Source organism: Motacilla alba, chromosome 27 (genome assembly GCF_015832195.1).
Source record: "Motacilla alba alba isolate MOTALB_02 chromosome 27, Motacilla_alba_V1.0_pri, whole genome shotgun sequence".
NCBI classification, from domain to species: Eukaryota; Metazoa; Chordata; class Aves; order Passeriformes; family Motacillidae; genus Motacilla; species Motacilla alba.
In genome coordinates this window covers 167,621-271,489 of record NC_052042.1, presented here as the reverse complement: position 1 = coordinate 271,489, position 103,869 = coordinate 167,621, and the positions used below count along the sequence as shown (strand labels likewise).

The 103,869-nt window shown below is 47.7% G+C and overlaps 2 protein-coding genes across 14 annotated transcripts; both read left to right on the top strand.

Moving 5' to 3' along the window:
- Positions 1-9,898: 9,898 nt before the first annotated feature.
- On the top strand, positions 9,899-53,026 carry TLK2 (tousled like kinase 2). 13 transcript variants are annotated; one of them, XM_038162907.1, is made up of 23 exons: positions 9,899-10,361; positions 12,194-12,282; positions 14,025-14,090; positions 20,706-20,777; positions 23,167-23,236; positions 24,268-24,311; positions 25,380-25,475; positions 28,150-28,317; positions 28,875-28,970; positions 31,775-31,867; positions 33,425-33,535; positions 34,634-34,770; positions 36,147-36,299; positions 40,124-40,190; positions 42,055-42,152; positions 42,532-42,613; positions 44,271-44,362; positions 45,392-45,481; positions 45,967-46,136; positions 47,574-47,712; positions 48,781-48,892; positions 49,802-49,909; positions 50,378-50,551. In XM_038162907.1, the coding sequence occupies exons 2-23, from the start codon at positions 12,202-12,204 to the stop codon at positions 50,549-50,551; spliced, it is 2,319 nt and encodes a 772-aa protein (XP_038018835.1). In that variant the 5' UTR covers positions 9,899-10,361; positions 12,194-12,201. The 13 variants fall into 13 exon arrangements, with proteins under 13 accessions (XP_038018835.1, XP_038018842.1, XP_038018843.1 ...); XM_038162908.1 differs by lacking the exon at positions 9,899-10,361 and adding an exon at positions 10,643-11,790; XM_038162914.1 differs by lacking the exon at positions 33,425-33,535 and having other exon boundaries at positions 50,378-53,026.
- A 6,746-nt stretch (positions 53,027-59,772) lies between these two features.
- MRC2 (mannose receptor C type 2) lies at positions 59,773-88,505 on the top strand. Its single transcript, XM_038163070.1, has 30 exons — positions 59,773-59,887; positions 70,709-71,107; positions 71,383-71,556; positions 71,737-71,901; positions 72,079-72,192; positions 72,890-73,033; positions 73,530-73,718; positions 74,475-74,629; positions 74,903-75,010; positions 77,343-77,458; positions 77,596-77,744; positions 77,861-78,078; positions 78,298-78,440; positions 78,871-78,973; positions 79,062-79,200; positions 79,441-79,476; positions 79,970-80,130; positions 80,450-80,517; positions 80,781-80,881; positions 80,983-81,128; positions 81,534-81,648; positions 81,729-81,892; positions 82,105-82,213; positions 82,659-82,897; positions 82,985-83,153; positions 83,326-83,475; positions 83,752-83,871; positions 84,359-84,538; positions 84,946-84,972; positions 85,832-88,505. The coding sequence occupies exons 1-30, from the start codon at positions 59,773-59,775 to the stop codon at positions 86,050-86,052; spliced, it is 4,437 nt and encodes a 1,478-aa protein (XP_038018998.1). The 3' UTR covers positions 86,053-88,505.
- The last annotated feature ends 15,364 nt before the right edge of the window (positions 88,506-103,869 follow it).

The window sequence follows — 103,869 nt, the reverse complement described above, 5'->3', positions numbered from 1 at the left end:
AAGGCATGCTGCATATCCCCCTCACCTGGAGAGGAGTACTTGGGCAGGGCCACCTCACTGCACTCTGTAATTACACAACCACATAGCTTTTTCCACATTCAGTGCCAATAGTGGATGTGAAGAGGTCAATGGAGGTTACGCAGAAAATAAAATCTTGACTTTTCCACAACTGCAAGTGACTTCTTCCCTACTGAGATGAGCCACTTTAGGAAGGTTGGAATGTATTTGCAGACATTCACAAAGAGGCTGAATATACTTAGAAAAAAGTGTGTGCAGTAACTCCAGCTTTACAATAGGATGTTGATTTAATTTTCCTCTTACACAAATCTTAGAGCAGTTTGTCTTTATAAGCTTTCCAAAGCCCTGTAAGGTAAATGTTATTATGTGTAACAACTGAGGCACGGACTCAGACCAGCAAGGAATCAGAATCGTTTCTTCAAAGAAACAAGCTGGTTTTATGCACTTCTTCAAGACACACTATTTCCTTATACGGTAGTTCTCACTGAGCGACCTATCACCCATCGCCACATCAGCAACACGCTTTCTTAATATCCTTCTGTGGGGTGGTCACGGCTTTCACCCATCTGTCAGCTTCTGGCAGGCTCCTCTCTGCAGGGCCCTGCCACGTGGCACCTCCTCCCCACAAGGTCAGGCAGAGACAAGCCTCTCTGTGCTGCCATGTGCTTCTTGGTGCTCCGATGTGCTCCTGCAGGTGCGTGCCATGGCCTGCAGCTCAACTCCGTCCCGTCTCTGACCACAATTCCCTCTTTTTTGTTTTATACAAACAAGAATCACTAAACAAAACACTCCCAACATTAGAACATTCCAACATTGGCCCACAACCCAAACCAAACAAGCTCCATTCATCTTGTTCTCTCAGCTTCCCCACAAGCTGATGATAAAGCCAGAACAACCAAGGCTGGTTGGATCACTCCTGCAGGTACCCATCGTGGACTGGAACCTGTGAAAACACAAGCATAACTTTGCCCCAGGTTATCACTGGAAAGGGTGCTTCCCATTTTCTACTTTCAAGATTCTTAGTAAGTCTGAGTGACCTTGTGATTCACAAAAATGTTGTTGGACTGAGGTTAGGTCATTCTGAATGTGACTGTAAAAATTAAGAACATGTAAGGCCTTTGTGGGAAATATAGCCCATTCTCACACTCCCTCTTTTTTGTTTTAGCAACTATAAAATGAGCATATTTCAACCCAGTAAAACAATGCATCTAAAAAACAACCAGCACTACTGAGCAAAAATAAGCCAGGTAATACCTTTAACTGCCTAAATACTTTACCATCGCCCAGAGTCTGCCATCGCTGGAGAGCCCTGTCGCTGTTGACCTCGTTTCAGAGAGACAGGACACACTCTTTCAAGATGTGAAAAAAGCTACCACTTTATTTTATTCCTCCCTTTATATCATTTTATAAACCCTCCCATGTCTATCCCCTATTGGTCAGTAATAAGCTGTTACCCCATAGTAATTGGTCAGTCTTGGACAAGGTAGTCTACATGCAAGAAAGGGTTGTTTGTGAGGTATTGTTTTCATTCTTTTCCTGAGATGGTTGGGAGTTTGAAACAGGTGCAAGAAAACAGTCCTAATCTGTAGAATTCTTCTGCAGGGAAACACGTTGTTTTTTGCCGTTACAGGTTTCTGTTTTCATGAAGAGCTGTTAGCTTTCTCACAGCTATGTCGGACCAATTTAGGATTCAGTCTGCAAGGCCTTATACATGCCTGCTGTTTGCCACCACAGAGACCCATTTCACAGTGAGTACCTGGAAAACCTTTCCTGGACAAGGTTTCTAAGTTTGCCTCAAAAGGGGGTCCAGCATTTATAAGACCAAATCAGCAAGTCAAAATGAATTGATTACACTTCTAGTGCAGAAATACTTCGGTCTGATGGTATATTTCCCTAACCAGTGTGGGCCAGGGCTAGGCCAGGGCCCAAGCCTTGACTGGGAGGGTTTCCCCAAAATATCTACAAGCAAACCTTTATTAATGTAACCAAAAGAATGCATATAAGTAACATTAAACAATTATCTTACAACTAAATTCCTTCATAAAAACTCTATGTATTAATGCTGTCTGGATCCAGAAATATACTACCATCACCCAGTTAACCTTAAATCTAATTCACAGTCATGTCAAAATCTATAGCTTAGTGAAAATACAAAGGTAGTTTTTAAACAAGAGCAAAAAATTACTTAAAAATACAAGAGCATCCATAACAAAAAGAAATTAGAACAATCCAGGGGGTCACAAGGTGGTGTGGTAAAAAAACAATCTTTGAGATAGGCTCCAGGATTGTGGCAATATTTTGAGTAACAAAAACAGAACAGTTTCACAGACCAGCAGCAGCAACTCTATGCCGAGCTTGCAGCCACCCCTGCAGAGGATGGCAGCCTAGTCTCCCTGGGCAAACCCTGCCTTGTGCAGGGAGCAGGGACGTGGCACTGCACCTGCCGGTGCCACCAGGCTCCTTGGGTCACCTTCTTACTGCCCACATGCTGAGAGCCGCACACGTCCCACCGGACCTGCTCTGCCACCGGCGCAGCGTTTGCCGCCGTGCCCTGGCGGTGCCATGTGCTTGCCAGCATGGCACGGCCCTGCCATGTGCCCACCACCACGTGCTTGGCCCTGCCACGTGCCCGCCACCACGTGCTTGGCGCCTGGCGCTCGCCACCACCGCTACAGCGCCGCGCCCCTGTGGCTGCCCACGGCCTCCCGCTGCCGCCTCTGCTGCGGCTGCTGCTGACGCTTTTGGAGGGCAAACAGAGAGGGAACACGCTATCGCGAACAGCCCACCCGGCTCCAGCTACTCCCCGCGACACGCCTCCACCTGATGGCACAGGGCAGAACAAGCTCTTCTAGGATACCATCAGGGTCTCCACCAGGATCAAATAGGTCGGGAAGCCAAAAGCCATCTTCTGGCTCTCCTCCCACAGCACCAACAGACTTACGGTCATCTGCTGGCGGTGCAGAAGGGGTCAGCGCGGCTCCTGCAGTGACACAAGCGGCCTTCACTGTCGAGTCTGTGCGTGCACCATGAGTGCCTTCCACACAGTCCACCACGGATGCTAAAGCTTTGTCAGCGCTGCACTGACTTGCATAACTCAGTCTCACAACGCATCCCCAAAAGTGTCCCATGTCCGAGGGTCAAAAATATTGGTATCATCTAAAGTTGAATCATAGTCTTTTGCCCGAAAAATGAGTCAGTCAAATCTGTAGACTGAACTTTCCTGACGTGCTTTTTTAAAATCTCTTCTAACATCTCTGCAACATTCTGTCATCCCCCATCATTCTCAGCTGCTACCCTCAGTCTTGCAGAAAAGTTGATTGGCACCACGAGCTTTGTTTCAGCTCCCAGACTTCATTTCAGCTCCCAGGCTTCGTTTCAGCCGCCTGCAAAGTTCAGCCGAGCGCTGCTACTGGTGCAACCACTAGTTGCCTATCAAGTCCCAATTTGGGATGCCATTTTTAACAACTGAGGCATGGACTCAGACCAGCAAGGAATCAGAATCATTTCTTCAAAGAAACAAGCTGGTTTTATGCACTTCTTCAAGACACACTATTTCCTTATACGGTAGTTCTCACTGAGCGACCTATCACCCATCGCCACATCAGCAACACGCTTTCTTAATATCCTTCTGTGGGGTGGTCACGGCTGTTCACCCATCTGTCAGCTTCTGGCAGGCTTCTCTCTGCAGGGCCCTGCCACGTGGCACCTCCTCCCCACAAGGTCAGGCAGAGACAAGCCTCTCTGTGCTGCCATGTGCTTCTTGGTGCTCCGATGTGCTCCTGCAGGTGCGTGCCATGGCCTGCAGCTCAACTCCGTCCCGTCTCTGACCACAATCTTGCCCATTTTATGCAGGAGAAAGAGAAGCAGGGGGCAATCCCTGTTGAGAATAAAGTCCTCTTGTATTCTGAGAATTCAAGAGTGAGCAAGGACAGGGAAGGACTTGCTGGCACATTCAGGAGGATCACATTGTTCCAAATCTTGCAGAACCAGTGGACATTTCTGGTACTGTGTGCTTTGGGATTGCAGAGATGTTCCTTTCCTACCTGCAAGGCTTGTTTCCCCTCAGCTGGGCCATGGCAGCTGTGCAGTTCCAGGTGGCTGCACAATTCCGAGGTGCCTGCACACAGCTGCCTTCCTCCTCCAGCAGCAGGGCACACATTGCCTTGGATCAGGGCTCTGAGGCTGCACATGGCTTGCTGCTTCTGTGAAGGCTGAGTGACCTGGATGCTTTCCTGCTGGGTTTGGGTATCAAAGCCTCCCTAATGGGATACCTGAAGGTGTAGACAGAGGGAGGGGCCGGAACAACCTCAGAGATAAACTCCATTGTGTAGTAGGGTGGAGACTCTGGAATGGCCTCAGGAAGGAGTCAGGCAATGGCATGTTATCTTTGAGGTGCTCAGATACCAGTTGTATCCCTAAGGAAAATAAGGAAAGACACTTTTAATGTTCCTAGTGTAGCAGAAGCCCTGCCCTTAGTAGACAAGAATCCGTACAGGGGCGACACGTTTTGAATGGACATGTTTTGAATGCCCCAAGCCTAGAAATATCTTCACTGGCAACTCATGCCTCATTAGGTCTAACAATATCTGCTGTGCAGATAAGGGTAGGCCTCTTCAGGATGTGATGCCTGGAGGTGACATCATCCCATGGTGCTAAAATCTTTAAAAGCCTGTTGAGTGTTGTACTCTTGTGGGTTTTGGTTGGGTTTTTTTTCCCCCAGTGCTATAAAATGTTTGATTTGAGATCGCTTATGCCAGCTTTTACGTTTTAAAGATTCAGGCTATTTGTTGTTTTTCTCCAGTCCCCAGCTGCCTGTGTCCTAGTATCACTGAGGACTCTCAGCTCTTCTCTTGTGTACCTTATATCAGTAGATTTCCAGACCTTATGGCAGTACAGAAATGCTTGGGAAAATGCAGTTAGAGTATTCCACAAGCCTGGAAAGCAGAGACAAAGCAAAGTCACCAAAAACACATTAAAAAGATCGGAATCTTTATTTCTGACATTTTATATTTTCAGAATTGAAGGCAGAAGGAACTTGTTATATGCTCTGTTAAAATCTCTATAAAATCTTACCCAATTTTGGTCTAATCTAACCTGTGGGTTAGCAGAGAAGCTGTGGTGGGAAGGCAGGGCTTGCTGCTGTTTTGCTGAGTGTGCTGTGCTTGTGGAGGGGAGCTCCAAGCTCCAGTGACAAAGAAAATGGCTGTGGCAGCTGAGTGGTTCTTTAAAACATGATACAAGTGCTGTGTACTAGGCATATTACTGACATTCAGGGAGGCTGAGACAAGAAGAGGAGAGCTACCACGGTGATGTAATCAGAGGCATTAACACTGTTGATGGCAGACCTGGAGAGCAGGATGTGCACAGGAGCGATCTGGCAGAGCTGATGCTGGCAGAGAGCTGGCTTGTCCCCATGGATGAGATAATATTTGGTCAGCCATGTACATACTCTGTTGCTCATAATGAGCTCCTCTGAAAGGACCGAAGCTTGGGGGCTCTTAAAAAGGAAATGAGAAAAAGGGAAAACAGAATCGTTTCATACATCACTCAGGTGTGGGCTGGAAGGAGGAGTTTTCCTGCATGAGAATTCTTGGAGGTCCAAGTAGTCTCTTCTATTGATGGGCCAGAATGTGAAACACTCAGAAATTGCTCCCTAACTGTAATATGATGGGAAAAATCAAGTTGAAGTCAACAGAATATTGATTTCTCACCTTACATTGTTTTAGTTTTGAGGCTTTATAAGCTTTTAGAAGTAGTATCTTAGAAGTTGATATTGGAATTTTTAATTGAATCAGAAAATTTCCTGTACGAAATGATGAATTACATATTCCAGCCACTTTGAAGAGCAAACCTTTCCCTGTAAGAACAGAAACAAGCTGACCTTTTCTGACCAGAAGCACCTTTCGATAAGTTGGCTTTCCTTATTGAAAAAACAAAAAAAAACCCAAACAAACCCAAACAAACAAACAAAAAACCAAGCAAAACCAAACCCCACAAAACAAACAAACAAACAAAAAACCAACAAAACAAAACACCGACATAAAACAAAAAACCATTCCACCAATTCTCTGCTGAGTCCAAACCTGGGTGATCAGCTGCCAGGAGAGAACATGTCATAAAAACTAGTCCAAGTGTGATGTGTCAACACTGATAATTATATTTTTACCTGAGAGACCTTTGCTGTTCCAGGGAGCCCAATCTCACATGTGCTGGCACAGCACAGTTGGAAGTGTTGTACCAGGCTGGGCTGTGCAGTGCATCCCTGTTCAGAGCTGTGTCCTGATGGAGTGTAGGAGGAAAAAGTTCTGAGATCCCCAGGAAATCTATCCAGTAACTTCCTTCCTACTGTTATCTGACAAACTTTTCTAAAATTCCTTGTACCTGCCTGTACTCTGCTGACAGCAAGTGGGATCCTTATAGGTGCCTCTGAAATTCCTGCTTACAGCCAGAAATACAGTTACGACTTGTTGATTCCTTCCCTCTCTGTGCCACAAAGGGACCAGCTGCCATGTCTGGTGTGAGGTGCAATTTTGGCATCTTGGAAAGGAAATTGCAGCTGGAAGTGTTGCTCTGAGGACATCCAGGAGCAGAGCTGAGCTAGCAGAGCACTTGGACTGCAAAACACAAGGGCTGCCTTCACAGAATGTGCTGAAGGGGATGTGCCCCAGTCCTGAATTTGGGAGTGAGAAGAGAAACCCCAGTTATTTCAGAGGAATGCAGGGCAGGAGAGGGGGAGTCACAGGAGGAGGACAGTGCAACCTCAGTTTATCTGTTCCTTATCAGATGTCACCACCTTCTGTTCTAGCCTGACCCGGCAGAGCCCAGGGCTGTTGCCATGGGTCCTCTGACAGGCCTAGAACTTAGCAATGCATCAAGGGATGTCTTGGAAAACATTCCTGTTTGCAGTGGATTCTCCAGGAGGCTCTCCCTGGGAATTTGGTCCTGCTGGAGGGAAGGAGAAGAAGGGCATTGGTCTGTGATTTCAGTGAAAATGACAGTGAGCAAATGACCATCAGGAAATGACAGAGGTTGTGGCTGCTCCATCCCTGAAAGTGTAAAAGGCCGGGTTGGATGGGGCTCAGAGCAACCTGGTCTGGTGAGTGATGTCCCTGCCCATGGTAGAGGGTGGGACAGGATTGGCTTTAGGGATCTTTCCAACATAAACCATTCTGTGATTCTGTGACAGCAAAAGTTTCTTCTGGTGGCCTACATGGAATACTGATGGCATTGTGATACCTGGCACTGCAGTCCCTGGCAATATATGGAGAAGGAGGAGGAAGTGCCCCATTAAGCACTGTCAAAAAAGCACTGGAAAAATTAGACCAAAATGATCCCCCATAACCACTAAAACACAAAGGTGGGGGACAGTACCATAGATTGGTTGTTACTGGTGTCTAGTTCTGGTACTCTGAGAGGGTGAACTGCTCCCTTTGGAGTTGGAGGTGTTTCTTAGGGCAGTGGAGTCCAGAAGAGCCGGGGGGTTCAGTAAGTCAGTCCCTTTATTAGGTGTAACAGCTCCCACAACTCCTCCTCTCTCCACCCAAAATCAAACTGAAATGCACAAATTAAATTTAAACCTCCTTGAACAATGTTCACTGCAAGTGGTCCTAATTAATGTTCCCTAAATGGCTGTAATTAGCTACCAGCTGATGGAATATTTACTCCAGGATTTTTCCTTTAAAAACACAACCCAACACAGACACAAACAACTATTTATTTAATTATTTATTTTACAAATTCCTGCCACTGATCATGCTGAAAATGTAACTTACAGAGCGGGAGCTGAAACTGGAGTGGCTCTTGTACTGGAAAAAAAAAACCAGATTAAAGCACGGGAAAAGCAGCTTGCACAAGCAGGCAGCACTCCCAGAGCCATTTGCTGCACCAGCTAAACAAAGCACGATAAATTAGCAATTTTAAAATAACACAATTTCCCCCATCGCCTTGCAGGAGCAGATTTTCCATGATGTTCTGCCGGCTCCTCTCCACATCTCTTTTGCCAAACTAGTCGGTTCCAGTTCGGTCATAAATTGCTCGATGTCACGTTGTGAAGGGGAGGTGACAGAGGTCCCTCCACGTTCCAAGCCCTGGCAAATCCTTTATCGAGCTCCAGGAAGCTCCGTTCCCATTGCTAATCCGCGCCTGCCTCCCCTTGGACAGGCCTGGCTACTTCCTTTCCCAACAATCCTCTCCTGCTTGTTTGCTTTTAGGAAAGCTGATTCAGCCTTGGAGCGAGCGGGTGCAACGCCCGCAGCGCTCTGGGTCCTGCCCCTGCCGCCTCCAATGAGCCGAATGAACTGCAGAGGAATTGCTCCGTTCCAGCTGGAACAAGCCCTATCTTTATTAATTTTGAGGCCTGTTTTCCCGACTATGGTGGGAGTTCGGCCTTGGAAAGGCGAGAGTGTGTTTTGGGGGCTGCTGAGGCACCTGGGTTGTGTCTCTCAGATGATATACCTGTTGGATCAGCCCCAAACCAGGGGCCCGGCCCATTCCAGGTGGTGTTCCTGGGGGCAAGGACGGAGTGGGAATGCGTTGGGGGTGCTGAGGTGCCCTTGCACCCTCTACTCCAGGGAATGAGGGTGGTTTGGGGAGTGAGATTGCTCGGGGGTGCGTAAGATGGAGACTGGAGAGGATGTGAAGAACTGGGGGGTGCATGGATGTCATACCTGCACCCCCTCTCTGGGGCATCCTGCGGCAGGGGAACTCCGCTCCCCTGGTGGTAGCATGTCCCTAGGCCTGCCCTGCCCCAAGCCCTGGCTGGATCTGACCCCCTCCTTGTGCCTGTCACACCCCAGCACCCTCTGCCCCCTGACCCTTGCTGCCCCGCATCCTGTGACCACCTCCTGCCCTCACCTTGCTGACCCTCAACCCTGACCTCACCCCATGGCTGGATCCGATCCCCGTGCTGTGCCTGCCCCCTCATCCCTCCATGACCCCATAGTCCACCTTGACATTCTGTTGCCCCTCAGCTCTGTCTGACCACCCTCCATACCTCCTGTGCCCCCCAGACCTGCCCTGACCCCCAGGCCCTTCTGACCTTGCCTTGTGCCTACCACCCCTGCCCCCGTGACCCCACAGGACTCTGAACCTCTGATTCCTCCCCACACCTTCATTATTCCCCAATGCCCCCCAGGCCTGTACCCATCCCAAAGCTAGTTCTGAACTGCCCTTGAGGCTGCTGCCCCTTCAGCTCCCCCGAACCCCGTAACCCCATGGTCCATTCTGAGCCCTTGCTGCTCCCCCCGACCTGTGTGACACCTGCCATGTCCCCTGCCCCCTGAGACCTGCCCTGACCTGCAGGCCCTAATGATGGCCAAGCCCCACCCCAGATCCCGAAGAACTCTGACCCCTTGCTGCCCCCTGCCCTGTGTGACTCCCCCCATTCGTCCTGCCCTCTCCGACCTGCCCTGACCCCCAGGCCCCACTGACCCTCTGATCTGTGTGACCCCCCATCCGTCCTGCCCTGAACCCCCGGCCCCACTGACCCCCTGCTCTGTGTGACCCCCCCATCCGTCCTGCCCTGCCCCCCAGGCTCCACTGACCCCCTGCCCTGTGTGACCCCCCCATCCGTCCTGCCCTGACCCCCCGGCCCCACTGACCCCCTGCTCTGTGTGACCCCCCATTCGTCCTGCCCTGACCCCCTGGCCCCACTGACCCCCTGCTCTGTGTGACCCCCCCATTCGTCCTGCCCTCTCCGACCTGCCCTGCCCCCCCGGCCCCCCCACCTGCCGCCCCCGCCCCTCCCTCCGCCCCCTCAGGCCCCACCCCATTCAAGCCACGCCCCCGCTGACCCCCCTCCCCCCTCCCGCTGCGCAAGTCTCGCGAGACGCGGCGCGGTTTCCCCAGCGCGTGTGCCCCCATCGGCCGGGCCGGGCCCAGCGCCGCGGGGCGGGAGGGACGAGGGGCCGCACCTGCCCCGGCCCCGCCGCGCCCGCCGGCCCCGTGCACCCCCCCGCCCCGCCCGCCCGCCCCACCTGGCCGCTGGGTCTTCCCTCGAGGCCTTTGTCCTGCCGGCGCCGGCCCGCGCGCGCTCCGGCCCGGCTAGGCCCCTCACGCGAGGCCGGGGATCCGCGGCCTACCCCCAGCCCGGAGCCCTCCCTCTCCATCCCCCGCCACCCTTCTCCTCCGCCCTTCTCAGCCCCGGTGCCCGCGGTGGAGGCCGCGGAGCCGCCCCCGGCCTACTCTTCCCGCCCGTGCCACCGCCGCCGCAGCAGGTTCCCTCCCTCCCTCCTCCTCCTCCTCCTCCTGCTTCTGCTGCTTCTCCTGCCCCCGGCGGCGGCGGGATCCGCGCGGTGCCCGGGGAGCGCTGGGCCGGGCGGCGGCGGCAGGAGCGGCAGCGCCAGGTGAGACCCTCAGGGGCGGCGGGGGCAGCGTGGGGACGCCTCTCGCCTCGTCCCCGCCCGGCCCGAGAGTGGGTGGGGGCGGCCACGGGGAAGGCGGTGGCGGGGGCTGGTACCGCGGGCCGGCCCGGGTCACGGTGAGAGGGCCGCGGCCTGAGACCCAGGGCGGCGGCAGCGCGGCCTGGGCCCCTCGCCGGGCGCGGAGCAGCGCAGGCCCCGCGGCCCGGCCTGGCGGGCGGGGGTGAAAGCTGGGGGCAGCGCGGGGGCGGCGGAGGGGTATGGCCTGCGAAGCCTCGGGATGAGGGTTGAGGCGGTGCTGGAGGGGAGGAGGAAAAGGCCGAGGCGGTGCAGCAGCTGGCAGCGGGGCAAGGCTGCTCGCTTGGCGGCTGGTGCCTCTGCGTCCCGAGTAGGTAGGAGAGGGGCGCTGGAAATCCCCTTCCAGGACAGGAGGGAATGGCAGCCCTTCCTGGAGGGGTGCAACGGCTCCCGGAGCAGCCCCCGGCGGGGGGAACTTGTGTCAGCCCCTTCCCCAGAGCAGCATCCCGGTGTGGGGATGCGATTCCCTGCGGATGGTCGCTCCATGATGGACGAGAGCCCTGGGAGCGGTTGAACATCTTGGCGTTTGCAGCTTGTCTGTCATTTTCCTCGCTGCTCAGATTTCCTGTTTTGAAAACTGGCCTGAGAGCTTTGTTGGGCTTTTAGAGCCCGTGGCGGAAATATGGTCGTTTAATAACCACGTTTAGGATCCCATTAGTTTTTGAAGCTCGGGACACATTTAGGAGAGCAGTTGAGAATGCCCCCGGATGGATTCACTTTGCCCCTGTGACTTGGAGCCGCAGCGTTTGGAGGAAGCGGCAGGGACAAAATGGACAGTTCATAAAAGGAACAATTGTGCACTGCCTGTTCTAGAGGGCACTTGCTGCCCTTCAAGAACTTTCCTCATCACATTTTACACAGCAAATCTTTATCTTCTGTTTCTGGCCTTTTTTTTTTTCCTACCTTAGTCCAGAAAATGAAACTGGAACAGACATTTCTGGAAATGAACTTGATTGGTGCAGTTGAGTAGATGTGATTCTCAGTTACAATGAACAGTGAATTTTGTCCCATTTTTTCTCGGTTCAGGATTTAAATTATGTATTTCCTGATTTTTAACCTGTTTACACAATTATGCAGGGTAGATTTTTAACCCTTCAAATAAGGCATCCATAGTATTGGGTTGCCCAGAGGTACCCCAGGTACATCCAGGTTGTAAAAGCTGCTGTTATTTTAGGAGTTTCTGATGCTTTGCCTTGTAAATTAAAAGGTTTAATCGTGTGTTATTTTCTTCTTATAATCCCATTCTGTGCTTGGAAGAAGCAAAGCTGTTATCAGTGAAAATCTGGAGTTCATGGCGCTTGAGTATTTCCAGGATTGGCCAAAATTAAATTATGGGGTAAAGAATGTTGTTTTTTTTGTTTTTTTTTTTTCTTCTAGTCATGCAGCATGGATGAAAGGCTCTGAGGCTTTTAGTCATAACACTCTGGTCCCATGTTTTCGTTGTAATAAAGCATCCAGTGGGAGAATGTGACATAATTGGTTTCTTGGACTTAGAGATCTTGAAATGGCTGGTACAACAGATGAGAGGGAACTCCAGCAGGGTTATGGTTTAAATACTATAATATGGTGGCAAAGTCATGTTGTTACTACACGGTAATCTTGCATTTCTCTTGCAAGAAAATGCTCTCTACGCAGTTGTGCTGCAGAACAGGCACTTTTAAGCCTCATCAGTGGCACGGAATATTAAATGTCTCTCTCCTTTCCTTGCATTTCGTAATCTGAGTGTTATTCTTCCATAGCAGCAGAAATGATGGAAGAATTGCATAGCCTGGACCCACGCAGGCAGGAGCTCCTGGAGGCCAGGTTCACCGGGGTTGGGGTTGCCAAGGTGAGTGTGAGTACCTGTGGTGACAGGTATGACTGCCGAGCCGTCCTGCCTTGTGCTTTGGTTGGGTTTTTTAATTTCTACATGGATAATTTTTCTTTGCAAACAAATTCTGTGTCACTGTTGTGTTTTGAACTCTTAACATGTGAAGTATGTTAGAGAGGAATGAAAATGGGATCTTTGAGCAAATGTTTTGCTATACAGAAGATTTTGGGCTCTAATCAAGTTCTTAGGAATTGTTCCATCTTAAGGCAGCTTGTATGCCCAAAAAACTCCATGACACCTTTGTAGAAGTGAGAATCTCATCTGGCTCTTCCTTTCTCCAAGAATACCTTTGAGAGCTGATTTTGGCTGCTGATGGGATACAGTTTCAAGTGTTGTGTGTTGGATACAATACATAACCAGACTGAAACATTGAGTCCTATTCTGTGGGGTGCAGGAGCTAAAATTTTCTACCCCATCTGATGGAACACACAAGAAAACTGTTTGCATGGCAGCTCTCCTGTGTCTGATCCACAGCCTGCCAATAATATCCCATCTTTATCCTCATGTACAACTTCCACTTGGTCAGGTACTATCTAAAGCAAGGCACCTGAGTAGCAACCTTGTGTCATTGCTTGGTGTCCTGGCATTAAGCTGTGAGTTCTCAAGGTGCTGGTAGTGTTAATGTCAGACTTTCTGAGCAGTGAAATGGTGACAGAACTCATTTTAAACTAGGTCAGGGATAATGAGTTAATTTTTGAGGGAGATACTGAATTTTGAACATGAAGGTAAAGCAACACATTGTTAGATGATTTTCCAAAGCCACTTAAAATTATTTTGAGATAAAACCTTGTAGATGGTACATTTCTCATAAAAACACAAAGTGATTCAAAACTTGAAAAGAGTTTTGTTTGAATTCTCACTTTTCTTTCTGCTCTGCCTCTCAGACGAAGTTGAGTCTGGGAAGAGAGCAAAAGGAAGCCAAATGCTCAGCTGTAAGAAAGATTTACACTAGAAGTTAAGAGGTAACAATTTCAGTTGCTGAAGTAAGAGTGTGGGGATTTTTTATTTTTTCCCCCACTCTCAAGACTTTAACATATTAAGTTCTTTTTATTGCATGAAAGTTGATGGCATTTACAGTACTGTGATCTTCTTTCACACAACGTTACAACTTTTCATGTACTTTATCACCTGTTTCTTGCCTCTTTTCCCCAATTTTGTCACTTCAGAATCTTTAGCTGTACCAGTACTGATAAACCCAAACATTTTACTACAACAGCTAAAAGCATAGACACTGGTATAGCTTTAAAGCAGTGCCAATGTACTTAGCTTTCACAAAGAATGTTAGGAACTCTTCCTTTTAAGAGGGGATAACCTTTGAGACATACAGGAAAGCAAATCTTAATTATGTTTCCAGTATGTTTGGAGCAGAAAGTACATGCCCTTTTCTGTAGGGGTGAATATTGAAAACTCGTTTTTAAAGCAATCCAAGGAAAAAGGCCTCACTTGTTGGAGGCCTCACTTTGAGCAAAGCTGTTCTGTTACTGAGTTTTATTTTTACCTGTTGTTACACGGTTTTACATTGTACTAGCCAGTAAACTGTTAAAGTGCATTACACTTACTGCAAACAATATATTTATTTACTTGCATTCTTGCTAATTTGCGGTAGATCAGGCAACCATTGATATAAATTAGCATGACTCTACTATGTTGCAGCAAGTCTTGGTTGCAATATTAATTTCAGCTACTACGTTCCCTCCCAGGTTGGTGCTTCAAATTCCCTCCCTACCCCCCCAAGCCTCCGTCCGTCATGCTCCGCACTGGCATTGGTAGGTCACTGTCTTAAAGGGAATATATTGGGAAAGCTGTGATACAATTTTGTGTGAGTCAGCTAAGATTTTTAGCTGGCTCCAGTGAAATGTTTAAGGAAAGAACCGTGGAGTAAGTGAGTGCCATCTAGTGGGACAGGGCCTGGCCCATCCTCCTGGGATGGAAGGTGTCTGGTGCTGTTTATTGCATAAAAGGAAGACGTGTCATCTCAGATGTGATTGGATGAAGGCAGCAGGCAGTTGTGCTGAGCTTCCTGCCTTCCTACCACCGGGTGTATCTTGCTGTGTATGGATTCTTTCTTTAATGTTTAGAAGCACAGAGTATATTTTGGACCTGTATAAAATGAAAGCATTAGTTTATACCTTAATTCAACTTCAGCTTCAAGCCCACAGTTCCTCTGTGTTGTTAAAGAGCAGCTGTAAGTGTTTGGAGGTATGAATGAGAGCGAACTGATCTAGAACAAGTTTTCAGGCTGGAAACTAGAAAAAAGCTTCTAGCCATCAGAGTCATGAGATTCTGGAAGAGCTTTCCAGTAACAACAGTAGAGGACAGAAATCCTAAACTGTTTTGGAAACAGCTGTGTGCTTGTCACCTCCTGTGGTAGGTGAAGGCACAGCCCAATGACCAAGGTCATTTACAGCTCCAAAAGCCTCAAAATTCTGTTGCAAGTCTGTGATGAAGTTTCTTACTTAGTAGCTGAAGAATGTATTTCACTAGAAGCTTGGAGTTAATTCATTGAATCAAATTTATGAGCAAGGAATGTTTCTAGGCAACTGTTATACTCCTGTGCTTCACCCATGTCACTAGATAGCTTCATAAAGCTGGTGATGCTTCAGATGTCTATTCTTGCCATATGGTGAAGTGCCATTCTTCCCCAAATTCCCAGAGCAAGTCCCTGAATTAACACATGACACTGACATTGACTGTTCCTGCTTATTTAGCTCCTGTTTGTATTTACGTACTGGGAAAACCTAAGTGTATATTCCCACGAGGCATCGTGCTGACTAGACATCTTCCTTAGGTCAGGAGGCCCAGGAGACAAAATGTGAGTCGTTTCTCAGATAATATTGTTTAATTTAGTCTGTTCTCATCTTCTGCCTCCATTCCTCCTATTTGGGTGCTGCCTTTAAAATATCAGGGGGGTTAACTTGAAGGGATTTGTGTCATTTCCGCAGACTTTTCCTGGATAAGAATTTGAATAAGTAATTGTGATGGGTGAACCTGTATTTGTACACAGCCTGTCTCAGGCTTAACCAGGGTGCATCATCACAGCAGCGCGTGTATCTTCTGCAAGTTTGGTTTTCAAAAGATCTCTGAACCAAGCTCTGTGTGCCACTTTTATAGTTAAACTGAAATGGCTGAAGTACTTCTAGGGAGCGTAGGGGCTGTAGGAATCTTGTAGACCCATCTGACTGTGCCGGAATTTAAAAAGTCTTAGTCTTGGTAGGTAGTGCTCCCTTTCCTCCTCCTTTGAGGTAATGATACAGGATATATGCTGCCAAAAAATTGATCATAAAGAACAGTATTTGTTTGTATTAGTTTGGTTTTTTGTTAGTCTCTGTAACTTTTGAAGTCTTGATCACTTCAGCAACTCCAGTTCTGTGATGTACTCGGGAATAGTTTTAGCAGCAAGGTTACCATGTGGAGAATTCATGTTTGAGGATAATCATGTCTTTCTTGGAGGGAAGTGATGCTGCATAGTAGTGGTCTCCAACAGGTGGCATAGGCCATGAGAAGAACCAGTTAATAAGAGTTTTAAAATTTAGAATTGAATTTTGCAGCTCCCACAGAATGTGCCAGGACTTTATGCTAGATACTTGAAAATTGTTTGATTGCTTCTGTATGCAACATAACTTCAAATGTGTTGTCTGGCTGCTAGAGCCCAGAAATAGTTGTCAGATCTCAGTCCTGTTTCTGCTCCTGAGCTGAGGGTTATGATGACATCACATGACCCTTCTGTCCAGTTTGCCATCAGTAAAATAAAAATACCGTATTTTCAATCAGAGAGAACTCTTGAAGCATAATGGAAGCCAAATAAATCTTGCTGCAAATCTGCTTGCCCATCTGATAGAGTGGGGGTTACCTGTAAACATCTGAGAGTAGATTAACTTCTTGTGGCAAAAAGACCTCAGTGATTCAGGGATTTCATTATCAGCAGTAATACCGAGCTTTTCTAAAAGTCCAGTTAAGAAGTAGGTTGTAGTTCTCATACTTACATGATGCTTGAAATAAGAATATGTTAATTAAACCTGACATAGTAGCACTAGACCACAGTAACTGTAGAACCATTTGACCATTTCACTTTGGTGTAAACCTGTGTGGAGTCAGCACTAACCTTTAGTGGAACGAAGGATTGACTCTTTGCCTTTGAAATCCATTGATCTGCTACAGAATTCAGAGGAACTTGGGTTATCCTGTCTTGAGGTAATGAAGCATTTTTATCTCCATGTCTCCTTCATTTAGACAGCAGGAGAATTTTGCAGTGCATGTTGCTGTAAGCCTATGTTGGAGGCTCTGGCTAGGCAGCTGGAATTTCTAGAGCTCCCTTTCAGTGTGAGGAATTGAAGAGCACAAAATGGAGACTGCCCAGCTTGAGTTGTGGAGTGATGGATCATTTCTGGGAACTTGGGGAGGCTGTGGAAATGCACAAGTCATGGGAGGCAGGAGATGGTAAGGGGGGCTGAGTCAGCTTGGTGGTGTTCTAGATGATCTGGTGGGAGCTATTAGCAGGATAAGTTGTTTCTTTAGAAGTCTCAGCCATTGAAGCCTCACTGTGGGCTTTCCAGGGGCTTTGGCAAAGGGAGAAATGACTAACCAGCTCCTGTGAGTGGCCAGATTTTAGATTCTTGCCTCTTGAGTAGGAGTCTTCAAAGTGCCTGCTGCTGTTGCATCCAGTTCTCAACATGGAGGCTTTATTGTGCATAGGTAGGTCACAGACTTCGAAGCAGTAGTTGATAGGTGAATCACCAGGGAAAAAAGCATGCCAGCTTATCTTGGAGAGAAATTCCTTGTGGAGGAGGAAGTGTGTGCTGTTCTTGTGCTTGTCATTTGGGTAAACACTATAGGAACTATTAGCTTGTTTCAGATGGCCCACGAATTTTGAATTTTTGCTGAGCCCCATCACCAATTGCCCTGACAGGGCACAATGGATAAGTGGGCTGGAAGTGAGAGCAGAGAAGTGCAGTATTATCCCAAAGTGGTCTGTGGTAGAAAAATCAGATAACTTCTGGAATGAAATTCATAAGCCTTATCTGTATATAAACTGTTGCAGGCTTATTATGCACTAATATGCACCCTGCTACTTCCCTGGCAATATCCTCATGTTAATGTTCTTTGCTTACTTCAGGTTTTTTTTCCAAAATTCACGTTCCTTCCTTTAATTCCTTTTATGTCGTGTCCACTTAAAAATTGTGTGCTAAATTAAGTACTGAACATTTATCCCAAGTCAGTTGCTGAGTTAAATATAAACAGTCAGGAATGATAAAATATAAATTTGAAGCATTTTTATAGACACACTAACTGTTAGCTGAAGGGACATACTCGGATATATGGTTTCTCACATCCATGCCTAAACTTGTTGCTATAAGCAGCTGATAGCTAATTTCACACAGCCCCGTGTTATCTAGATAATCAGGAAAACTTGCTTCTCCTTTCTCTTGACATACTACATGAGAAGAAGTGCAGCTGAGCACGAGGTCATGTTCCTGAAACATACTAGGTATTACATCTTTGTTGCTTTGAGTACAGCACGTTCTAGTGAACAATTTGGGTTTCCGTAGCCAAAATACCTCAAAACAAGACTTTTTGCCAACCTTGTCAAGTTCAGCTCTTGTCTGTAAAGGTCGTATCATTAAGAGTAAGAAAAGTGTCAATGGAAGGTCCTCTTATATGTAAGCAGGGGAAAAGGAAAGTGATGCATTTGATCCATTGCATGCGTCAAAACATGTCTACAAAGAATTAATTATGCATTTGTTCACAAATCAATACATGTGACAGTGAAATTGCTGGATACCTGTAGACAATGACAAGCTGTTCTGTTCCAGTTCCATAATGAAGAATTTGGTTCCTTTTCACCCTTTCTACTACTGCATTGTGTTGAATTTTACCACATCATCAGTGTAGGTTCTAGAAGAAGGTTTAAAATAAGGAAGAAAAAAAAAAAAAAGGGAGTTTTTTGTGATCAAGAATCTGACTGGCATCGAACTCCTCTTTTATTGAAGTGAGACATGGTTTTGATTCCAACTGATAGAGCTAAACATTTCCCACGCAGGGTAGTCAGTGCAGGTACTTGTAGTACTGGAAGTAAGAAAAACATTGTGGATTTTGTATTAGGCATTTTTCCAGCTGCTTGCATCCCAGAACTTTACATTCAGGTGCAAACTGAGTGGATTTCTTGTACTGGACAAGATAAACTTGTATTTCTGCAAAAAGTGTTAGTCTGATTTCTAGCTATAAGTGGCCCCATCAGTTTATTTTCCAGGTGATCCCAGAATACAGCGGCCTTGCAGAAGAATTGTCCTGTGTAAGCCACTGGCATTCCTCTTCAGTCATAATGTTCATGGAAAGTTCAAACATTGTGTTTTTGAAACAGCTGCTCCTGTCATTTGCTATCCATCTGCAAAATGGAGGTAGCGAGATTTAAGCAAATGTGGAAACAACTTTCACTTTCATCTTTATCATGTCAGAACCCCAGGGTGAGCCCAGCAAACACTCATTTGGAGAGATGCTCCTGTATCTCAAAAAGTTCTCACCTGGCACAGAAGGTTGATTGGTGCCTCAGATGTGATGTTGGGGTTGGAGTTCCTGTGAGAACGGAAAGATTTTGGAGGGCAGCATTTGTGCAGTTTATAAACAAGTTTTTTTCATGGGTGAAAGGATTCACTTTCTGTTGCCACTTGCCATAAGATTTTATAATTTTTTTTAGCAATGAGACTTTCACATGGATGTAGGTAAGGTTAGTGTTGGCACTTCTGTTAAGTCCTGTTGGCCCAGGAGTAAATTCCTGGAATAACCAAGAGTTGTACCTGTAACATTTGTGAGCCATCACATTGGGTGGTAAGAAGCTTGTTGCTTTGCTTAAAAGAAACTATTGCTGAAGAGATGAGGTGAAACATTTTTTTCTGGTCCTGAGCTATTTGTGTGATCCCTTGAAGGGATAATAGTATGGCTTAAAGAATGTAAACCTGCAATTTTTCCTTAAAGGAATCCTAAATGTTCAGCTTTTTGGGGGTTTTTTTGGGGGTTGTTTGTTTGTTTGTTTTGGTGGGGTTTTTTTGTTTGTTCTAAGCAACTGAGCATGTTGTTTTAGGAGAACTGAATTTGATATTTAACACTCACAGTGAACAGAGAAGGTAAACTTTTATTTTCAGCACATGCCTGCTTGGGAATTTGGGTTAGTAATAGCTAGGTTATGTCACAATGTGGTAGTGGTGTTTGTCACTTAAACAGGGGAGGGAGAACTGATCTATTCAAAAATTACCTAGTGTGGGGTTTCTCTGTGGTGTTAAGGCTTCTCCCCCACTCCACCACTTGAGTCTTCTGCTCAAGTGTATAATGAGAAGTGGCTTTGCTTTGAGGAAAGATGGATTGGTAGGAAGTGGTTACTGTGAAGTTAAAAATGCTAAAATAGAATGCATCTTGGGAAAAGATGCTTGCAAGTTATTAATGGAGAACTGGCTTTATCATGTAATTCTTCCTGTTAATACGTTCCCTCATTAATTGTGAATCTTGTTTTTACATCTTTGTCAAATTTGTCTTAATTTCTTAAGTTAGATCTGTAGGAGGATGCTTTTGTGTCAGGATAAAACACAGTGACTTTGCATGATTCACTTTTTCCTTTTAAAACCAGTTTTATTAGAGATCTTAAATAATTTTCAAACTACTTGGATATGTAAAAATGCAGATGTGTATCCAGCAGAGCCTGAAAAGATACAGCAGACTCTTGAGGTACTTGGTTACAATTTTGGTAAATCTTTTCTGGTCTCTTGAGTTTCTGCTTTGGCCTGATGGGAGCAGCTGCTCTGTGGGCAGGTCACAAATGGGTCCATAAAATAGCCAAGTGGGAAAGGTTGTATTATGGGTACCAGTTGTACTGCTCTTAACACAAGTTTCACTTGTTCACTTTCCTAGTGTTGAATAAAGCATAAAATGACACATTTAAATCAGTGGTACGGCAGGCATCTGATAACAGTAATAGCTGCCTTGCCAGATGAGGATGCATCTGAATGCTTAGCTCAGGGTCAAGTAGATGCTTGCCTGGAGAGCTGAGCTTGGAACTCCTGCTACTCAACAAATTAGGTTTTCTTCCTCAAGCCTTAGGCTTCTATAAATACCACCTTGGCTATTTTGTGGGTGTGGGTAAATTGACCAATTAGGAAATGAACTGATGCAGAAGTACTCCAAGGGCTGGATCATTATCCTGAGAAAAATTGTTGGACAATCCAGCTGTCCTGCTGCAAATGGCTTCTGAAGCCTCTTACTGCCCCATCCCCTGTCTGGGAGTTTGACCCATGGTTCTGCTGTAACTGTAGTTAGCCCAGAGACTGAGTGTTTTTTAGGATGGGTCTGCCTTGTAGGGAAGTTGTTTCTAACAGTCTTTGCTTGCTTTTCACTAGGGTCCGTTAAATAGTGAGTCTTCCAACCAGAGCTTGTGCAGCGTGGGCTCTCTGAGTGATAAAGAATTGGAGGTAAGCAGGCACAACTGCTTGGGGTAGCTGGGTTTAAGGTGAACATGATCCATCTCAAAGCATGGAAGAAATTGTGAGAGTCAGTGTCAGTCGTGTTAGTTTGGAGAGTGAAAGGGACCAAGGAAGTATTTAGCTTGACCCTGCAGGCTTTCAACTTCTCTGTGAAGCTCCTCCTCAAAGCTTCCCACCATTCCAGGAAGGTTTTACCTAATCTCAAACACAGCATTCCTAAAAGCTCAGCTTGGGAAACTGTTTTCAGCTCATTGGGATACATTTTTGGATACACATAAAAAGCCAGAGAGCATTAATGGAAAAGCTTGCCATATCTGTCAAAAAATGTGAGTTTGCCATAGCCTGTACAAGGCAGAGCATTTTGTGCGTTACTCTGTGGAAGTGTGGGGAGGTGAAAATTGATGCTTTCTCCATGGTTAGTCTCACTTCCTTAGGATTAACTATTTCAAAATGCTAGTTAAAGCAGCAAAATGAATTGTATTTGGATTTTTATTCTAAAATCTAAATCTAATTTTATTCTAAAATTCTGTGTTAGTAAACCAAAACCTCAAATTTAAGTGCATTTTCTTATGAACTTCCCCCATAGTTACCAGGTAAGTTTTGGGTCATCTTTCCCTCTGTTATATGGCAGTACTAGTATGAGGGGCTTTGGGAATGCAGTATCTTAAACTCCATAAAGTAAGTGTAGTTAATAGTGAAAATCTGACTATTCATTCTTTTAATTGTTTTTCTTTCTAATGAACTTCTGTGGAGAGATATAAATTGACCAAGCTGACGTATTCGAATCTCCCATTCCTTGCTTTTTCAGTCTATAACAGATAATGTTGTGTGTCATTTTTATTATGTAAGTACTTGAATGGAAAAACAACTTAAACTGATTCTCATTAATATGCTCAGAGCTCCATGGAGGCTGTAATGGAGCCTGTGGTGTTACAGTCACGCCAACGCTGTTCAGGAGCTGCTCTTCACTACACACCGAGGAGGCAATGTCTCTGACTTTTACACGTAGAGGGGCTGGAGCAGCAAGTCTCTAGGTAGTTTTGGGGTTTTCAGTCCCCTCATTCTAAAAAAGTGCCTTGCAGAAACAGTAACCGCCTTTGTCTTAACATCCCCTTCATCTTCTTACCAAAACAACATTCTGTCTGTGAGTGTCCAGCTGGTAACATGGGGCTGTAGATGTCCAGCACCCCCTGGGAACACACAGCCAGGTTTAGATTCGACTTTATCCTTTTTGTTCTACTAAAGAAGGGAGATTGATTTCTGTGCTCAGTATGTGTAAGTCTTTTGGTAGAGATCTTTAAAGAGGGTACTTGAGATTTGGGTTTCCAAAGAGCATGAAACTTAGGTTTACCACAGACTCTCTGGCCATGGCTTTCCCTCCCCCAGAGCTGTGTTTTGCGCAGTGTTTTTCTCCCTACACCCAGGATATAGTTCAGTGGTGGCTGCAGTGATTGGAGAACATACAACTTGGGAATTATTTGGGGCAGTTTTAAAATGGGAATGGGAATGGGAATGACAAGACATCTCTTTCCAGCAGTCTCAGTGAGCTGCTTCCAGCAGTGCTTCCCAATGTCTTCAGCAGGTTTGGCCACAGATGTGACCCTGGTGATGGGGAAAGCACCGGGGTCTCCTCCATTCTCGTGTTTAGGCTTGCTAGCCTCATACAGACAGATAGGCATGACACTTCTGGAGCCCTTAGGCCTGTCAGCTGTGCTCTATGTTGTGCCTGTGCATAAATAAATTGATTGTGCATAAATCCACTGATCAGCTGCCCATCAGGTCTCTGGGTGCTCACAGAAATGGCACATGCAACTGACCCATGACTTTAATGAGAGCTGGTAAGGCGCAAACAAAAGTCTAGGTGAATTGCTACATCTGTAACAGCTTTGTCTTGCCTGCTGTCCTGGGATAGTTCTTGCAGCCATCAGCAGTAGGCTTTGAGAAGAAGCATTACCTGCAGGCGAAGTGAATTGGCTTAAGAGACTGTGATTGGACTGCAGATTTGGATGTCAGTACTTAAACCTCTCATCATTATTCCCCTTGTAGCAGTACTATGATCACCTGAAGGAGTTTACATAGGTTTTTATAAACGTTGAGCTTGCTCTGCTAACCCTGTAAGGTCACTGGCTTGCAGCAGCTGAAATAGAAAAAATAAATTACCTCCTTGTTAACCACATTCTCTCCCTCCTGCAGCACATCTATGAGAAGGTAGCAACTCTTTGAGAGCAGTTGTTTCTTTAAGTACCAAGAATAGAAAGAAATTAATCAGAGAAATTAAATGGCCCCTGGGGATATGGAACAGATCATTGTGTTTGGACATTTTCTTTACATCTTGGAATCACTGCAGTAACGTTAATTTTGAAGTATTGTTTAACAGACTCCCGAGAAAAAGCAGAATGACCAGCGGAATAGGAAGAGGAAAGCAGAAGCTTACGAGACCAGTCAAGGTAATCCATGCTCCGACCCTGCCATAGGATTGTCGCTTGCTTGGGAACTTGGGTACAATGTGCACAGGCAGTGTCCTAGGAAACTAATGGCTCTTCTCAAGGGTGTGTCAGGCAGCTTATTATAAACTACTCTGTGATGGTGTATTCTCTTCTGGGAGCCTTGTTATCCTTATTGGAAGGAAAATACTTGGTTTATTTGCACAAACTCTGCATTTTTATGGGACAGCTACCCAGAGGTTTCATATTCTGCTCTGAAGTGCTGTTTTGGTCCTGTGTTGCTACATATACACAGCAGCCAGAGTTCAGAATACAGTCCTTACTCTCTTCACTGCTTTCCAAGACGCCTGCCTGCCTTGTTGGAGCAAGTTTTCACCATGACAAATCAGAAACAAGCTGTGCCCAAGCAGGCAGTGTTGTCCTGAGTGGAAAACCTGGTGTGTTCAATCCAAGTTCACATTTTCTAGCAAATGGGCAGAGGGGCGGATTTTGAGTTCTTTCATTCTTCAACAAGAAAGTAATGAGATTTGTGTTGACAGAGCTGCTTTGATAATATGATAGTAAGAAAAAAGGACTAGGTTTTAATGAGCTGATGTTAAGCCACTGCTAATTATCTCTCAAATTCTTACAGGAATGCTTGTGAGAGATCTAATATGCAGTAATTTAGCTGAAGGCGGAGGAGTAAAAGTACCCTTTGCTCTCTCCTTATCTTGAAGGAAATTTTGGAGAACCTATGCAACGGTCAAGACCTTTAGTGTTTTCTAAGTATTTTAGCAAGTGCTAATGCTGTTTGATTGGATCTGACATGTTTGGAATTGAGAGTTAATTGAATTGTCGACTGTAGAGCCCCCCTAAAACAGCACAAGGGCTGTAACCCTGGGGTGGGCTTTTGTTGTGCAGAGGCTTTGTTGTGATAGGTGTTGCACTGAACAGGAAAAGGAGTGTCAAAACATAGGAGGAGATTTTTAGGACGGCATGGTAACTTCTCTTCTTAAAGTACAACTCTTATTTTAGTCCTTTGCTTTCCTTTTTAGGGAAAGGCACTCCTAGAGGACATAAAATTAGTGATTATTTTGAGGTAAGAATCTTTTAATTGACAAATCTGCCTTAATTCACATTTATAAAATCTGTAGATAGAAATTTGTGATGTGACATGTGTTACTGATCCGTCATTGGGATCATGGATTGATGATGCCAGCCTGATATGCTCAGATCTGATTAGGCAGAGGATATGAGGAAATTTATTTTTAAATTAACAGTTAGTTGAACAGCTGATAGGGCATTTTTTTCATTTAAATACAGGTTTGAGGTTGATTTCCATTGGAACCTGTATCTAAGTTGAGGATATCTCTAGGTTTGCAAACAATTTTGATAAGGATCTAGTGTTGCAAAAGAGCCCACCTGCACAGTCCTGCTGATTGGAGTGGGAAGTTGTTTACAGGGTTCCCTCTTAACAAGAACTTTTCATGGGAGGCTAGTGCCATAGGGGCCAAACCCCTCCCCAAAACAGTGATGGACATTCTAAAATCAGTATTCTTTTTGCACTGCATGATATCTGAAGTTTTTCTAGGTCTGCACAATCCAGAGCTGTAGCTTTTCTCTTAAGTTTGTTCTTTATTTTATGGAGTAACTTGGAGTCAGAAATTAAGTGCTTACTAGTGCTTACTTTTTTCCTGGGTAAATTTTTTATGAGCAGTACACTGTAGGGATTTCTGTACCAACTGGAGCAATTCCCCAGCTCCTTGCCTGTCCTGCCTCTTAACAGTGACTGGCACAGGTGCTTCAGTAGAGATGAACATTCCCTACCTCTCCTGTGGTGCACATCAGACACGTCTCCTCACAGGGAATGGGCTTCCTAATTGCAGAGAGTAAATAACTGGCATGCAGGTTTATAACTTTTTGTGTTACAAAGGAAAATGTACTTAGTGCAAATACAAGTGTTTGTCTTAGGTACTTCCGTTATTTTGGAAACTCTGTGAACTGTTAAGGTTTTCCTCTTAATTTATGTTCAGTTTATGTAAATTATTCCCTGAAGCCTATACAGCTTCATTTTTAAGGTGAATGTGTTTCTTCTGTCTGTGTTAAATTTGGTTAAATGTAGTATCTCTGTGGAAATCCTGATGATCAAATCTGTTTGTGTGCCCAGTTTGCTGGGGGCAGTGGCCCAGGAACCAGTCCCGGTAGAAGCGTGCCACCCGTCGCCAGATCGTCTCCACAGCATTCTCTGTCCAACCCCTTGCCGGTGAGTGTTCCTGGGGACACAGTTGGTGGCCTGGCATCGGTTAACTTGGTGGCCACGCTTCAGACAGGTAATACAAGGTTCTGTACAGGGAAGTGTCTCTTGGTGAGTGATCTGGCTTGTTCTCCATTTTAAGTCTGAAACTGAGTTCTGAGAGCGAAGCCATGTCTAGGACCCTGGGACAGCGGCTAGTGCAGCCGTAGCTGTCATGAGTATCTGAGCTTAAATTGTACAGGATGAATGTTTCTAGCATGCTGCCTGGGTACAGAGGGATGCCAGTCCTTAATAAAGGTGGAATTGACCTGTTAGTTACCCTTTATTCTATTGTAGCACATGAACTCCATGGAGTCAGGAGTATGTTGTGTGTTTGTGCAGCACTAGTCAGGACTGTTCTGATTTTGATTGGACCCCTTGGGTATCTTGAACAATGTGCCCACCATAATTATTTTGGGAAGGCCTTTTACTTCTGTTTGTGTGCACATGACTTGCAAGGGGCATTAGCAAAAGCTTCCAGAGAAATGCGTGTACATGCCCAGCTGGTGCTGGTTTTTGGCACGTAATTCCACTTTACTTGCAGCATTTCTGTGAGGTCTGGATGTGAAGAAGTTACAAGTGTTTTTAAACCATTTTAGGCTAAAAAATGGCCTAAGGAGTAGCTAAAAAAATAGTTGCAACTAGCGAAGCAGTATTCAGAGGCTCTGTTGCCTGGGCTTTAGTGTTGACCATTGGCTGGGCCCCTCTTAAAAAATTTTCAGCATTTATTGAGTGTCACAAAAGACTGGAGACATTGTGGGAAAGGTTGGTATTCCCAAAGCCAAATGCAAAGTCTTTAGTGATTACATTATTCTGCAGAGACCTTTGCTGAATGTATTGAGCTAAACCCCATCACTAAATACTGTTCAGAATTCTATGTGTTGATAGATTTCAGAAGCTTTGTAATGCTGCTTGAAGGGAGAGCCTCACGTACGCTTCTAGATACTTTTTAATGTTTCTAAAAATCATAATAGATCTTATTGATTGAATGGACTTTCACGCTATCATGTATCAATTCACTAATACATCTCTTTAAAGAGGAAGTTAATGAAGAAATAGCATCTCCGAATGTTGCAGATGTGTGAGGGTTTAGAGACAATTCTTTATTCCAGCAGATTAGATAACACACGATGGAACAAGTGGATTCTTCCTTTGGTTTTCTTCTTCTATGCTTGTATATGTTGAGTAGGTAAAAGTTGAACAGAGTGTTTCTGATAAATATTGATGTCGCAGGTAGTTTCAGCCAGGCCAGTTTGTCTCTCTCCTTACACAGGTGCTTATCTGCTGTTCTTTGCTCTTGCAGCTAAACCTGTGATGTTTGCTTATTCATAACAAACTATTCTGGGCCTTTGCAAGTTCTTTCCTCTTCTTACAAACTGAATGTCAACAGTTTGATCTAATCCCCCAAAAAATGGGGGGATGAGTGAGAATTGGAGGACACTGAGTCTTACCCATTACAGGTGTTAGTAATGATCTTGGAAGGAAGCAGTGTTAAAATGTCTTTCACATGATATAAACCTCCTCCAGATCTGAATTTATCTGTACTGTACTGGAAAATTTCTGCAATCAGAACTTGCAGAAGAATTGTAATGGCCTCAGGATGTAACTACTTCTCTTCAGATCTCTTGACTGATTTGAATTGCCTCACTCCTCATTTGATTAGAATGATCTGCAGGTCTTGAGACTCTTGTGAGGCCACTCTCAGGCACAAACATTCTTTTGGGGAAGGAAGCACACTCTTGGAATTGGTAATGTTAACCAGAAAACAGGTTGCATTTTGGGTTTTTAAGAAAAACTGAAGCCTGACCTGACTGTTTGCTTTCTTGGAGGCATTTGCCTGGCCTGGAGTTACAGCTTGGAAGGACGTGCATGATTATTACCCAGATTGCCAAGTTTTAGCAGTGATGGTGTGGCTTTGGAAGCCAGGGCATTGAGATGCTGCATGCTGTGATCAGTGTAGCTCAGATGATTCTTCTTGTTAAACTTAGTTCCTCTACCACAGTTGGAAAGCTAATCTACTACAGGAGAAAGGAGCTGGCCCTTAAGAGTTGTAATGGACCTTCAAAGGATTTTGGTAATGAACTAGTACTTCACTTACCTTGCAGGAGATGGGCCCCAGCTGTAATGATAAAAGTGAGCATACCCTGATGTCTGGGTCCTAGACATGGTTAGGTTGTTGCTGCCATTTAGCACTTCTGACTCAGTTTACTTTGCCAGAATAGCAACATATCATGAAATTGACTGTTTGAAAACGAGTCCTTAAGAAACATAAAAAATTATAATTGTGAATGCATTGACCACAATCCCAATGTAGTTTTTTGGACCTGCGATCTATTTTGCTCCACTGACTCTGAAGAACATGCATCTGCAAAGGAAGAGGATGTGTTAACTGACAAGGAAGTCTGTCCTGTGTGTTCATTTGTTAGAGTTTTTTTCAATTGTTAACTTCATTTCCTTGTTGCTGTCTACTGTTGGGACAATGACTGCAGGAGTCCTGTGTGAGTTATCAGATCCTCACTACGCTGCCTGCTCATTCCTGAGCTGCTGCTTCGCTGACAACAGTTTTGGCAGAGTCAGAGAATCGCTTCTTTTAATTAAAAAAAAAAAAAAGTAGTTCATTGTCTGTTTTTTGACTGTGTTGCAGCGGCGAGTGGAGCAGCCGCTGTATGGGGTAGACGGCAGCGCAGCCAAGGAGCCGCAGGAGGAACACTCTGCTCTGCCAACGCTGATGTCGGTGATGCTGGCGAAGCAGCGGCTAGAGAATGAGCAGCTGGCACAGAGGGGAGGTGGCCTCTGTTTTACTTTTGTCTCGGTGAGCAGCTCTGAAAAGATTTGAATCCTAAGGCATGTGTCTAGTTAAGGGATGGGGAATTTGAAGCTTTTCTGCCCAAGTGCAGCCTCGTTTTTGCTGACCCCAGTTTGTCACCTTCTGGTAAGTTCATCTTCCTTGTGAAGAGTTCTAGGTCCCAGGCTTTGCTTGTTTAATAAAACGGCATGAGTTTTAAGTTAACAGCTCAAAATCTTGCCTAGATCAAAATGATGTCATCTGAGGGGATAATGTGATAGATGCAGAAAAGCAAAAGATTGAGATATAGTTTTGTTGTGAGAAGTGTTTGGTTTAGCCTTGCTTAATCTCAGCTGCTGTGAATTATATCAGGCTTTTAAAAGCTTTGTCTTCAAGTTGGACCAGGCTTCTTGGACGAAACTGACTCTGCTTTTACTGAACTGTATCTCTAAAGCATCCTTAAACCTGAGCATGAAAGTGTGGTGCAGGCAAGACCGCAGCTCCAGTGTGGAGATTAATGTATCTGCACGGGCACTGGTGGTCATGCTGAGGGACGTGTAACAATACACAACTTTCTTTTACAGGCCCAGCAAGGCAGCCCATCTTCTACCGGATCAGGGAACACTGAGCATTCCTGCACCTCCCAAAAACAGATTTCCATCCAGCACAAACAGTCACAGGTATAGCTCACTAGACAACATAGCTCTTGGATGTGAGGTTGAAGCCTGGTGCAGCTTGTCTGCTGTGCTAGAGGGTGCTGCTGGTAGTGGACATGATGTTTCCAGTGAGAAGAGCCAGTATTCCCAACTCCATCTGTAACTACTGAATGAAGTTAATTGCCCTGAGCTTTGTTCCTCATCCCGTAAAGAAGGTTTTCAGTTGCTGCTGCTGGAGTTTGTCCAATCTGCTACTGAGGCTTTTCTGTGTCAGTGCTGTGGGCAGTTTGTCAGCTGTGTGTGATTGTGCTTGGGAGAGGAATACTTCAGCTCTGTCTGTTTCTGCTCTGTTGTATCCTCAATGTTCTTCCTCTCTCTGGAAATGAAGGTGAGAAGGAAACCTGAGTGATAGTTGTGAATGTCTCTGTTCAGGCACTGGCTCATGGGTGCATCACATTGCTTGCAGTACAGATCGCCACAGTCTTGCTAGCAGCTCTTTGACCTCTGCAGAGTCCGCTCGTGGAATAGTTGTCCTATCTAGGTGGAAAATGGTGTATTCCTGAAAGTGCTTCCCGGCAACTTCACTGACGTGGAGTTAAGAAGAGGAGTAGCTCTTCTGACTGCACTGCTATATTTTTGGTACCTTTTAAATTACTGAGGTTCTTTTAGCGGTGTTGTCTTCTGTTGCTTACCAGGGTGCCCAGCTTTATCTGCAATGCACCTGGTTTATCTCTTCTCCAAGCCTGCTTTTAATCTTCTTTGGATTTTCATCTCAGATCTCTCTGTGTCTTCCCTTGAGCATTTTTAAACAATCATTTCCCTACACCAGTCTCTGTCAGAGATTATTTTGTTGCTGGGAAGGCCCGTTCTCCATTCACCCTGCAGGTGGTACAAGTTCTCTGTTCAAGGACAGCGATTTCCCCTCTAGGGGTACTCACTTGCTCAAGTCTGGGCCCTATTTTGCCACTAGGGTCGCATTTGTTGTCTGTATTTTAAAATGTTGGTTTGGGAAGATCCCCGTTTTCTGACAGAGCATGGAGAGGTCTGTGTGTGTGAGAATGATGCCACAACTCAAGAACCTGCCAGAGATTATGTCAATCTTTGCTGTCCCAACACCCATGCTTAAAACAGTGGTCCCACCTGGAGGAAAAAACAAAAAGTTTTTATTCTGTGCTTAACACACCCACAAGGTCCATGCTCTTAGCGAGACGTTGTCTGAACAAGCTTTCTGCCAGTCTTCAGCTTCGTGATATTCCCCAGAGGCCTAAGTGGGGCATATGTGTGCAGGAAAGAATCTAGGAAGATGTTTGGTGATGTGATGAGATCCTGTCCACATTATTGTTTTTTCCCTCCCAAGCCTGTTAGGAGTTGATAGAGTTAAAAAATAGATACACTTCAATGATTCCCAGCTTGAATCACTTGCAGCAGTGCCAGAAACAAATCAGCATGATTTCCTCAGTGTTTTCAATTAGTGCTAGGGCCCAAATCCTCTGAGATGACTTGGGGTGAAGTCATTCATGTAAGGGTATGTATCCTGACTTCATCTGACACGGGGCAAGCATGTCTGTGCACTTGCCTAGGTGAAAGAACAGTCACTTACTAAAGAAACTTTCTGCTGTTTGGCCACCAGCTGCACCAGGTTGTCCACAGACATCCTGCATGGTGCCTCCCATGGCAAAGCTTTTCCTGTAGGCAAGGAAGCATGCACCGAGTTGAGTCAGAGGTGAGGTGACCTGCCCAGGCTGCCTCTGTCTCTGGGCATTTTAGACCCATCTTGCTTGATGTGCCATGCTGGCAGGAGCTCTGTTTGAGCTTTTCCATACTTGGGCATATGTTGGGAAGCAACAGTCAGTCAGGTTTGTCTCTTACTCCATGGTGTTGGCTTCCAGGCAAGCTTGAAATTTGGAGAATAGTTATATAACAGCTCCAGAGGTAAGCCTCTGCAATCTCTTCTCAGAAATGGAATAGGTGCCTGCCAACCAAGAGTGTAAAATCTGTGTACAATCCTGGAGAGTTTCCTCTGTGTTGACTTGGCTGTTTTAGATTCTGTGTTCAGTTACATACTGACTCCTTCCACTTTACCACCCTTTAATTGGAGTGCTGAATCTGAAATATTCATAGAATATAGTGTGTATATTCTGTTTTTAGGTATAACTCTCACTTCACTGCTTCACTGAAGGTGTATGAGATGTTCTGCATCCCATAAAACTTTCCAGATAGTTTTCATTGAAGAGCTATAAAGCTCCTGACCCCAGAGGGTACTAACACATTAGTTTATCAGAAACAAAAGCTTGTGCCCAGTATTGTTGCTGTCAATCTGTTACAATATTTTAAGGTGGAATACCTGTGTTTTCTGTCAGGACCACTTTAGAGCCTGCAGATGTTGTCTTTGTGTGCTGGTGGTTGTGTGTGCTCATGAAAGATCATAAATTTGATACTCCAGCTAAGGGCTGGGATTGGGTGTGGGGTTGTTTTCTTAAGCCTTTTTTCTGTGCAAGCTCTCCTGCATAGAGACCACCAAAGAGTGTGCAAAACTCAGCTATAAATGGAAAATTCACAGGACACAGAGGATATTTTAGGCTGTTGAGAGTTACCAGTTTGTGCTCTTCAGAGCTCTGTGCTGGCTGACTGCACCTCCTGTGCTGGAGGAGCCCACCGTGCAACAACAAAATGAATGATGGAGAGCATTCTTCTTCCCCTGAATGTCAGGATGCAGGGGATCAGTTCTTCTGAGACCCAGCAGGGGGTTATGCTGGGACTTTAGTGCTGACTATTTGAAACATTATCCATTTGTCTTAAATATGGTTTATGGTAATTTTTCCCTACAGTCTGACCTCACAATGGAAAAAATATCTGCGCTAGAAAACAGTAAGAACTCTGACTTGGAGAAGAAGGAGGGGAGGATAGATGACTTATTAAGAGTAAGTATTTAATGTGGGACAACTGTTCTAAACACTGCTGTTTAAAGGTACTTAGAATGCTTGTGCCAGCCAGGCTGCAGAGCAGGGCCTTGTATACCAGGTGTAGAACCAACTCTTGCAAGGTAAAACGAATCCAGTGATCCCTTACCAGCAAGATAATTGTCTGGCCTGTGGACACTGGGCCTGCTTGAAGCTAAGCAGTATCTGGGGATGTACAATGCAGAGTTGCTGTAGTGCAATGGTTTGTGTCCTCAGCAGTGCTGGCCTCCCTTTGATCTGTTGCACACTTGTGTATTTTGCTGGTTAACTTAAGAGGTTTCTGTGAAGAATTCACAGAATCATGGAATCATTAAGGTTAGAAAAGACTTTGAAGATCACCAAGTCCAACCATCAGTGTAGCACCACCACCATGTTCTCACAACATGTCCTCAAGTGCCACATCTGCATGTTTTTTGAACACTTTCAGGGATGGTGACTCCCTTTTCCCTCCACCCAGTTACTCCCCTCTTCTAAGTCCTGAGGAGCTGACTGCCTTCTGTTTGGCAGCATGTTCACTAGCCTCTCAGTAGCCTGGGAAGCCATGTTCTGAAGTGCTCATTGAGGAGAATCAGAGACATGTATAAAGATGAGAATATCCTTTGGCCAAACCAAAAAAATAAAGTTCTTAACCCATTAGTATTCTTCAGTAAAAGATAAATATCTTAAAATCAAGAATCTTGTTTTAATGGAGGAGTTCTAATTGACTTAGCTTTCATCAGCTGGGAGAGACAGCTCTTGTGTTGAAAAGCATTAGAAAGCACATTAAAGGGAGTAGAGGGAAGGCTTTGTGTGTGTCTGGTCTCAGCACCTGAAAGAGCTCAGTCAAGCTCATTGGAGACAGGGGGCACATGTGTGCTTGTGGGAAACAATCCATGAGGCAGGAAATAGTTGTTGTTTTTTTTTTTTAATTACTATTTTTGCTTTTATTTGACTATTAGTTGGAAGGGAAATGGTTACATTTAACACTGTTGATGAAAGTGGTTGCACACAGTCCTGCTGCATGCTGTGGTGGTGTGAACCATCAGTTGCCACTGGGAGCAGTCTGTGTAGAACGGCTGATGGAAAGAGATTCAAACAAGAATTTACCTGAAAATACAGAGTTCCCCCATCCTTTTACTCTGCCAATATTGTGGCTAAAGTGGGAGGATAGTCCAGCAATGACTAAGCTAGTTTGAGACTTAATAGCTGTGATGAGGTCTTAAATGCTGAACAAAAAAAAAAAAAAAAAATTGAAATACTTTTGCTTGTCTTCAGTCTCTTTGTACCTTAGTTTGTTATGTGTAAACCAGGATGACAGAACTTCCCTGTTCTAGAGGGGTGTTGAGGTGTGAGTGAGTTAAAAACTTAAGAGTTTGTCTTGGATGTTTTGCTAAACAAAACCTGTTCTTTTATCCTGCTGGTTTGCTGACTTTAATCTGATCCCCATGGCTCGCTGGAGAAACTTCTTCCTAAGTGATGCTTAGTTTGGCTCTTCTGAGTGGTTTGAAGTCACAGGCTTTGTTCTCTGGTCACTTTTAGGCCAACTGTGATTTGAGACGGCAGATAGATGAGCAGCAAAAGATGCTGGAGAAGTACAAGGAGCGGTTGAATCGATGTGTAACGATGAGCAAGAAGCTTCTTATAGAAAAGGTGAGCAGAGGACATCTCTGCAGCCACAGTTCATGTCCTTGAAAACATCTGTCTTCTTAGCAGTAAAATCCTGCTCCTGTTGCTTCAGTGATAAAAGATAACTGGAATTCTGTCTTGAATTACTTCCTTGCAAACAGGAATGTAATCCAAAGACTGAAGGGGTTCACAATGTTCAGATTTGGTCATTTTCCACAGTGACAGAGTGATCTCTTGCTTAAAAGAAAGAGCTCTAAATGCAGCAGGCATTGCTTGATTTGGAAACCCATACATTTGAAAAGCAATGCTGTGCAGCTCTGGGAAAGCAGGAGCAGTGTCCCATTGTGCAGTGGAATTGCAGATACGCTCTGGGCAGGCGATTTATACCCTTCAAATGGCAAAGTTGGAGATCGTTGCTTTGTGTAACACTGAAAACAACACACTGGGGACAGTGCCAGGTTCACCAACATCCAGCCTGGTTCTTTATGGAAGGATTTCCAGCTTTCCTGATGGTTACAGTGTGGAGGTTTGTTTGCTCTTTCACCTGTTGGCCAGTTACACCTATTGTTTGTGGGTACTGGATGGGCAAAACTACGTGGGTGCTGGCTGGGACATGCTGTCTGAGTTGATTTTGTCACAGAGCTGATTGTTCTTGGCTGAGCAGGGCTCCCCTCTCCAGAGTGGTGACCTAGCTGAGATTGTGTCACTTCTGGACATGTACAAGACAAGGACTGAGCTGGCTGATCACTGTATCTTAGTCTTAATAGTGATTCAAGGTACATTTTGTTTCTTCATCTCCTGAATAAGGGCCTGGTCAGAGCTGGGCCTGCAGTCTATCTTAGCTACTGATACAAAGAGAAAGTTCTAATCCTACTGCCAGGCTGATCTCAGCTGATCATTGGATGGGTGAGCTGCTCCATGTCATTATGGAGGTGAACAAATGCCTGCCAGACCAGTGTGAAGCACCAGCAGTAATTTGGTCAATGATATTCAGCTGGGTTTCTGATAATCAGAACTGAAATAATCGAAAGGGGAAAGAATTGGCGGGGATTTAAAATGCAGCACAGCCCTTAGCTAGTAATTTATGGCTTGTATTTTTACATGGCTTTATTTTGCTTTCAGTCAAAGCAGGAGAAGATGGCATGCCGAGATAAGAGCATGCAGGATCGACTGAGGCTGGGGCACTTCACCACGGTGCGGCATGGCGCATCCTTCACCGAGCAGTGGACAGATGGCTATGCCTTCCAGAACCTCATCAAGTGAGGACAAACAGGATTGTCTTTAACTTCAGAGAAGTGGGAAAAAACCCTAGCAGTTGTGTGTGATGTCTTGCACGGCAGAATGTGAGAATGGTGTGACTGATGCATGGAAGGATCAGATAGGACCTCCTGACAATGGGGAACTTTCTCACACTGAAGTGAGAAATCCATTTCCACTGAAACTTCCAGAGACTTGAAATGATTTGAGTTGGCCTCTGGGCCAACTGTTATTACCTGTTGGGAATCCTCAGTGACCTACCCGGCTGTGTAGTGCTTGGGGTGGAGGGGTGGACCAAAATCTCACATATATTGTGAGTCAGTCTATTTGATTTGCATCCTTGCATATATTAGTCAAAGAAGGCTAATTAGCTTGCACTTTTTTTTTTTTTTTTCTTCCCTTAAGTAGAAAGTATAGAAGCTTGAAAGAGAAAATCCATACTATTTAACATGTTTTGCCTTCTGGTAACAGTGATCAAAAGGGTTGCAGAAACCTGGAAATGAAGATCAGAGAGCTCTTTATGCAGGATGTTAATGGAAATATCCAGTCAATTCCCACCTGGCCTAGACCTTTAAGTAGGACTTGGCAAATTATTTGCACTAGAGAGTTACGTGTGATCCTTTAAAATCACACCACTTCTCTGTAGTCTGATAGGGAGGTGCAACTCTTGTTAGGCAGAGATTAAGGACTTTATAATTCTTCCTTTGTTTATGCTGGAAATCATGGAAAAAATACTTCTGGAACACTTACCTGTGGTCTCAGTCCCTTTTTAATAGGGAAATAGATAAGCAAATGCTTAGGTCATTTAGACTTGAAATTTCAAGAGTGCTTTTGTCACTGTAAAATGTTTGAGATCGTCTTTTTGTCTTGGAGGAGAGACAGTTCCTTAGTGAAATCAGAAATTATGTTGGTTATATTCCAGAGAATTTAGGATAGCTTAACTGTACTTTTTAAGTGTAAGGATACTTTCTCAGACAGTGCCAGACTTCAGGAATAGTTTTAACAGGAAAATCTGAGATTTTGAACAGAGGCTTTTAGAAAAAAGTGTGTGGAAAGTTAGTTATTTGCCATGGATCCTAGGTTTCCATGGGGTTAGCAACTCCTTTGGATGTCCTCTGCATGAATTAAGTCTTTCACTTACTGGAAGATTTTTGTGAGCCAGGGAAAGAATCCCGTTTTACGTAAAAATACCTTTAAAACTCTGACTCATCATATTTGGCTCGTTTCCCTTTTCTCTACAAAAATATTTTGTTACAAATCTTGCAAGTGCAACTGATTTGAAATTCATGGGTCCAATCTGGTAAGAACAGATGCTGAAGACAACCAAGTGCACACCCTTAGTTATCTGTCTTTTTTTTTTCTCCTCTCTGCTTTTCAGGCAACAGGAAAGGATAAATTCCCAGCGGGAAGAAATAGAAAGGCAACGAAAAATGTTAGCAAAGCGGAAGCCACCCGCAATGGGCCAGACCCCTCCAGCAAGCACTGAGCAGAAGCAGCGCAAGAGCAAGACCAACGGAGCAGAAAATGAAACGTAGGTTCTGTGGCCTTCTTGGTGCATGGCAAAGCCACATGCTTTGACTAGAGCACAAAATATCTCCTGGGAAATGGAATCTTGCCCTTGCCTCCAGGCTTCACTCCATGCAGAAATGAATGTTGTGGAATTAACCTGGCATTCAGCAACATCTTACTCCAGTTCTACATATTTTTCATTGAAGTAAAATAAGGATCATTGCCGAGTCCAGACTTTGTATGAGCTTAACTTTATTTTTTTTATAAGTCCAGTAATTTTTCAGTATTCTGTTGTGGTCAGGTTTGAAAAGTGGGCTCTGACTTTAGAGTTGTAAGTTCAGAATTGAAATCAGTATCAGGGTATACGTGGTGCTTTTTTTTTTTTTTTTAAGGAAAACAAAATTGTACACATTTAGAAACCTTGATTTCTGTATATTTACTGTAGAGAATTCTGAGTTAAGAGTTTTGAAACAGTTCATTTGGGATGCTGAAGCAATCAGATGCTCTCCATAGAGACAATGCATTGAGCATTGGCCTGTTCTCCAAAACAATTCTTCTTCACACATAGGAGACTCAGGGAAATAGTGGAAGTGCTACTCTTCTCATGTTTGTTTTTTTTTTCCTCCCTGCCTCTTTTGAAGTTACTGATGCTCTAAGAGACTTGATAGTCTTCTAGAGTAAAGCTGGGGCTTGAAAGAAATTTAGAATATTATTTTTTCAGAAGTTTCTGTGAGTTGGAAATACATTCAGTCAGAGACTTAGCCCAGCCTTCTCCTAATTCCCTTTATAGACTTCATTTTATTGCTGTAGGCTAAGACCATAACCTTCATTGACACTTTTCATTTTTCATTATTAAATCATCTGGGCTTGACTTGACCTCAAAGTTCCAGAAGCCCTTTGAATTCTTGGTCACAATCTTTAAAAGTACATGTGAAGCAAAAGCTCCCACTGCCTTCACAGTTTCAGCAGAGATGGCATAAGGCCATGTGAATCCTGATATTCAGGGTGCCCTCAGCTCCTGGGCTGCGCCTCCAGAGTGGGATGCAGGTGCCTGCAGATCAGGTGGGTTGTGTTGGAGAGCACTGTGTGCTTTCTGCAAATAACTAAGTTGGTTGGAGACATTTCCCCCTCATTCTGGCCAAGGGAGCCTGAAAAGAACTAAATAAAACTTTAAAGTCATCTTTTTTTATTGCCAGGTTTGAGCTGGGAGAAGCAAATGGTATGTCTGTACATGGATATTTTGAAATATTGCTATTCACTGTGGTAACCTTTCACTTCCAAAGGGCAGGATGAGCTTTCCCCATTTTTGTGGGCTTCTTTTTCTCCAGCAGTCTGGTGCAGCTGTAGCGTGGCTTATTCTGGAGACATGGCAGCACAGGTCCTGGTGTGCCCTGCGAATCCTGGTCACGTCTGTGATGCTTTTGCTTGTGCTGTGAGCCTGCCTTGGCATAATCCAGCTTTACCATGCTCTGCTAGGAAGCCTCTTGGGCTCCCAAGGCTTTTTCTCTGTTTCTTACTGGTTTATCATTCTTCACTGATACATTTTAGGGTGATATTTTCGTGGTTTAGGAAAGCTTCTTGTCATGTACTTGATAAAAACTGCTTGCCAGGGTATGGATATGTTTTATGTGGAGTGTTGTAGGTTATGTGAAAACACTGGGGTTTTTGCAAGTCAGCTGTAGCAACTGGACTGATTGACTACTTGCTTAGTCATTAGTTATCCAGCAAGTGCATTTGTTGGACCATTGTGTATCAGGAACAGAATTTTATGATCTCTGGAGGGAGGCTTTTCATTGGGGAACTCTTAAGACAGGCTGATTTTTAGGCAATTTAAATATAAATGTTTCTAAAAGTTGAATGAGAAGCAGACAGCAAAGTTCCTTTTTGATTTTTGGTTCCTCTGTGGTTTATGGTTGCTGCTGTGTCTTAAAAAGGAAAGGAAGGTCCTGTGATGCAAATTTAAACACCAGCTCTCCCAAAATGAGTTTTCTAGCCTGTGAATGAGAAACTAATTTTCATTCAGGAAGATTATTCCGCTGGGGCTGGTTGAGATTCATTAGGGCAGCCTTCAGCTGTGCTAGAGGTAGGTAGGGTGTTTCTGGCATGTTTCTGTGAAACAGGGCAGTGTGTGTCTCAGAGCCCCCTTGATTTTTGTGATGGTTGCTGTGACAGACAGCTATTTTGGGCATTGTTAACCTGGTGGCGCTCGTTACATCTCTGCCCTAATCAGTAGACTGATGGTGTTTGTTATTTGTGCACAAACATACGTGCAAACCTTGTTGCTGGTTTATTCAGTTAACTCTTTATTCCTTACACAGCAACAGCAACCAAAGAATCACAAAGACCTAAACTCTTGGGACGGTCTTTTAGTTTTTCTGAATCTAATTAAAATTCATGCTGTGTGTGTGAATTAGAATCATAGAATCACAGAATATCCTGAGTTGGAGGGGACTCCCAAGGATCCTCAAGTCCAGCTCTGGGCCGTCAGCAGTTTTATAAGAAATGAGACAACATGTGACCATCTTTGGTATTGGCTTTGTTTTTTTACGTATCTTTAATTTGTAATAAGCAGTTCCTTCTGCTCTAGATTCTTTCTTAGGTAACTTGGCTTATGAGTTTTTCATTAAATTTATCAGGTAACAACTGCTTTAGGCTTTGTTTCAAGTACCTGGACTCTATGCATTATCAACAGAGGGAAGTTGGGACATTTCAAGATGAGCACTTGATAAGCTGAATGCTCTCTCCTCTCGGTTAACTGAGTAAGGTCTCCCTGCACAGACAGAGGTCCCCCCTTGAAAGAAGTTGAGGTGTTGATGTTCTGGAGGCCTCCCGCACTAACCTTGTGTGAAAGTACTGTGTAGACCATAATTGCTGTTGCAGAAATCCTCCTGGGATATGCTTTGAACTCAATTTAGGTTTAAAAGAAGATATTTGTATGCTGTCACGTGCAGGTCTTGTTTACAGAGTGAACAGATGCAATTGATAAGTATGTAATAGTTTATGTTCACATATGGTGCTTTTACCAAATTCCTTGTTGGTAGTAATGAGATGGTTAATATAGTGATGAATTTTTCCAGTCCTAAAGACCTCAGTGTGTCATTGCATTTCATTAGTGATGGGCTCCATCAATGTTTTAGTTTAAGGCTTTGCTTTGTCCTATGTAGCATGCTTGGCATGGAAAAGAGGTCGAAAACATTATGAAACTTCTTTTGACCAACCACCTAGAGCAGAAACTTTGCACATAATTTACTATCAATAAATTAGGGATTATTCCCCTTATCCCATTGCTTCTCCTAACCACATGTGAGGTCGAAAATATGATAAAGTAAATTTCCAAAGGTTTCCCTGGAAGCCACTTGGCAGAACCTGAAACAGGAAATCTGAATCCCAGGTCATTGCTCTGTTTGCAGTGGCTCTGTGGCCAGGTGTGCTTCGAGTCTCAGAGTGAATAGCTGGATTGAATTATCCAGCTTTTATTACAAAGAAAAATTTGAAAATGAGTCAGTAAAGCAAACTTTACGTGGAAAGATGTGGAATATTTGGGCTTCACTTTTCTATATTTAGATTATGGTTTAGCTGTCTTCTTTAAAAGTCAGTCAGTAGCCTATACAGGTGTTATTAGGGACTTGAATTTGAAATTAATGGATATTGTTGAGGTTTAAGGTTTTGTTCTCCTTTAGACTGATTATTAAAAAATATAGGTTGCAGAGTTTGTCTAAAAATCTTTGTGCTGGCTGTTGATCTACTCTGTGGAGTTGTTACTTCCACTGGCAATGTGCATTCTGTAGATTGTTCACTTTATGATGTTTGGAAACCTAATGTGTTGAGTCTTCCTTTTTCATGCAGGTTAACATTAGCAGAATACCATGAACAGGAGGAAATCTTCAAACTCCGACTAGGTCATCTTAAAAAGGTAAGAACTAGTTGCAGCCAAGGCTTTTTGTGCAGTATTCTTTGAACAAGAGCATTTCTTTGTAGAGGTCCCTACTCATTTGATAATCAAGAGGTTTTTGCACTTGAAAGGATTAGCCAGAATTTCATAATAATTTTTTGGGGCGGTGATATTCACAGAAGATATTATTTGCTTCAATAAATAGCTTTCTCTGTCCTTACAGTTAGGATTTCATGCAGAAATTCTACTTTTTTGATACATCTTCTGTCACTGTGACCTGCCTTGTGGTGGACTCTGAATGTATATAACATGAGGGAACAGTAAGGAATGGACCAAGGGAAGAAAATTATAAAAACACAACCAAAAAATGCAAGTCATTGACTTTTTCAGTTCTTTGCAATATTGAGTAACCAGTGTTATCACTCCAATAAAATCTCTTGGGCTGTTGCAAACCAGTCCTGTTCAGGCAGTGGCAATGCACGTTTGTTCTCAAATACCTTGGCCTCAGTAGAAACTGTACCTGCCGGTGAGGTTATATTTAGATAAGCTGTTGGTTACCTTGAAAGTGATTGCAGTGACCTATAAATAAGTTTTCTGGGGCACTTCAACAGATGAAATACTGGGGGAAAAAAGTAGATGTCTTCTGCCATTTCCTGGTTAGCTGTGATCTTTGCTAAGGCCAAGGAGTTTTCTTTTGGAAATGAACCAAAGAAGAAGTAAATGTCTTGCTGGAGTGGCCCTTCCTTTCTCAGGTGGTGCTCGAGCTCTGCATTTAGTTTTTTTCCCTGTAACCTTGACACACAAGCTGAATGCAAGGCCTCATTAATGTATCTGTACTCCTTGTTATTTTCTGCGGAAGGGAAAGTTACTGCACACCCAGAATCTGCTGGCAGTCTGCCCATTATGCTTTATACACCTGTGAACAAAGAGAAGTGACACAGGCAGGAGAAGGCTGCTGGCATGCTGGCCCTGCAGGTCCCATATTGCTCCAGGGGATTAACTGCAGGTCCATCTATCCTGGCATAACATTGCCACCCTGGAATGGAGGAATCCATTTGGAAATGGACCTTAATAGAAAATTAGGTAATGTGTTGGGATAGTGGCATTGTCTGAAGCTGTGCTTATCCTTCTCCACTTTTGGAAACTGGGACATTCTTTATGTCTAAAAATAGAACCAGTTGGAAAGGGAAGGAGCGGAGTCACAAGACAGATGGTTAACAGTGTCCCCTGAGTCACATATACAAATTGTACTGCTCAGGGAGCACATTTGAATTGAGGTTTGCAGCCCTGGCCACACTGATGTGAATTCTCATGTCATTTTTGAGGGCACCAGAACTTCCAGCTAGACAAACACTATGTCAGAACTTCCATGTGGCATTGAGGAGCACTCTGACCTGTTTGAGCAGTTACCACTAGTAGAATATACTGTCATTCTCTTATACATCCCATCCTGTCCAGATGCTGCCTCATCCCATATGTCATCATGACATCCCTGCTCTTACTGCTGAGGGCTGTCTTCTTTCTCTTGTCCCACCAGAACTGAAATTCCATCAAAAACAGCTGCATGGCACTTATTTGGGGAAAGAGCAAGACCACAGCAACAAGACTTCTTAATTACAGAAAATACTATAAACAAGGAGGTGTAAAGATATGTCTCCTCCTGTCTGTGTAGGTGTGAACAGAACTGCCCAGTCAGTGTTCATTCCTGTTACTCGCCGCATGACTGCAAATTGACTCTGACCATCTCTCTGATCTCCCAGACAAGTTTTATGCCAGTAACCTCTTCAGAAGTGGAATTGCATTTGTGTTTCCATGGTCAGGTGGAAACACTACCTGCAGTACCTTACAGACTGTTGTGTTTTCCTTTTGGTTTTTCCTTGTGCAGGAAGAAGCTGAGATCCAGGCAGAACTGGAACGGCTAGAGAGGGTTAGAAATCTGCACATCAGGGAATTGAAAAGGATACACAATGAAGATAATTCACAGTAAGCACATGGGATTCAGGGATTAGAACTTAAAGTAATTTTTTATTTGTTCTCTTTTTAACGAGAAACAATCTTTTCATAATCTTTTACTTAATCCTTTTTAAATTGATGTTAGAACTCAATAGTCGTTTGATTGTGGGCTGGTACAGGTATAGCTTGAAGTTCATGTAGGACAGGCTTCCACGTTCCTCAAGGTACCCTTAAATAGTCTTTCATTGGTGCAGAGTGATCAAATAGCATCAAATTTGTCAGTCATTAACACAATTATATTTCTCTGTCTGAAAGTGAAAGCGTCATTTCTTTGCTGTTCAGTAGCTGTAATTTATTGTGCAGAGGAAGTAATTATTTCTGTCTTCTTAAACTGTGTCTTTCTTACCAGATTTAAAGACCATCCAACGCTAAATGATAGATACTTGTTGCTACATCTTCTGGGTAGAGGTGGCTTCAGTGAAGTATATAAGGTAACTTGGAAATGGCAATCTGGTGTAATCTGGATCTGCAGGAAGCAGAGTTTTTACACTTGTTTACTCAATGCTGTACAAGTTATGGAGGGAAGAAAGGAGTACAAAGCTCATGGTGCATCTGGCTTGTTTTAGACATCAGAGTTTAGATTTTCAGATGCTGGCCTTTTCCTCAGGGGTCAAATTTCCTTCAAATGAGTGTCAAAAAGTGTTGCACCAAGTCTTCAATTTTTGTTAGGACAGAGAAGCAAACCACTTCTTTCTTCAGATGCTGCACACAAATACCTGCAGTGGCTAAGCCTTACTGAGATGGTACAGCAAGTCTGAACATCTCTGTAAATAAGTGAAAATAGCTCCAATAATAAGAGCAAAGCCTGTACTTCCTGGGGGTATGAGGCTCTTGTGCCTCTTTTTCTTGTGCCTTCATTTTACCCTCTGAAATAGCAGACTGGGGGCTCTGTGTGTGTGTGTGTAGTTTTGGGAAATCCTTAGAGCTGAGGATTCCTGGCGTCAACACTCTTAACAGCCAAGACCTGAGATATTTTGGTGCTTGTTATTTGACTGTCCCACTTAGAGCTATTCCAGTTCTCAGTATTCCCCATTTGTACTCAGAAGTTTGGAATTCATGTTGAATTTGGCTAGAATGGAAATAATTATGCCGGTGCAAATATTGGGAATTTCATAGTGCTTTATTGTTTTGATGCAGCACAAAAATAGGAACCTAAACTAAGGGGACTGGACTGCTCAGATGGGGGCGGGGGGCAAAGTGTGAGCTTTGTCTAGGTACTTTGAACTGCTTTGCTGACTAAGCAGAAAGTTTTGGCTCCACAGATGAAAGAAAGAGGGCATGAATGTTTCCTGCCTGCCTACTCCTAAGAGTTGTAACTGTTATTAAAATAAAGAAGAGCTTAGGCCTTCCTCTTGGCCAGTCTATTAAGCATTAGGAATTTAGTAGGCAACTTTTGAGATGAACACACGTTATGCCTGTTTGCTTACCACAGCATTTTGTCCTGTCCTGGAAATCATTTTATTATTGTTGCTGCTCTCAGGCAAGGTAGAAGATTTCTGCATTGCTCCGTGAGTGCATTTTCAGAGGTCCATTCTTTAAGGACTGTTAAAATAATAAAGAAGTGGAGGGAAGGATAAAGCACATTATCACACAGCTCTGCTAAATTCTTGAATTCTCCAGCTTTTATATATGCTGAAACATTATGCTTTAAGTTGGAGACCTGAGCTACCAGTGTGAAACAAAGCATTGAAAAATCTTCTGTATTTTGGTGGTAGTTTTTTATTAACCCAAGTGTAGAAAATGAATTTTGGACTTGGGGGAATAATAGCAGGGTCTTTCCCAGTATAAAAACTGTCTATAATTTGGTCTTCCTGGGCCTTTTGTAACTCTGGTAGTACAATGCCAAAATCAATGCAGTGTGAGTTAGATCCTATGGGGAAGGTCAGATCAAAGTGCAGAATATTCAGTTTTCAGAGTTGCTTGAATTCATCAGTGCAGCTTATCAAATCAAAATGTGAGTTTGCTTTTCCCTCACTGTTTTAATGGTGATTTCCTGGGTGGGGATATTGGTTTGTTAGAGCTTGTCTGCTTTTGCAGTATTAACTTGGGCCTGTAATTCCTACTGATATTCAGCTCTTCTCTCTGCAGGCATTTGATTTAACAGAACAGAGATATGTAGCTGTGAAAATACACCAGTTAAATAAAAACTGGAGGGATGAGAAGAAAGAAAACTATCACAAGTAAGTGATTTTGTAAAGCAGCCAACGATGTTCCCAATTCTTCCTGCATTTGTTTATCCAGTGCCTGTGAACAGGCTGCCAATTTTTTTCCTGTCTTTGCTACATTTCAAAAGCCACTTTCTATCCCTGTAGCTACTTGCGAAAGTTCTGGTCAGATTGGAAGTGTTTTAAATGTGTGCATATGCACACAAAGTTTTGTATAAGCCCTGTGCCTCTGCATTTTAAAGCATCAGTGCTCTGTGAGAAAAGTGCTGAAGTGGCTTCCCTCTGAAATGTTCAAGCAGTTCCATGGGAAATAGTTTTTCCTCCTCATCTTTCAGGTACACACCTGCATTGTGCTCTCTGGAAGCCTCCCCCTTCCCTTTGTTTCCTAGAATAAGCGATCGTAATTGTGGCTTTCCACTACCTGAAGGGAGCCTGCAAGAAAGAGGAAAAAAGACTTATTTACGAGGGCCTGGAGTGACAGGACAAGGGAGGAATGGCTTCAGCCTGAAAGAGGGCAGGGTTAAATTAAATATTAGGAAGAAATTCTTTACTGGAAGCCTTTTGCTGTTGTTAGCTCTTGCTCCCTAATGCCATGGGTTAGATAACTCTGCAGAGTGACAGCCAGGCCTTCTCCAAGATAAAGCTGTGTTCTTAATTCCCCCACAAGTCACTGGGACAAATTAAGCTGAATTTGAAGCCTGGAAATTAGGCTGCTAAGCGTCATGGAATTCTAGAAGTTGCTGATTTTTGTATTCAGCTGTCTTGAATCTTTTAAGGATTTATGAGGCTATTTTGGCAAGCAGTACCATTAATCAAGATGAGTTATTTCGTAGCATTGCCAGGGTTGGAGCTGCACTGGGGTTTTGTGGTTCTCAAGAGCTGTTCTGTGCAGTTCCTCCTTCACTTGATTTGTCTGAAGCTGTCTGAGGAACGTGCATGGGTTTGATTGAAGCTGGATGCTGTGTGGTGTGTCTGTATTCACTGTCTGGAGAAATTAGAATTAAGTCACTTGTATGACTAATGCTCAGACTTTGCTGTTTTCAGACATGCATGTAGAGAGTACAGAATTCACAAAGAACTGGATCACCCTCGAATAGTTAAACTATACGACTACTTCTCACTGGATACTGACTCGTAAGTCGTGTTGCTCTGTCCTTTCCCATGGTTTGACCAATCCACTAAAAGCAAAGTATTTAAAACTTTTCAGGAAAGTCCAGAAGGTGTCCACACCAATGTTAGACTTCACTGCAGAGATAACCAAGGTGTACTTCCAGCATACACTGGTTTTCTGGAGACTCCAGCTCACAAACTAATGTGGTGTATTCTGTCAGATGTGGTGATGTGCTGCTTTACTGGTAAATCCTGCTCTTGACGCTGGGCAAACGCCACAGCTGATACAGCTTTCAGCCTCTGGGTGTTAATTGGGGAATCTCTGACCTTTGTACTGTTGAGCATTGAGGCCTGTGCTCCTGGTAGCTTACTTTTAGAAAGGGATTCATAGGCTGAAGGACTCTTAATTTAATATATTGGCCAAATGGGTGAGTTACAGTCAAGCAGTAACAAAGTGTTCTGGTTTCTATCAGGTGCCTTAATTGCAACAACTCCTGTTTTTCTTTCAGGTTTTGTACAGTGTTAGAATACTGTGAGGGGAATGATCTGGACTTCTACCTGAAACAGCACAAGCTAATGTCGGAGAAAGAAGCGCGATCCATTATCATGCAGATTGTGAATGCTTTAAAATACTTAAATGAAATCAAACCTCCTATCATACACTATGACCTTAAACCAGGTATGCTGTGCTGGCATGCTTAAGGATGCTAAGGAAGCGTAATGGGTTACAGGTAATATGAGGCAGTTTCCTTTGTTCAGACAGCAAAAAGAAGACAGGGCTGTCTGGGAGAGATAATTTGCAACAAGAAAAAAAACATAAAATGCATAGAACCTTTGGAAATTGTGTAAAGGGTGTTTTCTGCCAAAATTGCAACATAAAACAAGGAGGTGTAACATGCAAAACAAGGAGATGTAACATTTTCAAGAATGAGACCTTGAACCACCAAGTGGCTGTGTTAGTTTTCTTAATGTCCTGCTTGTATTCTGCTGTTGAGAGCTTGTTATTGCTTCATAAAGGCACCCACAATTACTGGTGTGCTTCACATTCCCATTCTTCTGGCTTATTCTTTCTGTAATCATCTGGCTGAGAATTTGATGGCAGAAGCTAATTTTGAAATGTTTGTTTTTTTCACATTGTGTGTCAGTTCCCAAAGCTGAGGACGCACAGTCAGACGGCTCAGGTTTGCCTTTGAGTTAATTCAGTTACATCTGCCAGGGAGAAGATCCTCCCTAAATGATGTTGTATATTTTCCTTCTACCGTTGGGGCAGAGCCACAAGGGAGAAAATGGAAATGCTTCATTTTGGGATGATGCATATTGGCTACATAGCTTTTTTCCTAGTCCAGTAAATTCATCCATCTCTTTGGGCAGATATCCCTGGCTTGCCTCCCTGTACTGGTGGCACCTCATCAGCATTGTGTAACTGGTTTGTGATGTGATTTGTTGCATCAGCATGAGGAATGTGTACGGGAGATGGTGCTGTTGCACTGGTTGTAGTGACCCCATTTCCTCCCTGGCTGTTCCCAAGTTGTCCGAGTTCTGCCTGCAGCTGTGATTCATCTGCTGCCATCACACACAGTTTTGCTACTTTATTGTAGGCTTGGAGAAAAACAATGATGATCTGACTTCTTGATGGGCTTATGAAAGACTCTTGCCTAAGCACTAATTGTCCTTTTTGAGCTTAGAAGGTCACTGGGGAGCACTGTCAGGAAGGAGAGAGTTTCTGGCACATTGAGAAGACAGGGCAAGTCAGAACTTCTGGGCAGAATGAGTCATAAACTGTGTATGTGTACTTCTCTCCTTAATCCTCCTTTTTGACCTGCCCTTCCAACAAGACCTTTGGGAGTGGTCAAAGCCTGGGCTTGAAGTTCATTTGGCTAACAGGGCTTAGGATCTGGAGGCTCCAAGCAATATGAGGTCACTAGGTCATTCAAGATGAGCAGATCAGCTCTAGCACTTGGTAGTCCCTGAGTTGTCTCTGAAGTTCAGGGTTTTGAGAGTTAAAACATCTGGTGCAGCTCACTGTAGGTCCCTTGTCCTTGTGCAGTGCAGGGCTCAATGCAATTTTATTCTTGTTAAATGTGTATCCTAAGGGCTATTTCCTTCCTCTGTCTAGGTAACATTCTTCTAGTCAATGGTACTGCATGTGGAGAGATAAAAATCACAGATTTTGGACTTTCCAAAATCATGGATGATGACAGCTACAATTCAGTTGATGGCATGGAGCTGACATCGCAGGGGGCTGGTACTTACTGGTAAGCAATGCCTGGGGCACTTGCAAGTTAAGATCAAGAACAGTTTATAAACAGCTTTGGGAGTGTGTCACCTCTGTGTGTGCTGCTGTTAGCTTGACACACTGGAGTTTTGAGACCCTGGCAACTGCTTTTGTTGTCACACAGCTCCTTTTGAGACTGGCAGCTTTTTACTGTTCAACAGGTCAGTGTTTGAAAACCAGCTCATATTCAAAAGGCTGGTGAAAAGCTGCATGTGCTGCTGAGACAGCAAGCTCTGAAGTGGGGCTTGGCTGCTCTTTCACAATCCAGAGTGGCTCTGTCTCGCATCTTAAGCAAGAACGAAGGAAACACTGTACCTATTTGGAAATTCAGGTGTTTCAGGGAGATGAAAGGAGTATACCTCTGAAATTAGGAATAGCTAACTCTTAAAAAATATGTAAATCTCACAGTGTTGTCTATAGCCAGAGCTTCACTTGAATGTCATGTTTTCAGCAATTCTTTATATTCTGTGCCAAGTGTCTCTGTATCACCCTTGGCTGAGAGCAGACCCTTGGTGAGTGCTGCTGAGTGTGACTCTTAGATGTCACCCAAGCTGCAAACTGTCACCATGGGCAACAGAAAATTTGTTGGGCCATTCTGTGTTGTACAGCTTTGTTTTGTTCCTAAAAATTAAACTAGCTCTGCCCTGAGTGAAGCTGAGTGTCTTTAACTGGGGCATGGCATCTGGGGTTGTATTTCTAAAAATATGTATTTTGGCTGTGTACTTTTCATTGTGGAATTGTTGGCCAAGCCTTTTCAACAGCGAATATGAGTTCTGAAGATAAAAGAGAATGGGCTTGTTTTACATGCTCTGGTGAAAAAAAACTGACTGTGCTGACTAGCTCAGAACACAAGCGTCTAGGGAGTCCTTGGGATCACTGTTCCCAGGAGGAGTAGGCATTGGTGATCTTGGCCCAGAGATGCACAGGAATGAAATGGGACCCTTGAGTCCCAGGCCAGTATCTGATCATAGAATTTTCTGTTCCAAGGAAATAATGGAAAATACTTGAAGCTGCTGCTCATAACTTCTTAACACTTCCTTCTAATCAGGTATTTGCCACCAGAATGTTTTGTGGTTGGGAAAGAGCCTCCAAAGATTTCAAATAAAGTTGATGTTTGGTCAGTGGGAGTCATCTTCTATCAGTGTCTATATGGCAGAAAGGTAAGAAGGTGTTTAATTTATTTTCTTAGTGGTGTTTCCCAAACCTTTTGGGAGGCAACCCAGGCTTCTACTTCCTTCTCTACAGACTTAGAATGTGCTCCCTTGTCTCCTTGCCATCAGTTCCAGGGCAGAGTGCATGCTAGTGGAAGTGGGGAGCATAGACTAGGCTATGTTGTGCTCTACCTTTAAGCATTTCCTTCAGAAAAGACATTCTGCAGAACATCTCTTTCCACCAGGCACGTTCCTACTGAGGCTGTTTTGGGCAGGACAGGTGTGTCATTCATCATCTGAGGTTTTTGGTTCTGGTCTTGTCTGTGACAGTTTCCATGCCCTGAGTCTTTGTTGGTCTTGATGGCTGCAAGTGCTTCGGTGGGGGAAAAAAAGTAGGTACAAAGATCTACTTTAGAAGTTTTTAGGATGGCTTTTTTGGAAGGGAAAAGTGTGGATGAGGAAAAGGTGATTTGTCACCTTTATGACAACAGGAAAGATAGGATGGAGAAGGGAAAGGAGTCCATGGGCTCTTGCTTTCGGGAGTCCCTGGTAACTAAGCCAGGGCTATCACATGTGCGGCTCAGTGCTGTCAGTCAGACACGTGGAACCATCCCAGTGGAGATGAGTGGGTGAATGTCTGCCAGCTCAGAAGAATGACAAATGCTGTAACAGACCCACAAGGTCTGGAAGCAGGTGGAGATCCCTACTGGCAAGCCAGACATGTTCCAGGTTGATCCCTTTTGTTCAGTTGAGCATGGGAGCAATGTGTCCTGGTCCTCTGGTATCCACAGCACCTTCCCAGCAGTTGTGGGCTGCTTGCCTGGAAAAATGCTGATGTCAGATGATGATAAACAGTAGAGCTACGGGATTTTTATGCCTGTCACCAACCTTTAACAACTTTTTTCTTTCTTTTGGTAGCCCTTCGGTCACAACCAGTCACAACAGGATATTTTGCAGGAAAACACAATCCTGAAAGCTACTGAGGTGCAGTTCCCTCCAAAACCAGTGGTCACACCAGAAGCAAAGGTAAATCTGCTTGAGGGTCAGGCAGCACAGGCAGTTCCAGCGTCCTGATTTTCATAAAACCAACAGGAGCCCTCTGTTTAATGCTCACCTATCACACAGTCATCAGTGGCTTTGCATGTCCCATCCTTGGAGATGTTCAAGGCCAGGCTGGATGGAGATCTGAGCAGCCTGGTCTCGTGAAAGGTGTCCCTGCCCATGGCAGGGAGGTTGGAATGACATGAGCTATAAGGTCCTTCCAATCCAATCCATTCTGTGATTCCATGATTACTGCAGCTGTCAGGCTGAGCATTGAACACTGGCTGCCTCTGCCATGCTTCTCCTGGTCCAAAATGAGATTTAGTGCAAGAGCTGGGCTGTGTCTAGGGAAGGAATTTTGGCACTGGGGTTGTCACATTGGCCCCGCTCCCAAAGAATCAAAAGCTTCCTGTTTCTGTCATAGAAACTAATTCTTGCTTTGGGGTGCTGCAGGCGTTCATCAGGCGGTGTCTGGCCTATCGAAAGGAGGACCGGATAGATGTCCAGCAGCTGGCCTGTGACCCCTATTTGCTGCCTCACATCCGCAAATCTGTATCCACAAGCAGCCCAGCTGGAGCTGCAATTGCATCAACCTCTGGATCATCCAATAACAGCTCTTCAAACTGAGACAGAGTAATAGGCCAAAAACTGCTTGAGAAACCGACAAAAAGACTTTCAGAAACACCTTTGGAACAGAGGAATCCACAAGGATCTCAAGAAACCTGTACCAGGTGCTTTTTTCTCTTGCTTTTTTCCATCCATAGAGCATGACAACATCAACTCATCAAGAAAGCCTTCAGCATCTAGGCCAAGCCATGTGGATAGGAGATGGCTTGAGGTTTATCCAGTCAGTGACCACAAAAGGGTGGCTGCTCTGAGCAAGGAGGGGAAACTCAAGAAAAAATACAAAAAGACATGGTTCCATGTACTGTGAACTTCTGAACATGCAGCCTTGGGGAATCCAGGACGCCGTGTGTGCTTCATATGAAGAATGTGGACTTTGGAAAAAAAAGACTGGGCTAGTCCAGTATTGATATTTAAACATTGTTCTTTTTCTTTTAATAAAGTTTAGGTAACATCTCCTTGAAAAGCTCGAAGCACCAAGGTTCAGCTGGGGATGGTATATGACTCTTTGCCCTTTGGAGGGGAAAAAAGTTGATCCTGCCTGTTCATGGCACTAGAGTTAGTGTTTTACCCCTAATTAATTTCAATTTTTTTAAAATAACCATTTTTTGGAAGAAAACAGTTTTCTGGTCTCAGTGAAACCCGTATTAGCAGGTTTGTGGCAGTGTCCATTCTGCAGCTGGTGCAGCTTTCTGCTCCTTTGGGATGGCCTCTTAGGAATGATTCACCTTCTCAGGAGGGTGGTGAAGCCCTGGGAGGACAGGCCTGCGTCATTCTGTGATCAGAGTGGATCACAGCTCAGGCTGGCTCAAGGTCTCAGCTGCTGCTTCATCGCTCTCCCAACGGTTGCACTGCTTTAGTGTTGAAGCGCTGCTGTTTTTGCAGACCCAGCCCATCATGCTCATACTGCTCTCCACACTTGTGAGCCTGATCTTGGCTGGCAGGCAGAGAGCAGGTGGGGATTGAAGCAGGGCTCAGGTGTCACAGGTGTGATCTGTGCCCACACAGCTGTCTATTGATCTTGTTCGTGTTAGAGTGTTCTGAAGCTGAAGCCTTGTCTGCTCCTCTCTGTTGGACGACTTGGCAGCAAAGCTTCCTCTCTCCCTCAACAGTTTTCAGACTTGCTGACTCATGAAACTTGCTGCCATCACTGCATCCGATTTCAGATGGCAGGGAATGAGATAATGTTCTTGAAAGGAGCAAACACCCTAATTATTGTCTCCCTCCTGTAATCTGCATGTGGAGGGGTCTTGTACCTTCAGCTGGATCTGCCTGCTGTGAAGTGGGAGCCTCCCACTCTACTTCCTTTTCCCTCCCCCATAGAAGGAAAACTGAAAACACAAGAAGTGCAGCAATTGAACATGTGGCAGCCAGGTTGGAGTGCTCCTAACATGTGGCAGGAGTTCTTAGCCAGAAATGTTCAAAGTTGCAGTGTCGAGGAGCAGGGTTTGTCCCTGGGGAAGACGAGCCCTGCACTACTGCAATTCAGGATGGTGGTTAAAAAACAAACCACCCTGTGTGCACTTCCCAACCCAGTCCCTGGACCACTGTGGGCTGGGGGATCCTTTGTGGGACGGTTCCAGGATTGTACCCACAGCTGTGGCAGCCTGTGGGCTGTTTGGGTGGCTCTGTTACCCCACTGGCATCTCCTGGCAAGTGCTGTTGTCCATCATGCACTCAGAACTGCCACTTGTTCCCCTTATTGTAAGCCATCATCTGCAAATACTGTGCTTAAACCTGATCAGGAACTTGATAACTGAGAAATAGAGCAGTCTGTTGGAATTACGCAACAGGCCAGGGAAATGGAGAACTCTAATGCTTTGATTTTTCTTACTATTTTTGTAGTGACTTTTGGGCTTTTAATTGGATTTACTCCCTTGCAGCTGCATTTAGGGTGGTGTCTAAACTGCTGTAGTGTTTTATACAAAGAACAGAAATACTGCATCTTTAAATCCTCCGCCATCCTCTCTTAGCCCTTTCCATGCCTGCTGCTCTAAGCCAGAAGTTAATTGTCCAGCAAGGAGCTTCAACATGTTTATTAAGCCTCTGTCAGGAGAAATCAGGGTTGGTGCTTCATCCCATTTGCCGAAACTGGTGATTTGGTATCTGTCCACATCGGGGAGAATTCTAAAAGGGTTTTTTTCTATCCTGGTCCCATTGTTTCTTGGCCATCCAGTGTGTGCATCTCTGTGGGTGTGATTAGTTTTGTGTCAGAAGCATTTATTCCTGCTGTGTGACACCCATTCGGGGCCAGGGGACAGTGACGGCTTTTTGGGGCTGATAGCAGGGAAGAACCCTGGTAGAATTCTGGCTGCAACACTTCCCTTGTTAAGATGGGTTTCACTTCCAATAACAGACCCTATTGCCACACTGTTCATTTATTTAAAGTGTATGAAGAATTTGTAACTTAAACCAGGCCAGACTGTTTTGGCTCTACCCAACAGATGAGATATGGATATTAAAATAAGTTTTAAGAAACTGATTTGCTTGGCTTTTACTGTTTTTCTGCTCTTGGCATTGGCATGAGCTCTCTTGCAGTGGCTGCCACAGAGATGACACAAGACCGGATGAGGAAGGATGGAGGAAGGGTTTATTCCATAGCTCAGAGCAGTGAGATCTCTGCATCAGAGGGGGAATTGCTGAAAATTACTGAGTCACCTAATTTCTGATATTGATCTTGTCCTGGAACATAAATTAAAAAGCTGAGGTGGATTTGTCCCTCATTTTCTGTAGAATAGCAGTGCCATTTAGAAGTCATATATGTCGAGGACATAAAAAAAACACCTTTTCTGTTTATGAAAATCTCTGGGTCACAACCCCCCATCCACTCCCCAGCCCGTGGACACCCAAGTCTTCCCTCTCAGTCACCCACAATAACCACCCTGAGCAGTGACAAAACTCAGCTCCTTTAATTTCTTGGGGGCTGGGCTTTGACAGCTTTACAAAAATACACAACAGAAAATTAAAAAGGATGGTGGCAGCTGAAGATGTTGAGTCTGTTTGTATCTGGAGTGGGGAGTGCTGGAGCCCAACTCACTCTGTTGCTCCTCCACAGGCATGTGCTGGCCATCCCCAGGCATCCCTCAGGAGCCAGGGCTGCTTCCTCAGATGAACAGTCACCAGGCCCCAGGTTACTCTGCAAACTTGACCTGACCTTCACTGTGCCTGAAGTCAAACTCAGTGAGTGCAAGTGAAACCAAACACTGAGCGAGCTTGGCTCCCTCCCTGCTGCTGCAATTGATCATTTCCAGTCCCCTGTTGCAGTTCAGATGATGTGACACAGAGCTGGGGCAGGAGAGGCAGCAGTGGTGCTTCAGTAGCATCAGCAGCATCATCATTGTCCTGCAGTGGGTAGGCAGGTTCCCACACACACAGGGACCTGTGCAACAGTGGTCTCGGCGCAGGGACACACCCTGACACCCGCAGGATCAAGATTCACCAAGGGACTGCCTCGCTGGATGCTTTGCCTCCTACATTCGCAATTGGGAGTCATGCTATAAATGAGCTTCTCTCTACTAAATGGGCCAGTCCCAGTTTATTTTGTGACCTGCCAAACCCACAATGTGAGCTTTGCAACCACTGCCACTGTCTGCCTGGGATCTGCTGCTGGAGGATGCTGTTTTATGGGTGCTACACAAGCTTGGCTCAGGCAGCCTTAAACTAAACCTTCCTACTCACAGCTTGGAGGAGAACAGGAGACTGGAGTGTGCAGGACCATAATTAGGCACAACCCTGACAACCCACCAAGCCTGGACCTAACCTTTGCTACCACATGCTGATGCATCTTTGCACTGAGACACTGATTTTCCACGGCTGCACATGGCTCTCCCTGTGGTCTCTGCTTCTCCCTGGCCCCAGTGCTGCCTTTAGGGGCAGCTGGGTACCCCCTGGCCATCACCCTGGGTGGGGGCAAAAGGCCAAACAAATGCAGAGCAGCTCGGCTTCTCATCTCTACATTTCACACCCAGGAGCAGGCTTTGGCCACAAGGACACTATTGTCTGTTCTGGGAGTGGGCCTGAGACACACCCCCATTCCATGCTTTAGCTGCATGGGGGTGTGAAGGCTAGGAGAAGCTGCTGGCATGTGCTGATGGTGACGAGCTGCACTCTTCCCTGCTGCTCTGTGCTCCCAGCCTGCATCTCCTCTGGGATGGGTTTCTGTAGTCTTTCTTCTCCCTTCAGCTGCAGCTTGTGTTTCACTCACTCTGTTGTTACTCATTTCCAAACACATTCAGTGAAGGGGTGGCCGAAGTGCTTTGAGCTGATTCATGAAAGCTTGAAAATAGAGGTTATCCACCATCTGCCCCGCGAGTGTGGGATGAGCCTCACCACCCCCAGGCAGCCCTGGCCAGGAGCTGCTTTCCCATCCTCCCTGCTTGGGCTGCACGGATGATGCAGAGCAGTGCCATGGTCCAAATGGAGTTAAAATACAAGGATGGAGATAAAACCACAGGAATTAAGATAGAAATGCAGGGATACTGTGAGGGCAGCAAGATGAAGACAGGGAGATTCACCCTCATGTTCAGGCTAGATCTCCCATTCCCCCCTGGGCTGCCCTGGGGAACACCAGCAGCAAAGTTACAAGGTGATTGGCTCTGCTTTGCATTCAGGAGAAGAAAAAATCCAGAACTCTGCTCAGCCCTGTCCTCTCCTGACTGAAAGCTCTGGCTACGTAGGAACAACGAGCACGCACTGCCCTGTCGGCAACTGCCTTGCTCTTGGCTCAGCTCCACATCAGGATGAGGACTCCAAACCTGCTTTGTTCAGCATTGGCTCATCCCAGCTCCCACTAATCCTTGAAAATCCACGCACTCACACCCAAGCCCAGGAGAGTGGCTGGGATTGATGCCAAAACCCCTCTAGGCTAAAGGAACTGGTGAGAGATGGAAGTGGAAGGGAACGTGCCCATGGCTATGAGGTGAGGCAGCAGCAGAGGTGGAAATGAAGCACTCGGGGCCAACTGGACCATGCTGCTCTTGCTGGAAAGGGCCAGGGAACAGGGTGAGATCTTTGCTATCAGAGTGTGGTCCTATACCCACTTCTGGCAGGAGGAAGATGCTGTTCAGGATGTGCTGTCCTCCACTACTCTCCAGCTGCTTTCCCTCCCCACTCTGCAGCCCTGTTCTGCCAATTTGCTCTTGAGTCATGCAGAGCAAGTGTTTTTCTAAATTTCTTGTAAATGGCTGGAATTCTCTCTCTGCCCCTTTCCAGGAGCCCTCCAGGGGAGGCCAGGCAGGAAGGAGAGGCAACAGGCTCAGAAGGCAGCACTTCTCTTTGGGCAGCCCCCAGCCTTGTCTCGCCCCCGCAGCGGAAGGCCAGGATCTCAGTGCTGGTCTTCACAAGGCTGGAGCGCCCTGAAATTCCTCATGGCAGCTCCAAGTGAGCACATCTGGTTTTAATAAATTATTTGCAGCTTGAACTTGTCTGACTTTTCAGGGCTGCAGAAGACAGAGCAGCAAAGCGCTGTGAGAGCTGCTGTGTGGGGCACCCACAAAGGGACTCCTTTTGCAGTGCTGGGAGACAGCAAATTTGGGAAGGAGTTCAGGGGGAATGAGGCTGACCAAGCACATTAAGGGACCCTGGCAAAGCTCCATTTGCTCCTTGCAAGAGCCAAAGGGACGGTTGGGCTCGAGGCAGGGAAAGGGCCCTTCATTTTGGCCAGGATCCCTCTACTTGCAGCTGAGTCTTGAGGGGGCTGATCCCAAACATTGTATTTCAGCTCCTGGGGGAGGAGCATGGGACGAAAACAGGAGGTGCCTCCCAACACTCCCTGCTTGGGAGTGGAGCCTGAGCCACCAGCGCTGAGACCACTGTTGCAATGTTGAACCATAATGAGAAAACCAAACCCTCAGGAGCATTGCTATGGGGCCCCGATGACAACCAACATGCCTGAGGCTGTGCAGGAGCTGAGCCCCCCGCATGGTGTCCCCAGGCTTCTCCCCAAAGTGAGAAGTGCAAATGCAAAGCTTGGGGATGAGTCCCTTGCTGTACCCCCATAGGATTCCCCACCAAACTTCACATCGCAGCAAGAGGATACCAATCACCCTCACTGCCTGCTGTGCAAAGCCTGGAGCTTGGAGGGGGAGCTGTACTGGCTGTTCCTGCCTGTCTCCAACAGAGAGAGCGACGTGGTCATTCCCTGCTGCTGCTGCTGCTGCCGGCATGAGGGAGAAGGAGCCAGCAGACGCCAAGACGGCCTCTTCCCCAAGCAGTGACCTCAGTGCACAGTGCCTGCCAGATGGGTGTTGATCTTGGCCCAACCAGTCCTATTTGGGGCCAGAATGAGGCCAAGGCGGTGCTGAGCTCTTGGCAGAATCTGGCAGGTGCTGCTGGTCCCCAAAAAAGCAAAGCCCCTGACACCAGAGTCCCCCAACAGCAGCTGCCCACAGGCAGCGCTTTGCTCTCCTGGAGCCCTCAGTCCCGCAGAGAGCCATGGGCTGGGGGGAACAACCCTTGGAAGAGTGCAACAGAGCAGGACATGCTTCCTCCCTGGTCGTATAATAAATAGACTCTTAAAACCTGCCAGTCCTCAGAAGGGGCCAGACCCTTCCTTCTGAAAATTCTGAAGGCTACAGATGCTGTCCACAGGTCCCCAAATCATTTCCTCTAATGCCTCTCGCATAAGCAAACACCAAATGTGCCCCATGACAGCCCCAAACTTAGTAAGTCATGGGGTGCCTCACTGCCACTGAGCACCCCAGCTCCAAATCTCAGGTTTCTCCCCCACTGCTATGGTTGGGTCCCACTCCACGTTGGTGACACATTTTGCAACTTGCTGAGCATCCTGACTGACCTGCTTTCTCCCAACTGCTCCTGACCAGGTCAGACCTCCAGCCAAAGGCAGGCAAGTGGCTTGGATCTATCTCCAGAAATGTTTTTCAAACCTTCTGCAGGATGACTTTCACTCGAGCCAATGCTGTTTCACCCCATCCTACTGCAGTCCCACCACTGTGACCACTCCCTACGTGGGATATTGCTTTGGCCAAAACCCAGAGTTTATTTTTCCAATTAAATGACAAGATACAGATGCTTCAACTGTGGGAATCAGCTACTGACACTGAATATCTCAAGTTCTGGGTAATCCTGGATAAGCCCATTGCTCCAAATTGATCTTCCAAGGCAAGGAGCTCTCCTGAGATTGTGGCCAGAGGTGCAGTTGGCCATCCCCTGCACTCAGCCACGTCCCCTTGTCCTTGCCTGGCAGCAACTCATTAGGGCCACAGGGGTCAGACAGCCTGGAGACATCCCAAGGGAAAAACACATTTCTGCCTGATCCACTCTGTTGAGTAGCGACTCAACTGGTACTAAACCAGATTAGGAAGAGAGTAGGTAAGGACCTGTTGGCCTGTGTTGAAGAAACTAATTAAGAAGTGCTAATTAATTGCTAATCACATGCAGGATAGGGGCCTCCAAGACAGGATGAACCAGGCCAAGAAGAAGCAATCCTGCATGGGGTCCAAAGCCTTTTGACTCTGCTATGTTCCTTCTTTTGGATGGGTTCAACTTCCATGAAAGGGATGTCAGATTTGTCCAGGATGTGTGGAGGGTCCCACTCATGGGACTTCACAGCCCCATCATGTCCAGCCACTGATGTCTCAGTGGGTGGCATCCCCCTGGAGTGGCCTCCAAGTTTTTTGGGATAGGAGAGAGGATCTGGATGATTCCTTCCTCTTCCCTGGGCTATCATGCTTGTTTCCTGTGGCAGCCATGGGGGCCAGCAAGGTCTTTCTCTCAGTGCTGTTGCAATTAAAAAGTAATCCCTGCTTTAGAAAGACCAACAGTCCAGATGCTGATGTGCTTAATTAGGCCCCCCAGAGGGTTTGCATCCCCAAAGCCCATCCTGGCACCAGCCTGGAGGTCCTTCCTGCCTCACTGGGAAACAACAGATTCCTTTATTTTCTGAAGAATAGAACATGGCTGGCTCACACCCACTCCTCACCCCCTCAGGGATTTGTGTCATCTTGGGGCCAGATCCTGCTCCCTGCTCAAGAGAGCTCTGCCATCAGCTTGGTCTCCTCAAAAACATCATCTCCCCTGAATCTGTATGGCAGAGTCTGTGTTTCAAGGACTGACTGACCCTCCCTGCACTGCTCAAATCCCAGGAGAGTTTGAGGAGGTGAGGCTTCTACACCCTTAGGGATGCTCCCACAAGAATGGGCACCGTGAGCATCACCCAAATGCACCAAATGGGTAAAAAGCCAGAAATTTTACCCAAATGGGTAAAAGCCAGGAATATGCCAACTTCCAGTGTTTTCCATGTATATTGCCTCTTTGGGTGGCTTTTGTGGCCATGGGCAGCCCTGCTGGAGTGGAGGTGTGAAAATAAAAGTTTAGAAGTTTTTTAAAAGTTTTTTAAAGCCTTATATGTTCAGCTCCTGGCTGTGGAGCCTACATCTGATATTGTGGATGTTCTTTGTCTCATGCCCGAAGCAGAGCACCAGAAGCTGGAGAGCTGCACCAGCAACCCATGGCTGGAGGGACTGGGCTTGTGGTGGAAGGCGCAGTGAGCTGTGTCCAACTTCAGCATCCACAGCTGAACTGGGAGCTGCCTAGCTCGGTGCCACAGGGCTGGATGGAGGAGGATCCAGCTGGGCTGGCTGTGCTTGGAATGAGGTAACTCTGCCTGGCACCCAGAGGTGCAAACGACGATGTGTGGTGGGAGTTCAAGGCAGCCTTTGGCTACTCACCCCGGCGAGGTGAGGTCCCACGCTGAGGACCGGCGGCACCGCGGGCATCTCCCCCACACCCTCCGCCCCGTACCGGAGCATTGCGACCACCGGGGGTGTGGAGAGGGCTGCGTGGGTACTCTGCTGGGGGAGCCAGCCATCCCCGAGCATCTGCAGGGATGCCCTGGCCAGGCTGGGCTTCGTTTCTACTACTCCCCCGTTTCACCCCGGACCCCCTGCCCCAGCGATGCGCTGCAGCGGGCGGAGCCCCCCGGGCGGGCCGCGCCTCGCTCTCTCGCCGCCGCTGGGCCGGGCCCCGGTCTGCTGACGCAGTGTCTGAGCCCGGCGAGCACGCTTCGGTTTTTTTTCTTATTTTATTTTGTAACATTTTCCCCCCCTCCTTTCCCTCCCTTTCCCGCTCGCGTCCCTCCTCCTCCTCCTCCTCCTCCTCCTTCTCCCCCTCCCCTCACCCCCCTCCCCGTCCGCGTTCCCGGCCCGGCAGGAGCGGCAGGAGGGGCCCGAGCGGAGCGGAGCGGAGCGGAGCGGGTAGCGCCGGGGATGGGGCGCGGCTCGGCGGGACCGCGGCCCGTCTGCTCCCCGCTGTGCCCCCCTCTCCGCGGCCCCCTCTGCTGCCTCCTCGGGCTCCAGCTGGTGCTCGGCGCTGCGCACCCAGGTGGGACCGCGCTCTCCCTCCCTCCACTTTCCCGAGTTTTCTTATCGGGGGTAAAAGGAGGGGCGAGGAGCCAAACCACGTCGAGGACCCAGACCGGTGCTGGGGGACTTCCCCGGCCGGGCTCCCCCGGGAAGGGGGTGGCGGGACCCCGGCGGCGGCGCGCAGGGCGGGGGGGGGGGGGGGGACGGGACGCCTCGCTCTAACGCGGTTCACATCGCTGTGGCTTGTTTCCTCGCGGAATGTTTTATTTGCTTTTACTACGGTTTGTTTTACTCCATTCCTCTCCGGTCGTGGCGCCTTCCGCCACGTTTTGTTTTCTCCAGTTTGGTCGCGCCAAGTTTTCTTCCCGTTCCGCCGCGTTTTCACTCCCTTTTTATGACTCTTGAGTTTAACTCCCCGCGCCGAGCGGCCACGCAGCACCGGCCGAGGCCGGCGGAAACGCTTCCGCGGCCGCGGGAGGGGCCAGCGGGGCTCCTGGGCCGGGGGCGGCCGCCGGCCCGCTGCGCTCCGCAGCCCCGCTCCGGCCCTTTGTCTCTCCGGGGAAAGCAGTCCGCGGAGCGGGAGGTCGGGAAGGGGCCGAAGGGGTTTGTTGGAGCTTGCCGCCCTCTCCCCTCCTAACCCACTCCCCTCTCCCGAGATGTTAATCATATGAAAAAGGTTTTTATAAAATCTTTTTTTGATCGAATCGGGGCCCGAGGGGGTATTTGCAAACTTTTTTTTTTTTTCCTAGTAAGTTTTCACAATAAAGTCAACGGGTTGTATTTTATCTTTTTTTAACCTTCTGAAGGCACCATGAGCCAGACACTGGAGGCTCCTCTGCATGGCCCCTGAAATTGCCGTTTGAGACCCTTTTCATCCCAAGACAGTTTAGCCTAGAACTAAGGAACTGCTTTTGGGACTTCTTGAATTATTTTGGCTCTATTCAGAAAATTTTAAGATTTGAAAAGAAAGCAAAATTGGCTACTTTTGCCTGAAAATAACAACCGTAATCCCTTGGCCTATTTTGTCAGAGCACATTTAGCAAATCCAAAGAAGATTTGGAAGTGGCAGCATAGGAACACACTGATCCCCTCCCCCATCTCCCTTTGCAACCCCAGGGCTTTCCCCTCTCCCCTCAGTCCCACAGTGCCTGGGGCTGAGGTGCCTCACTCAAGGGGCAAACATGGGATCATGGACTTGATGACAGTGGGCAGCAATCTCATGCCAAGCAAGGGGTCGGTTCTGGCATCAGAGGAGAAACTGCTTGGCTGGGAAATGGAGAAAGTAGGAAGCAATGGGAAAGGAGACCCCTGTACTCTGGGGCACTTGGAGGAGCGGTCAGGGTCTGCTGCTGTTTGTAGACATCTCAGCTGGACTTTTCACAGCTGAATTCATGTTAGACCTCCCCATAATTTACTTGAGGGCTGTGAATTCCTCCTTCTGTGGGCTTTTAGGGGGTTATTACATTTCAGCAAGGTTTTGCTACCTTTACAGTCTGATTCTGGCTGTTTCATCCCAAAAAATGTCAGTGGGATCCAAGTCTGGCAATTCCGAGGACAGAGGCACCTCTATCCCGGCCGTGGGGCGGGAGCGGTGGCAGCCGACCCCATGCCGGGCCTGGACAAGGAACAAGGCAGCTTTCAGTGGCCGCCAGCCCGCAGAGCCATGTCACTCATGCCTTGCTGGTGCTGAGCACCCTCAGCTCTTTATCCTCCCCATCCCCACTTAGAGCTGCTCCTGCCCTGCATCAGTCCTGTTTCAGACGTGGTGGATGAAGAGGGCAGAGGATGGTGCCAGTGGAGGTGCCGCATCCAGGATCCCCCAGCACCAGCCTGGATTGCAGCTCAGAGGGGATCCTTGCTGGGAGTTTGGGATCAGGATGGAGTAGTCCCAAGAGTTCCTTTTTCCCAAGGACACTTCCAGTGGGGGCCAGCCCAGCAGACAAGCATTGATTCCCCTGGGGAGCTCTTGCTTCTTTGAGAGGTTTGTGCCAAACCCTCACCGCCGGGACAGCCAGAAAGGTGGAGCACAGCTCTTGGCCAGAGGTTTGGGGCTCCTTGCTGGGATATCTCCTTCACCCATCTGTGCAGTGTTGTGTAGGCACCCACATACCTTCTCAGGGAAACTGAGGCAGCACCTGCCATGGCTGCAGGCAGGACAAGGTCCTTGTCTCAATGCCAGGACTTGGTGCCGGATCGACTTCCCACCTATCCACTGCTCAGTGTAGGTCCTGCCATGTCAGCTGTGGGGCAAGAGAGAATGCAAAAGGGACCTGGAAAGGATTTACAGCCTGTAGAGCAAACAGAGCAACCTTTACATTCATTTCCCCCCCATTTTCCCCTTGCCTTGCATGGCAAATGCAGCCCCAAGAAATTATATCTCAATCTTCTTCAGACTGTTTGGGAGCAGAAAAAGGGGTCAGAGGTGTTAGCTTTGCTGCTGGAGCCTGGCAGGGCACAAGAGACAGTGGAGACCTCACCTCCCCACCATCTGCAGCCACAGCAGCACTGGGACATGGCAGCAGGGTCGAGGATGGTGCTTGTGCAAGAATGACAAGAGTGAAAAGAGATTTAATTTAACCTTCCATGCAAAACTGTTCAACTGCAAAACTGTCCCCTTCCCCTAAAGCCACCCAGCTGGTATGGGGACCCCAGGTGGTTTCCCATGGGGAGATGCTCCTTGACAGCATGTACAAAGGCATTTTCAGGCATTGAGGTCTTGGTGATGGTTAAAGCCACGTTGCAGATTTTTCTCTCTGGTTTCATTTTCTCTCTGGCTGGATTTTGCACCTTTCTCTGCAGGCAGAGGCACTCTCCTTAAGTATTACTTCCTTAAGTGTTTTCCAAGGAAACATTTTGCCCCAAAATCAAAGCAAATGTGCGCTGAGGGTGTTATCATCCCTCTGTACTAAATAGTTTTTTCCAGATGATAAATCCATCACAAGAGGCTCTGGTCCCATTGCCTCAGTGGGTGCTTGGAGCAGGGAAGGGAAGGCTTTGGTCCAGCTCTGCCAGAGGTCCCAGTGTTACACACTAGATCATCATGCCCTGCTCAGCTCCATGAATGTAGCTGGATCTTGGGTGGGACGGGGAATGGTAGCTGCCCTCCCACCCACTCCAGCCCAGCCTAAGCCAGCATTTTCTGGAGGGTTGTGTAAGCAATTTGTAAAATTTGTTGCTTCACGTGCACTGAGGAGCAGGATTTTAATTAATCTGAACTGTGCACAGCTTGCAGAGCATCAACATTTTTCTCATTCCTAAGATTGCTTGGAGCCCAAAAGAGACCCTACAGATGCTCTTGTTCTTAAAGAGCCCATCTGTAATTTCTTCAGGATTAGAAGATGATTAGTGGATTGACTTGCAAATTCCTGGGAGCACTCTTTAGTCTGGGAGCAAAGGTTTGATGGTTTCAGGGGGCACAGAGTATTTTCCAGTATAATTTCCATCCCGCTGCTCGGTCCTGCACTGCACTTTGAGATGTTGCAATAGGGACACGTGGGATTTTCCATGTAAAACAGCCTTGTTTGCAGGATGTTGAGAAGGTGGAATTGAGCTTTTCCCATTCCTCCATCTGGAATCCTGACACAGCAACTTGGGGCTCTGTAGTAAAGGCCCCATTACCCCAGTAATGCCTGGTCTGGAAGTGCAGGGCATGAGACAGACAAAGGGCACCCGGTGGGAAGTTTCATGGTAAATATAATTTTAATTTAAAAATATGTATGTATGTGGGACACCAGAGACTGCCCCTGGTAGTGTGAATGTTCTTAGGTTTGGTGAATAGGGGCATCCCTGTCCAGAGACAGTGATACCGCTGCTCAGGGAAGTAACATTAGGAGTGGTACTGGAAAAACAAGGGAGGAGAAATCTATGGATCTTTCATCATTTTGGGGGGAGTTTTTTTAGTAGTTTTGAAATATTTGATAAGTCCTCTGCCAGCTGTGCTGGAAGCACCTTGTCTGTGAGGACATGTCAGGGCTGTCCTGCACGTCACATCACACCACTGGCCATTTTGCTGTCCAGGGGGTCTGGGGTGCTGGCGATTGAGGGAATGGGGACAGTCAGAGGATCTGGGGCCAGAGCAGTGCTCAGGGATGAGTTTTTGACCACTGTGTCCTGAGAGAGAGCCTTTGCCTCTCCCACTGTGTTCTTGCACTCCATTGCACTCCGCCATCCTGGCTGGAGCCCATTCAATGGATAGTGCTGCCTTCATCTCCCTGCATTCCTTGGGAGTCAGAAACTCTGGCTGAATGAAGCTGCTGCAGGGCTGGAGCCTGGGCCAGATCTAGGGAGAAATTGGGGAAAATTTCCATCTTTCTATCCTTTGCTGGGTACTGGAGGACAAATTCTGGGGCTCTTGTCTCCCTTGTGGTCACTGCTGTGGTGAGTCCTTTGGGCTGCCAAGGGACAAGCATCCCTTCTGGAATGCATTCATTCATCTGTGACCCAGGCAGGATGTTGGGAGAATGGGCTTATTAATGTCTGCAGAGAGGCTGAAGTGAAGTATGGGGCCCCTTTCCAAAACCCTTATGAGACAGCAGGAGTGAGCAGGGTGGTAGGTAGCCATCATCATTGCAGCCAAGTAAGGAGCTCATCACATACAGCTCCCACCATATAAACAGCAGCTTCTCTCTGTCTGCTGGGCCAGCCAAGAGGAGTTTCTCAGCTCCAAGTGCACATCCAGCTTCTCCATACTCCCAACCAGACTGTCAGAAGCTTCACTTTCTTCTTTGTAGCAAGAGGTCCTTAACTCCCTGAGGTCTGTTTTTAAAACAAAACAGCAACCATCCTCTTTTATTCTGGAGCTTGGCTTGGAGCACCCAGAACTACTTCTGGCAAGTCTGGCCCCAGCCAAGTCTCAGGGTTGTGCTGTGCTGGGTGATGCTGTGGGATGTTGGGCATCATTGCTCATTTGCTGTAAACCTCTAATTTAGGAGCATCAGGAGTGGGGGTTGTGTCTCCTCTCAGCTCTGGAGCAGACGGGGCCGGTGCCTTTCCTGAGCCAGACGTGTCCTGGGCCTGCCAGAATGGCTGCATTTCCTTCCCTTTTCTTTTTTTTTAGTCTGAAGTTCCTCTCTAAGGAGTTGCATGGAGTTACCGATGCCAGAAGCAGCTGGGAGGGAGGTACAGCCGATGCTTGTCCCTTGGCAGCCCAAAGGACTCACCACAGCAGTGACCACAAGGGAGACGAGCCCCAGAATTTGTCCTCCGGTACCCAGCAAAGGATAGAAAGATGGAAATTTTCCCCAATTTCTCCCTAGATCTGGCCCAGGCTCCAGCCCTGCAGCAGCTTCATTCCGCAGGCTGGAATGCTCTCGTGTCGTGTGATCCCTGCTGGCAGCAGGGGTGCTCTAGCTCTGCTGTTGGGAGCTTCCATGGGCACAGCTTTTATCACTGTTTCCCATTCCCAGCCTGCAGAAGGATGTGCAGGCCTCCTTGCTTTGGCCAAAAATTGGTGCTCTTCATGGCAGTGGCTATGGTTTTTGCTCTTCTCCACACCAAGCATCAGCCATGCCTGGGCTGACTGCTGGAGCTGGGCTTTCCTGGGAACTTCTCTCCAGGAAGGGGATTTTCCTCCAGAGGAATAATTTGTCCAGTAATATGAAATTCAAGATGGAGTTGGGACTTTTCTGCAACCCCGCTGTATCCCTCGGCAGAACTGTCTGACCATGGTCAGGGGCAGTCCTGGGGTCCTGCCCTCCCAAATGTCACTGGAATTGTCGGGCTGGTCTCTCCCCATTCCAGCAGTTCCTTCTCTTCCTCAGGGCTGTGCAAGCTGGGCCCAGCTGAGGCTCTGTCAGGTGAAACTCCTGTGTTCCATGAGCAATGGCTTTTGGTTCTTTGTGGAGTCCCAAAATGGCTTGGGTTGAAAGGGTCCTCAAAGATCATCTCCTGCCACCCTCTGCCATGGGTATGGACCAGTGGGACATGGGTACTAGTGTGGACTGCTTCAAGCCCCATCTGACCAGGCCTTGGACATTCCCAGAGGTGGGACAGTCACAGATTCTCTGGGCAACCTGTGCCAGGGCCACTCGACCCTCACAGGGAAGAATTTCTTCCCAATGTGCCATCTAACCCTGCCCTCCTCCATCACAAAGCCACTGTCCTGTCACTCCAGGCCCTTGTCCAAAGTCCCTGTCCAGCTCTCCTGGAGCTCCTTTAGGCACTGGAAGGGGCTCTAAGGTCTCCCTGGAAGCTTCTCTTCTCTGGGCTGAACATCCCCAGCTCTCCCAGCCTGTCTGCATTTTTTTGTCACACTTTTCTATGTTTTGGTTTTTTTTTTTTTAATTCCAGGGGAATTTTTCTTCTCTGCTGCTGATCTTTCCCCCATACTTGGTGCATCCCCACCATGTTTATTGTGAATGAGTTCCCGGTTCCTGCAGTTTTTCATTCATCAGTGCCACATGGGTTTCAGAGCCACTGCTCACCCTTGGGCTGCAAAAATGGGCTGAAAAGATGGTGGTTTGGAGTAGGTGGCTTGGGGCTGCTGTGCCCTGTTTGCTGGCAGGTGATACACATTACATGAGGAGGTTCAGGCTGAAACAGGGGTTCCTTTCTGCTCCTTGCAAGTGAAAGGTGGGTTTCTTGCTGCAGGACGTTACAGGTAAAACCTTTTCCTGGCCTCACAAATCCAAATGAAGGTGTTAGTAAGCACAGAGGGCTGCAGTCCCTGAGGGAGCTCATGAGTCTCGGAGTGCCAGTGGAGCCCTGTTTACTGGCATGGCTAGGGCACCTTGTGGACTTCAAGGCTTTCCTGCCTTTACCGGCTGGTTTGGAGCAAATCATATCCATCGTGTGTCTGCAGCACAGGAACCTCCGAGAGGGATCTGTCCCTGTGGCTCCAGCTGTGTTCAACCTCCTGCACAACTTGGAGCTGTGTTTTTTGGGACATCCCACATAAAGGGGAGCCTTGAGTGAGAGGGGCAGGGAGTACCTTTCCCAGGGCAGCTGCAGGGCAGGGCTGAGTTCCAGAGGTTTGCAAGGGGCTCTGGCATCACACGGCGCCATGATCACCCTCACAGAAAAGCCAGAGAGGGGGCAGGGGCTGGCAGGGATGTGGTATCAGAGCCTTGCAGCACTGACATGTTTGGGACAGCATTTGCTTTCAGTTGTAACTGAAGCCGGCGCCCTGGAGCTGCTCCAGTCCAGGATAACTGGGGCCGGGGTCCTTTCTTGAATTTGCTCCCTGCTGGTGATAGGAGGGTGACAAATGCAATGGAGCAGGGGTGCTCTGGGTGTTGTGGGTGGCTGAGCTGGAATGTGCTTGGGGCTGGGTGATGCCAAGGATGCCCATCCATGCTGTGCTGCAGGGCTTTCTCTGTCCACTGTCCTTGTGGCCGCTCTCATCCAGTGCTGCCCACAGTCCCCAAAATTGCTGAAAGTTTGTGACGTTTTCCATATTTGCTTGGGGTGGTAAAGCTGTTGTGGGAAGGGTTGAGCTGAGTTCTTTCAGTTCAGTCTTCCTGCTGGCCAAGAACTTGTGCTCAGGCATGAGCACCCACTATTTCCCACATGGATGAGGAGAGTGTTTCTGCTGGCAGAGCCAGTGTCCTGCTTTCAGTCCCAGTTCCCTCTGTCCCCACCATCATCCCCTCTGCCTTGTAGCACCAGCTGCTTTCCATGATCCCACCAGTAGGCTGAAGGCAGCATACCAGGGCTGCACGGCTGGAGCAAGGCACCATCCTTGATGGAAGTGTGTGGGATTCTGCTTTGCTTTCACAAGTCCTCCACAGAGGAGGAGGACCAGGATGTGATGGGTCCGAGCTGCTCCAAGCTGGCCCTGCTCAAAAGAGGGAGGATGCAGGAGGGAGAGATGGAGCGTGCCAATACCAGCCCTGGTTTAATTTTGGTGATTCCAGGCAGAGCATCCAGCAGGATTGCGTTTTCCAGTGCTCTTTGCCCTGTGCCAGAGGACAGCTCCTCTTTGGGAAGGATCTGCAGGTGTTAATGTGGGTAGGTTTGCATAACTGGGGGACGTTTGGAAAGCTCTGCCTGTGTGATTTCAGGTCCACAGGTGGGTACCAAAACCTGAGAAACATCTCTGAAAGGAGTCAGCCATAGCTGTGCCATGGCTACTGAGGGCAGTGCAGGAGAGCAGGCCCTGGAAGGGACGGGGACATTCCCAGTCCCTTTGGGATGCTCCTCTGGAGCCACCTCCCACAAGGATTTGGTTTGCTCTGCACAATACCAGCTTGGGAAAAGGGATTCATTGAGCCAAACTTGCCTCCTCCCACCCAACTACACAACGATCCTGGGGTCAGGAATGCTGAATGCTCCTGTCAGTGCCCAGGAGCTTATCCAAGCACCACTGCCAATGTCATGGACACCATGGACCCGGTCAATTCCAAATTCCATAGACATAAGGAAAAGAAAGGTGTATTTTTGATGAAGCACAGCTTTGCTGCCTTGTGTTGAGCTCATGCGGGTCATCCCCCACCTCCTCCCCAGCAGTGCACAGCGAGCGGTTTTGCTGGAAGAGCTGGGGGGGATGCCAAGGCTGAGCTGGTGCTGGAGCTTTCCCATTCCTCCGTGGCCCAGCAGACACTGGGGATACTGCATGGCCTCTCCTGCCTTCTTTGAGCCAAGGGGCTGAGCTGCTTGCAGCATGCGGGGGCTGCCCAAATCCTGTAGCCTATAATTTCCTACCTCCGGCTCTTCTCTTTTTAGAGTAAAATGGTATTTTGTGCTTCTCTGGCCCTGGGCCTGCCCCCTCCAGTCTGGATGGCTTCCTTGAACACGGTGCCACTGCAGGACCACTGGTGAGTGTGGCCCTTGCATGGTGCTGCCAGCCTCAATGTGGCACTGAGCACCCTGACACCGATTCCTGAGCTGCTCCAGGGCTTTTCCATTAATTTTTTATTAATATTAATTTTTTCTTGCAAGACAGGGCTCACAGGTGTCCTGTTGCTGATGCTCTCTGTGGTGATACTCGTGGTAGAGCAGCTTTTCTGTTCTAAGGAGCAAAGCGCTGGTGTTTGGCTCCTTGCAGGGGAGCCACTGTGGCATCAGGCCCGAGGGAGGCCTCATCCTGCCCCAGTGGCTCACAGCACTGATGCTACATCAGCCAAACCTGCTTAAAGACCCCCATAGCCCTGGTGCTGGAGGGGCTTCACTGCCCTTACTGTAGGCGGGAAGGGGAAAGCAGTGGGCTGGGTGTGGCATGGGTGGTGCTGGCATGGGGAGAAGGTGTTGGTGGGAGATGAGTTGGTCTCCCACTGTCCAGGTCAGAATCAGGCCAGTTCCAGCTGGAGAAACACCAGCACCAGCTTAAGGAGCCTGAGCTTCGGCCACCCAGAATCAGCCCTGTTTAGGTTTTTGCTTAGTTTCTCACTTGCCATGATTTTAAAAATATTTTCAGTGAAATGAAATGTTTCCCTTAAATTAAATAAAGCCCTGCAAACAAGCTTCACTTTTGTTCATTTGACATAATCAAAAAAATGTTATCTGGGCTGGGGAAGGGGCCTCTGACATAATTTCGTACACAAAGCTGGGTCGGTGCTGGAACTCCCAGAAGAAATGGGGATGTCTGTCTTCCTCCACTTCTTTTTTCCTTTTATATATGGGGCAGAAAAGTTCTGTGAGCCAAGGTGTTTGTTGCTTGAATGTGCAGGAGCTGTGTGTAACAACAGAGCTGGGGCAGGGTGAGGTTGTGGGGAAATAGGAAATGAAAACCTTTTCAGCCCAAAAAATTCATACAATGGCAAAAAACCAAAGCAAACTAAAGCTAAATATAGTGGGGCCCGTGAGTTCACTTGGACTTCTGGTGAATGTTTGTGGTGGAAAAAAATTGCATGTTTTATAACAAAGAACAACAAAAGTAGTGGTGTTGATGTGGTGCTTTAGGAAGATTCTTGCTGGGGTGTTAGGATAAGAAGAGACAGTGACAAGCCCTGAGGTGGCTTTTTAGCTTAGAAACATTCATTTGAAGAAATAAAGTGTCTTTTAAACTTGACACATCAGCTGGAGCAGCATGTCCCAGCATAATGTCTAGGATTTACTGGTTTATGCAGGTTTTGGGATAAAGTCACATGGTGGAGTGGCCCCCAGTGATGCTGGGGGTCAGGGAATTTCCTTGGGGAAGCATGGTTGGCCCATGGCAGCAGGCAGGACTGTGGGATGTGTGTGGAGTTAGGGTTGATCTTGGCCTGTCTTCCCTCGTCGGCTGCACCTCTGTCTGCTGGCAACGATTCCCCTCACTTGGCTTCCACCTCCCAGTGCCTTGGCTGGGATTCCAAGGGGTCCTGACATGACATTTTGTATTTGCTGGGGCTGGGGCTGTGCAGGCATTTTCCTTCACAGGATGGGAGACGTTCCCCAGCAGTTCCTGTTTGCTCCACAGTTTTTAGCAGGTCCCCAGACACACATAGCAATGATCGATGTGCTGTTTCCCTGCTCTGTTTTTCTCTGCCTGGAGCAGATGGCTGGTGCTGAAGCCATTGGCTTCTTCAGCACTGGCATCATTGCAATGCCTGGGAATGCTGCAGCCAAGTGCTGCCCATGGGAGGTCAGTTTTGAATGGCTCTAACGATGCAGTTAGAGTGGGCTAGCACTTTGTGCTGGCTCCGATGCCCAAGAGCCACCCTTGGTGATGCCACAGTGGATACAGACACCCACCTGTGTCACTCCTCCCAGAGTCCACCAGCGGGAATAGGCTCTGGGGCAAACCCTGAGTCAGTGCTGAAGGGAAGTGGTGGTCCCCAGCGTCCTGGGTGCTCTGCCCAGGGATGCATGGCAAAACTTGCTTTGCACAGAGCCAGAATGTCCTGTCAGGACTCAGGGCCATGCATGGCACATACTGAATCTCACCCAGTGATGCTTTCACCCTTTCCATTTGTTCTCTCTCCAGACTCCAAAGTCTTTCTCATCTACAACACGGGCACGCAGGGCTGCCTGGAGACCAAGGACTCACTGGTGCGACTGGCTGAGGGCTGCAACGCCAGTACCCCAGCCCAGCAGTGGAAATGGGTCTCCCGAAATCGCCTCTTCAATGTGGGAGCCATGCAGTGCCTGGGAGTATCATGGCATGGGACCAATGCCACAGCAGGGCTGCACCTCTTGGCCACCTATGAGTGTGACCGCGAGTCAGTCAACATGCGCTGGAGCTGCCGTGGGCTCGGGGAGCAGCTCTCGCAGCATCTAGGTGCCCGCCTGGGCAATTCCTCCCTGGACGGGGGGGACCAGATGCACGGCTCACAGTGGAGGACGTATGACACCGAGGAAGATCTGTGCTCCATGTCCTACTCTGGTAACACCTCCTTGGGCATTAGTGTTATCCTGTAATCCAAATCAACTCCAAACTGTGAGCTGACGCTGTGGTGCTGCAGCAACTGGGTCCTGCCTGGGAAGCTCAGTCCCAGCTTGTTGGGGCTGCAGAACCAGGCAGGATCAGGGCGATGGGAAGTGGGAAGCCTCCGGGCACCGCACAGCCCCCCACACTGGGCCAACCTGCACCCCTCACCCCAAATCTCCCTCCAGCCCCCATAGACACATCCTCAAGCAAGGGCTCCTCTTTTCCCTCAGAGATTTACACCATCCAGGGCAACTCCCATGGGAAGCCCTGCACCATCCCCTTCAAGTACGACAACCAGTGGTTTCACGAGTGCACCAGCACAGGACGGGAGGATGGGCACCTCTGGTGTGCCACCACCCAGGACTACGGCAAGGATGAGCGGTGGGGCTTCTGCCCCATAAAGAGTAAGTAGGGGGACACATCCCATGGAAAAAAGCAAAAACCCCATGCCAATCCGTCTTGGGGACTTCCAGGCTTCTTGTGTCTGCCTGCGAGCAGTCTGCAGTGCCAGAGCAGCATGTTATTGGGGTTTATTTGGGTTTCTTTGTGTCTGTGTTGGGTGCTCACCCTGCTCATCCCCACAGGCAATGACTGTGAGACCTTTTGGGACAAGGACCACCTCACAAACAGCTGCTACCAGTTCAACTTCCAGTCGACCCTGTCATGGCAGGAAGCCTGGAATAGCTGTGAGCAGCAAGGGGCCAACCTGCTGAGCATCACAGAGATCCATGAGCAGACCTACATCAATGGTGAGATGCTGGCAGCCTATCTGTGCACTCGTCATCTGGAGCAGAGCTAATGGCCCTGTGGGCATTGCCACTGCCAGTTTGCTCTGCCTGCCCCAGGTTTGGGGAGGGGGGTGACAAGCTGGAGACTGAGCTGGGCCTGGGGGACCGATTCTGCCCCACTGGCTGTGTTGGCTCCAGGTCTGTTGACTGGGTACAGCTCCACGCTCTGGATTGGCCTGAATGACCTGGACATCAATGGAGGCTGGCAGTGGTCAGACAACTCACCCCTCAAGTACCTCAACTGGGAGAATGGTGAGACAGGGGAGGTTGTGGTGGTGATGGGGCTTGAGGAACACCCTGTGACCACCAGAGGTGGCTCCATGGCAAGGGAGGTGGCCCAGGCTGCTGCAGGGTATCCCCTTGCTGCATGGGGACAGAGAGCTCCATGGGCCTGTGAAACAGTCTGGGACATCTGTGGAGCTGGAGCAGGGACACCGGGTGCTATGGGGGAATTGGCCTTTACAAACACTCGTTGACCCTGTGGATAATGTGGATTGACATTCCTTGTTTGGCAGGTTGCTGCATCCCTGCTTAGTGCTGGAGTGTGGCTGAGAAATGGTTCCCAGCTGCAGACACCCATCCCTAACCCTGGGGTACTCAGAGGGAAGAGGGCCCATTGATCATGCCTAGTGCCATCACCCAAAGGCACTTGGGGGAAAACAGTGATACCCTTGGAGTAGGTTTGAGGACAGGCGGGAGAAGTTCAGGTCTGGTATTTTGACCCCTTGACTGCTATTGACATTTCCAGGTAAAACAGTGGCTCTTTGGATTCTTGTGTATTGAGGCACTATAAATAATCCTGGGCATGTTGGGGTCATGTCTTCATCGTGCAAAATAACAAAATAAAAGGGGTTTTAATGGTGTTGAAGCCGGGAGAGCTGCATTGGTGGCTCTGTCCTGACTCCTCCTTATCCCCAGTAGCCTGTCCCCTCCTTATCCCACTCTCCAGACCAGCCCGACAACCCCAGTGAGGAGAACTGCGGGGTAATTCGCACTGAGTCATCCGGGGGATGGCAGAACCGCGACTGTGGCATTGCCCTTCCCTACGTCTGCAAAAAGAAGCCCAACGCCACGGCTGATCCCTTCCTGATGGGTGAGCAGGGGATGACTAGCATTGGGAATGGGCAGCTCTGTAACCCATCTGGTGCTCCCACCCCAGCACGGTCAGGGGATCCTGCCCGTATAGGTGCCCATGGTGTCCTCAGCTTGCTGGTGTCCTAGGTGTGCAGAGCAGGGCTTGAGCTCCCTAGATTCAGGAAAAGTCATCCCCAAGGAACATCTCCAAGAAGTTCTTGGTGCCATTCCAGGTTGGGTGGTAAAGGAGGGATGGAGAGCAGCCTGTCCTCGTCCCCAGGGGAGGGGATGCTCTCTGCTCTGCTCTGCCCTCATTCTTCTGCAGACAGAAGGGATTTTGTTTTGTCCCCGGAGCTCTGAAGCCACCATTCCCACACCTTGCACTGCCTATTATATTTTGGATGTGGCTTTCCCACTGCGGCTTTGGCTTCACCTGCTGAGCACCTGTAGAACTGCGGTCCTTTCCCTGCCTGGATAGCTGGGCAGGAACCCTCAGTGTCCTTGTGTCCTGCCAGACTCGTGGTCGGAGGTGAAGGTGGACTGCGAGCCCAGCTGGCAGCCCTTCCAGTCCAACTGCTACCGGCTGGTAGGAGAGAAGAAGAGCTGGCAGGAGGCGAAGAAGACCTGCCTGCGGAGCGGGGGTGATTTGGTCAGCATCCACACCCTCTCTGAGCTGGAATTTGTCACCAAGGAGATCAAGCAAGGTAAAAGGAGCTTTCTAAGGCAGCAGCCTCTTTCCTGTCTTGTGGGGTCCATGGAAAAGTCCCTGGATGTGCTGGAGGCTGCGGAGTTGATTTTGTGCTTGTGCAGGGAGCGGAGGCCCCAGGCTGGGAGGTGCTGTGTTCCTTAGAGAAACATAATCTGGGTGCATCCTCCATCCAGCAAATGTAAAAGCTGTTCCCAGAGCCTGCAGTGCTAAGTCAAAACTACACTGCTGCAGCTGGGAATGGTGCTAGTCCCAGCCAGTTAATCTAGGAAAAGATGGGAAAAAATTCCTGCTGGACTTGGTGGAGGAGGCCAGCAAGGAGGTATAGGAGAATGGAGGAAGGAGAGGAAATACTGTTCCCCCCAGGCTGGGAGCAGACTGGGATGTGCTGGAAAGGAATGGTTGAAAACCAATAGTTCACTGGACCTGAGCTTGCAGTCCTGGACTTTTACTCCCATACTGCTATCCCCTCTCTGAAAGCTGCAGGCAAATGTCCCTGTGTTTCCCACGCTGGGGGTCCATGTCCTTGTAATTTCCCACTCCAGGGGTCCATCCTTGCAAGCAGGAGCTGCCCTGCCCTTGTCCTGCCCTCTCCTGCCCACTGGCACAAGGAGGTCAGAGCTGAGCACTGAGTGGGTTTTGGCAGGTGCTGGTGTAGAGACCAGTTCCATCACGAGGGCTGAGGTCATGGTGGGTTCTGCACAAGGCCAGCCAGGAGGAGGGAACTTCACTCCCTCCCTTCCTGTCCTGGCAGATGTGGAGGAACTCTGGATTGGCCTAAATGACCTCAAGCTACAAATGAACTTTGAGTGGTCAGATGGGACACCTGTGAGGTTCACGTACTGGCACCCCTTTGAGCCCAACAACTTCCGTGACAGCCTGGAGGACTGTGTTACCATCTGGGGACCGGTGAGAGCCTGGAGGGGATGGGGGGTTATCCTGCACCTCTGCAGGGAGCACTGCAGCATCCTCATTGCTGAGGAAGGCATTCCTCGGAAAGTGTCTCCAGCTGGGTTCAGCCTAGCTCACCTGAGCCGTTGGGATGGGAGGAATCTATCTCATCATCCTTGGGGATTTGGTGTAGGGAAGTAAAGTCTTTGGACCTAAGGTAGCAATGAAGGGGCTGGGACATTCCCCAGGCTGTCAGATGGGCTCATCGCCGCTCTTCTTACCACCCTGCAGGAAGGGAGGTGGAATGATAGCCCCTGCAACCAGACTCTGCCCTCCATCTGCAAAAAGCCTGGTCGGGTGAGCCAGGAGAAGGAGGAGGATGACCACGGGTGCCGAAAGGTGAGGGGCACACGGGACAGCAGTGGTTCTGGCTGCTCCACGGCTGTGCATGGTGCTTGGGGCTTCAAGGGGACCTTTCCCTAGAACCATTTTGGGGAGCCCCGATGAGCAGCAATCAGAGCAGCTGGTCTGTGCCTGAGAGCTGCTGAGCTGGAGCACTCTGGGGCTGCTGAGCCCCTTGCTGCCATGGTGGAGGAGTCCATGGGAAGAAATTGGGACACAAAACACATGCATCTGGGCACATTGTCCAAGACTCTGCCCATCAGGCAGCCTTGGCTGCCAGCAGGGATGTTCATTTTATCCCCCATTCCCTCTCATTGTGCCAAAACACAGGAGCACGTGGGAGCCTGGCAGGATGGAGGTGGCTGCCAGCCCTATGCCTTGACGTGATGGCAGGTTGCCTCCTCTGGGCAGGGCACAGGCATCCTGGGGACACCAAACCAGCAGATTCTCACTCAGCCTGTGCCGTGCCTCAGTTTCCTCAGCTGTCGCACAGGGCTGAAGCCAGCCTGTTCCCATGCTTGCTGGGAAGTGGCTTTTGTGGTTCTCTGCAAAGCCTCCAAGCATTGAGTCTGGCAGCAGTGTGGCTCTTGAACCTCTCCCAGCTTTTCAGAGCTGGCCAGCGCGCTTGCGCCCTGGCTAACAAGCAGCCACTCCAGGCCAGCTCCCAGAGGTGCTGCTGGGCTCCTCCCATATCCTTGCCCCATTTCTAGCAGCTGCTTGGCTATGCTAGAGCTTGGGGAGCACAGCAGCCAGGAGAGCTGCCATGCAGAGCCAGATTTGAGAGCTGCCAGACATAGGTGGAAGAGCCCCCGCTGTCGACAGGTGCTGGGGATGAGACACTCAGTTGCAGAGTTCTGCTACCATGCATCTGTGTGTCCCCAAAGCAGTCCTGAGGACTCCCTGTTCAGATTTAACTCCCTCCTGACTCTCTAGCCAGAGTCTTATCCTGGCCCTGCGTTCCATACAGAGATGTACTGGGAAACAAGCTGTGAGGGATAAATGAACCAATGAACCAATGCAAGGGACAAATTAACTAAGAACCATCCTTCCTCTACTTACTCATTCTCAATGAGGACTTTTGCCACCCAGAGGCAGAAGCTGGTGGAGAGGAGGCACATCTTGCTCAGGCATTTGGTCCTATCCACTCCAGCCACTGTGCTGGTTTTTCATTACAGCCTTGCTGCTTTTTTCCCCTGTTTAAAAATCTCCTTTATTTCAGTAACAGCCTTAAAAAGGAAGCAATGAAGGATAGAGGTTTGGGCAGTGGAAAAGGCAGATCAGGAGAGGGATGTCGGGGCACACTGGAGTTGGAAGCTGGAGGCAACACTTGGGGTTGGGGATCCTGTCCTGGTCCTCTTTTAGATCACAGGGAGTTGTTGTGGTGCTGTGTGTGGCAGTGCACCCTTGGGGTATTGTGGGTGTTGTGGTGCTGGTTGGGGACCCATCTGGGGCCATTGCGTTGTCCCAGGACAGGCCTCCTTTCTTAGCTGCTCAGTTACATCCATGCTGTTCCAGAGAGACCCAGCTTATGGGTCTGTACATGGATTTCCCAGCTTTGGAGAAAGGCTGTAGGAGCAGGAACTTGGAGGAAAAACTGGGATTTGTGGTTGTTTTTATTTCCCAAAGCTGCTCTCTTGCTTCCTTCCCCACTGTGCTGATGACACTGCATATGGCGTGTGCCCCCACTGTCCTTCCAATGCCTGGGGGACTGACCCAGGAGCAGAACCCTAGTGATGCTTTCCCCTTCCAGGGTGTCCGTGAGCCTGGGGCCCCTTGGCTCCTTGGCTGAGCCACTTTAACCTTGTGAAGGGTGTGTGTCCCCTCTTGCAGATGAGCCCCCATGTCCCTCCCAACTCTGCCACCACTGCTGCCAGGACCAGGGCCAACCTGCTCCCTGCTCTGGCAGAAAACAGACACTATTGTGTCTCCAACCCTGGAGAGACTCCAACATCAACAAGGCAGGGGATTAAAGCTCACTGCAGTGGTACTTGCTTTGGACTCAGTCCTGCAGTGTAAAGAGGAGGATTGTGTTCCCCTGCCTGCTTCCCGGCCGGGGCTGGACGCTGGCAGAGAGAGCTGTTTCCCCAGCTTTGAAGCTGCCTGGGTGTTTGTTTTCCCTTGTATCAATGTCCTTTGGGGCCAAGGGCTTGTTGAAGCTCAAAGCTGAGCGGGGTCAAGCTGGGGCAGCTGGGGGCAGGAGACCTTCCAGGAGAAGGCAGAGGCGGTGGTGGGGAACTTGGGATGTTGCTCTCATGCCCTGGGATTGCTCCCATCCTTCTGGGGAGGTCCAGGTGGGCAGTGGTGGATGTTCCCTCTCACCCATCCCCAGGGCTGGAAGTGGCACAGCCCATCCTGCTTCTGGCTGGGTGAGGACCGTGTCCCCTACAGTGACGCCCGCAAGACATGCTCCGACTACGGCTCCACACTGGTTACCATCACCAACAGGTCAGTGCCATGCCAGTGGTGGTGGGTTTGCCCCAAAACAAGCCCTGCAAGGTGGGGAGTGACTTCCAAGGGCTGGAGCATCATGGGCAGCTCAGTGTCTCAGCTCGCTGCATCACCCACTCTCACTGTCCCTCAAGGTTCGAGCAGGCATACGTGAGCAGCCTCATCTATGGCTGGGATGGGGAGTATTTTTGGACAGCTCTGCAGGACATCAATGAGACAGGCGCATTCCACTGGCTGAGCGGTGATGAGGTGATGTACACTCACTGGAACCGCAACCAGCCCGGTAAGGGACGGGGATGGGATGAGGACTCTCCCTTCATGCAGGGCAGGGCTGGCACTGCCCCCCAGCACAGTCGAACTCTAAGGCTGGCGTCTCCCCTGCTCTCGTGAGCACTCCAGGTTACAACAAGGGTGGCTGCGTGGCCCTGGCCACCGGCAGCTCCATGGGGCTGTGGGAGGTGAAGAACTGCAGCACCTTCAAGGCCAAGTACATCTGTCGACAGAACTTGGGCACCCCAGTCAATCCTGAACTGCCCAGTCCTTTCCCCACGCCCAGCCTCACTGCCACCTGCCCCCCAGGATGGAGCTCCGACCCCAAACTTCGTCACTGCTACAAGGTGAAGGGGGGTTGGAAAGGTTGCTGTGGGGATGCACATGCCTCCCCAGTGCAGGGGAGTGAAGGAGCACATTTTGGTGCTTGCAAGAGGCACTCCATAACCCTGGCTGGGGCTGGATGGCAGCACTGTGCCCTGAGACATGGCTGCCTGGAAATGGGAACAGAGCTCTGCTCCTGTTCTGCTGCTGAGCCCCCATGCTGTGGGTTTTTCCTTTCCCAGGTATTCAACTTCGAAAAGCTGCAAGAGAAGAAGACGTGGATCACTGCACTGGAATTCTGCCGGGAGCTGGGAGCCCAGCTGCTCAGCCTAGGCAGCTATGAAGAGGAGCATTTTGTTGCCAACACCCTCAACAAGATTTTTGGGTGAGAGGCTGGGGGCATCAGTGCGTGTTGCACTGCTGGTGTGTGCTTGCCACAAGCCCACAGTCCTCCTGGTGGTCTAGCACGTGTGAGTGGATGGATGGATGGATGGATGGATGGATGGATGGATGGATGGATGGATCTCTCTGAGCACAGATTGGTGTACAGAAGGTGCATCAGTTGGTATGGCTAATGTGGGAGATGCGCAGGAAGTTCAGTGTAATTTGGGGATGGAGCTTGGGTTTAAAGCAGCTCCAGTCCTGAGATGGCATGCCTGTTATCCCAGTTCCTATCTCTTCAGGTGTGTAGGGATGGCAGGCTTTGAAAACAAACAGAAAAAGGCTTGATTTATAAATATATATTTGTATATAAGTATATACCCCTCTGGTTTGAAGGGGGTTGTGTACTCACCTGTCCCCCTGGGTCCCCATAGGGAGTCAGAACCGGAGCTCCATGAGCAGCACTGGTTCTGGATCGGCCTGAACCGGCGGGACCCTGCCGGGGACCAGAGCTGGAGGTGGAGTGACGGGCTGGGGGTGAGTCCAGGGGGCATTTGAGTTGTGGGAGGGACAAATCTGGTGCTGGTGAAAAGGACCAACACTGCCCATCTCTCTCAACCCCCAGTTCTTCTACCACAACTTCGACCGCAGCAACTATGATGATGATGACATCCGGAGCTGCGCAGTGCTGGATCTGGCCTCCCTGCAGTGGATGCCAATGCAGTGTGAAGCCCAGCTGGACTGGATCTGCAAACTGCCCAAAGGTACTGGCAAAGGGGTCCCCAAACCCATCAGCTGTGACTGACTTGGAAGAGCATGGGCTGCGGCATGGCAGAATCCTTGGGAGGAGGGAGGGTGATTTCTAATTCAGGCACTGGGAGAGGTTCTGTCACTTCTGGGGGAACTCAGGAGGGGCATCCTGCCCATGGATGGTTTGCAGAGAAGCATCCACGGGAGTATCCCAGCCTGCACCCCACTGACAGCTTCTCTTGCCCTTTCTCCAGGTGCCGATGTGAAGGAGCCAGAGATCACAACCCAAGGTGTGTTAGCCACAGCCTTTTGACACTGTCACAGAATATTTTGAGTTGGACAGGACCCACAAGGACCATTGAGTCCAGGTCCTGGCCCTGCACCCCAACAATCCCACCCTGTGCTTGAGAGTGTTGTCCAAATGCTCCTTAAGCTCTGGCAGCCTTGGAGCCATAGTTAGTGCCCTAGGGAGCCTGTTCAGTGCCTGACCACCCTCTGGGGGAGGAACCTTTTCCTGATATCCAACCTAAACCTCTCCTGGTTCAACTTCAGGTCATGCATAGACCACCTGATGTCTTCAATGGGTGTCTGCTGCAGTGTTATTAAGAAGATGGATCCTGGGCAGGGTTGTGGGAGGGAGGGGAACCGAGGCATCCCACTGCAGCTCTGTTGCAGGAGAGGGACAAAAGCAAAGCAGCCCAACAGACAGGGATGTGCGGTGTCCTGGCAGGGTGACCATGGCAGGGGTGTCAGCCTCAGTGTGACACTGGTCTCTGCCTGCAGGCAGCAAAGAGTGGGTGAAGTACCAGGAGGCCGAGTACAAGTTCTTTGAACACCACTCAACATGGCTGCAGGCACAGCGCATCTGCAGCTGGTTCCAGGCTGAGCTGACATCAGTGCACAGCAAGGCCGAGCTGCATTTCCTGGGCCAGAACCTGAAGAAGGTACCAAGGGGACAGGAACTTCCCAGGGCATCAGTGGCCATGGGCTCTGCTGCCTTGTGGGTTGCTCTTCCTTGCCTTCTTTCACCCTTTTCCGGAGGGACCATATTTGGGGGGTGCTGGGCTTTGCTGGGGTCATGATGGATTTGTGTTGTGGCTGGTCCTGATGCCTGGGGGTAGATTTGGGGCTTAGCAAAGTGATATTTTTTTGCCTTGCTTTTGCAAGCTGGGGAAGAGTGTCTGATCCCCATGGCAGCCTCGGTTGCCCCCAAAGACTCTCTAGTCCCTGAAGGGCACTGATATGTCCTCTCTGGGCGTGCAGTTCTCCAGGGGCCAGGAGCAGCACTGGTGGATTGGGCTGCACACCTATGAGAACGACGGGAGATTCAAGTAAGTCACAGACAGCCACTGTATCCATGGACATCCCTACACTACAGTGCCCATCACATCCCCACACCACTATGTCCCTGCACACTACTGTCCCCACATCTCAGAGTGCAGTGACTCAGCAGCTGCATCTCAGGGGTCTCATCCTGGGGTGCTGGGCTGGAGGTTCCTCACCCAAGAGGGTAGTGGTGGGAAATGCTCCCAGATAGGGCATTCAAGTGGTCCCATTCACCAAGTCACTGCTCATCCTCCTGATGCTGTTCCAGGTGGTCTGATGGGTCCCTCCTCAACTTTGTCTCTTGGGCACCAGGCAAGCCTCGGCCCATCAGCAAGGACAGAAAGTGTGTGTACATGACAGCCAGCCGAGGTGAGGGCAGCGCAGGGCAGGGCTCCACATGGGCCTCTGAGTGGCTGGGGCACTGGTACTGGTGCAGAGAGGCATCATGCCCAGTCTGTCCCTTCCCACAGAGGACTGGGGAGACCAGAAGTGCATGACGGCACTGCCTTACATCTGCAAACGAAGCAATGGGACAGCTGTGAAGCCTTCCCTCTTTCCTGTACCTGCTGCCACAAGTGGGGGCTGTCCCCAAGGCTGGCTGCCCTTTCTCAGCAAGGTACCGCTGGAGGGAGAGGGGACAGCAGGATGGGAGAGGGGATGGCAGGATGGAGAGGTTGGCAGGATGGCTACTTCCTGGTCTTCCACCAGCCCTGTGGAGGCACAGAGGGGGTGGCTGCAAAATGGCAGGATGGAGATGCCTGCACATGTTTTGTGGGGACTGCTGGGGGGTGCATTTACAGGGATGCTGTGGGATGGCGAAGGTGAGGTGTGTGCACAGGTTTGCCAGGAGAGATGTGGAAGGGCCAGAGGGGTTAGGGGGTGGCCCGCATGAGGGTGTGAAGGGGAGAAGGACCATTGGGGGAGAATGGGGCTGCAGAGGGTGGCTGAGTGGGGAGGGTGCAGGGCTCAGGGTTGGGGTCAGCTGCACTTCCTGGCCCATCCTGTGCCCCTGCCTGTGCAGTGTTTCAGCTTCAATGGCCACAACAAAGGCGAGATAGTGAAGTGGCCAGAGGCGAAGCAGATGTGTGAGAACCAGGGTGCCATCCTGGCCACCATTGCCAGTCCCCTGGAGCAGGGTAGGTCTCCTCTGCCCCACCACCCCACCAGGGTTCTGCCTGCCAGGGGTTGTCCTCAGCATCTCACCTGTCATTTGCAGCCTTCATCACATCCATGCTGCCCAACGTCTCCTTGGACCTCTGGATTGGCCTGCACGATGCCCAGGGGGAGTTCCAGTGGGTGGACGGGGAACCGCTGCGGCATGTGAGCTGGGCACCTGGAGAGCCCTCAGGCTGCAGCTCCTCCAGCCCCAATGACAAGGCGGTGAGGGGGATTCCCCATAGCACCCCCATCCCCCAGGAAGGTCTCAGTGCCAGGCCCAGCCTTGGAAAAGGAAAGATTTAGTGGGCTGGGGTGGCTCTCCAAGGGCAGTGCAGGATGCAGCCGTGCAGGGTGGGGGTTTCTGGCATGGAAATCTCTGTGGTGTAGGACAGCAGTGCTAAGGGCAGTGCTGATCTTGTGGTTTGGCTGTGCAGACCAACTGTGTTGTGGTGTGGCATGGCTCACCCCCCCTCTTCACGGGACGCTGGGATGACCGGAGCTGCCTGGAGGAGAAACATGGCTTTGTCTGCCAGCGGAGCATAGGTAGGAGGGGGATGAGGGGACAGCCCCAGCTCTCTTGGCTGGGGATCTGCCACTGCCACCCTGGTGCCCCATGTTGTGGTGGAACTGGGGAGCCTGGGGCAATGGGTTTAGCTTGGGGAGACAGACTTAACTTGGGCAGATGGGTCCCTGGTCCCAGCCTTTTGTGGGACAAAACCTGTGCACACCAACTTGGCTCGGTGTGTCTCCACAGGGACATGCATCCTGGTGGACAGCTCCTAGGTGGGGATGGTGGTAGGGTGTCACTGCTTGTCATTCCTGAGGATGTCCCTCTGCCCTCCCTAGTTGCACCAGAATGTCGCCAGGTGCAACCAGCACAATACTGCCAGGGACAGCCTGGCTTGGGAAGGGATGGACAAAGGGGTGACCCACCTGGGATGCAGGAATGTCCTCCTTGCCCTCTGACCATGTCTCTTTGCCCCTCCAGACCCGGCCCTGAGCCCTGCGCAGACACCATTCCCCCCTTCTCCTACTGGCACCCTGTTTTACCACAACAGCACTTACCGCATCCTGCAGAAACCCCTCAGGTGGCACGAGGCGCTGCTGCTCTGCGAGACGCTCAATGCCACCCTGGCCACCATCCCCAACCCCTACAGCCAGGCCTTCCTCATGCAGGCCATCAGCAGCCTGCAGGCTCCGCTCTGGATTGGGTTGGCCAATCATGAGGTGAGGGAAGGAGGCAGGCGGCTGGGGCACAGGTCCCCAGAGGGATCACAGCAGCCTCCCAGGCACCTCCTCCCTGTGGTGTTCCAGGGAGGTCGGAGCTACTCCTGGCTGACGGAGGAGAATGTCATCTACACTAACTGGCAGGACGGGGAGCCCCAGCAGATCACCGGCTGCTCCTATATGGACACGGATGGGAGCTGGCGCACAGCTGGCTGTGACACCAGGCTGCAGGGGGGCATCTGCCAGCTCCAAACAGGTGCTGGCCAGGTGGCTGGGGTAGTCTGGGTGGGGTGTGACCAAGGGTTGGAGACAGCATCCCACCAGAGACCTTCTGGAGCATGTCCTTGTGGGTCTGGGTGCCCCAGTGGGCTCTGGGACCCCAACATTCTGTGCCCTACCACACCTTTAATGTACCATGTGCTCGCCAGGTCACCCCCGTATGCACAAGTGGACCTACAGTGGCAGCTGTCCCAAATCGCTGGAGGACTCATCCTGGATCCCCTTCCGGGACCACTGCTACACCTTCCACATGGAGATCACTCTTGGGCAGAAGGATGCCATGAAGAGGTGCCAGAAAGGTATGAGGGAGCTGGGGTGGTAAAGGAGGGTGATGCATCCTTGGAAATGGAAGAGAGTGGGATCCCCAGCATGTTTGTGGGTGCAGCAGAGCCCCCTTGTCCCTGTGCCCCTGTCCAGCATTAGTCAACCATCGTCTCCTTGCTGTTCCATGTTTGGGTTCCCCAATCAGCATGTGGTTCACGGGTGGGTCCTGAACTTTGTCCTGTTGGGCACTGCTGCTCCCTAACTCAATCCTCTCAGTTCTGGGCTCCTCTGTGACAGTCTTCCCTCTGCAGTTGGCGGCACAGTGTTGTCCATCCAGGATGAGATGGAGAACGTCTTTGTGTGGGAGCATCTACAGGCGTACGAGGGCCTTTCCAAGGGGGCCTGGCTGGGCATGACCTTCAACCCCAAAGGTACAAAGGAAGGAATGAGGTTTGAGATACTCCCTCAGGCACCTCCATGAATTCCCACCAAGTCTGTGGTGAGCAGAGGAAGCCCTTGGTGGTGGCACCAGTGAGAAGGGCTCATACCATAGTGTGACCAGGTGCACCAGTGTCTCTGGCTGTGCTGGACATACTGCTTGTGTCCTGCTCTGGCTTGATTGGATAGGAAACCCAAAGCCTTCTTCAAGGCACTGGAGCCTGCAGATTCAGGAAGGTGTGTTGTAGCCCCTGGTCCTCCCCATCACACCTCCCCACCATGGAATCACAGAATCATGGGATGGTTTGGGTTGGAAGAGACCTTAAGGCCAATCCTGTCCCACCCTCTGCCATGGACAGGGCCTCCTTCCACTAGACCAGGTTTCCCAGAGCCCTGTCACACTTCCTTGTACTTTCTGAACTGGGGCAAAGCTGGGGTGTCCTCTTCAGCTTCCTTAAGCCTAATTTTCCCATTTCCCAGGTGGCACCTTGGTTTGGCATGACAACAGTGCCGTGAACTACTCCAACTGGGGCCAGCACGACACAGGGCCCAGCATGCTTAGCCAGAACAGCTGCTACTGGATCCAGAGCAGCAATGGCGTGTGGCATCTAGGCTCCTGCACAAATGTAACCATGGGGGTCATTTGCAAGATCCCCCGAGGTAGGGCCCCCTCTGCTGCCCGAGGCTTCTGGGCTGCTGTAGGGTGAGCTGGGGGTCTGGGCAGGGTGGTGCATGGCAGAACTGTCACAGTGGCAGCACCAACAACATGTTTTTGGTAATTCCAGTGCAGGGGCATGGATGGGTTGGTGTTGGGGGTCTACAGGTCTCCATTGGGCTGAGTGATGGGCTGTGCATGTCTCATTGGCTGTGTCAGCTCTTTGGGGCAGGATGAGGCCAGTGGGACAGTGGTAGAGCAGAGCCAGAGGACCACCCCACCCCATTCATCACCTGTTGCCCATGTGGTGCAGCACTGGGAGCAGTGCAGGGTGTGGGTCCAGAGGTGCTGATTGTGGGAGGATGGGAGGGTGTCATGGCTATGCACTCACCTGTCTGTGTTGCCATTTCAGTGCAGGAGAGCAGCTTTTCCAGGACAGGTGAGTAGCACCATCAGCCTGGGCATAGTACTGGGACTGGAAACCAGGACTGGGAGCCTGTGCCATAGCCCGAATTGTGTAAATAATGAAAGGAATGGGGTTTCTGGGTGTGGAATGCCATTCCCAAGTGACTTTGGCCTTGACTTAGGACTCCTCAGCAGCAGGAGTCATCCTTTCATGATGTGTGTCTGCCCAGCCGCTTGCCAGACTCTCCTTCCAGTGCCCACACTGCCTGGTCAGTCAGGGGGATGGCCAGCATGTCTGCTGGTAGGATCCCAAAGATCCATCCCCGACAGCTGCTAAATGTTCATACACACCACAAAAGACCCAGGGAGTCTGCCCAGCCCCAGGAGGTCTGCCCAGGACCAAGATGTCCGCAAAACACCAAAGCAGATTGGCAGAGTCACAGAATATGCTGAGCTGGAAGGGACCCATCAGGATCAAGGATCATTGAGTCCAGCTCTTCAAGTGAATGACCCATACAGAAATCAAATCCACAACCTTGGTGTTACTAGCATCATGCTCAAACAACTGAGCTAATCTCATTCCAGTCCTGTCCTGCTCTGACCCACCACAGGGGAAACAGGCTCTCCAGGGCAGTGGTCAGCCCCAAGACTGCCAGAGCTCAGGAAGTGTCCCACTCTTAGGCACAGGGTGGGATTCTTGGGGTGTCCTGTGCAGGTCCAGGAGTTAGACTTGGTGGCCTTTGTGGGTTTCTTCCAACTCAGGACATTCTGTGATTAAATCACCCTGCCAGAAACACGTCTAGCTGGACCCCCACCAGCCTCAGCCTCTCCTGCAGGCTGAGGAGGGAACAGGAGCCGTCTGTCTGCCTCTCAACAGCCTTTCCTCCCTGCAGCTCTGCCAGAGAACACAACAGCCATCGCAGTGGTTGTGCTGTCAACACTGGCACTGTGCACCATGCTGGGGGTCGTTGTCTTCCTGTACAAGCGCCGACAGAGCGCAGAGCGCGGCGCCTTTGAGAGCGCTCGCTACAGTCGCACCACCTCCAACCCCAGTGAATCTGCTGAGAAGAACATCCTGGTGTCGGACATGGAGATGAACGAGCAGCAAGAATAATGGCAGAGGGGACGCTGGGGATGGGGATCTGGGGAGGGGGGAGGATGGAGAGCATCACGCACGCTATCCCCATGGTGCACGGGGCAGGGGTGGCAGCAGGACTGGTGTGGCAGGGCAGGGAGAGGGGCTGGGGTCAGGGTTGTAGTCCAGCCAGGTGAGCAAGAGGAGGGAGCCAGGGTCCCTCCTGCCCCGCATGTCACTGCTGTCACCTCTCAGCTTGTCCCCAGCTGCTGGGATTTTGCCTGCAGCAGCTGTGGTGGCAGTTTCAGAGCTAAAAAGCTTTGAGAGAAGTTGCTGCACAAGTTTGAGACCTTTCCAGCGGCACGAACAGGCTCCAAGACACCTTTGCCTTGGGAGAAGGCAAGCGCAGGGATTCAGGGCCCTGCAGCAGGCTCTTCCCCTGGGAACCGAGCTGGTGTCGGCAAAGACATTCTCCCAGGCAATAGGTCTCCAAAGCTGATCTACCTCCCCTCTGTGTGCAGCGGCAAGGGCCCTGCCAGCCCCCAGCCCCACCACTGTGCCACTCCTTCCCTCTCTTCGGCCTCATCCCCGCCTCCTGCAGAAAGCAGCAGAGACACTGTTGCAGCAATCCCAGCATGGAGCCCCACACGATCAGCGATGGAATCCTCTCCTCCCTGGCACATTCCTGTGGCTGTGAACAGCCCCAGTGACGCTGTGGCAGCTTTCCTGTTCTGTAAGCCAGCCAGAGCTTGTCCCATTTTCTTTGATGCGTGGGTCCCCCAAATAACTGCATGGGAAAGCACCACAGCAAACTGCTGGTCCAGCCCCTCTGGTAGAGCACCCTCAGCACCCAGACCCCACAGGAGGAGTTGGGTGCCGAGGCAGGAGATGCTGCCAAAGAGCTGGGACCGCCCTCTGTGCCTTGCCAGGCAGGGATGGCATGGAGCTGGGGTCACTTGCCACTGGTGCCTTGTTGGGCCCAGAAGGCTGAGGATCAGTGCTGTAGGGTGGGGAGGATTTGGAAGTTTTGGTGGTTGTTTTGAATTTGGTGGTTTGTTGGTTTTTTAAGGAAATTATGGTAGCTTTTGTTGCTATACTGTACTGAGTGCGTGCTGAATATATACATTTTTTCACACAGCTGACTGGGGTGTGTGTGGTTGCCTGTTTCCATGTAGGGTTTAGCAGAGGAAGCTGTGGAGAAGGAGGAGGAAGGCAGTGTGTGGCTTCCTGCCTCGCTTTTGAGCTGGCAGGAAGGAGTGGGGGTGCCCAGGGCTGAGCCATCCTTCATCAGCTGTGTGCAGCAGCATCCGTGGCATGAAGGATGCCTGAAGACAGTGAGAGTTAGGTCCTCGACGATGGTTCCCTGCTAGAAATGGGATCCAAAGAGCCCCTTGGACCTCTGAAGTGGGGTGACACAGCCCTACAAAAGATATTGCCTTTAGCCCTCTGCCTCTGAGTCGGGGTTGGTTTTGCTGTAAGAACAGGAACAAGAAAATTTTTGTTAAGTCTCTTTCTTGACACCTGTGTGGATTTTAGAATCTGTTGATTTCACTTAAGCAGGACATTAAGTGTTTAAGAAACTGTTGGGGGGTGGAATGGGCGAACCAGGTACCGCTGAGTTTTTGTTTAATTTTTGGCAACCTACAAAAGCTGCCATGACATTTCAGGGTGAGGAAGAATCTGGAGCACATAGATCTGCCCCAGCTCCATTTCTCTCTCAGCTTTCTCTGCCTTTATTTCTTGAGGTCCTTTCTAGTTTGGAGCAGCTGGTTATGTCCATGAGCCCATGCCTTTCTGATGTGGGAGCTAGAGCCTGAAAAGCCAAGCGTGAATCCCTTCTCAACCCCAACAGCCTGAATTCCTGCTGCAGGGGTGCTTGGAATAGCATGCTGAGCTGGAAGCTGTGCTGCTGGTGGGGGTGGAGGTCTAGGATTAACTCCTTCTGGATGGGCAGAAGTGTTAGGAGGTCCTAAGAAATAAAGATTGAGGTTAGGATTGATGGGCAGGTGTGAGGGCAGAGCAGTGCTGAGGGTGCAGCTGGGCAGAGTTGGGGCTCCTTTGAAGTGAGGAGACCCTGCGCAAGGTGGCAGCAGGGTAACACGAGGCATTATGGGTGGGATGGTGGGGAGTGATAGGTGCTGGAGGAAATTCTGTGCCATGGAGAGACCAGGAAGGAGCTCCCACAGCCATGCAGGAGGTGTTAAACTTGGCTCTCACCCAGTCCAACCTGGAAGAACTTGCTTAAGAGAGTTTTCTTTTTTCCTTTCTTCTGGATTACTTTGTATTTTTTCCTTCTCCTTTGCTTTTGAGAAAATAAATCTGTACAGTCTAGGAGAAATGTTGTCTGAGAAGAATTTTGTGAGCTGTCAGCAGTGATCAGGATTACAGGGAAACGCATATATGGTTACATTGTATCATCTGTCACCATTAGATAATGTGACAAATTGCTTAACAGGACCCTGTCAAATATATATATATATATATATATGTATATATATGCCTATTTTTTACTCTCTGTGGTTTGTAAGATCCTTTTAGAACCTTGGAAATAAAATTTCCTTACCAACTTATTTTCTTCCTTTTATTTTTTTTCCCTTATTTTTAATTGGGAAAAGCAAAACTTGTCTTTCCCTATGTCTCCAACAAGTAATGAATATAACACTGGAATGACACGTTCCTGCAGCAGAGGAGGTTCCAAGGTGCCCAGGTGAGGGGGATGTTGGATTGATTCCTTTTATTTCTTGGTTGCATGTCCCATGTATATGATGTCTCTGCTCCACTGGTTGTTTTTAAGTGTTGGCCGGAGCGCTCCCACACATCAGGCTTCCCTTGCTTGCCCTGGTCACTTGGTGCTGTTTCCTCACCTCCCTCTTCTTTGGGGCTTCCCCATCCCTTCAGTAGCCTGGGGCTGTCCACACCCACTGCTCCTTTCCCTGGGGTCAGAACCAGCAGTGTCCCCACTCGCCCACTGTGCCCGGGAGAGATGCGATTTCATCATCACAGAATCATTTAATCATGAAATTGTTTAGGTTGGGAAAGTCCTCTAAGTTCATTGAGTCCAACCGTTCCCCCAGCACTGTCAAGCCTGTTGTGGTAAACAGGCCAAAAAGAAATTAAAGGAGGCAAATGGTCTTGGAAAGAAAAGTGCCTGTTTATTAAGTTCCAGGACAACAGAGAACGATGCCCCAAGGTTAGCTTGAGGCCTACGCAACAAGCCAGGAAAAAAGTAACAAGTGTGCCCAACAACGCTTTTCCTTGGACCGAAGTACCGCAGAGCAACAAGCAGGTGCTCAGCACCAGGGGTTTTAAAGTCTCCTGCCGGGCAGGGTTGGTGTGTTTTCAATCTGCTCAATGATTGGCTCTTTTTCTGATTGCTGCTTGGTCCATAGCATGGAGCTTTCCCGGACAATCATTTTGGAATTCCGAGGCTTCATTGGCTGGCAAGCCTTCCAAGCACAGTTCATATCAATTTCATCATGGCATGAGGCAACCCTCTGGAAAATTCCTTCACCCACTCTTCACTGCCCCCCCCCCTCCTTTTTTCTAGTAAACACACTTATACTGCAATACACTCATATAACTTACTATCTATAACTTACTGTCCCATAACTTATTATATAAATTAGGTACAACAATACACTACATTAATTAACAATTCATAATAAAATTACATTATTAACAATTTATAATAAAATCACATTATTAATAATTCATAAGCCCTCTTATGAAAACCAGCTTTATTTATAACACTACCACTAACCCATGTTAGTGAGTTGCCTCATCCATACAGCTTTTAAATTTCAATGAGGTTTCGTTTGGGTTTACTGGGGCCATTTGATTTTGTCTTTGACTGGGTGAAGAGCACAGGGCAGGCACCTGGAGCAGAAACTCTCAGGATGCTTTGAAGGAAGAAATTATTTTTCTCTTCTATTGTTTTTCACCCAAGAGGTGAGAGGATCTCAGGGAGGGCTGCTCTGTTTAATTGCAAACAGCAGTGGAAATAACACGGAGGGACACTGCGCTGCAGCCGGGAAAAGGAGACTGGACTCACCTTCCTTCTGGAGCTTAAACCCTCTCAGGGCGACCTGACCTGAATTCAAGTATGTGTTTTCTCTTCAAACGAAGCTCATCAAAGCTTGTACTACTGGTGTGAAACAGTGAGGATCAGAATGTGGTTTATTTATTTATATTTTAATCTAAAAGAAATGTGGCCTTTGGGGAAAAGTGCAGTTTCTAGTAACCAGAGGCCCTTTCTCACAGGCCTGAAGAATGTCTGCCTTTTATCAAATCTTCTAAACTTGAACTGAGCATGCTCATTTTAAAAGACTCTTTAGAAAATTCCATGAGATCTCGTTCAGAATGGATTCATCTGTAGAAGGATACAAAATAGCCTCATTATTTCAATCCCCTTTTAACTTCCCTGCTGAATACCAAGGTGTCAGATAGAGGGAAGGCAGCACCTCCAAAGCAGGCAACTAGCACATTCTAAATTAGTCTCTGGCAGGTGAGCTGCCCGTTAGCCCACAGATCAGCCCTGGATCATGGGCTAGTGTGGGGTGTGGAAGGGAAATGTCCCTTTTATTTTCAGAAGCAGTTTATAGCACATGTAAGGGCAGCACACCACACCCAGACCCCAGGCTGGGCTTCATCTGATAAATCTGAGTTAGCTCAAGGTGTTGGCACAGCTTGAGCCTCTCCTTGTGTCAGCTCTGGTGCACTCACTGGGCGCTGGCAGATCTAAATTGGGTCAGGTGAACGCTGACCTAAAGTTCCCTGTTTTGAATAAAAACAGGAGACTGGGGCAGCTTGGTGAGCTGCAGTGCCTACATAGCACTTGATGGCAGAGGCACAGAATCCTGCCCTCAAAGGCTAAATCCCTCAATTTGATAGGTAAAAACAGACTAAGCTGCTTATGCCTTACTCATCATCTGCACTGAATACTTGTAGCCATGCACTGAGATGGCCCCAATAACCACAGAGGGTGGGAAGCACTCTAGTATATTTGGGAGTCCCACAGCACAGGCAGTGCAGAATCCATGCTCAGCTCTACTTAAGGCATGTGGAGGGTTTGTCTACAAGCTGTAGCTAGCAGAGTGTAGGGAGGGTGAGGAGCCTGCTCAGCTGAGCTGCTCTTTGCCACTCAGATCTGCTTGTGAAGGTCACAATTCAGTGTCATATGTTCAGGAACGCAAATGCGCTGAGGGGCTGCCGCACAACAGAGGTCAGGGCTTTGCAGAGCCATGGATGTGTCTGGGCTGTGACCAGTGGCCACTGTCTTTTTGAATCAAATTGCTCTTGGCAGCTGTTTTCATTTCACCCTGTGGTAAAAAACGCTACTCTGAAAACAACCAGTTTGTGCAAAACGAGTCACCACAAGACCTTTCTTTTCTCATTCCCAGACATAAGCCTGACTCAGAAGGTATTAATCTGTGTGGGATAAAGGAGGAATCCAATGTTCTGTGAATACATGGTCTGCTTAGTAACTGATTTTGTTCAGGAATAATCAGATATGCTGGGTGCTCCTCACTTGGGAAGATTACCAGTTCATGCTTAATTGTTACCTTCTAATTCACGCAGTCAGTACTCAGTTTGTAAGGTCCAATGTGAACACCAGTGAGCACAGTTCCACATATGGATCAGGTTTATAGTGATGGACAATAACCAGTATGGAGTTAACCAGCAGCATAGGGGATAATAAGTCCCTTAAAATTTACAAAATTATACCATCTTGTCACAGAATAAAGATAATTATAATGTATTAAGCAATATGTTTCAAGTTCATGTCATTGAGAAAATGTGTAAATCTGGCAAGAATTCAGAAAGTTCATATACAAATCTGAGGCTTAAAAATAAGCTTAAAAGAATTTATACCGCAAATTTGTACTGATCAATTATTTTGCTGAGATGCAAATGGTCCAGGCTTCTTACTGTACAGTGCAGGGAAGCAGTGAAGAGCCTGAAGGCTCTTTCCTAGCTTCACTTCCAAATAACAGCTGTATTTTCTAGTTGCTTTCCATGGATTCATCTCTGTATGCCAGCATTCAAGTCAAGATCTGAGCAATTTTTTCCTTCTGCCTACATTGTCCCTCATAGAACAAAGGAAAATTCCCACTTCTTTGAGGCCATGGTAGTTATTAGAAAATGTCAAATACAAGAACTTTCCTGAAAGTTCATCACACTCCAGCTGAGAGAAAACACTCTATGTGTTGTTCACAGATGTAAAAGGGTACTCTGGTCCCCTTGGCTGGAAGCTGTGGACAGGATCACATCACTTTATAAGCTCAAACTCTAATCAGAAGAAACCTCAGAGGCAAAGTATGTCAGTGTTAGAGGTGACTCTAGACGCACATCAGGGGACTACAGGAATCTCCACAGCTTGTGATTTTAAAGGTTAAAGGAGGTTAGTTATAAACACAACTTACTAGCCAACTGTTTCCAATTAGGTGAGGCAGTTTTGGGACATAATCAACAGAAATGCCATTGACTTCACTACTAGTTACCTTGACCTACGGTCTTTGAAAGTAATTAGCTGTCAGTGTTTGGACATTAAAAGACAACAGTAGAAATTAAAAAAGGACTGTGTGACATAAACACACTTGTTTTGGCTTTAGATAAAGTAGGAGAAAAGTAGGAGTATAAAAAAAACTGTGAAAAGGGTACACCTAATAAAAAGGCTTCTTGGTGGAATTCCAAGGTCATGAGAGTTGTATATGTTTTTCTCAGAGTCAGGATCTGTAAATGAAGAATGAAGAGTGGTTTAGAATTCCTTTCTTCATCAACAAGAAAAAAAAACTAAGAGAAGTTAAGATGAAAAGCCATTGCTTTCTCTTAAGCTTGGAGATAGAGAACAATCACTGGATAATTATTTTGATTGTCAGTTATCTGCACCGTTATCTTGCTGTTCTGCTCTCTAAGGCACCTGCACAACCCCTTCCAAACTTGGTTCTGCTGCCCATCTGAGGGTACAACAGCTTCCTCAGCATTCAAAGGCTGTTTATCAAAGGCTGTGATGTAGCCTTCATTTACACAGTTTGACTTACTGTGAGAAAGTATAAAGTGTAAAAAAGGTTTTCTCATTACACATAAACTTCTAAGAACTGCAGTGCCTCAGTGTCTTTTTGCTTAAAATGGGAATTTTGTAACCCTTACAGAAGTGTTGGTAAGTTTTAATATGTGGAAAATCTTTTCAAGCCACTGGTTGCAAATCATGCAAAATCATGCAGAGTCCTGCTTGCTTAGATTAGCTGTTATTTACAATACAGCTGAAAAAGCAGTTTTCTTTTTGATGGGTTTGTCAAATCTATAGCATTGTTAACTCTCCAATATTATATAAGAAGTAAATTTAGTCCATTCAGTAACTACCAGACATAGTTCTTTTGGCATAGTGGCTAGGTGGGGGACAGTGCTATAAAAAAAAAAAAAAAGTGGGAAGGTCTATTTAGAAGAGACATGATCATTGATTAATCAAAATTTAATTCAAAACACGATTTTATATTCTAAGGAATGTGTCAGCATGAGCAAGTCACTTTTTGTCTCTCCGTATTTGGGAACGTTTTGCCCCGTGCTCTGATGGAAGGCCATGTGCTGGAAGTGGAAAGGGCAAGTTCTGCTGTAGGAATTCCTCACTGCTGGAGCTAATGGGATAGACAGAGCCTGTGAAAGTCCCGGCTGTAATTAGTCTGGCAGTTACTAGATGTCACTGCAGCCCCAGCCAACAGCACTGGCAGAGTTCTCCTTCAGCCAAAACCCATGGAAGGGGAAGCGCATCCATGAAAGGAAAGGGACTCACTCCAGCTGTTTGAGCTTTGCTGAGAACGTTAGTTGTGTTATAGACACAGGAGCTGAAGCCTTGCTCCACTCATTTGGCACTTCACATTGTTCCCAGTCATTCCAAGCCCTTTAAATCCTACTTATATGTGGTGTTTTTCCTGTAACTGGTGTGTTTGAAAGAGAAACATCACTTTAGCAGCAGCATCACAATCTGCAACTTCATCATCAGCTCCTTGGTAAACAGATCTGCAACAAAATACCTGTCAGTCAGTGGGGAAAATGCCTATTTAAAATATGCATTCTTATTTTTCTCTTCACTGCATGGACAATAGATTGTAATAGGACCTGGAAGGTGAAGGAAAAGTATCTACTTTGGCCAAAGAAGGCAAATTCACACTCTGGAGAATATTATTATGCTAGGGTAAAAAATAATTTACTATTAAGAAAGTTTTCTTACCCTTGTATTTGCATTTTATTTCATCCTTTTAAAGAAATACAACCCCATTTGTTGGTTGAGGGACAGGAGTTCCTGTTCTGTAACTCAACTCAGCAGTGTTACATCAGGAACAGGGAGTTAATCTCTTTTTAGCCAATAATCATTGCCCACAAAACTTAGTTAAATATGAAGTTTACGTTGCCTAAATAGCCATTAAAAAATCACAACTGGGACAAAGCAAAATACCTCTGTAATGGAAAACAGATAAAATACCTGTGTAATGGATAGCTTAACTCCAAGATCAAAGTGAAGGCTGTGAGTAGGAACTTTGGAGGTAGCAGATTTACAATTACAAGGCAAAGAGCAAACGCAGAGTGTGTTACACTCAGACATAGGAAGTGAGTGATCCCTGACTCTACAGGTGATAGAAGTATCAATAAAAAAATAAGTTCAAGCAAGTTTCATAACTACATTTGAATTTTTTTCTTTACTTCTCATTGATTGACTTAAAAACCCTCTTGTTCATAGAATATGTTCCAGGGTAGGTATTGCTGTGGCTTAGATATACTGAAGGATTGAAGATGATTTTATTTTCCTGGAGTAATGGTCACATTCAGGAAAAGCTGTGAGGCAAAACAGAGGTGAAGGGAGGGAAAGGGGGCACAGACTGAAAGAGTTTGTTGACAACAAAGACTGCTGAAAACACATTTTTTTTTAATCAGTAATACCAGCACCTCTTTAAAATTCCTGTCCGGAATGCAAGGTAAAAAAAATATTAAATTGTGAATAGGTTTTAGCGGGTTACTAGGAGTCCCAACATCCTTCTGAACTCAGCAGGGATGGGCACCTAAAAATCCAATGGCTTAATGTAGTTGTAGGTCTTGAACCCTGAGAAAAGAAACAACTCAGAAAGTTTCCTCAGAGGATAAGGCTTCAGCTGGTCTTCGTTCAGACACTGAACTTGGTGTGGAAAACAGCTTGGGGCTCCTCCTCTGTTTGATGTAGCCCTGCTCTTTGACATCACAGCTGTATGAGAAAATGCTCTAACCTACAGAATCTAAAATCATCTTGCAAGTAAAAGAAGAGTATTTTCTTACAGAAAATATAAGAAATTAGAAATTTCCTTAGCTTGTCATGGCACCTTAAAAAGTAATCCAGCTCCTTGCCCTGGATTGCATATGTCAATGCCTCACTGTTAGCAATGCTCTGGTAAACAGGGTGGATATATAGAATTGCCTGATGAGCTCAAAGGAAAGAAAATACACTGACTTTGTTAGAATTAGATGAGAACAAAAGCCTTATTAAATGCAAAAAGTCTTTAAGGAGATGCCAGCATTCTAGATGTTCCAGAAAAAGCTTGTAAGTGCTGGTGCAGGCAATTTCATTTTATTGAAACGAAGAATTGGGGATCGCCACCACATAAAACATGGAACCAATTGAATTTTAGTGCAATAAACTTTCAAAGAATTAGAGGACTAAAGCCCAACAGCCAGAACTTGTACACTGTGGGGGGTTTCTTTTTTCTTGTCATTGTTTATTGTTTTTCTGGAGAACTTCAATTAAATATCTTTACTTCACACTTGATACCATGTAAATTTTCCTAATTTCTGAACCTTGCATTTCCTCAATTTTTTCCTCCCTCGTTTTGATGTTTAATGTGTTTCATTTATATCTAACATCCCTCTAGACAATTCACGAGATAGTTAATATTTAATGGGAACAACTAAACAAGAATTTTGTAAAAATTCAAGGTCTTTTGGAGTTCTAAGCTCCAAAGCTGACTTTCATTTTCCTCTGCTTTAGGCTGTCTTCAGCACCAGGAGAAAGGCAGCCAAGATTAATAAAGGTTTCCCATTTTAACACGGATTAGATGTATAATTTAATATAGCTAGAAAAAGAAAAGAGAATGCTTTGTAAGAAAATAAAGTATGGAAATTCTTAAAAAAAGAGGACAAGTGCGGAAATACTTAAGACACAATAAAGCTTTGGATTATATTCAATACCAAAATGCCTTGTAAACAGCATGACTGGTTTGCCATTAAATTTTATCCATCCATTACTTTATACTTAAAAGATTTGTTTCATTTAAGCATCTGGAACTAATACAAATCCAAAGTTGTAAAATTTTATGATTTTTGTTTTTAATTGTTGGCTTTTGGAATTAACTTTATACATGGGGAAAGACTACCGGACTGTCAGATATTTTTATGTATTTAATAATGATTTAATAATGTGCTAATAACACTCAAACTTTGGAGTACAACAGAACTTAAACTAGGACTAAAGAATAGAATGTATTCCTCTGAGATTCATGTGGGAGAGACTGTGTCATCTGCACTTGGTGTTTGTCATTTCCAAGTCCAATTTGAACTGAGTCTCAATGAGAGGCGCATGAACATGACATTTGCTGATACAACCTGTGTGGTCATTTCAGCTCAAGGCCGTTTGCCCCTTCCTCACAGGATGGCATGAGGAGCATGAGAAAATCTATCCTCCCTTTGGGCTTTGGCTGATGGGAGGGGGTAGACAGGGCTTTTTTCAAAACCCAAAGGTCTCCTATAACTGAAAGCTCCTGGTTTCACTTCCTGTTCTACATCCAAGCTGTAGAAACATGGACCTGCGTTGGTGAAAGGTGAAATTAGGCAAACAGCTCAGCAGCAGAAGAGTACTGATGGTAAACTTTTGTTAAAACAGGATCAAAGTCTCATCAATTGTCCATCACAGACGCAGCAGTTCCACCACTGAGCCATCTTTGGGACAGTGCCTCTGCTCCTTCATTTTTCCTGTGATGATTTATTTGCATGGAGTGAACAGACTCCATTACATTGTGAAAATCCACCTCAAACCCCTGCCATGGCTCTGTGTTTTAATTCAGTATTATCTCTGAAGTGCTTGTTTGAAAGTGGTTTTGCTTTCATTCTGCCTGTTGCCGACAGCCTCCTCAGGAGAGTTTTCAGCCAGGCCATCTGTAACCTCTGGCTACAACATTGCATCATTTGACACTAAAGCTGTCACTTCAATTCCTGATTATTTTAGGAAAATTATAGCAAATCAAAATATTTAGCATTTTTTACTGTGTGACGGTGTTTTCGGGTCCCAGGATGAGGGAAGAGATGCTAATCTTGACTCCATGTTTCAGAATGCTGATTTATTTTTTTATGATATATATTAAAAATGCTATACTAAAAGAATAGAAGAAAGGAATTCATCAGAAGGTTAGAAAGGAATGAATCATAAAAACTCTTGACTGCTCAGAGCTTCGACACAGCTGGACCATGGTTGGTCATCAAGTAAAAACAATTCACATAAGACCAATCAAAGATGTTAGCAAAACCCTCTCCAGACCACATTCCACAGCCATCGGATAGTTATTGTTTACATTTCTTTTCTGAGGCTTCTCAGCTTCTCAGAAGAAAAATTTGACAGTGGCAGAACTGTTTCTCCTGCTTGCAGTAAATGTACCACATGTATGAACAGGCTTGTGTTACAGGAGAGGGAGTTGGACAAATTTAGAGCACATTTGACCATGTAATGCTGGGGCATTAACTAATAATTGAGGCTATCTAATAATTGAGAAACCAGACTCATTCTGGCTATAATTCTGACCTGCTGCTGTATGAGTCCTACCCACCGGAGCAGATCCTACACCCCGTCCTCTCACTTGGTACTTAGTATCTCACACCTGAACCCAGCATTTCAGAGGTATTTCTGGATTACCTGGTTATGCTGTTAGAAAGATGAGATTTTCCACAGTGAGGCTCCTCTAACCAGTTAAAGTTATCTTTTGCAAGGTAAGATGAACCACATATTGAATAGCATATTTCTAAATCATAGACTGTACACCGACCTTAAAAAAACTGTGGCGAACTGATATTGGCTTTGTACTGGGGATATCTAAAATCAATCTCCCTTCTTTTGCCCAATTTTTGGGAGTGTAAAATTCTCTGCTGAGTTCTGCTGGCACTGGCACTGCATTCCGTTTTTTGAATGGCAAATGGAAAGGTTTTAATATTATTATAATAGACAGTCAAAATGATATTTCAAGTGAGAATCTGTGGAACTGCCAAAACCTAATACACCACAGAGAGGTGACTTATGTGCTTCATCTCAAAGTATTACTTCACTTTTTATTGTGAACCAATGGTTTTTCAGGAGAAAACTGTGAGGTTGCTTGGTTCTTTGGGTTTTTTTGAGAGATGTTCTCTTGTTTTTAATGATGTTCAGCCTTAACTAAGCCCAAAATACCCACTAATTTTAAGGGTACACATATAACAACAATAACAATAAAAGAAAATAATTATTCTTATCACAGTGTTATTTTAAATCAGACATTTCAAAATTAGAAGACTATAAAACATTCACAAAAGTCCAACATCTCATAGCCTGGGCTCTAATTAAAATCCCTCCCAACCTCAAGACAGTCATGAAGTCACCATCCCTGTAGTTTCAGGATGACTGATGAAAGACTTCAGACAAACCACAAGCAGCCACTGGATCAGCTGATGTGAGTTTTTTTTAGAGCAGCTCAAGCACACCCTTAATGCTCCAGTGAAAAGATATTCTATGAATTTAAAAACATAAAAAATGTCCTTCCAGAGAGCTTTGCAAGGTACAGAACACAGTTCCATGCAGAATTTGACTGCCAATTAACTGGAAACTTTCATCCACTGTTTTGCAGCTTGTAACAAGCTAACAGAGGGGAAATGGGTTCTAATTTGACATGTCCATAGGGTTGACTCTCTGACTTTGTCACAAATGACAGCACCACAAATGGATCCTAACTCTTTCTGTGTGTAGGCCTGAAATGAGTGGAATAATGAAGGATCTCTCAAGATGGAAATTGTATTCACTAAGCCAAGAAGAGCTTTTACATGGATTGGGATGCTTATCATAAGAACAAGAAAAAGACCTCATCAAACCTCATTTTCACCTTTAGTTTAATTAAGTTTTCCTAATTCATTGCTGCCAAAACTACTGAAGAGTGTTAGTGATTTGTTAGCATTGGCCGTATCTCTACTCATGTAAATCAGCACTGTCAAAAAAGTCCTTATAGGCCTCATTTCTTGGTCATTCCTGGTAGAAAAGAGCTCAACAACAAAAGAGAACTGGTAAAGTGCTATGACAGTCAGAAGAAAGCAGTGAGGATGTGACCCAATATTATAGCTAGGTATTGCCGTGGGTCTTCTGGGCAGTCAGGACTTGGAGAAGTGAAGGAGAGATCTTGACTCCATTTCAGAAGGCTGGTTTATTGTATTATGATATATATCACATTAAAAAGACCACACTATAACTATACTACGAAGAACAGAGAGAAAGATTCATCAGAAGGCGAGACAGGAATAGAAAGGAATGAATAACAAAGTTCTGTGACTCCTAGAGAGTCCGAGAGGTGCTGCCTCCTCGACTGGCCACCAAGCAGAAACGTCCCACACTGACCAACCAAGGAAGCACCTGCTGCATCCCACAGCAGCAGATCACAAATTGTTTACACTTGAAGCTGAGGCCCTTCAGCTTCTCAGGAGAAGAAAATCCCACCAAAGGGATTTTCATAAAATATCCCAACCACAGATAGTAATATAATGATTAGCTCTCACAATTGGGGGATGAATATTTTGTGTGTGCTAAAAGAAGTTTTATTGATGTATGGTTATGTTATTGTTTGTTGTTTAGATGTTCTCTGTTCTCCCCATAGTCCGCTTTCCAATCCCCGTATTGTCGCCACGGTTCGGCGGATATAGGGTGGGACGCGAAGAGGGAAGAGGGAGAACCGCAAAAGGCGGGACACGAGTGAAAGAGGGGCAGGGAAGAAAAAGAAAAGAATCCGTAGAAGGAATCGCAAGCAAGAGAGGAACTCAAGATCACCTGGGAACGTGAGGTTGAGAGCTACCGGATATAAGGGGTGTTAGAACGGCAAAGACCGTGCTCGTCCAGGGCCGTCGGCTGCGGGAAGGGGCAGACAGCCGCTGTCGGTGAGAGGCTGCCGCGGGGTGCTGCAGCGGCTCAGGGCGCGGCGCTGCCAGCGCTCAGGGCCCCGCGGCCGGGGGCTGACCCGCGCGGGCTGCGGCGACCCGGGGCGCGGGGCGGCCGGTGGCTGGAACCGCCGATCGGCGGGGGCCGTGCTCGCAGATCGGGAGGTTCCGGGGGCGCAGGGCCGCCGCCGGCGGGAGCCGCAATCGGCGGGAACCGCAATCGGCGGGAACCGCAATCGGCGGGAACCGCAATCGGCGGGAGCCGCAATCGGTGGGAGCCTGCGGCCGGCGGAAAACTGCGGGCGGCGAGAGGGCTGCCGCTAGCGGCGGCGATCGAAAGCGCTAGCCGCAGTAAAACCCCGACGCCGCAGGTTCCCCTGTGCAGGGCTGCCAGCGGCGAGCGGGAGGCGCCGAGCCCGGCAGCGCCCGGCAGGGCGGACCCGGTTGCCGCGGGAATCTACGCGGGCGACAGCGACTCGGCGGCACTAGTGCGGTAGTGACATGCAGGGGCACGGCAGCCCCAACCCGCCGCAGTCCCTGGCGCCGAGCGGCGGCCACAACTCCCGGTGGGTGGGCCGGGAGAGGGCGGAGCCGACACTGGCAGTGTGCCGGAAAGCCTGGGCAGAAATCACATCGGCTCATTTTACTAAGAACAGTGAGTCGCCTAGTGTCTCGCTGGTTCTCTGTGTTATGAACAAGTTCATAAGTTAATACAATTAGAGCTGTTAATGTTAATCTGAAATTGTAACAAGTTAATTATGGTAATTAAATCGTTGTTGGATGTTAAACCTTTAAGTTACCCCCACTGTTAATCCCCTTACCTTACCGATACCCTTGTTGCATCCGTCGAGTACTGCCTCTGCTGCTCCCCAGAATGGCGCAAGGTAACATCCCCGGGAAATATGCAAATAAAGAGACATTCAAGAAAATCCAACCAAAGGCCCTAAAAACGACGAACGAGCTGAAGATTTAAAGAACTAAGTAACGAGTCCTACTAGCAAAACGTTCTCCTTCTCCACCAGCAAGGTTTTAGATGTCTCCGTGACCTAACTAGAACTGGGTCAGAGTGAGGAGCCTATACAACGAGGCCAGCTGGTCTTCTTAGGCACGCCCGCGAGCACAGAAGCCTTGGAGCAAAACTTTCCCTCTGTGGTCCTCTGCGTTGCTGAAGGGAGCCGTGGCGGTGTGCGTGACCCCTCGGACCTCCACCCAGAGCTGATCACTTAATAAAGACATCCAAAAGGAGCAGCTCTCCTTGCCCTTTTACTTCACTCTGTTTGTTTTTGCTTTCTTAGAGAAAGGCAGGGATTTTTCTTTGTTTTTTATTTTCTTTTCATTGTCTTCTCCTAGCTGTTAAGAAGATGAAATTTTCTTGCAAAGATCTGTGAGTGGCTACTAAGAGGAGTGTTTTGTTGCAAAGGGCTGATAGAAAGAAATGGGACTAAAAACAAGTAAAGAATCCTCAGGGGGGGGAAAAATGAAAGGATAACCCTGAACAGCCCCCTGGGAAGAAGACTAACCCGGTGGAGATGTGAGCCCAACACAGACAAGGTTATGCAGTATTGTGTGATAGACAAGGTTATGCAGTGAAGACAAGGTTATGCAGTATTGTGTGATAGAGTGGACTAAGAAGGAGAGTGGGTGCAACTAGGTGTACTGGCCGTGGTGAGTCGAAAGAAGAGTGGATGTGTCTGGTTTTAAACATCCATATAAAAATTAAAGGACAACACCAGTACAGATCAGGGAGAAGGGACTTCTCACTGAACAACCCTTCTAGCTCTGGTTTCTCAGTCCTGAATCTCAAAAGAAAGCTACTCTGCCCCCCACTGTGTCCAAACAAAAAATCCTGAATTAGAGAAAAACACTGGCATGGTGTATGCTTTGTTTTCCTCCTTCCTTTTGCCGCCTCCTACCTTTTCGTCTTTCTCTGTGAACACTAACTTTTAAACAAGTGTAGCACAGAACAGTCATTCTACACTCACACTAACTACTTCTCTTTCAAGTTAAGAGAAGAGCTTGGGTGTCAAAACCTTTCCCTCTTTCAGTTCGAGATAATACGATGAACTCTGTTTCAAAGTCACTGTCAACCCTGCAGAAAGGCCTAGAGCTTTATCGTTCGTGTGTGCCTGATCCCCAAGAGACTGTGAGCTGCCTTCCACAGAAACAGGGACCACAAGTACCTCCCCTCAGTTAAGGGGTAAGAGGTGCCCCTTGACAAAACACAACAGTTTTTCTACTGTCACCTACACTTCTCCTTCCCTTCCTCTCCTAATGTAAGGGGTGAGGGATGCCATGTGTACTATGCACCAGCAGTGTTCCTCAATAAATCCTCCTAATCCTCTCGTTTAATGCCGCTCGCTGGGCTACGGGGTGTTCCCAGATAGCTGCATTAAAGCCAGATAACTCAGCCCTGATAAGAGCTGCCCATCCACGCTTCAAGCAGCCCCTCCAGCCTGCGCCTTAGCAAGCCTTTAGTGATACTCAGCTTTGTGATTTTCAGCTCATTAGTGATTTCAGCTCTTGGGCTTGCTAGGCTCGGCTGGGGCATGCAGCAGACATTCGGCTAACACGGGAAGAGAAGAGAGGAGAGAGGCTGTGTGAAATATTCTGCGGTGACGTCCTTTATTATCTTCTTTTCTGCAAAGGGGTTCAGTGACTCTTCTCTGATGAGCTGGGCAGAAACAGGGGTTTATATAGGGCAAGAGGGGACTGAGAACTTGTCCAATGGTAAGGGTTAAAGGAGAGTGACCTATAGCCTTACAGAGAGATAAGCAAGGGTCCGAGAGCGGGAGAGAGGGGCTCCTAAGGTCCAGTCATCATGACTCAGCATTTTGCCTGTCTTAGACCTCCAAACGCCAAGGCAGGTTTGCAGGGCCTGCGCCTGCTCCACTCCTTCATGCTAGTCAAGCCCCTGGGGAAGACAGAACAGCAAAAGTTGCTCAGTTTTGGGCCCTCTTGCCCTTGTGGGGTAAAACGCAGGAGGCAAGAATCCAGCATGGTCTCTCTTTGACCTTTCCTTTAAGACAGCACTGTCTGTTCCTACCCCAAAGGCACAGTGGGTGCTACTATTATCTTTCCAGGACCCCACTGGGAGTGCTGGAAAGTATTGGGGAGTGCTGAAAGGCTAAACAGTTAAATATTGCCCAGAGGGTAACAGGCAGTAGATGTGGTTCATCTCATGTCAAGACTGGCCTCGCCTTTCTTTATAGTAGCATGTTTTAACTAATTGTGGGCATAATTAACTGATTAAATGGCATGAGGAAGGACAAAAATGTGAAGAAGACTGTGACACAATGCCCCACCCATACTCCCCTCTCCTGTCCCCATCCCCACCATGATGTAATCCCACAGGGAGAGATTTTCAGAGAAGTCAGGGCCAGGAGAGCTCTAGGGGAGTGCTGTGCAAGTGTGCCAGTGTGTGTGCCTGTCTGTTCTGGGGTCTGTGACTCTGCACGTGTGTGTCAGTGTGCATGGCTCTGTGCTTGTGAGTGTGCACGGGCTCTGTAGATGTGAACATGGCCCTGTACCCAAATCTGTGCTTCCCTTTTGGTGACTGCTTTGTGCTGAACTACATGAGGATGGTAGAACTGACTACACTCAGGCCATGTTTCAGTAATGATAACCTGTCTTGTGGCTTGGTAGGTATTGAACCCTGCATTTCATTGACCTCTTTTACATTAA

What these genes read in the sequence shown, in the direction of transcription:
- TLK2 (XM_038162910.1), top strand. Translation starts at nt 12,202, where the DNA reads ATGATGGAAGAATTGCATAGCCTGGACCCACGCAGGCAGGAGCTCCTG. An exon ending in CATGCTCCGCACTGGCATTG is followed by an intron (nt 14,091 to 20,705) that starts GTAGGTCACTGT and finishes GCTTTTCACTAG; the next exon opens with GGTCCGTTAAATAGTGAGTC. An exon ending in GACTAGGTCATCTTAAAAAG is followed by an intron (nt 40,191 to 42,054) that starts GTAAGAACTAGT and finishes TTCCTTGTGCAG; the next exon opens with GAAGAAGCTGAGATCCAGGC.
- MRC2 (XM_038163070.1), top strand. Translation starts at nt 59,773, where the DNA reads ATGGGGCGCGGCTCGGCGGGACCGCGGCCCGTCTGCTCCCCGCTGTGC. An exon ending in GGCTGATCCCTTCCTGATGG is followed by an intron (nt 73,034 to 73,529) that starts GTGAGCAGGGGA and finishes GTGTCCTGCCAG; the next exon opens with ACTCGTGGTCGGAGGTGAAG. An exon ending in GGCTGCCCTTTCTCAGCAAG is followed by an intron (nt 81,129 to 81,533) that starts GTACCGCTGGAG and finishes CTGCCTGTGCAG; the next exon opens with TGTTTCAGCTTCAATGGCCA.